The 144,179-nt window shown below is 39.4% G+C and overlaps 2 protein-coding genes across 2 annotated transcripts; one reads left to right on the forward strand and one right to left on the reverse strand.

The window, feature by feature from the left end:
• The first annotated feature begins 15,615 nt into the window (after positions 1-15,615).
• Positions 15,616-43,474, forward strand: Decr1 (2,4-dienoyl-CoA reductase 1). Its single transcript, XM_028871623.2, has 10 exons — positions 15,616-15,787; positions 27,900-28,102; positions 32,993-33,050; positions 33,173-33,259; positions 34,248-34,395; positions 39,217-39,316; positions 40,931-41,003; positions 42,488-42,634; positions 43,050-43,112; positions 43,208-43,474. Exons 1-10 carry the CDS (start codon positions 15,719-15,721, stop codon positions 43,265-43,267), a joined length of 1,008 nt encoding a protein of 335 aa, XP_028727456.1. The 5' UTR covers positions 15,616-15,718; the 3' UTR covers positions 43,268-43,474.
• A 12,207-nt stretch (positions 43,475-55,681) lies between these two features.
• On the reverse strand, positions 55,682-79,004 carry Calb1 (calbindin 1). The gene is made up of 11 exons (XM_028871622.2): positions 78,783-79,004; positions 78,232-78,308; positions 74,414-74,488; positions 64,807-64,890; positions 64,646-64,702; positions 61,381-61,458; positions 59,432-59,487; positions 59,302-59,341; positions 59,122-59,175; positions 57,286-57,357; positions 55,682-56,945 (listed from the first exon to the last, which is right to left on the reverse strand). The coding sequence occupies exons 1-11, from the start codon at positions 78,859-78,861 to the stop codon at positions 56,832-56,834; spliced, it is 786 nt and encodes a 261-aa protein (XP_028727455.1). The 5' UTR covers positions 78,862-79,004; the 3' UTR covers positions 55,682-56,831.
• Positions 79,005-144,179: the final 65,175 nt, after the last annotated feature.

The raw sequence follows: 144,179 nt of genomic DNA on the forward strand, positions 1-144,179 counted from the left end.
CTTATTTTATTTTGTTTTGTTGATGCAGTCTTACTATGTAGCTCTGGCTTGCCTGGAACTCTCTAAGTAGACCAGGCTGACCTTGAACTAATAGAGATGTGCCTGCCTCTCCCTCCCAAGCACTGGGATCAAAGGTGTGCGTCACCAGGCCCAGCTAAATTGCTGACCTTTTACTCTTAATTGTGAGTATACTGTAAAGCTGGGAGGGACTGACCACTCTTTTCAAACACTTTCCCTACCCCAGAAGCTATGAGCCTTGACTTCATCCAGATGAAATGTCATAAACTTACACAAGGCACTGAATATTGGGTTTTTATAAAACTAACAAAAACATTAGCTAGTACTTTTATAGACAACATTTGATTAGGACAACTGAAGTGCTGCCTCAACTCGCTGCTCCTTTTCTTCCCCCGAGGTAGTTGCTTTCTTGTTCAGCTTGCTAAACAATTACAACATGGGCGACCATGAGAAAAGAAATATCACAACAAGAGTGCCCGTTCCTGTCACATCATTGTGGCTTAGCAATCATTCTTTTTTTTAATTAAATTATTTATTTTACATCCTGACCACAGTCCCCCCCCCCACCTCCTCTCCTTCCATTCCCTCCTCCACACCTCCCCTCTGCCCCGCCCTCATCTACTCTTCTGTATTTGCCTAGAAAAGGGTAGGCCTTCCATGGGTGTCAACAAAGCATGGCATATCAAGTTGGAGTAAGACTAAGCACCTCCCCCTGTGTTCAGGCTGGGCAAAGCAACCAGGATGAGGAGTAGGTTTCCAAGAACCAACCAAAAGCACCAGGGATGGTCCTGTTCCCACTGTTAGAAACCCCACAAACAGACCCAGCTATACACTGTCACATATATGCAGAGGGCTTGGGTCGGTCCCAGGCAGGCTACTTGGTTGTTAGTTCAGACTCTGTGAGTTCCCATGAGACAGGCTAGCCTTTCCTGTAGGTTTTCCTGCCGTGCCCCTGACCCTCCTGGCTCCTACAATCCCTCCTCCCTCTCCTCAGCAGGACTCCCTGAGCTGGGCCCAGTGTTTGACTATGGGTCTCTGAATCTGCCTCCATCAGTCACTGGATGAAGGCTCTCTGATGACAGCTGGGTAGTCACCAGTCTGATCACAGGGGATGACCAGTTCAGGCTATGCAGCCGCTGCTGCCAGGAGTCTTAGCTGAGGTCTTTTTTGTAGACTCATGGGTGTTTTTCTTGAAGCCCCACTTTCCAGCCATCTCTCTCAGCACTTTTCTCCTCCGCCCATCCTCCAACCTGATTCCTCAAGTTCCCATGCCCACCCCCACCCCACCCCAACCCCCGCCCCAGTCCACCCAGGAGATCTCCTCTATTTCTCCTTCCCAGGGAGATCCATGCATCCCCACCTTGGGCCCTCCTTGTTACCTAGTCTCTTTGAGTCTGGATTGTAGCATGGGGTTATCCTTTACAGCTAATAGCCATTTATAAGTGAGTATATACCATGTTTGTCTTTTTTTGGGTCTGAGTTCAGGTGACTTTTTTCTAATTCCATCCATTTGTCTTCAGATTTGCTGATATCATTGTTTTTAACAGCTGAGTAATACTCCATTGTGTAAATGTACCACATTTTCTGTATCTATTCTTTAGTTGAGGAGCATCTGGGTTGTTTCCAGGTTCTGGCTATTACAAATAAAGCTGCTTTGAACATAGTGAGCAAGTGTCCTTGTGGTGTGATAAAGTATCCTTTGGGTCTTGAGGTAGATTGATTCCCCGTTTTCTGAGAAACCACCATATCAACTTCTAAAGTGGCTGCACAAGTTTGCACTCCCACCAGCAATAAAATAGTGTTCCACATCCTCTCCAGCATAAGCTGTCATTTGTGATTTATGTTGCGGTCTTTGACGCCCCTGGACTTGAGTTTTGTGCATGGTGATAGATATGGATCTATTTGCAATCTTCTACTTGTTGACATCCAGTTATGCCAGCACCATATGCTTTCTGTTCTCCATTGTATGTAAAAAATCAATTTTCAAAAATCCATTTTCCATAGGTGTATGGAACTACATCTGGGTCTTTGATTCCATTTCTTTGATCAATGTGTCTGTTTTTATGCCAATACTATGGTCTTTTCTTTTCTTTTCTTTTCTTTTCTTTTTAAACTATAACTCTGTAGTAGAGCTTGAGATCAGGGATGGCAATGTCTGGAAGTTCCTTTACTATACAGGATTGTTTTAGCTATCCTAGGTTTTTTGTTTTTCCATATGAAGTTGAATATTGTTCTTTCATGTTCAGTAAAGAATTGTGTTAGGATTTTGATGGAAATTGCATTGAATCTGTAAATTGCTTTTGGTAGGATGGCCATTTTTACTATGTTAGTCCTACTGATCCATGAGCATGGGAGATCGTCCCATCTTCTGATATCTTCTTCAATTTCTTTCTTCAAAGACTTAAAGTTCTTGTCATACAAGTCTTTCATTTGCTTGGTTAGAGTTACCCCAAGATATTTTATATTATTTGTGGCTATTGTGAAGGGTGTTGTTTCCCTGATTTTTTTCTAAGCTCTTTTATCATTTGTATATATTAGGGCTATTGATTTTTTTTGAGTTACGCTTATATCCAACCACTTTGCTCAAGGTGTTTATCAGCTGTAGGAGTTCCCTGGTAGAATTTTTGGGATTGCTTATCATATCATATAATCTGCAAATAGCAATATTTTGACTTCTTTCTTTTCAATTTGTATTCCTCTGATTTCCTTTTGTTGTCTTATTGCTCTAGCAAGAACTTCAAGTACTATATTGAATAGATATGGGGAGAGTGGACAGCCTTGTCTTGTTCCTGATTTTAGTGGAATTGCTTTGGAGTTTTTCTCCATTTAATTTGATGTTGGCTGTCAGTTTGCTGTATATTGCTTTTATTATATTTAGGTATGTTCCCTGTATTCCTGATCTCTCCAAGACCTTTATCATGAAGGGGTGTTAGATTTTGTCAAAGGCTTTTTCAGCATCTAATGAGAAGATCATGTGGTTTTCTTTCTTTCACGTTGTTTATATGGTGAATTACAGTGATAGATTTTCATGTGTTGAACCATCCCTGCGTCTCTGGGGTGAATCTCACTTGATGTGTTCTTGGATTTTGTTTGCCAGTATTTTATTGAGTATTTATTTTTTTGCATCATTGTTCATGAGGGAAATTTGTCTATAATTCTTTCTTTGTTGAGTCTTTGTGTGATTTGGGTGTCAGTGTGACTGTGACTTCATAAAAAGAATTTAGCAATGTTCATTCTATTTCTATTTTGTGGAATAATTTGAGGAGTACTAGTATTAGCTTTTCTTTGTAAGTCTGGTAGAACTCTGAGCTGAAACCATCTGGCCCTGGGCTTTTTTTGGTTGGGAGACTTTTAATAACTTCTTCTATTTCCTTAGGAGTTATATGACTGTTTAAATTGTTTATCTGATCTTGATTTAATTTTGGTATGTGGTATCTATCAAGAAATTTGTGCATTTCTTTTAGGTTTTCCAGTTTTGTGGAGTATAGGTTTTTGAAGTATGATGTAATGATTGTTTGGATTTCCTCAGTGTCTGTTCTTATGTCCCCCTTTTCATTTCTGATTTTTGTTAATTTGCATATTCTTTCTCTACCTTTTGGTTAGTTTGGATTAAGGCTTGTCTATCTTCTTGATTTTCTCAAAAAACCAACTCTTTGTTTCATTGATTGTTTGTATTGTTCTCTTTGTTTCTATTTTATTGATTTCAGCCCTCAGTTTGATTATTTCCTGACATCTACCCCTCTTGGGTGTATTTGCTTCTTTTTGTTCTAGAACTTTCAGCTATGCTGTTAATTCACTAGTGTGATATTTCCCCAAATTCTTTATGAAGGCACTTAGTGCTATGACCTTTCCTCTTAGCACCACTTTCATTGTGGCCCATAAGTTTGGGTATGTTGTGATTTCATTTTCACTGAATTCTAGGAAGTCTTTGATTTCTTTCTTTCTTTCTTCCTTGACCTAATGGTAATTCAGTTGAGAGTTGTTCTGTTTCCATGAGTTTGTAGACTTTCTGTAGTTTTTTTGTTGAACTTCAACTTTAATCCATGGTAATCTGATAAGATATAGGGGGTTATTCCTTTTTTTTTTTTTTTTGGTAGTTGTGAAGACTTGCTTTGTGACCAAGTATGTCTTGAGTTTTGGAGACAATTCCATGAGGTGCTGAGAAGAAGATATATTCTTTGGTGTTTAGGTGAAATGTTCTGTAGATATCTGTTAGATCCATTTGAGTCATAACATCTGTTAGTTCTGTTTTTTGTTTGTTTGTTTAGTTTCTGTCTGGACAACCTGTCCATTGGTGAAAGTGGTGTGTTGAAATCTCCCACAATTAATGTGTGGGTCTTGATGTGTGATTTAGTAATGTTTATTTTACAAATGTGGGTGCCCTTGTATTTGGGGCATAGATGTTCAGAATTAAGACATCACCTTGGTGGATTTTTCCTTTAATGAGAATGTAATGTCCTTCTCCATCTCTTTTGATTAATTTTGGTTGAAATCTATTTTGTTAGGTATTAGGATAGCTAAACCAGCTTGATTCTTATGTCTGTTTGACTGGAAAATATTTTCCTAGCCCTTTACTCTGAGGTAGTATCTGTCTTTGACACTGAGGTGTTTTTATTGTATGCAGCTGAAGGATGGATCCTGTTTCCATATCCATTCTGTTAGCCTGTGTCTTTTATTGACGATTTGAGTTCACTGATATTGAGAGATATTAATGACCGGTAATGGTTAATTCTTGTTATTTTTTGTTGTTGTTATTGCTGCTGGTAGTAGTGGTGATGGTGGCACGTGTGTGTGTGTGTGTGTGTGTGTGTGTGTGTGTGTGTCCCTCTGCTGTGGGATGATCTATTGCCTGTGTTTTCATGGGTGTAGCTAATGTCCTTAATTAAAGCTTTCCTTCTAGCACTGTCTGTAGAGTTGGGTTTGTGGATAGATGTTGATTAAATTTGATTTTGTCATGAAATATCTTGCTTTCTCCATTTATGGTGATTGAAAGTTTTGCTGGGTATAGTAGTCTGGGCTGGCATTCATGGTCTCTTAGAGTCTACAAGAGGTCTGTCCAGGCTCTTCTGGATATTAGAGACTTTATTGAGAAGTCAGGTGTAATTCTGATAGGTCTGCTTTTCTTTACTACTTGGCCTTTTTTATTTTGCAGCTTTTAATATTTGGCTTGGCCTCCAGTAAAGCCTGAGTCTTCTTCTGGAACAGCCTGGGCCTATGGTAGAGCTGCTGGGGCTATTCTTTAGACTGGTGTGAACTGTACATGGGTCTATGACCTCTATTCTTCCAACTGGTGTGGACTGTGTCTGGGCCTATGGAGTCTGCTGGAGTTCTGGGGAAAGGCCACTTGTTGACCAGTGAGGGGGGTTGTAGCTGGTGTGGCCTGCTTCTCATTGGCTGGGTTGGGGACAGTGCCACTGGGGTTGGGTGGCAGCAGGGCTAGGCACAAGCTTGGATGGTGTTGGTCTGATGAAGGGTTGCAGGGGACAGACTCCAGGGACGAGTACAGTTTCATTGGTAGGCAGGTCACTCACCCATTCTGGCTTGTGTGGCCTGGGCCTTCTTGGTGGAAGTCTTCTGTGGGGAGGGTCCAGCCATAGGCCTGGGGATTTGCTGGGATGGAGTGCACTTGGGGAATCGGCAACCATTCTTTACATGCAGGAAAACAGTGAGTATTTGCTGTCTATTAATAGACTACAACATGTTCTAAATTCTTTAAACTTATTGGTAGGTCAAGGAAATTGAGGGGAGTAATAGGTTTTCTACCTGCTGATAATAAGTTTCTCCACTGACATGGTGGATCAAGCCAGATCAAGCCACACTGAAAATATTTAACAGGTATATTGAGGGTGAAAGCAACTTTTGGGCGAGTTTACCAGTCTCAGATATCAAGACCAGAGAAGTCTTGCACCAGAGCAAGGGCAGGAGAGTTATATAGATTGTAGGCAAGGGGTAATGACTGTGTCTGCCACAAGCCCTGTTTGTGACCAAGCATGGCCAAAAACTGAGTGCTTAGGCAGGGACATGGGAGGCTGTTGACATCAGGGGAGGACGTTGCAGTAGCCATCAAGAAAGCAGAACTGGCTTTTGTCCCTTTTCCTTTGTCTGGAGACTCTCTGAGCAGGTGGAGTTCGGAGAGAAAGAGGAATATAGCTTCTTGGACGCGTGGGCGAGCCAACTGAACAGTGAGTCCTACTTGGAGGAAGTGGATACTTAATAGACATGTTCTCACTTCAAAAAGAACAAAAGCTACTATATCCATAAGCCAAATAGGGGTGACCATAGCTCCAGGATATGCATTCAGGCTGTCCCAAATACCCTATTCCAACATGGGAATAGTTTCCTGGATTTTATTATAGTGACAGAAGTAAAGAAAGTCACAAATCAATGTACTTTCCAAACACCTTGGTGGAAACATCAGGTAAGCAGGTCACAACGAAGGAGAGAAATGTGTAATAGATCATATGATATCTGATGACATCCTTAGCCTTTGTGCTGATGGAAGCTAGTTGTCTGTTAATACCCGTTAAAAGGATTTAACTGATCCTCGAAAGGCCATTGGGTCAGACACAGAAGCAGGTGCAGTGAGTGGCTATCACATTACAGACAGTGATTCAGTCAACCACTGTCAACAGAGGAGCAGGGCGATGTAGTCCAGACCTGCCACCAGCTGCCGGATGCGCCGCTTTATCCTCTAGATGCTTCTGTTCTGATCAAGCTGGATCCTTAACTGCCCTGCAGAAGAGAATTTCCTAAAGCAGAATTGGAGTTTGTAGAAAAGAGATTTTTTTAAACACAGATTTAAGTGACCAGGTTAACACAGGTGCTCAGGGAAAGACTAAGACATATCTAAGAGATGGGTGTGGGCTTCTGAAAAGAGACTTGCACTTCTGAAGTGTCTTGCAGTGATCGTGTGTACCATTATATATGTATATGATCTTAAGCTACATCTAAATGGCTGTTAAGATTTTTTTTCCCAGTTTGGCATAGTGGCACATACCTTTAATTCCAGCACTCAGGAGGCAGAGGCAGGTGAATCTCTGTGAGTTCGGGGTCAGCCTGGTCTATATAGTGAGTTCCAGGACAACCAGAGCTACAGTGAGACCCTATTTCAAAAAAAAAAAAAAGAAGGAGAAGGAGAAGGAGGAGGAGGAGGAGAAGGGGAAGGGGAAGGGGAAGGGAAGGGAAGGGGAAGGGGAAGGGGAAGGGGAAGGGGAAGGGGAAGGGGAAGAAGAAGAAGAAGAAGAAGAAGAAGAAGAAGAAGAAGAAGAAGAAGAAGAAGAAGAAGAAGAAGAAGAAGAAGACAAACAATTTTTCCGTGTGTGTGTGTGTGTGTGTGTGTGTGTGTGTGTGTGTGTGTGTGGTGTGTATGTGTGTGTAGTGTGTAGTGTGTGTGTGTGTGTGTGGTGTGTGTGTGTGTGGTGTGGTGTGTGTGTGTGTGTGTGGTGTGTGTGTGTGTGGTGGGGTGTGTGTGTGTGTGTGTGTGTGTGTGTGTGTGTGTGTGTGTGTGGTGTGTGTTTTGGGAGGATGCACATGTGGAATTCAAAAGTCCCTTCCTTTCACTTTTTTTGTGCACTCCAGGGATCAAATTCAGGTCATAAGGCCTGTATGGCATGGTGTGCAAACACCATGGCCAGTAGAGTGTCAATCTGTGTGAGGCAAGAAGGAAGTCCTGTTGAACATGATTCAGTAGCCAGTATTGGTTCAAACTTCTAAAGTCTGACACTGGAGAGTTTATTTCAGGGACATTTAAGCACAGTGCAATTTTGGAAAACAGTTTCTTGATGATAATTAACTCAATCCCGAGAGAACAACAAAGCTTAAAGTGTGACTACATCAAAGCTCTTTTGCAACATAACTATGACATCTTCCATAAGGATGGGTTCTATAGCTTACAGGCCTGGTCTCAGTCATACACATAGTGCAGAGATCACCCAGCAATAAAGTGCACGTGACATCTCCCTTAAGGATGGGTTCTGTTGACTAAGAAACAATGCACAAGACATAGAAAGAATGACTGAGATAAACACGCTTCCCGCAGTCTAGTGTGTTGGAAGTTCTTGGGCATGGTTTCCCCAGTATGTTTTTCATATGCCCATGTGACCAAATGGTCCCAATTTACTTCGATAAGTTTGTAGGCTGGTACCCCCTTTACTTTTAGAAATAAGTTATTTCTCAGTGTGTGTCTTCTAGATAGTGCCAGAGCAAGGTAGGGTCATCCTGCCTCCCTGTTTGCATTCAAAATGGGGCCAATTTCTTCCCATAAAATGGATCTCTCAGGGCAAGGCACATCCTGAAAAACCACTGTTTCACACAGTGTGGAAAAAAGAGTAGGGAACGGCCCAGTTTCATCACACTGACCTTCTGGGAAGTGTTCTCAAGCCAAGCCTGTCGTTTAGCTCAGGTATTTTGTCCTAGTGACACAAAGCTAATTCATATACTTCACAGATGCTTGTGAGGATTAGGAATGTGTATAAAGAGTGCTGACCCCAGCCACACACACAAACGTCAATGTTGATAAATGTTAGCTTTCAAGGGGGCTATATTCTCGGGCACTGAAATTAACCTCCAGTGTTTAGATTTGTGGTCAAACCAACTTCAGAGGAGACATAGAGGGTAGAGTAGAAGACAGGGTTTATTACAGAATAATATCAGAAGAGAGGTTGCAATGGTCTGTTAACTCAGAACCACAGCTCTCACCTCAAAGGGTCATGGTTTTTGTCAACTTAATGCAAACTTATATATACCTGGGGGAAAGGGATCTTAATTGGGGAATTGCCTTCTCTGGATTGGCCTGTGTGTATGTATGTCTGTGAAGCATTACTGCTGACTAATGTGGGCCAGCCCACTGTGTGAGGTACCAGTTTTGAACCGGTGGCAGCTGAGCAAGACACAGGAAGCAAGCCAGTGATAAATGTTCCTACATGGTCTCTGCTTCAGTTCTTGTTGGCTGCCTTAAGTTCCTGACTCGACTTCTGTGGTGGTTTGAATGAAAAAGGCCCCCATAGACTCACAGGAGGAGCACTATTAGGAGGTGTGGTCTTGTTGGAGTAGGTGTGGTCTTGTTAGAAGAAGTGTGTCACAGGAAGAAGGCTTTGAGATCTCAGATGCTCAAGCCAGGCCCAGTGTCTCACATTCTCTTCCTGCTGTCTTCCATTATAAAAGTGTTGCCATGGTCAAGATGTCTCTTTATAGCAATAGAAACCCTAACTAAGATAGCTTCTTTCCATGATGGATTGCAACCTGTAAGCCAAATAAACCCTGTCCTCCACATGTTGCCTGTGGTTATGGTGGTTACCACAGCAACAGAAAGCAAACTAGAACACCAAGGGAATATTAGTCTCCATGGCCCAGAAATATATGTTCCAACACGGCCACGTAATCTGGTTCATCAGATTGTCCTTCACTGACATGGTCTTTAGAGAGAGGGCCAGGAGATCTAAAGATAAAGAGGATAGATGATGGAGAAGATAAAAGATGTTTGGGATCAGCAGGTCTTGTACAAGCTATGAATTATGCCAAGCAAGTTTATTAAGAAGTACAGCATCTTGTACTATTTCAGGGGAGCAATGTGACGAAGTCAGCAGAATCAGGCCTACAACAGGACAGAATCAGCAGGAGGATAATCAAGCAATGTCACACAAGGAGAACGCAAAATGTCTGAAAAGCACCACAGCCTGAGTGTACAGTGGCCTTGGTACTGATAAACATGGTCCTATGGCATGGGAAGAGTTGGGCTCTCAGGATCTGAAGCCATAACTTCCCTAAGGCTCTGGCCCCAGGCTATTACTGGCTCTGTGAAGCATGTTTCTCATTTTAGAGAAGTAGCTGTTTTTTCCTCTACATATCAGGGCCTCAGGGGAAAGCTCCCAAGGCACAACCTCACACGATTACTTGCTCTGCCAAGCATGCTCCTGAATTTGAGAGAAGGAGCTCTATAGTGTGAATTCTAATCGGTCTTAATAATAAAAACCCAGAGTCAGATATTAGGGTAAATACTGAAAGATCAGAGAAGTAAAGGAGCAGTCACCCTCACCTCTTGCCTCCACTACTCCTCAGAGTGAAAAGAGGTGGAGCTCCTGTCTCTGCCCAGCCATATCACTTCCTGTCTCCTGTCTGTACAGACCTCCAGACCTCTATGGTTAACTAATGGCTAGCTCCACCCTCTGATCTTCAGGCAAACTTTAATTGTTAGAGCACAAACAAAATATCACCACAGAGCTGTCTTACTTATCCAAACATCAGGGCCTCAAAGAAAGCCTCGGTAGATCAGTCCAACTCTCAACTGTCACACTTTGATGAAACTTGTATAGACACAGAATAAAAGAAAGGTACAAATCAAAGCACTTTTCACTCAGGTCTTTTTTGTTTGTTTGTTTGTTTGTTTGTTTTTGGAGGCAGGGTTTCTCTGTGTAGCTTTGCGCCTTTCCTGGATCTCACTTGGTAGCCCAGGCTGGCCTCGAACTCACAGAGATCCGCCTGGTTCTGCCTCCTGAGTGCTGGGATTAAAGGCATGCGCCACCACCGCCTGGCACAAAGCACTTTTCGAATGCATTGGTAGAAATGTCGGACAAGGGTAACAGCACAGCAGGAAAATGCTGCTATAGGTGTTGATGCTGTATGATGATACTCTTTTGGGTTGGTGGAAGTCTGTTAATATATCCCTCAAATTTTCACATTATGAGGATGGTGGATCAGAGGCAGAGGGAGGGTCTCTTGCTTCTGTCCTGCTTCATACTCCGGGTTAGCTGGTCCCTAAGCTTCCAGGTGGCTCTCCTGACCTTGTTTCTCATCTCACCATAAACATGATTGGAATAAAGATGCATGCCGCTGTATCCAGCTGGTTTTTTTTTTTTTTTTTTTTTTAATGAATCTGAGGGATTAACTGCAGGTTGTTGGGCTTTTGCACCAACTATCTTTGCCTGCTCAGTCTTCTTGCTTTCCCCCACCACATCCATTGATTTTTTAATTTTTTTAGGAAGGGAAATATATCATATCTGACTCCTTAAAATTGAAAACACCATAGGAAAGAGAGAATTTGGAAGTAGTGTGGTTTTGTTGTAGTCCATTGGGGAGAAGCAGTTTCTTTCCGCTGAAGCATTTTTAATTATGTGTGTGCACATATGTCTCTGTGGGTATATGTGCATGAATGCTGGTGCTTCCAGAGGATAGTAGATCCCCTGGAGCCAGAGTTACAGGTGGTGATGAGCCCACATGGGTACCATGAGCCAAACTCTGTCCTTTGTAAGAATAGGACATGATCCTAACTACCGAGTCATCTCTCCATGCCAAGCACTCACATTCTTATGCCCTGGGCGAAGACCGATATTCTAAACTTCCCAGGAAATAATGACACTATCATCTAATTGAGAGTTTCTGGTCAAACATAAAGATGGACAGTTGTCCCCTCCATTAAGAATTATTCTAAATGGGGCTGTCAGTCACCTGGTCAGAGCTGCGCTTTTCCCCTGCAAGCTGACTGTTTTAGAGATTTTAGAAAGTAGTATATAGCCTATCTGAAAATGTATGTTAGGACAGTGTTTTTTTTTTTTTTAAATGATTGCTTATTTTAATCCATGAGAGTTTCTTTAGAAATGGGAAAAAAGCTAAGACAATTGGTAACAAAGGTGTGGTCAAAAACCTGACTATGTGGCTGTTAGAACTGTTTAGTGACTGGAATGTGGAAGAGTTTGCAACTTATGGTTATAAAAAGCTTTGAGGTCTATAAACAGAGTTTACTGCTCTGATGGGATCTTGGAGGATAAGAATACTGAGACAAATGTGGAGAGTGGAGGCCAGCTCATGAGATTTCAGAGGTGAGCAATGACTGGACCAGGAATTGGAAAAGGGACATTCAAGGGATTTTTTTGGGGGGGCCATGCCCTTAGCACTTGAGTGAAGTTGAGCTTAAGGATAATGGATACATTTGTTTCAAGGCAGGAGAGTATTCAGGCTGACGCTGAGAACAACTGTATCTGTTAAAGAGCTCAGCACCACGGAAGAGGAACCTCCTGTACTGAAAGGGGACACTAGGAAAGATGTCCTGACGGCACAACTCTGTCCCTAAAAGGCACCATAATACAAAGATCCAAATCTTTTAAAGGAAGCCTGGGTTGAAGGGGCTTCCCACTCCCCAAAAGCAATAACTAAGAAAGCATTTCCTTGGAGTCAGCATGCAGAAGCTGGGGCAGAAATGGGCGCCAGATTCTATCCAAGCTGATGGCGGAGCTTGGCAGCAATGTCCCTGTGGAACTGGTTTTGAAGGTATGAAAGATGCAAAATAGAGGGGTCCTGGAGAATAGCCAAGGCCAGATAATGTGTAGTGAAGTCGGAGTCCATGTAAAGAGGCCCTGAGAGGTCATGTTGTAAAGCCTAGCTGTCACTGGAGACTTCAGGGGACTAGAGATGCTTGGACAACGGGGCCTGTATCAAGGGGTGTTGTGGGCATGGATTGGAGCCAACCTAGTAGAGAATCTGTGTGTGCTGAGAGGGGCGGGGCTGGAGGGGCAGCGCTGGAGGGGCGGGGCTACCCAAGCCTTTTGGCGCTCAGTTGATGTATTAGTTACTTTTCTGGTGCTATGATAACATCCGTGACCAAAACTAACGTAGGGAAGAAAGAGTTTATTTTAGCTTATGGTTCCAGAAAGCTTGAGTGTTCATAATGGCAGGGAAGGCCTGGCATAGTGGTGGCCAGGAGTAGAAAGCTCAGGAGGGGGTTTATAAACCCTCAAAGCCCCCACCCCCGGACTTATCTCCTCCATAAGGACATGTGCCTGAGGTTCTATAACCTCGAAGAGCCACACCAACCTGGACCCAGACGTTCCAATCCATGACTCTGGGGTGTATCTCAGTGACACCTCAACAGTTGGTTGCATTGCCAGCCACAAAGATGGAGGATTTAGTGCTTGCCCTGTTGGAGTTTGGCTTTGCTCTGGCCTGACTATTCATTCTTATATTTGTCAGGTCCCAAAGAAACTCAGGACAAATGGCTAATTGTGCTGCCTATTTAACACACAGAAGCTGCCGCTGTTACAGAGTCCTGGCTGCTCTCAGAACTTTTCACCTCTGCCCGCTACACCGGACCTCTCCAGCCCCCCTCCCCTGCTTCCCTTCCTTTCCTCCAGCTTTTCTTTGTTTTATAACCCAACTATTCCGCCATGCACTCTCTTTGGTCACACGCTCTCTTTGGCCATGCCCTATCTTGGCCATGCCCTATCTTGGTTCTCTTAGTTTTTCTTCCTCTCCTGGTCTCCTCTCCTGTCCCTCCTCTATCTTCTCTTCCTCCCTCTATTTCCCTCTGTCCCTTCCTCTCATGGCCCTGGTCTATTCTGCTACCCATGTTTAGTCTGGGGTCTTCCAGATGCCCCTGGCTGTTCTCTCTCATGTCTACAATAAAAACCGTCTCCTCAACCATACCTAGGAGTGATCATGCCTTTATTTGCATTCAATATTATACCCTGGTTCTTCCTTTTTGGAACAGGAATTCTTTTTTTTTTTTTTTTTTTTTTTTTTTGGATCTATTTATTTATTATGTATAATGTTCTGCCTGCATACCAGAAGAGGGCACCAGATCTCATTATAGGTGGTTGTTGTGACCCACCATGTGGTTGCTCAGAACCGAACTCAGTACCTCTGGAAGAGCAGCCAGTGCTCTTAACCACTGAGCCATATCTCCAGCCATATCTCCTGGAAGAGGAATTCTTATTCTGTGCCATTATATGTTGAATGTATGCGACTTGTTTTCTATCTGAGTCTATCTTTGAATTTTTAAAGTGTTATAATTGTTAAAGACCATGGGGACTTTAAAAGTTAGATTGAGCTTTAAGGTTTTAAAGTTACATTATTAGATGGTTATGAGTCTATAGGGACAAGGGTCAAAAGTTATTGCTTAAAATTAATGAGCTAGGGTGTCAGGTTGACAAACAGTGGAGTTACAGTGATTGGAGAGACCCATCTTCATTTTTGACAGGACTACTCCCAAGCGGGGATCCTGGACTGTACAAAATGGAGAAAGAGGCCTGATTGCTAGCAATATACATTTATTGCTTTCTCCTGTCTTCCAACATAGTGTGACCACATTTCTAAGTTCCTGATGTTTTGACTTCTTATCATGATAGATCTTGAGCTGGAAGCTAAAATAAACACGTTCTCTTGTTTTTTATTAAGGGTTTAAAAATTTCAGTTCCTTTATTAATTTGTACAGAGCTCAGAGGACAGCTTGCTGGAATTGGTTCTCTCCTTCTATCATGTGGGTCCTGGCAATGGAACTCAGGCTTCCAGCAAATTACTTCACCAGTGAACCACCTCACTGTCCCCAGCCAGTGTCAGAGTATTCCATCACAGCTACAGGAAAATAAACCAAAACACATACCTTTTTTTGTTTTTTCGAGACCGGGTTTCTCTGTGTAGCTTTGCACCTTTCCTGGAACTTGCTTTGTAGACCAGGCTGGCCTCTGCCTCCCCAGTGCTAGGATTAAAGGCATGGGCCACCACTACCCAGCCCAAAACACATACCTTTAAAGACTTTCTTTTTCTTTTTCTTTTCTTTTCTTTTTTTTTGGCTGAGCCTGACATTGGTGGTGCATGCCTTTAATAAATCTCAGCACTCGGGAGGCAGAGGCAGGTGGATTTCTGAGTTTGAGGCCAGACTGGTCTATGTAGTGAGTGTCAGGACAGCCAGAGTTGTTACACAGAGAAATCCTGTCTTGAAAAACAAAAACAAACAAACAAACAAATTTTCGTTTCTGATAAGGCTGTACTGTCTGTTAAGTTGCTTTTTTTTTTTTTTTTAATTTTCAAGTCTGAAAAACCGTAATCATTTACAGTGACCTGAACATTTCAAACCCTGTTGTTCCAAGTCATTTATATTATAATTGTGCATTTGCTTTTTAAGTGTGCTTTAGTTCCTTGGAGAGAAAAGCAAAGACTTGCTGGTTAGAGCCAAGCTTTTTGTGATAGGCGGTTGTGTGCCCCGCCCCCCGCCCCCAGACATTACAAGGTTCGCTTGGCTTTAGAAAAGAGGCTATGCTTTAAATCCAAAATACTATTCTGACAGTATGTGATGGAACTTTCCACGGTCCACGCATTTACACACTTGAGGAATAAACACAAACGATCGAAAGGCGTTCGGTGGACTAACTCTGTAGGTCGCACGTTTCAGGAAACTTCTGTATTACTCAGGGGCTGGCCCTGAGCCCATTCCCGGTTGGTCAAGAGAGCAGGGAAGAGCACCCAGCAGAGCCCTGACACCCAGGGACCTGGTCCCCTTGAGCACCGAGCAGAGCCTTATACCCCGGGACCCGCCCCCTCGGGCACTGAGCAGAGCCCTGACACCCCCGGGACCCGTCTCCTCGGGCACCCAGCAGAGCCCTGACACCCCGGGACCCGCCCCCTCGGGCACCGAGCAGAGCCCTGACACCCCCGGGACCCGTCCCCTCGGGCACCGAGCAGAGCCCTGACACCCCGGGGACCCGCCCCCTCGGGCACCGAGCAGAGCCCTGACACCCCGGGGACCCGGCCCCTCGGGCACCGAGCAGAGCCCTGACACCCCGGGACCCGGCCCCTCGGGCACCGAGCAGAGCCCTGACACCCAGGATCCGCCCCCTCGGGGCCAGACGGCTCTGGGTCGCAGCCGGGTCCCCGCCCTGATCGGAGACTTCCGGCCGAGGCGGGCCCTGGCATTACCGGCACTTTGGCTGGAGACATGGCGCTGCAGGGCCGCGCGTTCTTTGCTCGGGTGTCCCGCCTGCCCCTCGATCCGGGTCCTCTGAGGGTAAGGCAGCGCGGGGTGGTGAGGGCCAGGCTGGCTTCTGCAGGCCAGGGGTCCCGGGCCGAGGAAGTGGGAAGACCGGGGTTCCCGGGAGCCGGGAGACGTGAAAGAACAAGGGTGCTCCCGGGCAGGGAGGGGGAAGGCCAGGGATCCCGGGACGCCGGCAGGTGAACCAGGCCCAGGGCCTTGGGGTGCAGGGAGGTGAGAGATGCCAGGCAAGGAGAGGTGTGAGGGGACAAGGTTCCAGAACTTGGAGGAGATGTGAGGAGAGAGGAAGGGGCTCCAGGGACGCAGTGAGGGGGAAGGAGAGAGGCTCAGGGGTCCCAGGACGCAGGGAAATAAGAGAGTGGGGGGAAAAAAGAGGTATAAACCTCCGATAAAGGAACTTTCGTTTGTAAATATGCAGGGAATGGGACACAAGCAAGCTGGGTGAACTCTGGTTTGTCCAGTGTTAGATTGGGAACTCAGATTATTTTGGAAGAGGTCCATTGACCTTTTACCTACTTTTAGCACTGGCAAGCTCTTAGTCAAAGCTAGCCTGCCTGCATAGCTGTCAGTTCTGTGGGTAGGAAAGAGAAAGGGTGGGTGAGCAGGCTGGTTCCGTGGCTGAGGAAGCCTCCCCTGAGCAGCGTTATCGTTCTCAAGCCCCCCACCCCACACACAGTGCCCTGGTTTTTTGGGATGTGGCAGGAATTACTTCATTTTGTATAATGAATTTTCACAAAGCAGATGTACATGAAACTCAAAGAACGGAAAAGTCTTGTGGAAGTTGGTTCTCACTTTTTACCGCTGGGTCCCAGGATCCAACTCTTGTCAGGCAGGCTTAGGCCTTTCTCCCCCAAATAAACAAGCACAGTGTAATAAAGTAATTTGAAAAAAAACAAAACAAAACAAAACAAAACCTAAACCATGGCTAGATTCACTTTCTAGAGGTGCTTCTCATGGTGGAATCCATTTTTGTTTCCCTCAGGCTTATTTTGTTTTGCTTTTCAACATTTTCCCACCAAGTCTACCATGGAAATAAAATATGCAAGTGAAGAAACTAGGGAGGAAAAGGAAGAGGAAGGGGGAAAAAAGCACTATTTCAAGGCAGTCCTTCCCCCTAACGAGGTTAAAAATCTTAAGCTAAAAAGCAGAATTTCCCTATCCAGATAGAAAAGTCAGTCCACCAATTGCTATCCACACACCCCCTTCAAGTTTGATAGACTGGCCCTGTAGTGTTCACATTAGAAAAATATGGGGTGGTGTGAAAGAACAGGGTACTGTAGGGCAGCGAGGTAGGAAAGGACAGGAGTCCCCGGGGTGCAGAGAAGCCCAGGAGGGAGAATAGGGGTCAGACACGGCTGGACAGGGCTCCAGATGTGAAGGCGGGAGAGTAGGTGTGGTGATTTCTTCAAGTCAGAGAACCTCCCGTAACTGGTCTGCTCCCTGCTAGTGTTGTATTGCTACTGTTTGTCTTTAAAAGTAACACAGCATTGTAAAGACAGACAAAACCGCTGTGTTTCTTTCCCGAGAACTGGTCCTTTTTGTACTGGCCACATCTCTGACCTAGCGATGCTGTTAGGATTGCAGCCCCGGAGTCACAGACCAGAATCCCAGTCTTCTGATACCACTGGATGATGCACTTTGAGAAGGAAAAATGAATTCAAAATGATTGCAATCTGACGCTTTGAAAATCATTTGCTTAAGAAAAATGTTAAGGTGTGGTGGTGCATACCTTTCATCCCAGCATGTGGGAGGCAGAGGCAGGTGGATCTCTGTGAGTCTGAGGACAGCCTGATCTACACAGTGCTACACAGTGAATTCCAGGACTATGTAGAGAGAACCTGTCTCAAAAAAAAAAAAAAAAAAAAGTTCTGAGGTAATAGAGGTGCCTGTCTGCTTGGGACATGGAGGCTAGAGTGGAGTTTGAATCCTGGGGGAAGGAATGATGAGCTGGCAAGAAACATCGTGTTTTTGAGCGTTACATATAAGCTATTATAGTTAAAACTTTCCATGTCAGAGAAATGTTCTAATTGTCATAAGCACCATCTGTGAATGATTGGCTCTTGACCTACGTACACCTCAGTTCAATCCAGTAAATAACTAAGACTCCTGCTTGGTCAAGTACTGTCCTTGAGATTTCAAGAAAAAAAAAAAGGACTTTGATCTTAGTTTTTGTTTCATTCTCCTGAGAAAACATTTAATTTAATCAGTTGTTTATCATGAAATGTAATTGGTGGGCTTTCTTTAGAGAGACTCCCTGGTTGAAAAGGCGAGGCTGCAATCAGTGTGGAAATAGATTCACTTATGTTTCTGGAGCGATGGTTGGTATCTCACGATTAGGCTTTGATATACATCTAGTGCAAGGAAAGTAGGTGTGACAAGGCAGTGCCGTGTGTCTTGTAAGGTTAAATTCCTTAGTGAAGGTGTAGAACTTGCTCATGTTTGTAGACGCTGGCCTGTTGGTGCTCACTGCATGACCTTTAGTTTTTATCTCAAGTAATCACTTTATTATTTTTATAAAAGTGATTCTTGGTCAGTATTAATTTAAGCAATTTATATAGTTAAATAAGGTACAGAGTAACAATTCTGTAAAAAACAAAGTTTTTCTTTATCCTACTTAAAATTCTGTTATCCCATCTGTAATTCTGTCATATCTGGTTAGCTCACTGATTGTCCCCAATCAGGACCTGACACAGAGTAAACATGGAAGAAGCGTGTAACATGAGTGACTCTGCACACCATGTTGTGGAGTTGGAAAATTTATCATCATGGTTCACACTAAAAGTGTGTGGAAAAGGTTACTACCAGCTGGACAGACTGAAAACACAGTGCATTATAATGCACAGATGAACAAAATTGTGTATGCAGAGGCGGACAAGGCTGCCTGGAGGAGGAGGGCCCAAGAAGGAATTCCAACCTAGGGCTGGAGAGACAGCTCAGGGGTTCAGAGTGCTTGCTGCTTTTTCGGAGAAGTGAAGTGTGTTTTCCCAGCACTTACATCGTGTAGTCATAACCAGGGGATCTGACACCCACTTCTGTCTTTAGTGGGCACCTGTCTCAGTCACTGTTCATTGCTGTGAAGAGACACCATGACCAAGGCAATTGTTATGAAAGAAAGCTTTAAGTGGGGGCTTGCTTACAGTTTAAGAGGTTAGTCTGTTGCTAGAGTTTTCCTGCCTTGCCCACAGTCAGGACAAATCTTTGTCACCCGCCAGTCCCACAGCTGCTCAGACCCAACCAAGTAAACAGAGACTTATATTGCATACAAACTATATGGCCGTGGCAGGCTTCTTGCTAACTGTTCTTTTATCTTAAATTAATCCATTTCCATAAATCTATACCTTGCCATGTGGCTGGTGGCTTACCGGTGTCTTCACATGCTGCTGGTCATGGCGGCAGCTGGCAGTGTCTCTCTGCCTCAGCCTTCCGCTTCCCAGAATTCTCCTCTCTCCTTGTCCTACCTACTTCCTGCCTGGCCACTGGCCAATCAGTGTTTTATTTAATGACCAATCAGAGCATTTTGACATACAGACCATCCCACAGCATTAGTCCATCATTATCATGGCAGAAAGCATGGCAGCATGCATGGCAGACATGGTGCTGAAGAGGTAGCTGAGAGTTCTACATCAGGACAGCCAGAGAGAGACAGAGAGACAGGCAGACAGACAGACACTGGGCTTGGCATGGGCTTTTCAAACCTGAGAGTCCACCTACCAGTGATATACTCCCTCCAACAAGGTCACACCTCCTAATCCTTCTCAAGTAGTTCCATTCCCTGATGACTAAGCATTTAAATATATGAGCCCATAGGGGCCATTCTTATTCAAATCACCACAACACCTGTATATATTTGTACATATAAACACATACACACATAAATTAATATAAAAAAGGTAGTTCCATTTTGGAGAATAACATGTATCAACAAGGAAAGGGTCATTGCCCATTTCTGCAGGTTGAAATAATTTGATGTAGTCCAGTTTGTGTCTTAAGACATGGAAAGAAGTACATGAGGTTCCTGATCTTGGTCTAAGGACATCATGGTAAAATCCAGTTCATGTTTGCTTGGTGTCCTTGATGTTGGAGAGCTTCAGAAGAAATGCTGTCTCTTTCTTCCATTTGGAAGAAGAAGATAACCCCAAAGTATCACTGTTTTACTTTTATTTATTAATTTCAAAAATATTTATTTATCCTTATTTCATGTGTATGAATGTTTTGGCTTCATGTATGTCTCTGCCCCAGATGCATTCTTGGTGCCTGCAGAGGCCAGAAGAGGCCATCAGTTTACCTATGACTGGAGTTACAGATGGTTTCAGTCACCACTCAGGTGCTGGGAACCAAACCTAGGCCTTTGAAGAGCAGTAGAATCGTTACTGCTGAACCATATCTCCAGCCCCACCTGTAGCAATGGCCTACCTCCATTCTATGCCATCCTGTAACATGCACCAAGGTTTAATATACTGTATATTTCTCTTAGTTTGTTTATCCTATTCCCCAAAATCTAATCTCACCAAAGATAGAATAGTGTATCTTTATTTCTTTGTTTACTGCTACATTGTCATTGCCTAGAATAGTGTTTGGGGCAGAGTAGATGCTCAATTAAAAACTTGCTAAAAATAAGTGGATGAACTTTACCATAACGTGCTTTCTGTCTAATAATTTTCCACATAAGCAAATTCTATAATCCAAACAAATCTTCTGTAAGAACAGGGATTCTGATAGTTGGTTCAATGATGAGAGTCATGTTACTCTTGGCTAATGTAATAGAGAGTCAAGAAGAGATGTCTCAAGGGCAGACAGGAATAAAGACCAGTGGAACACCTCCAACCGTTCCCTAATTCATCTGTTTCATCTCCCTTCATTATGCAGCACTGGGAAACATCTTGGTCTGCATCTAACTACAAATAGATAAGAGCTGTAATAACGGTGGAAAGTACACCCCGTAGCACAGAGTAATGACTTTTTCAAGGACTTTGGTTCATTCTATGAGATATGTCATTACTCAGAAATGAAATTTCTGCCTTGCTCCTGGCAACTGCATGATTCAGCCTATCCTTTGGAGCTTGGAGTCCAGCAATGCATTTTCTTTTCTATCCAGGCTCGTTGTTGCTGTGGCAACAAGATCTGAGCTCCCCAGGAGCTCAGCGTCCCAGCTTTCTGTGCAGTGCTCTGTTGTAAGTTGTAGGTGGGTAGGGATGCTCAGGTGGTACACAGCACTCTGTGCAGTGCTCTGTTTAAGTTGTAGGTGGGTAGGGATGCTCAGGTGGCACACAGCACTCTGTGCAGTGCTCTGTTGTAAGTTGTAGGTGGGTAGGGATGCTCAGGTGGCACACAGCACTCTGTGCAGTGCTCTGTTGTAAGTTGTAGGTGGGTAGGGATGCTCAGGTGGCACACATAGTTACAGAGTGCACTTCAGCTAGTAGGTGAAGAGCAGGGGGTGGGTCACAGAGTTTGGACAATTTAGTTCTTTAAGTTTTTAGGGTCATGGTTGGCATTCAGGGTGCTGGGGGCAGTTCTTACTCTCTAAGAACCTTGCTTTCTGCATTGGAAAGTGCAGAAGAGCTGTCCCTCCTGCTAAGAACTGTAGGTGCTATACTGAAAAGGCAGTGTCTGGACACTAAAAAGGTCATGTAGCTGGCATAAACAAGCACATTCTAGCAACCAGACAAAAATTGCAAGAAGCAATGGAAGACTTATTATATGCAGGCAATACAGGGAGAGTGCTTTGGAAGTATATAGGTACACATTTTCACATCCTTTGAAATATATGGTTGGCCAGTTTTTACCAAACTGATGTTACATGACAGTTAATGAACAGTCTGCACAAACTCCCACTTTTGTGTGAATCTGAGTCAGAATAAATTTTATCTAAAAATATTCACCTGCCACAAATCAGCAGACCCTCAGCCCCAGCCCGTCTCCCTGAAAGAACCATGGAAGGAGTTCATTGTCTACCCTGGAACTCACAGCCGAGTGTTAAAGGCAGAGTACTTCAGATAAGGTGGCGTCTTTATGAACTGTTTCTGTGTTGCTTTTCTTAGTATTGTTTCCATCTCAGACCTTCCTGTATTATGTGCTTGCACACACTTTCGTGTTGGATATTTCAAATGAAATACCGTCTAATGAATGTGGAATACTCAAGCAGTATTATCCTGTGTCTATCTCATTAGTCTTTTTCTGATAGTTTACTACAATGTGTAGATTCTTGTGGGTTGTTCCAGAAGCTTTTGCAATTGTGTCAACACATAGGAAGATAGCCTCTTCTGACAAAGCACATGGTGGAGATTATGCATCACTTTCTTTGCATCTTTCTTTTAACGCATAATGCTTCACATTGTTGGTATTCAGCAGACATTGTCGAGCATTTGGACAAACTGTCTGTGGCAGTGTTCACCTTCAGCATGTGCATTGTGTCCTTCTTTCAGTGGGTAATAGGTCCATGCTTTGTGAATGGCCTTGGCTATTTCAAGCCTGTTGCAGTTTCATATTAATTTTAGGATAGTCTCATCAACTTTTGTAAAAAGTGAAATAGAATTTTAATAAGGATGCAATTTGTTTTCAATGCTGGCAATAGAACCCAGGGCCTTGTGCATGCTAGGTAAATGCTCTACCACTGAACTACACCTCTTGCTCCTTAATGCTTGTAACTTGATCTAAGGGTATTACATGTGACATTTTGATCAGTGTTGCCAAATTGATCTCCAGAGAAGTAGGCACCAATCGGAGGGGAAATGGTGACTTTCACCTAATTTTGACTGGTGCTTCTGCCAAGTTGAAAAAGAGTAGTTTTGTCTATGGAGAAAAATAGAGCAAAGGTGAGGAGGTGAAAGTTCTTGGCAAGCTTTGGGAATGCTGCAGCAATAGTAGCTATAGATTTTACCGTCAGAACTGGTATCAAGTAGCTTTAGAAAAGCAAGCTGAGACCACACTAGGTGGGTAGCTTTGAAGACCCAAGTACAGTCCTCAGAACCCATATAAAACTGGGTCAGGTAGTACACACAATCCTGGGAAGGTGGAGGTGGGGGGACTCCTGGGACATGCTGGTCAGCCAGTCTAGCCCAAATAGCAATTTTCAGATCAATGATGGACCCTGTTCCAAAGAACACAGTGGTCAGCCACTGAGGAGTGGTATTCATGGTTGATCTCTGGCATGTGCCTTTGCACCCTGCCTCTCAAATTCACACACACAGATGGAGAGGAGAGAGAGAGAGAGAGAGAGAGAGAGAGAGAGAGAGAGAGAGAGAGAGAGAGAGAGAGAGAGAGAAATTGAAGTGTGTGGTTTTGTCTTTTTGGTTCTGGATGTATCCATGCTTTTAAAGTATGCCGCCGGGCGTTGGTGGCGCACGCCTTTAATCCCAGCACTCGGGAGGCAGAGGCAGGCGGATCTCTGTGAGTTCGAGGCCAGCCTGGGCTACCAAGTGAGTCCCAGGAAAGGCGCAAAGCTACACAGAGAAACCCTGTCTCGAAAAACCAAAAAAAAAATAAATAAATAAATAAATAAATAAAAAATAAAATAAATAAATAAATAAATAAAGTATGCCGTTTGATTGTGGAGACCTGATCAACAGTCCTTACGTTGGTGATGGAATAGCTGAGCCATTCTTTATTAAATATTGATCTGTTCAGCCTCACAACTTCCCTGTGAAAATTTATTGTTTAATGAATTTTACAGATTTGAAACTGACTTTTCTTTAAAAAAAAATTTAGCATGTTTAAGTACTATTTTTTTTTTTAAATATTTATTTTACATGGACTGCCAGGAGCTTGTTTGTGGTGCAAAAAGCAAAACAACAATGTGATCTACAAAAATCCCAAAGTTGTCCCACTTTCTTTCGTATTGATGCTTGGGTTTTGTTTAGACAAGGGGTCATCACTCAAATGTCTCAGGGCCCTGATGGCTCTGTAAATGAAGAAGGCCTCTCAGTGAAAGGGCCACACTTAGCGTGTATGACTGGAGGCTGAGAAGATGCAAAACTTACCTCAGGTGGGCATGGCTTAGGGTTGTACTAACTCATGTAGTCTTTGTATGACTTGTGAGTTTTATGTGAAGTCTCCCAGCATCTTAATCTTGACTCAAAGTTTCAAGACTTGGTGCTAGCTTCATAATATACATTTGGCCTAAGATTACCAATGCATGCATGTTTTAGTTAACCTTAACATTGTTGGTATTCAGCAGACATTGTCGAGCATTTGGACAAACTATCTGTGGTAGTGTTCACCTTCAGCATGTGTCCTTCTTTCAGTGGGTAATAGGTCCATGCTTTATGAATGGCTTTGGCTATTTCAAGCCTGTTGCAGTTCCATATCAATTTTAGGATAGTCTCATCAACTTTTGTAAAAAGTGAAATAGAATTTTAATAAGGATGTAATTTGTTTTCAATGCTGGCAATAGAACCCAGGGCCTTGTATATGCTAGGCAAATGCTCTACCACTGAACTACGCCTCTTGCTCCTTAATGCTTGTCTTTGAATAGCTTACTTTAGGCTAGCAAAAATCAGTAAGTAATTTAGAAATGAATCTCATCTATGTTTTTTAATCCCTTAAGGAAAGGACAAAGACAATACTTTCTCAGAATTGCCGTTTTGAGGATAAATGTGATCACCCTTGATGTACATGCTGGGTATGATATGAGGTGCTGCTGAGTATGGAAGTGGGAGGGGGTGAGAATTGGTCTTCCTAAGGCAGATTTAGAGCTCAGCATGTAATAAGTAGGCATTTCCAAAATATGAAGACTTTAGGAAGTTTTGAAAAGTTCAGGACATCAAAGATCTACAAGGAAACCAATGGTGATGAGAAAGGTATTATTTCTAACTAAAGAAAAAAAAAACCTCATTTCTAAATAAGCTCCATGTAGAAAAAAAAATCACAATGCAAGATTTGAAGATCATTCAAATGCCCATTTATGGTGCATTCACTTTTCATAATTCAGGAGGAAGTGGCCAGATGCAGTTTTGAGTTATTCAGGATTTTGCCTTGTAAAAAGAGGCACGATCACACCATGGTTCTGTGAGATCTAGTCACTTTGTGAGTCTTAGTAGATAACTTGTGATTAGGCAAAGAGATGGCTGATTTCATGCTCACACATGTGCTGTCATTTATTAGAGGATGGTGTCAATCAAAATAGCAAGTAAGTGGTTTCCCTTTTCAGTGTGAGGAAAGGAATTCATAAGATTATTATCAGTCAGATCACATGAACTTACTAAGACATGAAATGATACTTCATTAACACAGTAGGATTGCTATTATCAAATATAATAGTTTTATCTTTGTATACTTCCTTTGCCAGTTAGAAGGCTGATAAAATGCTTTTAAGTATATTTTAAATGCTTTTATTTAAATGATTAATTATCCTTCAGAAAGCTTCAAATTTCCTGCACAAATTAACCCCAAATAAATAAAAATTCATGGCAGAGCCTTTTGAACATTTCAGTACATTTTTTCATCATTCCCAGATAGTGACAAATTTACCAGCCCACTTGCGCAAATTTCCTGATTCATCATCCTAATGGAGTCCTTGTGGAGGTGGGTGGAAGTCTTAAGCAAATCTGCCATTTCTAAAGAAAGAGATGATTGTAGGCTGCTTGGATTGTTGCTTTGTAGCAAAAGGATATTGTGGTGATGGTGGGGAGAACAGCATTGCCAATATGATGATACAATTATGATGAAGAGGATGAGACATAACCAGATTTGTAAAATTTAACCTTTGTGATGATTTTTCCTGATTATGAAAGAAGATCATACTTGCTCAGTAGATTTTGGGAAAGAAAAGAAGTTGTCCATAAACCCATCGCTTAGTGATAATAACCAAGTACAGTGATTCTCTGAAGCCAGACACATAGGATTTAAGTTGTCTTTACTTCTTACTATTATTTTATTTATTATAGACTTACTATTTTTAGAAATTTTATTTATGTAATTGTGTGAGTGTATGCCATGTTAGGGATGCTCACGAGGCCAGGGGAAGATTGCCTGGAGCTGGGGTTATAGGTGGTTATGAGCTGAAAGATGCTGGGTGCTGGAACTGAACTCAGGTCCTTTGGAAGTGCAACAAGTGCACTTAAACACTGAGTAATCTCTCCAGATCCCTTGCTATTATTTTTAAAAGTAGATTATTTGTCCTTTTAGAGTTTCAATTTCTTAATCTGCAAAATGAACATGACAACAGAATTTACACTGTAGCTGTTGTCTACATGTGGCATGGGCAGGTGTAGTCTGTAGCTGTTGTCCACAGGTGGCATGGGCAGGTGGCACATAGTTCACTATTTACGGTTGTTTCCTTCTTGTCTTTGTCCTAAGTGTGTTTTTATGGAGATCAGGTGGCCTCAGACTTGCTATGTATTTGAAGATGACCCTGAACTTTTATCTTTAAGCATACACCTCTGTGGTACTCTGATTACAAGTATGTACTACCACACCTCATTTTCTGTATAGTTCTGGATATTGAATCCAGGATTTTACAAATGCTAGGCAGTACTCTGCCTACTGAGGTACATCCCCACACCTGAACATTGATTATTATTTGTAATTAAGAAAATAATGCATATATACATATATATATAATATATATATATATATATATATAAATTGACTTAACATCACACTGTAAATGCTGTCTTATATAAATTCAGCTGGTCAGCCTTATTTTGGTTTGCTTACAATCTAATTATTTACAGCTATGTAGTATACAGAAAAACTCTAACAGGCAACGATAGATCTAGAATTTTGATCTTGCCAGTATGACCTACCTGATGGAGAAATGTCACATCTCTCCCTGGTGTATTAATGAAACTTAAGAGAAACTTAGAGGAAAGCCAAAGGCAGTGTGCCAGGGTATTGTAAGAGCAGGCTCCAGAGTTTGCCAGCCTATATTTGAATTTGGTCCTGCAACTTTCAATGTTCATAACCTCCTTGAACTTCTGCTAGAAAATGGGGTAAAAATCATATCTATTTCAAGTCTATGGTGATTACACGGTTTGTTATCTAATTGTAGCCCATAGTAACCACTAAATGAATGTTGGTTTTATTATGTGTGTATATGTTTTTAATTTATTTTTATTTTATGTTCATTGATGTTTCGCCTGTATGTATGTCTGTGTAAGGGTGTCAGAAGCCATGGAATTGGAGTTATAGACAGTATGAGTTGCTATGTGGGTGCTGGGAATTGAACCGAGGTCCTCTGGAAGAGAGGCCAGGCCATTTTTCTAGCCCTTTACTGTGTGTTTTGCTCCACACTTAAAGTTTGTTTTTATAATTAAAATGTGTGAGAATAGCAGGGCTTTTCACAAGTAATTGATTTTTAAACTGTGAAATAAAAAACTAAGCAAAAGAAATATGTTTTAAGTTAATTTGCATTATTTACCCTTCACTTTAAATATATCAGGAATAAGAATTTTAAAATGATTGTCTTCAGTAATTCAAAGACAGAATGTGGTTTTCATCTACATTTTTCTTTTCCTTTTGTTAATGGGCTGTCTTTGAACTTGTGATCCTCCTACCTCAGCCTCCTGAATGGCCACGATTACAGGTGTGTGCTACTCACCTGGTTCCTTTTCTTCCCCCACAAGACAAGGTTTCTCTGTGCAGCCCTGGCTGTCCTGCAACTTACTCTGTAGACCAGGCTGGCTGTGAACTCAGAGATCTGCCTGCCTGCCTTTTTATTCCAAGTGCTGGGGTTAAAGGTATGTGCCACCTCTGCCTGGCTAGCTATATTACTTTTTATACTTGAATGTAAACATAACATCTGCAAATAATAATGCCACCATTTATACCAGAGTGCTACCTGCTGTGTACTACTTCCTTTCTCTAAGTACCACTGTATTTATTTTACTTACAACAACTAGTGAAGTCCTTACACTGTCCCATGATGATGCTTTTGTTGGTCTCATTTTATGAATGAAGAAACGGAGACAAAAAGAAGTTTAAGAACTTGCATATGACTATGGAGGAATTTCTTTCCTGTGTTGTCTAAGCCCTGGAGCCCTCATTATAGTATTTAGTAATTATATTCACTTAATATGTTTAATTATTCAGAAAAAGTGCTTAAATTCAATAATGATGGACAATTAAAAGATTTCATCTCTTTTGTAAATGTACAGGTGTACCAGTCTCAACTCATTTTTTTTTCTTTTAGTTTTTCAGTTGTGGAACAAAAACACTGCATCAAAGCATCGATGCTCCACAGTCTAAATTCTTCCTGCCCATTTTAAAGCCTATGCTACCACCTAATACTTTTCAAGGAAAAGTGGCTTTCATCACTGGAGGAGGTACTGGCCTTGGCAAGGCAATGACGACTTTCCTGTCCAGCTTGGGTGCCCAGTGTGTGATAGCCAGCAGGTAAGTGTCACTTGAGAGTCTGTGAAGAAACTAACTGTGCCACAGTATTAAAAACAGAGTGTTCCAGGGCCATTTGATTGCACCTTATAGAAAACATTCTGTAGATTGATTAAATAAATGACCTTGGAAAAATTCAGTTGTAATTTGAGTTGTAAAAATAGTAAGGAATTTCATGAAACTGCTGGTGTTTGCAGTTTTCATTTTCTGAATATGAAGGTGGAGTTCTAAAGGACTACACGGAGATAGTTTTGATTTCTGTTGGGCTCCTTATCCTTCTTACTAATTCCATTGATAATGAATGCCATGACAGAATAATGGATTCAACCCTTAGAGTTGCTTTAAGGTGGACAAGAATTTCAACATACATATAGTGATGGATGTAGAGCCACACAGGCAGAAGTTCTTAGGCAGATATATCATCTTGTTATAGAATATTTGGTTAACTAGCAAAGATGGATTTGTTTAAATGTTTGTTTAAGTTGCAGAATATTACTTTAACTATGTGAAGGTGTGTTACATTTGTTTATGGTGCCTTGTGAATGATGTAAAGATGTGTTACATTTGTTTATCCTGCATTTGTTAAATTATGTCAAGATGTGTTGCTGTTTCAACCTGCCTGCCTAGGGCACCTGATTGGTCTAATAAAGAGCTGAATGGGCAGTAGCTAGGCAGAGAAAGGATAGGTGGGGCTGGTGGGCAGAGAGAATAAGTAGGAGGAGAAATCTGTGCTCCAGAGAAAAAGGAGAGAATGAGGAAGAAAGAGAGGGATACACCTGGGCCCAGAAGCCAGGTAGCTGCCAGCCAGCTATCCACTGAGAAAGCGGGAAAGTAAGACATATAGAAAGAAAGAAAGAAAGAAAGAAAGAAAGAAAGAAAGAAAGAGAGAGAGAGAGAGAGGGAGGGAGGGAGGGAGGGAGGGAGGGAGGGAGGAAGGAAGGAAGGAAGAAAGAAAGGTTAAAAACCCCTGAGGCAAAATGTAGATGAAGAGAAATAGTTAAGTTATAAGAGCTAGCAAGAAACTAGCCTAAGCTAAAGCTGAGCATTCATAACTAATAATAAGTCTCCATGTCATGATTTGGGAACTTGTTGGTGCCGCCCCCCCCCCCAAAAAAAAATGGTTGGTACATTTGGCATTCCAACATGGGAACCAAATTTCCACATAGAGCCTGAGATAGCTGAAAAAAAAAAAAAAGCCGGCACATTGAGTAGAAACAGCATGCTGGGTAGGGACACCTGTTGCAGTAGGCACAAGCATCCCAGAGCTGGGGTGAATTGAATGAAGTTCGTACTTGAACACAGCTCTTGGCCAGGCTCATGGGGTGTAAACCTCGTCTCTCATGGACAGAGGAGAGGGCAGGGCTACCCCCTCCCACTTAGCAATTTAAAGTTTGGCTCAGGTGTCATAAAATGTTGCAAGTGAGCAGCTGTAGGCACTTTGTAAAGCCAGTCCAGATGGAAAAAACCCTCTAAACAGGTTCCAGTGTGTTTAAAAATGTACATAGACTAAAGAAAGAAAAGAAAAAGGGTATATACAGTCATAGAAAAAAATAGTTTAAAAATAATAGTCTTTAAAGAAAGAGTAAAGTAATATATGAAAAAAAAGGGATAAGCCACATAGAGATGGGAAATACACAGGGAATCTAGATCCTGTATGGTGATGTATTGACTTTGAATTTTTTGAATGCTGATGAATGAACAACAGCTGCTGAGAGATGTAGGATTGTAACAGGGACTGCTGAATTAAACCAGTCTGGACACTTTAAGAATGCCTTAATTTAAAATGGAAGTCAGAAAATATATTGCACTGGGGAAGTCGTTATGCTTTTGTTTCCCCAGGAAACAAAAGGCTGTGGATTCCTTCAAGGTTAATAGAGATGAGGTTTGATCAGGGGAGATCCCCTGAAAATCCTGGCTACAGACTTAAAGAATTAAAACTAGGAAAAAAAAAAACTACAAGATAAGTGATGTATATTTTACCTGCTAAAACATAAAACAAAAAGTCATCTTTGGCTGGCACTGTGTGTACAATGCACAGTCCATACTTTTATTACTATAGATATGTATATTACATTTGAAAGTTTGTGTGTTTTCAGAGTAAGGGGACCAGATACCAATGAAAATGGGTGGCCCAGGTGATCCATCCTCTCAGAGTGCCTCTGTTACAGTTTCCTCAGAGTTCTGCATTCAGAATAGCTTCAAGGATGCTGGCTGAGACTATTTTAGACAGGATTGCAGATAAGCCTTGCACTTTCCTGTTGTACAGAGATTGGACAACAAATGTTATGACTAATTTTCCCAGGACTTGACCATTATCTCAATTTTCTCAGGTTCCCTAAAGATGCTTTTGTCTATAGACAACAGCAAGTAGTCAAGAGAACACAATGCCCCAAGAAGTAGGGTGAATGGTTTTTGGTTATTTGATGTGTTATGGATGATTGTCATCATTTAGGGGGAATATAGGAATATGGGACAAAAAGACAACTATTAGCCTCAAATATTTTACATTGGTATGTTTTTTGGTATATTGATACAAATTTAAAGTTATTTTTGTTATACTGTATGTATGTTTCGACTCTTGTTTGGGTTATTGTGTTTATAGAGCTCATTTATAAATAAAATGTATAATTAAGAAATGCAGGTTAGTAGTTAGTTATATGTAATAATCAAACTGGTAGTCATATTAGGTATGTTTCCAAGGTTAATCAGATATATTTAGATAGATAGATGGTCTTCAAACACTTCAAAGACCTATAGAATATGGCATTTAAGATGTTTAATAACCTAAGTTCATGACAGTGAGACGCATCTGCTCCTGGCAGCATCAATCTATTTCATAAAAGGATGTTGGGAATTAAAGAACCTCCATATGGAGTTTGCTTGCATTCTGGCAAAGTTAGCCATCTGAGCAAGAAACTGCTCTTGCCTTTACTGCTGACAGTATGCTGTAAAAACTGGATAAGCAAGACACAAAGGAAAAAGACTTGAATTTTGCCAAGATAAGGCAGTACAGTCCTTCAAAATTCCCGCTTCATAGAAAAGTCTGCCAGACATTCTGCAGGACACACAGGAAAGTGACTGCTGAACTTTGCCAAGACTAGTCAGGATAGTCCTTCAGAATTCCTGCTTCATAAAAGAGTCTGCCAGATATCCTAGGCCTATAGGTTGAAGATGGATGCCCCAACATTGCAGAGGAACTTTGGGTGACTGTCCAGGCAGCCAGATGTCTCTGTCATTTTGGAAGTGGTTTGCACTGTACTTTCTGTCTACTCAAGTAATATTATATCTTTCTGGGGTCTTTGATGGAGTTGAAGATGAGATAGTTATAGTTACAGTTTTCCTTAGTTACGATAGAAGGTAAATTTGGATTCACCAAGATAGGATAAATAATTAAAAGTATTTTCTCTGAATTTGCCTAATACAAATGAACTGGTTATTGTAAATGTAATTATTACTTGATAACTGTTCTTACTGAATGTGATTTTACTATGTTAAAGTTAAAACTCTTCTTTTTTATTTAGACAAAAGAGGGAAATGTGGGCTATTTGTTTAACTAGGCAAAGATGTGTTATATTTGTTTAAGTTGTGGAATATTACTTTAAGTATGTGAAGGTGTGTTACATTTGTTTATGCTGCCTTTGTTAATGATGTAAAGATGTGTTACATTTGTTTATGCTACATTTGTTTAATTATGTAAAGATGTGTTGCTGTTTCATCTTTCCTTCCTAAGGCACCTGATTGGTCTACTAAAGAGCCAGTGGATAGGCAGAGAAAGGATAGGCAGGGTTGGCAGGCAGGGAGAATAAGTAGGAGGAAAAAACTAGGCTCTAGAGAGGAGAAGGAGAAGAGAATGAGGGAGAAAGAGAGGGACATGCCCGGGGTCGGAAGCCAGGCAGCCGCCAGCCAGCCTGCCATGGAGACAGCAGGAAAGTAAGACATGCAGAAAGAAGGAAAGGTAAAGAGCGCTGAGACAAAATGCAGATGAAGAGAAACAGGTTACATAAGAGCTAGCAAGAAACAAGCCTAAGCTAAGGCTGAGCATTCATAAATAATAAGTCTCCATGTCATGATTTGGGAGCTGGCTGGTGGCCCCAAAGGAAAAGCCTGGCACACCATCTTACTGTGAAATCTGGTTCTCCGGAGCCTTGTCACAAACTTTGCTCAAGCTGTCACCTCAGTGACAGTCAGTATGTCATTACAAACACAAATTGGCTGGAACATTTATTATGTTCTCAATGCAATGTTTTTAAGAGTTTTAAAATGCTATTTTTACTTTGATGCTATACAGTTCACATTCATGGTTGGTTTTTTTGGTGTTTCTTTCAAGGATGTAAGATTGAACTCAGGGTGATTCAAACTCATAAATTTAATCTGAAACCCCTGGGGATTATAACAGCAATATTTCTTTGGTTGAAGAACGAATATAATGATTCTAATTGAGGAAACAATTCAAATTTAAATTAAGTGAATCAGGTGTGGCTGAACATACTTTAATTCTAGCACATGGGAGGTAGAGGCAGGAGGATGAGGAATTCAAGGGCACTGTCTAATGCCTAGAGAGTTGAAGACCAATATTAACTACTTGAGTTTCTGTTTCCAAAACAAAACAAAGAAAAACCCTCCAAATAATTTGATATATAGATAATGGTAAAGTTACTCGTATATTAGTGATTAAATCTGTGAATTAGTTTCAGATATATGAAAATTATTTCAATTTAACTTAAAAAAATGAAATCAACTTGATTTTCCTGTAAGCATAAATTTCATACTTCAACAGAAATGCTTTTCTTTAAATTGTCAGTTTTCTGTGTTCTTTAGCTTAGGAAATTAAAAAGAAAAATATATATGAGAACATTTTAGAACTCATGAGAAGCTACCTGTGTTTATTTCTAGGAATATTGATGTTTTGAAAGCTACTGCGGAAGAGATTTCTTCTAAAACTGGAAATAAGGTATATTGAAAAGCAGCTCTTTAAATCTGCTGTGGGGATTATAATGTTTATATAGTTTATTTGTAGTTTGGGGTTAGGAAGCCTGGAAATGCCTGAGTTCTTCTTCTCTATCGTTTTTGCAGGTTCATGCAATTCGGTGTGATGTACGGGATCCTGATATGGTGCATAACACCGTGCAGGAGCTGATCAAGGTTGCAGGGCATCCTGATGTAAGTGTAACAGGGCTGAAGCCTTCCAAAGCCCCTGAGGACATCCCCTGGACACACAGGGAAGGAGCTGCTGGTATGATCCAGAGCCAGGGTGGGAAAATGCCGGCTCTGCTTAAAGCAGAGAAAAGATTAGGTGGACTGCGCTCCCATTACCCCACAGGAATACTTTAAAAACATATTCATAATTGTAGAACAAACTTGATTTCACCTCATTTGATGAGATTATACAATAACGAGCATACAGTAGCTAGTTTAAGTGATTGACTGGGTTGCTTTTCCTAATGACTATCAGCATTTCTCAATAGAGGAGAACGGCACAAACCAGGGAAATCATCAGAAATTCCACATTTCTGCTTTCTAGACCTGAGAGGTAATGAGTACTTTGCTGTTGCTTGGCTCATTTATTAGAGAAAAGCTGCTTCCTCCAATAGTCTCAAAGGGAACACTTTTCTCCGCTAAAAGCTGTTTCAGACTGGTCTGTAATCCTGAAGCTACTGCAGAGCCCAGCAGAGCCTTCCCTGGGAGTGAGGCAACAGGAACCAGTGGAGACGGCCACTTCTTAAAATTAAAGGGCAGCAGAACTTCAAAGGCTTCATTTTGTTGATTTGTGTATGTGGGTGGAGGTTGGGGTAAGGATTTCCTCTCCATGTAGCTCAAGCTGGCCTGAACTTCCTGTGTACCCCCAGGCTTTTAGTTCTTTCTGACTTTTTGTCTCAGCCTTCCTAATGCTGCCTTTGAGCCAACACAGCTGGCTCAAAGGTGTCTTATGATGGTTGAAGTAAAGTGTAGTTACAGGGTACATACCCTTACCTACATTTGTTGTCTCTAAAGTCCATGCTAATTTAAAGACAGGACTTGGAATTCTAGGATTGGGAAATTATAAGTGGTTTTTACAGATTCAAGAAACATGAAAACCAAGTGAATCTCATGGTATTGCTTTGTAGCTAGCTTACTGGGATGTTCAGATCCCTTGCCTTATTTATTTTAGGTGGTGATAAACAACGCAGCAGGGAATTTCATTTCTCCCAGTGAAAGACTGTCTCCTAATGCTTGGAAGACCATTACTGACATAGTTCTCAATGGCACAGCCTATGTGACTCTGGAAGTTGGAAAGCAGCTAATTAAAGCACAGAAAGGTATGTTTATTCATTCATTCCTCCTGTGTTTATTGGGCGCTTTCTCAGCCGAGTCTGGGCTAAGCCCTGGCACACTTGAAGATGTAAGCAAGACCGTCTGCACTTGTACATCTCACAGGTGTAAAGACCCATGCTTGCCAGAGGTTGTGGTGTAAGTCATAGTAAACCCAGCTTTCAAGGGCTTTGGAAACTCAGAGACGGGAATGACTGCTTCTTCCTGCGGCCAGTGATTAGATTCAGAAATAAGATGCAATTGAGATTTGTTTTAAGAAATGTATGAGTAAAGAAAGAGGACGAGGAATCAGGAACATCCCTGGATAGAGGCCAGCTGGAAGGGAAGGGCAGATGTGTTTAGAGAGCAATCGAGAATTCGGTGTGGATCGAGAAGGGGAGAGAGGAGGCAGGAAAGAGTTGTGGGGATGTGGCTTTATATGTAACTGGGAAAGTCCCCAAAGGCGAAATAGGCAGTTAGTTGTTCATCAAAGTTACCGTGTGAAGAATGGTGATCTAATGTAAAATCTCACTGGCCACATTGTGGGGCTGGGAAGGTTGATGTTTTTCTTTTTGGCATATGGAGAGATGGTATGGGTGGTAAGGCAAGGGAAGTCTCACAGCTGATAGTAATACAACTTATAAAAAGATGGTTTTTAGCTGGGTGAATAGTTTAGATGAAGGTGCCATCTTTGAAACTGCAGACACCGGAGAGATTGAGATTGGATGTTACTAGAACATTTTTGTCATAACTGTGAACCAACTTCTTTATTAAAATTTATGTCTATATAAATAGAAAATGTATAATGCCTGTAGGTATACTTAAACAAACATACACATGGGGGGGGGAGAGAATTGCTAGCGCTAGACAGGGCGCTTTGCTTACTAGATTCTCACCATGACTTTATGTACCAGACCTTGAATGATGTGCCTTCTGAAGCAGAGATGTACAAGATTGTGCCCCTGAATAATTTGGGGTCAGGACTTGAAGCTTGGTGCATTTTCTTGGAGTAGGTAGAACACATGAACAAGGCCCAGGACTCTCAGGGGCTGGTGTGAGGAGAGGAGGATGTTATATCTGACCTTTGTCCCCTCTCTGGTTCAATTTCTTCTCCCCAGTGTGGCTAATTCACAAACTGGCTTGAGCAGGGATGATAAAGACATGGAAGAGTGAACAGGATTATAGAAAGGCACAGCTTTTTAAAAGATGCTAGCAATTTCTGTCCTTTCCCAGCACCCAGCACAATCCTCTTTTACCCATTTCCACTGTAGCAAAGTAGATGTGATTTGGATCAGGACTTTTGTGACACTGTTATTTTATTTACTAATTTAAATTAGACAGATAGAGCGACTTGGGAAGGGAGATGGGGTTGTAGACCAACTCTGTGTGCCTGCTCTTGCTTTTGTAACCTTTATCTGTCTCAGCTCCGTGTGTTTTTCTCTCTACTTTCTGACCCTGTCTCTCTGTCTTTCTTACTCTCAGCTCCTTATGTAGTTCTTCATTTTTGTTTCTCTGTTTCTTTCTGGCTCCATGATCACTTTCTTCCTCTGCTTTATGAGCTCTTATTTCTTCCCTTGCTCATCTTCGGGATCCTTAGTTTTCTGACTGACTGACTTTTCATTATTGTCTTTTATTTTAACACAGACTTCAGTCTATTTTTATTCATCACACTGGATTAAAATTCTATGGGCTTCATTATAAATGTATTAGGTAAGACTTTGAAAAGATGGAAGCCCATTTCTATTCTTCCAAGTATCCTGTCAGTTGAGGCTGTGTCCTGATAGTTTGTGTTCTGGGCTGGAGAAGCTGGGTACTGTGGGTCTAACCTGGTACTGGATTAGCAGTTGAGGCTCTCAAGTGCTCATGATCTCTGAAACATACTAATTAGGATAAGCCTGGATGTTGGTTCAGTAAAGCAATGCATGTAATCCCTCATCAAAACTATGGAGGCAACCCAACACCTAGGAAGTCAATCTAGGCACGTCATGAGTAGTCATCTAATGAAGATGAAGGCACCGGAGTGCCTTCAAGTGCACTGTTGCTTCCTAAGGTCAGGGGAGGGCACGGCAGGTGGATGAGGGTCAAGGGCAACAGCTGAAGGTCAAGGGCAGCCTAGCTAGAGTTAGAGGCACAGCTGGTGGTGATGCAGAGTTAACAGCTATGAATAAAAAAAAAAAAAATGCACCTGGCATTGCCTGTCCCTGTCCTGTACCGGGACCACTAAATCTCCACACTCTTTTTCTGTCCCACAAGGAGATTTTGGAGGCAAATCTGTTTTCAGAGATCTAGAAGGAGGAGTTTGAGATGTAGGAGTTGTGAGAATGGCTAACCTAACCATGCTTACTCACATATCCTCAAAGGGACCCCAGCACCGTCCTCCACCCCATCTCGTCTCAAATATGTAGACAGACGTCTCTTCTCAAATATGTAGACAGAAAGAAACCTGGTGTGGAGAAGACCTTATGGAGGTGTACTTCAGAATACTTTCTTGTGGTCCCTCAAGTTTAACTTCCTCCTCCTTTCTTTCCGTTGTTTTCAGACAGTGTCTTCTTATGTAGCCCAGGCTGTCCCTCAGCTCTCGCTCAGCCTTGAAAGTGTGGGGATTACAGGTGTGTACCACTGCACCCCACTAACAAATACAGGCTAATTAAAATGTTTTGTAAAACATAGAAGTATATTTTATTTTTTTTATAATATTAAACTTATAGTTTTTTAAATCTAGTGTTATATCTCTGTAAGAAGTAGAAAATCTGTTTTCTCACAATCGAGAGTACTCTTCAAACTTTTAATTCATTCAACTTACTGAGACTCTATGTCCCAGATGCAGTTACTACTTAAGTGTATAGTGTCACTTTTCACTCTAACTTTATACAGTCAATTTAAGAAATAAAGAAACAAGAAAACATGCTTTCTTACCTACACACTTACCATTTCTGATATGTAATTCTTTAGACTATCTGGATTTCTGTCTAGTATTAATTTTATTTAGCCTCAAGGCTATCTTTAAATTCATTCTGATTCAGATTAGGGGCTGTGAATTCTCTCTTCATTGGTATGTCAGAAGACAGCATCGTCAGTTGCTTATGGAATTTAAAATTGACAAGATTTTTGATTCAGAATGTTCAAGGTGTCCCTGTCTTCTCTGTGGTCCCTGATGAGGGTTGGTGCGGTAGTGACCTGTGTGACCTTATTTGCCCTCTCCTAGTGGTTTATTGTTTCCTTTATAGTTCCTGCCTTCTGTTTATCCCTCTTGGCATTTGTTTACTGCCTAGGAACTATACTTTATAGTTTTTACCAAATTTGATTTTTTTTAGTCTATAGTTCTTCCCTTTAGAACTCCAATTACACATATATCATGCTAGAATGTCCCATAACAACTTGGCAGTCTGGTCTTTTGTTTATTTTTAACTATTTCCCCTGTGACCTTTGTATTGGATAGTTTTTATTGTCTTGTCTTCACTGACGATCTTCTATAGCTAAGCTCATTAATTTAATTTTGAAATTTCAGATATTACATTTTTTTGCCATAGATTTTTTTCTATTTTTATATTTTCAATTATTTTCAGAATTTCATGTATTTTTTTGTGTTTGAGTATGCGCATATTTGTGTGTGTGTGTGTGTGTGTGTGTGTGTGTGTGTGTGTACACGTATTCTACAGTGAGTATATGAGGTCAGAGGGCAGCTTTCAGAATGAGCTTCTCTCTCTCTCTCTTTTCACCGTGTGGGTTCCAGGGTTGAACTCTAGTCATCAGACTTGGCAACAGGCTCCTTTCCCCAGAGGCTCATATTTAGCCGTCTTTGAACTCCTTTATCATGTTTTCTTTTGAATCTTATATCAAGTTTATAATACTGTTATAAAGGTCCTTATATGCTAACTGTATCTTCTGGTCCTCTTTGTACTCCTTCTATTAATTGCTTTTCCTCACGTTTCTAACTCTGTGTAAGTTTTGAATTTTCCTTTGAAGTGTGTTGAGCCTTACTTTAGGAAGTAGTTACACTGAGTACATGATCATTTTACAACTCATCATTAAGGTTTATTTGGGTGGCTATAGTAGCTTTTCCTTTGAGGCTAACTTAGCCTTAGGTACGATTTTTCTGAACTGGCTACAGAAAGTCTCGAATGTTCATTAAGTTGCTGATCACCTCCTTGTCTCCCAGCCCTCTGTGAGGTCTACAGACACTGTTCAGCTCACAGCTGCACTGGCATCTGCCCTTTGCCAGATTCCATGGATTTTTACCCTCAGGAGCATAATGGGGCATCAGTGCACGCTCAGGGAGACCCCATGAAAAGTCATTGAGCCCTGTTCCTGTTCTCAGAGTTGCTTCTCACTCCAAAGTCCTAGGATGATGTTAGGCTTATCATCTTGGGATGACAGTCCTTCTCTACCTGCCATAAGGTATCTGACAATGACAGAATCAATATCATGTCTCTTGTATAGTTTTTATGATGGTTATGTGAGTTCACCTTGACTAGAGGCAGAAGTCCTTGATAATTTTATTTTAATTCTGATTTCTTCATATTGAAGTAGTGCTTGGCTACGGGGGGTGGGGGGGCCGCGGTGCGATGAGTTTCTTAAATTTAGGTCTTTGTATTGACATGCCAGGTACAGGGGAGTGCAGACTGGCCATCCCAAGACAGTGAGACTGGGAGCAAGGCGTCACACTTTTCTTAGATTTCAGTGATAAGGGTTTGTAACTCAAAACCAAGAAGAAGCCCTCTGGCTTTTGTGACTCCTTTCTGCACAGGGCCCCGTTTTTGGTCAACCATGTTTCTTTGATAGGAACTGATGTGGCTGCATTCTTGATAACGTCCCCGTTCATTCCCCAGGAGCTGCATTTCTTGCTATCACTACCATCTATGCTGAGAGTGGATCAGGCTTCGTAATGCCAAGTTCTTCAGCCAAATCAGGCGTGGAAGCCATGAATAAGTGAGCATTACTGTGTTAACTGTGTTGCTGAAAATAGATAAAGTTCTCTGGTCTCCCTTCAGAGAAAGGTAAAAAAAGACTGATTTGGAGCAGACTATGTTTGATCACATGTTCCCATGCCACAGGACTGGTTTCACTGACCTGGACTTTGACTGATGCTCTCAAACTATCTTCATAGGTACCCTATAGTTTTATGAAGCTCACTGAATTTTATCTGTTGTAAAGTTACAGTGTCTTAAGGTCATTATTTTGTTACAAAAAATTTCCTTTTATAAACCTCTCAGGAGAGAATATTTTCCTGAGTTTTGTACTAAAATCAGTTCCACTTCTGAGCAATTAGGATGCTGTTTCTCACGGGCACTACAAACTCCATGACTGACTTGGCTTACCATTTTCACAGAGTCATGATAATAGGATGCAAATTTGCCATTATATAAAACACTTTGAGGAGAGGGGTGTTGAAACTGGGTTTCTTTATGCAACCGCCTGTCCTGGAACTTATTCTATAGACCAGGCTGGCCTCAAACTCACAGTGATCCACCTGCCTCCTGAGTGCTGGGAGTAAAGGTGTGTGCCACCACTGCCTGGCTGGATAAAACACCTTAATACATTGCTCTTAGCTTCCCTTTGGCACCATTATGCTTCCTGGTCTGCTCTGGCCCTTCCCTCTTCCTCCTTTCTGTCTTACCTTCCTTATTTGCATTATTTGTATCTTGTAAGGTAACTTAAGTCTCCTTTTGCAACTATGTTAAGTACATATATATACAAATATACACACACAAGAAACATGTCAGTGCTATCTATAAAATATGATCATGTTGAAAAATAGACTGTCGAGTGCATTTCTAAACAGGCTGCTACAAGGTTCCATGTTCTCTCTTAGAATGGTATTTTGGTTTAAGACATTCAAGATTTTGTTTGAGTCTTATTTCCTTTGCAGTTTAGTTTAACAATACGGTAGATCCTAGTTAAATAAGGCTGTGTTAATGATTTAAAGCTGTGTAACCCATGTCTTGCTCAGCTGATAAACTTGAGATGCTACCTGCAGACATTGTTATCCAGTGCATAGGTTATAAGAAAAAGTAATGGCCTTTGTAAATGTAAGCTGGGGCTGGAGGCAGTGGTGGGGATGAACCCAAAGCTCTCATGTGAACCCAGCTGGCTTTGAACTCATAGAAATGCCTGTGTCTCCTGAGTGCTAGGATTAAAGGCACGTGTCACTATGCCTGGCATATTACATTTCTTGTTGTAAACTGTAGATGTTAGGTGTGGTGACTAAGGACACTAAAATGTAACTGTTAAGTTGTGTAGTAGGGGAGGTAAAGATGTAGCCATGGCCTAGATTCCCAGAGTTTGACGGATGGGCAGCATGACCTCAAGAAAATGGTTTAGTCTTTCTGTGCCTCAGTTACCTGCCTATTTGTAACAGACTTACCTGTTTGTGTGCGTTTCCTGGCAATCAATGAATGTGCAGTGAACCCTGGGTGGTCATGCTTGAACACACAGAACAAAATTTTACAATGTTCTTTGTTTACTTTAATTTATAGGAGTCTTGCAGCTGAATGGGGTAAATATGGAATGCAATTTAGTATTTTTATCTCCTTTGATTTTTAGATCTCTTGCAGCTGAATGGGGTAGATATGGAATGCGATTCAATATAATTCAACCGGGGCCTATAAAAACCAAAGTGAGTCTGTTTGACATATTATAACACTGTGCATGATTAAAGAATCAAACAGTAGTGGGTTCATTCTGACTGCTGTGTGGGGGACTTTCCAGGGGTGCCTGGATCTGAAGCTCTTGTAGGGAAAGAGTGAGTAAAACTGGAGTGACTATATATATTAAAACTCATGGAAAACTAACTGCAAACCTAAGAATGCAGTTCAAGTGGCATCTGCTGTGTACTGTTGCAGAAGAACTGTAGTCACAGAAGTGTCTTCTCTGCACTCCAGTGACTCCATGAAGTCATCTGCTCCATGTATTTATTTGCCTTTTAAAAAAATTTTTTAGATTTATTCAGTTTTGTTTTATGTGTGAGATTTTTGTCTCATCTGTGAACTATGTGTATGCTTGGTACCACAGAGGTCAGAAGAGGGCACTAAATTCCCTGGAACTGTAGGTAGGGATGGTTGGGAACCACCATACAGGTGCTGAGAATTGAACCTGGTCCTCTGTAGGAGCAACAAGTGCGCTTAACTGCTGAGCTATCTCTTCAGCCCCCGCATTGAATTTTTTGAATGCCCACTGTATACAATACTATTGGGAAAGATGTGAGAGCATTTGTGCCAGAGTGCTTCCCAAGAAAGGACACTTGTAGTGGGGAAGTGGGGGTATGGGTTGTACCCAAGTAATAGGTATCTCATGTTAAAGAGAAGAAGGCAGCTGAAGCGCAGTACTTTCCTAGTAAGGTATGCTGAAACGAGGGTCGCACTAGCTGGTACTTTTAGTCTTTGCTGCTTTTTATCTGCCTTGGGAGAACTGTGGGCTCCCTGGGCACCTTCAGGCTGAGCTCTCTCACCTAGACTCAAAGACCTAAAAGAGAAGGAACCATCATGTTTTATGAGTCTGTGGACTTTGAGCTCTCCTTGCCATGTTCCACACATCAGACACAAAGCAGAGGTTCGCCAATGCAACTACCATCTCCTCTTTCAGATGGAGTTGGAGTTAAGAGCCCTTGTTTTTACTTTTCTATTTTTACTTTTGAGGAAAAGAGAAGAAAGTAAGTTCTCTTGAACATTTCATTGAATTACTTTTCTGAATTTACTAAATGAAATAACAATCACACTCTCTCCACCATACAATGTAATCTCAGAGTTCTTTTGGGTGTATTGTTTGTTCATTTGATTTTTATAATGACTTGCTGAGATAGGGGAAATGGAAAAAACTAAGATAACAGCATTCTTGATAGATATTTTTTCTCTTAAAGGGTATATTTAGGTAAAATGACCTGTTTTGGCTGGCAGTGATTGTGAAAGAATTTGATGACATTCTTTTTACAACATCTAAGGCATCTAAGGTGTGAACAGCATGCTATAGTACAAGTTGTATTTTATGTAAAATCAAGAAATTAAATACATCTATACACACACGAACACACACACACACACACACACACATACACACACACACGAACACACATACTAACTTAATTTTTCTTTTTTCATTGTTAAGGGTGCCTTTAGCCGTTTGGACCCAACGGGAAGATTTGAGAAAGAAATGATTGAAAGAATTCCCTGTGGTCGGCTGGGGACTGTGGAGGAACTTGCAAATCTCGCCACTTTCCTTTGCAGCGATTATGCCTCTTGGATTAATGGGGCGGTAAGCACTGCTGTGTGCCTTCAGCTTTCTGAAGGGGTGGGGAGCCCTATTTTGGAATCAGTCCTAATAATGCTAAATATAAATATGACTTAAAACATTTAATTAGCTATAAATCATATAAAATATTTATACATTATTCATCTTAAACATCTATTCCTTGACAGATTAATTTTATTAAGTTCAAGTTGTCTTAGTAGACACTGTTTAAAGATGATCTTTAAATTGGGTAGGATTTTGTTGGAAGGAGCATTCTAACTGGAACAAATAAATTTAGATTATATTTCAGATTTATCCTTTGAAATTTGAGCTTTGACTGAAGCTACCAAGGAGACTGCATTTATTTAGGCGATGAAGGTGGGTGATGGTTGAGAGACTTTTCTTTTGAGAGTGAAAAGGTTTGTGGTGTCTTTTCCAGGTCATCAGATTTGATGGTGGAGAGGAAGTATTTCTGTCAGGTGAATTCAACTCTCTAAAGAAGGTAATGCATTTGGTTCATACACTTCTACAAGCCAGGAGACTGGGCTTTAAATTGTGTGTAGACCCAGTTAAACTGACATCGTTTCCCTCCGTCAGATCACCAAGGAGGAGTGGGACATGTTGGAAGGACTCATCAGGAAGACAAAAGGCTCCTAAGACGGTTTCGTCTTCATCGGGGACAAGAGGGACTAGAGACGACGCCGATGGACGTGCTCTTCTGCTCGTTTTTCAGGGTTAATGAATGTTTGCTTTGATGATGTCTGTATTCCCAGGGATCAAACCCAAGGTGTCTGGTATGCTAAGGTGCTACCTCTGAGCTGCACCTCAGCCCTAATAAATGATTAGATAGTCATCGAGTGCATACAACGTGCCAGTTATCTTTTCTTCAAAACATAGTAGAAACAAAAAGGAGTACAGACTTTTTTTAAAAAATTATTCTGAAAAAAAAAATTATTCTGTGTCAGTGAGATAGCTCAGTTGGTAAAGGTGCTTGTTGCTAAGTCTAATGACCTGAGTTCAATCTCAGGGACCAACATGGTAGGAGAGCACCAACTCCCAGAGTTGTCCTCTGACTGGTATACATGCACCGTCACATGTACACCCCGCAGCATTCCTGTACACACACACACACACACACACACACACACACACACACACACACTGTAAAATGATCTTTCACAACTTCATCCATATATATAAATGGTTTGATTATATTCACACTCTCCCATTATTCTCTTTGGTCTCTCTTCCTCTTTCACTGAACCTTTTCTTCTCCCCTCCCTGCCCACTCATAATTTCAGGGTTGTTTCCATTGGCATGGGTAGGAAGTTATTTCTTTGAATAACAGGGACTTACCAATGGCCATATATCACTGAGGAAAATGGCCCCTCCCAGCCCCCATTAACTGCCTGAGATGGCTGGGTTTGAGTCAATTTGACACAAGCTAGAGTCATCAGAGAGGAAGGAGCCTCAGTTGAGGAAATGTGTCATGAGATCCAGCTGTAAGGCATTTTCTCAATTAATGATCAGTGAGGGAGGGTCCAGCCTATGGTGAATGGTGCTATCTCTGGACTGGTGGTCCTGGGTTCTATAAGAAAGCAACCTGAGTAAGCCAGGAGAAACAATCCAGTAAGTTGCTCCTCCCTGCCATGGCTTCTGCATCCACTCCATATCTTCTGCCTCCAGGATCCTGCCCCATTTGGGTTCCTGTCCTGACTTTCTTCAGTGATGAACAGCTATATAGAAGTATGAGCCAAATAAACCATTTTCTCCCCAATTTGCTTTTTGGTCATGGTGTTTCATTGCAGCGATAGAAACTCTTGCTAAGACCCTGCCTGTAGCTCCTCAGGTGGGGTATGTTATAAAAACTTTGAATAGTACTGAAGTGTATGTGGAAATGCAGAGACCAGAGAAAGGAGTATGCTTCTGTGGTCTGGGAAGGCAGAGGAAACCAGTAGAGGTAGCCTGTGAGGTACACATTTCACTGTGGCAATGAGGCCTAGAAGTAAGAGGAGTTATACTAATTTCCAAGGACCCCATCTTCTCAGTATATCCTGTTTTCACTTAGACTTGTGAATTATCTCTTCATAGCTCTCTATTAACTCAACTGATAGTCCTTGGCTCTTGAAACTTTAACTAGCAGGAATGACAGACCTTTAAATTAATTGTGTCTGATACATTGACAAATATTACATGGGATTTAGATGTGAAGGAAGAATTACTTCACATTGCTTTCAAAGTTAGCAAATGTAGTAATTAGTAATATGAGATAGCATTCAAAGATTTCTATAGATAGAGAGGAATGAAGGTGGTAAGATATTTTGTAAGCAAGCAAACAAACAAAAAAGCCAAGTGTGGTGGTGCATGGCTTTAATCCCAGCACTTGGGAGGCAGAGGCCGGTGGATCTCTGTGAGTTCAAGGCCAGCCTGGTCTACAGAGTGAGTTCCAGGACAGCCAGGGGTGTTACACAGAGAAATCCTGTCTCAAAAAACCAAACCAAACAAACGAACTAATAAATAAATAAATAGGGCTGTTATACAGACAAACCTTGTCTTGGAAACAAAATAACAAAAAATTATATCTTATCAATATATTTTTCATTTGGGCTAACTTGCAATCTTTAAATCAAATAAAAAGAAAGCCATAGTCTTAAGCATACAGAGTTAGAGTTTTGAACCTGTGTTTTTCAAAAGTTCCTTCTGCTTTCATAGCAACTACTTAAGAGCAGGCTCACTAGACTGACTGCCTCCATTGTCCTTGCTAAAGAAGGAAGCAACTTTTACTTCATGAATAGATCTGTGGAAGAATCCAGAATTTCTGTTTGATATGTGTAAGACCTGTATGGGAAATCTATGCATTGACAGTTAATTATGTCTAGAAATGATGTTTATCATTCAGTAAATACACCCACAGGATCCTCGGTTGGTTTCAAGTAAGGTGCTGGACAGTGGCTGCTACATTGTCATCCACTAGGCTTGTGTAAGATGCTAGTGTTTTTCCTGCACGCGCGTTAGTGCCCACAACTAGCCCTCTCCCTTCTAACACTAGGTTCTGCTCTCTTCTAACTCATCAGCAACAGCCCTGTGCTCTCCCTGCACCGGGTGTACAGGGTGGAGAGATGGGAGAGAGAGAGAGAAGGAGAGAGAGAGAGAGAGAGAGAGAGAGAGAGAGAGAGAGAGAGAGAGAGAGAGAGAGAGAACGGTTCATGGGCTAGGGAGAAAGGCAGATCTGAAGGGGTGAGGAACAGGTTGATGTGAATGGCCTGCTAGCCACCAGAGTCCAGGGTGATGTCCAGGCCTGGGCTATAGACAAGGACCAAGTCTTGATCTGAGACCGTGAAGCAGGCCAGGGGGCCTGAGTTGATGTCTGTAGCTCCTGTCGCCACTAAGGCTTTTGCAGAGGCCTGTAGTCTGGGCCACCACCTGGGGCCACGTTGGTGTCTGAGGGCCACGCTACTGTGGGGACCATGTCCATCTGAATGGCCCATGCTGCCACTTGAGGCCATGGTCACATCTGAGCCTGGACTGCTGCCGAAGACCAAAGCTGTATCTGTGGTTTACCACACCCAGGGTCTATGTTGATGTCCAGTGGCCTATGTTGCCACCAAAGGACACAGGTATGCCCAGCGTCTAGGCCTAAACCTGTGGCCATGTGGGTGTCTGAGGGCTGTGTTGCTGCCAGGGCCATGCCAATGTGAGTGGTCTGTGCTGTCACCTGGGGCCGTGGTGTCATTGGGACAGAGCTGCTGCCAAGGGCCATATCTGGGTCCATGGCCCTACGGCAGCCAGGGTCTGAGTTGATGATGACAATGGCTCCTGTTACTACCAAGGACTGCGTGGATGCCTGGGGTGTGGTCAGTTACCTGAGACCATGTTGGTGTCTGAGGGCCATGCCATTGCCCTGGCTATACTGATCTGGGTGGCCGTGCTGCCCCTGGGTCCACGATGGTGTCCGGCGCCAAGCTGCTGCCATGGGCCATGTCATGGATCCGTGGTCCTGCTGCAGCTAGGGTCTGTGTTGATGCCCATGGCCCGTGCTACCACTAGCGGTCACAGGAACCATATAGTTTGAAATCTGAGGGCCCCGCCTATCACCGGCCCTGGGAGTGCTGGCTCCTACCCTCCTTAACGATGACCCCACCCCTCACTATGGGCTTGCACTTCACCTAGGCAGCACACTAGAGCTGGCCTGCTGTTGAGGATGCGGGTGAGGCGGCGCGAGGGTGTGAGAGCAGCAGAGCCGAACCCACAGAGCTGACCCCGTCTGCCCCTAGTCGGCCACCTGAGAGGGAAAGGTGCCTCTCCACCCCCATACCTGTGGTAGGTGAGAGAGCTGGCCCCAGGTATCACAAGAGATGGAGAACTAGCCCTTCCCCTCACCAGCTACAGCACACAGGAGAGCAGACCTTGTGTGTGTGTGTGTGTGTGTGTGTGTGTGTGTGTGTGTGTGTGTTGCGGCGCGGGGGGCGGGGGGGACAGGTGAGCCAGCCCTGAGGGCCTGAGAGCAGGAAAGCTGCCCCCCCACTTCCGTATGCCCCCTACAGCAATCAGGAGAGAGAGCTCTGCACCTTGCCTGAGCAAGACAACGGAGCTGGCCTTGCGGGTGAGAGAGTGCGGGAGCTGGACCTGAGGGCCTGAGAGCAGAATTGGTCCCTTGCTGCAGGCTGCGTTGGGAGGGCCGGCCAAGCAGTGCAGCAGAGCTCACCTAGATGATGACACGGGGAAAAACCGGCAGGCTGACCAGTCCAGCTACCACCCAGGCCCAGAACTAGGGCTATGAGTTGGCCCACCTCAACATCCACCTCTATGAACTGTTAAAGCATGTGAAGGGGCCAGATCTGCAGATCCAAAGCTGCAGAATCTCCATGACACAAGACAACAACAGAATATCCAAGAGAAGCCCCAGTGAGAGCCCCTTAATCAAGTGCAGCAGAAACCTAGAGTCAGACCGATGACTCAGGCCCATGAGCACTTGTGAGTGACAGCAGAGGTACTGGAGGGGACTGTGTCACTCACCCGGCCACACCATAGCCTCCGCGAGATGCTTCTCCTTTGTTTGTTTGTTTGGTTTTTCTTTTAAAGTTTGTTTTGTTTTGGGGGGAGGTTGCAGTGGTGGAGGTCAGATATTGGAGGGGTGAGGAGATGGGTGGGATGGGGTTACATGATATGAAATCCGCAAAGAATCAAAAAAAGTTAAAAAAAAAGTTTCATTAGTTATATAACCTTGTTCAGGTTTCATCATCTTTTCCCTTTTTTAAATAAAAGATTTATTTTGTTTATGTGTGTGTGTGTGTGTGTGTGTGTGTGTGTGTGTGTGTGTGTACATGTGTGGGTGCACTCCGAAGCCAGAAAAGGCACCAAATCTCCTGGAGTTATTAAGTTACAGGTGGTTGACAGGTACCCGCCTCCCCTGTGGGTGAACTGGGGTCCTGTATGAGAGCAGTGTCCCCGGCCACTGAGCCATTTCTTTAGCCCCTATTTTCTCCATCAGTAAAATACTAGAATATGATACTGTCTTCATGAGGTTGTTATGGAATGAAGAACAAAACTGCTTCAGAATACAGAACACATGTGTGAGAGATTGGCCTGCCCACCTTTTTTTCTTTCATTTCCCCCTTTTTTTTTTTCTGTTCAGTTTTATCTTATTTTTTGTTATTTAAAACTATTTTTAAATTTAAATATATCTTGATAATATTTTCCCCTCTAAGTACTTCCAAGATCCTCTCCCCTTCTCTGCCTCCCCAACTTTAAATTCTTTCTCAAACAAACAAACAGTACCCCAATACAACAAAGTCCCCCCAAACCACGAAACCCCCCTCCACCAAAAAAAAAAAAAAAAAAAAGCCAAAGAAACAACAAATGGAAACATACCAAATAAAAGCACACTAAAAAAAAGACTGTGGAGTTCATTATATGTTTGTCAACTAGTGAACATGAGGCTTGTCCTAGGGTGGTTGATTTACCCAGTGTCACCCTACTAGAGAAAACTGATTTTCCCCCTCCCAGCAGGTATAAGCAACAGTTCAGTTGTTAACCTTTACCCTAATGGTTATGTTTTCATTCCTTTAAAAAATATAACAAAATGAAATATAATTAAATAAGGGAAACTATCACATTGGAGTTGGACAAGACAAAACAATGGAAGATAAAGAGCCCAAGAGAAGGCACAAGAATTAGAGACCCATTCTTTTTGCTCACTTAGGAATCACATAAAAACACTAAACTTGAAGCGGTAATGTTTATGCAGAGGACCTGGTGCAGACCTGCGCAAGCCCTGTCTGTGCTGCTCCAGTCTCGGTGGGTTCAGTTGAGCTTTGCTCATGTTGATTTAGGGGCCTTCTTTCCTTGGTGTCCTCCATCCCCTCTGGCTCTCACACTCTTTCCACTTCCTCTTCCTTGGGGTTCCCTGAGATCTGAGGGAAGGGATTTGATGGAGATACCCAATTTAGGGCTGTGTGTTTCAAGGTCTCTCTCGGAGTAATGACTGACTGTGAGTCTCTATATTTGCTCCCATTTGCTGAAGGAGGAAGCCTCTCTGATGAACCAGACATTGATCTATGAATATAGCAGATTATATTATTGGAGCCATTTTATCACTACATTTTTTTTTTCTTTATACCACTCTTACTTAGTTTTACCATAAGTCCCTGGGCTATCTAGTCTCAGGTTCTTGGTCACCCAAGCAGTGTTGGATATGGGTTCTATCTTGTGAAATGAGCCTTAAATCAAATCAGTTATTGGGTTGGTTACCCCCACAGACTTTGTGCCACCATTACCCTAGCATATCTTGCAGGCAGTACACCATTATAGATAAAGGGTTTGCAGCTGGCTTGGTATTTAGGTTTCTCCTTTGAGAGTGTGATCTAAGTGAAATCATCAAATAATTGGGGAGACACAGTACCATTTGGACTTCCTGTCACCAAAAAAAGCTTCCAGTTCTGAGACTGGGTTATATCTAATTGAGTTGTTGGCCAAAGGGAGCCCCATGGGAATCCCCAAACAACCCAGCTGTTGCCAAGACTGTAGGTTGCTCTCCACAATCTGACCACAAGGCCCCATTGCTGAACACAATGCCTACACAACTCATTGAAGATGGAGATGTTGATCAGGAGCCTACATAGAGCCTTCACCTCTACTCCAGCATCTTTGGTACAGGAAGGTCCTTGTTCATTTTAAAGACATGATTATCTCAGCAAGATTAAGAACCCCAAAGAATAGAGAAACAAAACTTGTTAATCTCCTAAAGAAAACATGTTAATACCTGAGAATGTTCTTGATCCTTTCCTTTTCATTTAGTTGTTTTTTTTATAAAAGAATATGTAAGTTACCCAAAAAGTCTGCTTCAGCCCCTGATCTATAGCTAACTTCCCCTAACAATTATCTTCAATAGTTTCTGCCCCCCCAAGAATATACTTTTGCTTTTCAAAGCAACATACTTTTTTATCTTTATTTTTTTGGATTTTCCCAGTTTTTTCAAACATGTTGACTTTCTTCCATGGTTGATGATTTAGCTTGAATCTATTCCATATCCTCTTTAATCCCACCATTAACCAAATATATATAGATAGAGCTCCCTTTTCCGCTCCACTAATTCTATCAATATATTCTCATCTCTGTTTTTTGTTAAATGGATATTGTATTTATGTTTTTATGATTTACAAAATATTGCTTCTAATGTTTTCTTAATTACCCCCTTTTAATAGTTCAGATTATATTATAACCAAGAAAAAATTTAAACTCGAGCTTTACTTAGCTTCTTTTGACTTTAAAAAACACTGAAATAGGGGGCTGGTGAGTTGGTTCAGTTAGTAAAGTGTCTGTCATGTGATGTCTGTCATGTCTGTGAAGACCTGAGTTTGGCCCTCCAGTGCACTCCCCTCCCCCCATCAAAGCTAGACATAACCACACGAGCCTGTAATCACAGTACTGGGGCGGTGGTGACTGCAGGGTGCCTGGAGTTGCTGGCCAGCCAGACTAGCCAACTGGTGAACTCCAGGTTCTATGAGAGACCCTGTCTCTTGGAAAATAAGGTTCAGATCAACTGAGAAAGACACCCAACATCGACTTCTGCCTTTCATATACACAACCACACATATACATTTGTACACAAAACAATCACTAACTTTGGAAGTCACACAGCTGATCAGCCTTTTTCTAACTTAACCTTTGGGTAATATTTCCACTTACTTCTGTGTGTAGTCCTGTTAATCATTTATGAAATTTTGTCTGAGACATTAATAAGAGATTGAATTCTTCCATAGTGACCTAATTCTTTCCTTTTTCCAAGACTGAAGACACCAAAATGATATGTTCAGGATTTAGAGGAACATCATGATCTACAGATAACCAGCTAGTAGGTTTCACAGGTCTTGTCCCAGACCATCATAGCAGTGCCTAACCTAAGCCTGCCTTCTGTCCTGTATGTGGGTGGGGGCAGAGCTTGGAACTTCAGCTGGATGAAGATGGCCTTTGTTGATCATAGCCTTCTATTTTTTTTTTTTTGAATTGCTGGTTTTCCTAATCATTCTTTTCTAAAGAGAGCTCAGGCTGGCCTCAAACTTGTTATGTAGCCAAGGAGGACTTCAGACTTCTGATCCTTCTACCTCTACCCACCTAGTGCATGGACAGCCAGGAGGGTACCACCATAACTCTGTGTTCATCATACTGGGATCGAACCCAGGGCTTCCTGCCTGTTAGCTAAGCCCTCTACTGAGTTGTATTCCCAGTCCCCAAATCACTCTTCTTCCAGTCCCAACAACTTGTTCTCAAGTCTTTACTTCTTTACAATGTTTTTGTTGTTGTTTTGCTTTTTTTTTTTTTTTTTTTTTTGAGACAGGGTCTCACTATATAGCTCTGGAACTCACTGTGATGACCAGGTTGGCCTAGAGTGCTCAGATTAAAGGTGTGCGCCACCACACTAAACTATTTAACCTGTTTTGAGAGGCAAGGTGTTAAACCTAACCAGTGACAGCACAATAAATCAGATTCTTCTTTTGAAAAATATAAATATGTATTCTGAGGCTTATATGGCTTATATGTATCAATTTATTCATTCTTAGAACTAGTTACTTCTGTAATTAAAATATACCCCCCCAGGATACTTGATGGTTCTTCCTTATCTAATGAATTTTAAATCATCAATATTTTTATTGATTAAAACAATAATTGGATATGTTTAAAAGAGACAATTTGATATCTTGATGTAGATGCACAATGTGGAATTGTTTAAACCCAGCAAACAAATATCTATTGTCTGGTTGATCTATACAATTTTTATGGTAAGACTTTTGAAGTTTACTTTCTTATTTTGAAATGTGTTATCCATTATCATTTACTGTAGTCACTTTTCTGTGTAGTAAATCTTAAAATATTCTCCCTGTTCATCTGAAATCCTATGGTCAACTCTACATCTCCCTGCACCCTGTCCAAATATCTGAAAACCAACATTTTGCTCTCAACTTCATGAGTTCACCTCTGTTACATTACACCTATAACTGTGATCAGACAATATTTTTCTTTTTCGGTATTGTAAACAAAACTGAAACTTTTAAGTAGATAAATTATTTTTAGAATTTGAAGCATTCCTCATGACAGGTTATTAGAAATTGTGTATGTGTGGTCATGTGCACAGGCGAGGGTGTACCCTGTGCATGTACATGTGTTTGTGGGGTTCAGAGGGCAACTTCAAACATCATTCCTCAAGAGTGATCCACCTTGTTTTGGGGACAGAGTCTCCCACTTGGTGTTTGCCTTTTAATCTAGTCTGGCTGGCTAGCAAGCCACTGGGATCTGCCTGACTCTGCCTCCCCATGCTGGATTACAAGGGCACACCACGTACTTTGCTTCTTATGTAGGTGCTGAGGATAGAGCTCAGGTCCTTTCAATTTGGTGGCAATTTCTTTACCATCTGAGCCATCTCTCCAGTCTTTTCATATTAATCAAAGGTTAAGAAAATTTAGCATGATAAAACATTTCCACATATTTGTTCTAAGAATGCATATGGATTTATAACCCCTGAGCAGTGAAATACCTGTTATCAATGAAAACTATTTACCTATTTGTTGAAGAACAAATCGTCGTTCACTTAAGAATGTGTTTAGTGGTTTGGCTCAGTGTTAGAGTGCTTAGCTAGCATATGAGTTTGATTAAATTTCTATACTTGAGAATTTTGCGTTTTACTTGTTGATAGTGCAGCATTTAAAATTTTTGATTTGTATGAGTTTGTATACTTTTTAAAATCATTGAGTTTTCTAATTATTAGTTGTTATTATGAAAGATGGATGAAGGACTAAACATCACAAGTATGGCAGAGGTGATCCAAAGAGAGATCATAGGGATTTCTCATACTAAGACATTTCTGTGTATGAAAGAGAGAAACTATTCATGGATAATCAGACTGGCCACCCTTGGGCTGTAACTCCCTCCATTTGTTACCTTAAGAATATTTAGGGTCACTCTTCCAGGTTCTTTTGGTAAGAATCCTTTTATTGCACCAATGGAAATGTTAATACTGTCAATTTAGGAAGGATTATTGGTGGCACTGTCACTCATAATTGCCATGTGAAAATCTTAGGATCTCATGATAGAGTGACAGTCATTGTTTCCTTATTGCTCTTATGGAACCTGATGCAGTAAGAGCATAAGTGAGCATAAGTGACCGAGTAATAGAACTGTGCAGACAATGTCGTAGTAGATAGCCTCAGGCTCTCTGGCTTACAGAGGAGGTTACTGCCAAAGGCCTAGGCAAGTTATGTGGCTTGTACCAGGTCACACAGTCAAGTTCACACTTGTGATCCAGTTAGATGTCTCATGAGTTCATAACTTAAAGATAATAACAGGATCTAAGCTATACTTATAAAATTCTTAAAATGGAAAAAGCCCATTTTTATAAACTTTCTAATTTGAGAAGAATATAGACAAGTCATCAAAAAGTCAACACACACACAATGTTCTGAGATAGAATGTTGCCAAGAATGCAGAAACCCCACCTCTATCTCTCATCAGGAATTGGTGCCTCCTCTTTGGGACTAACCACTACCTTGACATTTGGTACAATAGTTACATGACTTTTGAAACATACAACTCAGTTTGTACTGCTCTGTTTCTGGCCTCATTCCTGTGTAGAAGCTGCTTAGGCACTCAACTTGGTCTATAACATCCCTTTGAATGTGTGCATGTACCACAATTTGTCAGTTCTGCTGTTACTGGATGTCTCAGTTGTTTCGAGGACTCAATGCAATGCTGTTGTGAAGATGCGTTTTGGGTGAAAATATACATGATTTTCCAGTAGGTTGATATCATGTAGGTATAATTGCTGGATTACAGAAATTTATTGAGGTATGTTCAGATTTAGTAAGTACTGCCAAATAGTTTTTTCAAAGTGTTTATACTTTAAGCTTCCATTATGCAATGGGGGGTGGGATTTCCACCATACCACAACCTCATCAACCCTCTTAGGAGCAACTGGTAGGATCCCATTCTTAAAGTTTGTGTTTCTCATGATTAACAATAAAATTGGTTATTTTTATGTTTATTGGATAATGAAATGTCCTCTTGTGAAATACCTACTCAGCTATCTCACCTGTTTATCAATTTTGTTATATTTTAAAGTTGATATTTAGGAGTAATCTGTATTTTGGCTATTTGCCTTTGTCAATTATTTGTGTTATAACTTTTTTCACTCTTAGTAGTGTGTGTGTGTGTGTGTGTGTGTGTGTGTGTGTGTGTATAGATCCTCTTAACTTAATTATAGGGTATGGTTTTCAGTTTTTCTTCTAAATGACTAAAAACTATTTCTGTGCCCAAAGTATTAAAGATACTCTCTGCATTATCTGCATACCATTTTTATTTAGGTTGGAACTAAGCTTGAAATGCATGTCCCTCAAGGTTCTGAGGCAGACATTGTGCCAGTGGTCTTACATTCACACTTCTAGATTTCTACTCATTCTATTCTTTCTGTTCTCTGTCCCCAAAAAGGATCTGTTGCATATTTGTAAGTTGGCTTACTACAGTGTTAGAATTTCAATAGTTTTCAGGAACCCAGGTCCACCATGATGGTCTTGCTACTAGATTTGTGACCATTGTTGCTGTCAGCACTCTGGGGGTCTTTTGAGAAAAGCTACTACCAGTGTTCGGTATGGTGGCACACATCTATAATCCTGTCACTAGGATGGCAAAGGCAAGAGGATCAAGAGTTCAAGGCTAGTATATACTACATGGTGAGACCCTGCCTCAAAAAATAAACAGATGAACAAAGAAATCCAACCCCCTATAAAACATATTAACAGCATCAGAAGAATTACTACAATCATATTTTCCTGTATTAGGTTTTGTTCTACCATTATCATAAGAATGCCAAACTTGGTACCATTTTAATATCTATTTTGTGGAATAGCCACTTTTCAATCAATAAAATTTAAAATATCTTTGTATGTTCCTACTTCTTTTAAGATCTTGCATGAAAAAATATGTGGCTAAATCACTTGAGGAAAAAGAAATCTCTAAATATTTGGATCTTCTGGGATTTCTTTGTTGGTTAATCTTAAAAATTCTCCATACCTCTAAGTCTTACAGTCATTTACTGGACAAAGTTTGTATTAGAGCCCTGAGGCTAAATGGTTCAGGATATCTACACTTATATCCTAATCAATAATGATTACATGCCAACTAATACTTTTGGGGGGGAGAAACAAATATGAGAGAGTAATGTAATTTTCTTTATTCTTAAATTCAGTCTAATGTCACTGCTTCCAAATATATCCTATAGCCAAGCCTGTCTATTGCTCCCTCCCATCCTGGGATATGGTGTTTTGTATCCCTTTTTTATTCATTCTCAAGTACTTTTTGTTGTTGTTATTTTTATGAATTGGGAAAAAAGTGCTTAATGGGAATATTCAAGGTGACGTAGGCCTCCATTAACCCTTTAGTGGCAACTATAAATTTCACAGACTCTGTCATTGTTTTTTGCTTCACAATAAAGAATCTAAGGTCATTAATCATTATTTGTAACCTATAACCAGTATAGGCTACACTAGCTAAAAAATACATAAAATTGAGCTACGTGTGGGGCAGTGAAGGTTTCAGAATATCATTTACTAGATAAATGATTACACTATTATTTCTCTTCTGAGTCTATCTTGAACTCATCTGAAACTCTGCAGATAGAAACAGAACTATTTTGAATACTGATCTCAATATGAAATATACAATCCACAGAATACACAAAAGTTTTGATGAAATAACATTCAATAATCAGGTTGCTATGAATCTTACATTAAAATTCAATTACATAGTAAAAATAGAGTAGTTGTAGCTAGAAAAAATATCTCCAGAGGCAGCAGAAACCCGTGGTGGAAATGAACAGTTCTACATAGAAAATCCAGGAAGTATGCAAACTAGACACAAGGATACTCAGTACATTGAATTTAATCAGCGAGTACACACAGAATATGACATAAAACAGCATTTTACTAGAATAATTGTCATCTGGAAACACATGAAAATAATTTAGAAAATGGGCTAAAGTCATATTCTCTGGCAGTAGACTTCTTGGAAATACAGACAGAATCAGACAGATTTCTGTGTCATCGGGCTCCCTTCCCATGTAACCAAGCCAACTTGAGTCAAGAGTATGGTTTCTATTCAAGCAGTATACATGTCACTGATCAGTAGACTAAATCTCTAGGGAGAATGTTTTATACTAAAGCCATAATTAACTAACTATTGATATTTGGTGCTTCAGATGCAGAAGCACATCCCTCTGCTAGATGGAAACAGCATAGAAGTACTTTGTGTGGTAGTCCCATGATTATCTAAAATAAAAATGCTTGGCTTGTCATGAGTTCTTCTTCCACCCAGTGACAGATGTGCATTTACACATCTGACATTAGAAGTTTTGAGATGAATCCTGGTAGAATTTTTAGGGACATCCAAATGTTCAGCTGCATTTATGAAAGCAAAACCATGTTAGATTCATTTTTTTAATTGATTTTACCGACTGGCCTAAGCATGGACTTTCTCCTTTTCAATTGTCTGGTTACAAAAACTGTACATTACAAACAGTATAGAAACAAGCAGAAAAGAATGTGCCACACATCCTGGATAATTCTCTATATGCAGTAGAATTTACAGATATAAAAGAAAATACAGCCTACTCCTTTATAGCGCACAGTTATGTTTTTAGATACAATGTATCACTAGCAAGTGGTTGTGGCCACCAACTCTAGTTGTCTCCAGCAGAGAGAATAAGAGCAAGATCTGTTCGGTACAGCTTCCCTCCATCCGACAAGGCCATTATGTTCTTCTTGTATGTAGTAATATTATTAACATCCAGTTCCTGTATAGGACATAGACAGGATTGTAATCCAATTAAAGATGGAAATTAGTTAACCACTGGCCAGTGATAAAATGAGAGAAACTGCTTGTTATAGCAACCCATTAAGAAAAGATCTGAATTAAATTCTTTTATAAATGGGAATAATCACCAGGTTGTTTCTAACCCAAGCCTGTTTGTCACAGTTTACTGATTTGTGCTGAACTCAATTTGAATTAAGAGTTAAAGTATGCTCTGCTCCTCTGCAAATTCTTTGAGTAGATTTCCACAACAGATGTGTGGCCATTTCTGGGTAGTTCCCTAAAGCCTGCTTAGGAAATAAGTTGCATGGCAACTGAATTACCTGTTTGTTCTTCTCACACAGATCTTTCAGTAAAGCATCCAGCTCATTTTCATCTATGTATCCGTTGCCATCCTGAGTGAGGAGAAATAAAATAGTACACATTGGAAGTAACTGTAGTCCTCAGAAAATCCCTCTTGGCGAGGGTCCTAACTGGGTGTGTCTTGCCCCTAACACAGCTCTATCACAGTTGCCAAATAGGTGAGTACTTACTTGCACTAGTGAAATAGATTGACATTTTCAAAGGATGAAAATGGAAGCATTGGGCTGGTAAGATGGCTCAGGGGTTAAGACAGGCTGTGGCATGCTTTCCCTCCACAAACAAATAAACAACAAACAAACAAACATGAAAAAGGCAGCAGTTTCTGATTCCAAAACATAGTCCTCAGTTACAGTAACTAAAACAGTATGGTAATTACTTAGAGACTGGTATATAGACTAGTGGAATAGAACGGGGAGCTCAGGAATTGGTCCATAAGCATAGAATCAACTGATGTTTCACTGGGAAGCCGAGTGTAAGGACAAGAATAATCTCTTCAACAAAAGACAAGGGGAAATTGTGTATCCACATGCAAAAGGGGAAAAATTAACTTTCATATGGACAAAAATTAACTCAATGCAAATATTTAAATCATGAAGATACAAAACTCTTAGAGCCAGGTGTAGTGATACACATCTTTAATCTTAGCTCTTGGGAGTCATAAGCAATGGATTTCTATGAGTGCAAGGCCAGTCTGGTTTATATAGTGAATTCCAGGCCATCCAGCATGGGGTCCTGTGTCAAAACCAAAACCCAAATCAGACAATATAAACAGAAACCACTCCTAAATATAAAATAGGTAAAAGCTTTACGACATTGGTCTTAGCATTGAGCTTGTGGGTTATGAGCCCAGAGCACAGCATAAAAGCTGCAAGAACCATTCAGAGTGAAAGGCAACCTGAAGACTGGGAGAAGACAGTTGTAAACTATGTATCAAGTAAGGCACTAATGCCTTATGTAAAGGGAATGTAATATTAAAATATGTAAGGATGAGCTAAAATGTAAATAGATACTTTTTCAAGGAAGATATAAATGTCTAATTAGTTTATGAAAAGGTGATCAATGTTATTGACCATCACAGAAATGCAATGAAAACAAATCATTTTACAAGAATCACTATTACTAGACAAAGGAAGGAAATGTTGGTGAGGAGATGAAAAAATTGGAAACATTCGTACACTGTTGATAGAAGATCAAAATGATACAGCAAGATAGTAATGATGATACACCAAAAGAATTAAAAATAGAACTAATATATGATATAAAATAATCACAATTCTGTTATTTTTCCCCAAAAAACCAGGATGTTGAAGAGATATTAACACTCTATGTTCATGGCAGTGGTTTTGCAAGAGCTAAGATGTAGAAACAACCTAATATCCATTGATAAATAAATAGAAAAAGGATATGTATAAGGAGATTGTAAATGTGCATACAACACAATACTATAATAAAAATGACACTCTGTAACGTATTATAATATAGTGAACCTTGAGAACATGCAAGGGGAGATAAGCCTGTCAGGAGGGTAGTTATGGGAATACACTTATAAAATGTTTCTAAAATAATGAAACTAGAGCAGGTGATGTCAGCGAGGGAGAGTGGAAGTGCACAGTCATTCGTGGGTGTAAATTCTCAGTTGTGTGAGGTAAATCAGTTCTACAGAACTTCTATGCAGCCTTGCTTCAACAGTTAATAAATACTATATTTTATACTTAAGGTCTTAAGAGGATAGATTCCCTGTTAAACTGTTTTTGTAAGATTTTTTTTAAAGAAAAAAAGAAAGAAAATAGTTTTACCTGATCATATAGCTCAAAAGCCTTATTGAACTCTTTCCCACACATTTTGATTCCCTAGGAGACAGAGAAGAGAGATTCAGTTAAGCCGTGATGTGTATTTCAGCTCGCTTTTCTTGACAAATCTCCCACCTTTTGACTTTTTAGGAAAAACATTACTTATTGTAGAGAAAAGCCAAGTACCTGGAATTTAAGAAGGAAATTTTCCTGCACAGGTAGTAACCTTTTGAGAGAAAAACATTATGTTAATAGGCTGAAATTTTAGAAGAGAGCCAGTTTATTCTAACACCATCTGTGCAACCCAGAAACTTACCTGGCCATTTCTGTCAGTTCAAGCTTTCCATCATTATTTGAATCAAACAGTTTCAGCTGAAAGACATTGCCAATGTTTGGGCCGTTGAGTTATGAATTATTGAATGAACGGGACAAACATTCAAACATCAAACATCTTGAGTGCCTGCAGTACAAGCACTCTAACACTGAATTGCACCCTCAGCCTGTTTTACATCTTTAAAGAAAAAAAAAATTCAACAAAAGCAGTAAGTGGATAACATGACTACATTATTTTGAAAATTTCAAATTGTTTAATTTTCCTTCCTTAACAATACTTCCTAACTGGATACTGTACTTACATATCATATACTGAGGTATGCTCACATATAAATACAAAAATAAATAAAATTTAGGAAACATTCACATTTTTAGAAAGCAGTAAATATTGCCATAAAGAAGATAATGCTAATACTAAATATGCCAAATGTATCATATGTATGTATGTATATATGTATATATGTATCTATTTATCTATCTGTCATCTATCTATATCTATTGTCTCTATCTATTGTATCTATCTATCTATCTATCTATCTATCTATCTATATCTGAGAAAAGGGCTATGGTAAAAAAAGTTCATAGAAGTTTAGAGAGATCTTTCAAAGGGAAAAAGAAAGGACATTCTATGGTTTGATATGGTCTAAGAATTCTTTGTGGGAATTAAATCATTTTTTCAGGGTTCTGTATTGACACAGCATTTTACAATCCATTGGCCATAAATTCTAATATTGTTGTAATGTCTACCAAGATACTGGACAACTAGATCACAGAGCTTCTTGCCCATAGGGAAATGTTTCCTCCCCTATATATTTAAATTTTAATTAGTTCTTGATTAATTTGCTTCCTGGATTGGAACTGGTTTATGACATTTAATCAGATCTACTAGGCCAGCCCAGCAGGGGGAAGCTCCCATCTGAGTCGTTTTTGAAAGGCAGCTTCAGATTCCTACCTGGAAAGGCAACCTTACTTTAAATAGAGTCCCTTAAGATTGAGACAACTAGAAAATTGAAATGTGGGTTACTGTCCACTTCCTTAAGAAAGGGCTTAGGTCTTGCCTTCGTGATGCAGCAAGAGTGTCATCCCACCTGTTCGCTGCTGCTGCTGCTGTGAACGGAACTGTACTGAGAAGTGAGAAGACTGAACGCAAACCTCAGTGGAACCGAATAGAACAGAAACTCTAGAAGATTGTTCCTCAGCGTACCTCAAAATCTAATACAGCATAGAAGTAATGTTTTATGACTTATTTACTTAACCCATGGGGTAAGAACTAATAAAAAACTTCACAGTATGTAGAGAAAATATGAACACACACACACACACACACACACACACACATTGCTTGTTATCTTATAACATTAACCCTATAATGAGTTAAGATTCGCAAACTACCTTTCTGAGACAGAGTAACTTTATGAATTTTTGTTTTGTTTAGAACCTCATTAATTTATTTGCATTAGGCACTTTTGAGTAAAGATTTTGTGGCTATATTATTCATATTTCATAACAAATTTTGTTTATACAATTATCAAAACATCAGGCTTAAGGTGTGTCTGGGTCTCATTCATAGAGCTAATTCAATATTCCAAGATAATAAAAATAAAAGGGAAAGAAACTCATTTTAAGCAATTTAATGAATAAAATAGCAGTTTTCATTAAACTCTAGAAAAGTCTTTAGTTTTCTAAACAATGGTTAAAAGCAAGTTCAGAATTTCTCTGAGCGAAGGGTGATGTCACTTATATTCTATATATAACATGTAAAAGCTGTATAACTTAGCAATACAATTACTCTGGCTTTTAAAGAAAAGTCGCTGTGAGAGATAAATGTGATGTAGCTTTATCAGAAATGCTCATCTGTAGTATGTGATGTGCAAGAACACAGACAATGTGTTTAATGAGCTCTTGGCTCAATCTTTTCCAGTTCAGTCTTACCATGAGGTCTGTGTACTCAGCTAGTTTTGTATCATCCACGGTCTTGTTTGCTTTCTCTAGTAGGTCCTTTAGAAAGTTCTGTTGAGAAAAAGAGCATTTAGAAAATTTCATGTCATTGGTAATATGTAGTCTGCAAGGATACACCTGGATGAATGCAAAGAAAACCCCTATGGTAGAACCAGGGGAAGAAAGGACTTTGGAAGTCACGTGGCCTTGTGGCATCCCAATAATGAAATTGCCTTTGCCAGGCACAATACCTGACTCTTTCTGAGACCTGATTTGTCACAGTCAGAGCTGTGCTGTGTTCTTAGGATTGCAGTCAATGGAGGATGTTGATTGTGTAATGTGAAAGGATCTGAATTTAAAACCTGAAAAAATCAGTCCAATGGATGCTTCTCTTCACCTGTATTCATTTGATCTTCCTGTTAGAAGTGTAAGGCCCCCCTTTTGTACCTCTCCAACCTGTGTGAAAAATGTTCAGCAAGCTAGATGGAAATACATCTCCAATTTAAAATGCATTTCCTGCTGCACCCCGGGCCATGTTTTCCTATTTGCAGCCTGTGCTATGCTGTTCTCCAGATGGCCTGGTGGTTAGCAAAAAGGCATCACAGGATCTATAGGATCTTTGTTCAAATGCTTCCACTTACTGCACAGACTACAACAGTTGGTAACATTGAATCCTTGAGGGACATATGAATCACATTAAAACAGGGATTAATGTGGGAAGGGTGAAAACAATGATTATTAACTCAACAGTTGGAACTTGGAAATGAGTTTAATTTTTGTTTTACAGAGATAAAAGTTTTACAAAGCCTTGCCATATAAATGTCAGTGTGAATGCTGAGCGCTGTAATATAGCCTTTCGTTTTCTCCACTGATGTTCATCTGTAACTCTTTCATTTCCTCAGAAAATGAATTAATGCAGCTATGGAAACTGAGCAGATCCCATGCCCAGAAAGTCTTGGAGGGTTGATTTTCTTTAGCGCTTTTGACAGTGCACTGTCTCATTTTTGAAGAGAACTAGCTCTGCTGGGATGACTCGCTTCCCGTTTCTCAAGGAAGGGCCCTTTCTTGGTTTGATACATTTATTTTCACTTTGAACACTCTGCTTCAGACCCAAAGTGAAGCATATATAAAATTCAAAGTTATCTGGTGGGGGTGAGTTTTATTTTTGAGCCTTCTGGAGTTTTTTGTCAGAGATTAATTGGGCTAAAAAGCCTCATCAGACACTGAAATGGTGGTCACAAAAATAGCCCGGGAGAAACCTTGGGACACTAGGATTCAAAGTCATGTCTGAGAGCAAGCGCTGTTTTACTCTATTATGGATCTTAAAATTAGCTTTCTTTCCTTAAAATTAGCTTTCTTGAAAGATCCATTAAAAAAGAATGCCAACTTATCTTCAAAATTCTCCAGGGAGGAGGACTTCTATTTAGAATTTCCTTTCTGAGAATAGAATTTAGAACAAAGAGAGAGACTGCAAGAATATTTTGAGGTCAGTATTGAAGTGAGCTAAGGTTTTCATTATGTACTGTGATGATTTTTAAAAAATCATTCTTTTAGTCTAAAAGAACAAAACCACAACGGCTTCCCTGTCACCTTGCGGAGTTTAGTTGCAGAGCAGTTTCTAAAAGATATTGTTTTCAGGAACTTTATCTCAAAGTGTCGGCATTTTAAAGAGGCTGCAGTTGAGTCTGTTACAGCAATTGCTCAGTGGTACAAATGTACCAGTCCAATCTCTAAAATTCTGTCCTTTTTAAGCCATGTTGAACTAGGATTAGGAAAACAATGCATCATTTCCCCCACAAAGCAGCTGCAGAAGCAGCTCATATTGAGTGAAGTTTGAGGTGCACAGTGGTGTCGGAAAAAAGTTATTGATAGTGGCAGACACTCTAGGGCCAAGCCTAGGTTCTCTTCCTAGGCAGGTGAAAAATACCCCAAGCATTCTGAACTTCTGTCTCCCTATACATTGGGAGTCATAGTAAACTTCCTTGCAAATTTCCTGAAGAATAAATGCTGAGATACCTTTCAAAGGCAGTACTGTGTCTGTGACATAGAAGGCACACTTTCAGGTGCTGAACAAATATTAACTTGCTTCCCTTTTAAATATATAAAAAGTTACTTTGTGAGTATGTGTATGTGACAGTGTGAGGGTGCACAGATGCTATGGCATGCACGTGCAGATCAGAGGACAATTCTCCTTCCACCACGTGGGGTCCAGGGAAGCAAATTCAAGTAGTCAGGCTTGCTTGGGGGTGCATTGACTGTGGAGCTGTCCCGCTAGCCCTTGCACCCATTTAATCCCTCTGCATTCTGAAGTTAGGAGAAATGGGCCTTTCTGACTAAGAAGTCTTCTGATTGGCTGGAGGAAATGAGGTGAACGGTTTGTTCCCACTCCTGAATTGAGTGCAACACCATTCGCTATGCTTTGCATTTCACAGAAGACTGTGCAGAGTCTTAGACTCCAGAGTACATCCGATACCACAGCATCGTTACCCTTGCTTTAAAGATGAAAAACGGTAGGATGACATGGTGATTTGTCCTGAGCTTATATTTGATTCAGATTTCTTTTCCTTGTATCACTCTCCCACATGACTTCATCATCACTTCTGTGAATTGGTGATTTATTTTCAAAATTTCAGTTTTTCACAATCTAGTTATATAATTTATGTTGTTGAGAGGCATATGCTATGTCTAAGGATATGGATGAGTCTAGGATTAAACATTACAGTCCTGTGTCTTATTTCTGTATGGCCTTCAGTAGTTTTCTTAAATTTTTGCAGGCTTTTGTCACTAGGGTAATGCTTATCTCATATAATATATGCAAAGATAAAATAAATATGCATAAGGTACAACACATGTCTCTGTCATTTGTGTTTTTTGAAAGAAAAATATATTTAGGCATTCAATTTATAAAGTAAAATCTCAAACTTCAATGGAGAGTAGCCTATCTAGTTGGCATAGTCAGCTCCATTTGTCTATCTGTCTCTGGGTGTATGGGTGTCTGTCATCCATCTATCTTATGTAACAATTTAGGTACACCACAGAAAATGCTAATTTCTTGCGCTGATGAGCAGAATCTCAAGAAGGCCTTGAAGTCTGTCTTTCGATCTGGTATTTCGTTAAGGATGTGAAGAGTGGGTGCAAATGTGCCACAGCTCAACGTAAGTTTCCTTTGTGGGAGGTTTTTAAAAAAGCTGTGAATCCCTCAGCAGTTCATGATTGTATCTGTAAGGAGAACGCTGGGCATCAGCTTTGATCCACTCACCTTGAGTTCCTCGGTTTCTATGAAGCCGCTGTGGTCAGTATCGTACTTTCTCCAAGTCTGCAAGAAATTCAGAGACAGAAATCCAGATTTAAATCAATCAGTCATAGAACCCATCAGCTCCCTTACTTGCAGCACCTTTCTTCAGGGCAGATGGTTTTTACCTTCATGAATTCCTCGCAGGACTTCAGTTGCTGGCATCGGAAGAGCAGCAGGAAATTCTCTTCTGTGGGTAAGACATGAGCCAGCTGGAAAGATGGAAAAAAAGAGCTGAGGAGCCTGGAAAGAGGCTGGGCCATCACCTGCTGCTTCAGTTTTGCCTCAACATGCTCTGTGAGCAGCGATATTGACTGAGAGAGCAGTAACAGATAAACATCAGCTGACTAATAGGGTAGGAGAGGACAGACAGAGCTCACTTTCCCTTTCTGGTACTTTGTTTCTGCAAAATACCAAGACGCGTTCCAGTACCTATGCCCTGAGGACCTGGCTGCCCAGCCAAAGAGACGGCTGTAGGGGACCACTTTTCATCTGCTGCACATACATGCACATGCATGCTGCATAAGCTATATGCCATCGATCAGGTCTCGGTTCTTTCAGTGTGCACAGGATGGCACACACCATGGCTCTAAATTTCATGTGAAATGAGAATTTGTGAGGAACATGCATAGAGGTGAAAGGAAGGAAGGAAAAACTATGCATGTCTAATTCCAGAGAGCAACACAATGGAGATGGACCAAAGGCAACTAACTGCAAAACAATCGCAAGAGGTAGAGAGACACGTCACCATAAACAGGGGGAACGAGACAGTAACAGGGACACCCTTAAATTGTGATCACTGCTCAGAGATGCGCTGCTTCACTGCCTGCCTGTGACATTTCCCCTTAGATCTCATTCCCCTCCCTCTCTCCCCACTTCTCCCCGTCCCTCCCTCTCCCCCCTGTTTTGAGGGATAAAGAGCCACCGATCCCTTTTAAGACTAGTATCATCTATTGCATGTGGAGAAGGAGGGAGCGGGATTGATGGCTCCTCTGCTGATGTGACTTCTATTTCTGGCTCTGCTGCTAATGAGCTGTGGTCCCCGGCAACTTCTCCAACTGCACTGGTCCTTAGCACCTTCATCACTAGAAGGAGGTGAAGGAGAAATGAATATCCCTGGCTCAAGATGTGTGCTGTTGGAATTACCGACTCTTCACTGCTAAAGAATGAATCTTCATCTGCAACTAATTTCCAGCAGTGGTTGAATTTTCTAAAGTACAGGCACGTATCCTTGGTACGTACACTTTAAACCTGTCTAGATCAGATCTACTTAAATTTCCCTTACATATATAGCCTCATTTTATGTGACCCCAGGCATATATAATATAGTTAGACAAACAAACATTTACTGATAATAAACCATAACAATTTAGTTTAAAATAATTCTTTTATATAATTTTACCATTTATTAAAGATGAACTCAAATTGTTTGTTTTTATATAAAGATTCAATCTTGGCTGGATGTTTAATACTGTAGGGAACAGAAAATCTCCAATATTTTAGAATTGATCTGTGACAATTCCATGAAGTACAGTATAATTGTCACTGCTGTGAACAGTGGCTCACGTAAATATGTAACAAAATGGCACCACCATGTTTTCACGCCATTACAGAAATTGTTAAAAATTCTATCTTGATCCCAAACTAGAATTAATTTAACAATTTTTTTTGTGAAATTCAATTTGACAACTCTAACAGAAAATTTAAAAATCAAGTATTGTAACATAACAAAGAATAATTTGCTGCATGCTGAGGAATGACAGGAGGAAAACATTAGAGGTCTCTGTTTTCTACAATTAAACGAGTACGCTTCTCTAAGATCAGAACACATCATATGTACAGAAAAAGTCTGCGATCGGCAGCATACACCAGTCCTAGCTGGGGGTTTCTGGCAGTGTTTGCTGGTGTTGCATAGTGTGATGCATGTGCAGTGCCAGATGAACATGCTTGCTGAGCACCAAGGGTGCAGTGAAGGTGAGTGCTGCCAGGAACACCTGGGATTCACTACACTTTTAATTTGAATTAATTTTTGTTTCATGTGTGCTCAGAAACCTTTTACTGTTACCACGTGGTTTGTGACCCCATATAGGTCACTATCCTCAGTTTAAGAAGCTGGGATTGAACATTAAGGTCAGAAGATGTCCTAAATGTTAAACTAAATCATGGGAAAGATTATCATGCCTACTTAAAAATTTCCCACCTTTCAGACCCATCAAAGTTTGAAGTTTAATGTAAACCATCATTTCACCCTATGTGCAAGCAACCTCATCTTCCATATAGCTGTGTAATATGTCCTTTAAAGTATCTTGCTTTTAGATCTTTGAAAAAAAACCCTCAAGTTACAACAATTCTGTTCATAGTCTTTATGTATGGGGTTAGTGAAAGGTGAAAGACAAGTGAAAGACAAAATAAATAAATCTTGCTAGAATATTTAATATGATCCAGTCAGATCTTTGTTGTTGTTGTTTTTTGGAGACAGGGATTCTCTGTGTAGTTTTGGTGCCTGTCATGGATCTCACTCTGTAGACCAGGCTGGCCTCGAACTCATAGAGATCCACCTGGCTCTGCCTCCCAAGTGCTGGGATTAAAGGCATGCACCACCACTGCCCGGCCTCCAGTCAGATCTTAACTGGAAGCGAACATCTTAACTAGAAGCAAATGCCACTAGTGTGGGTAGGTGATAATGCATTTAAAGGTGAAAATAGGGTTTTAGGATTTGCCAGTAATTTTGGAAATTAAATCAGGTTTTGGTCCATAAATACACTTATATCACTGTAGTGTGAGATCTCTCTTTCTCTCTCTCTCTGTATATATATATATATATATATATATATATATATATATATATATGTATTTCAGGTATCTTAGTACTACATCAAAGTCTTGTCTGTATAGTTGATTTCTTTACCCATAAAATTCTGCCCCTCAAAAATAATACAGTTCAATAATAATTCAAAGCACAAACTTGAATTGAGGATGCTGAGATTACGCTATCTGCTCTGGTGACTTGCAGACTCTGAAACTCAGTTAAATGTGATGACTGTTAATAAATTAAGTTTGCACCATGCCTCTTGACTACAGTAGTAGGATGAATTGGCTGCCCCTTCCCTCTTGGAATGCAAATGAAGCATTTGTTAGTAATTGCTACCAGCAGCTTTGCAATGCCACGCTTCTTTCTACTCATTGAAATCTAGAACTCATCTTCCCTGTGACCTTTTCTTTTCTTTGCATCTGTATGTGGGCCTCTAGTAGAAAGTTTCTGTAAATGACTTTCTTTATTAAAGAATCATAAGTGAGGCCCAGAGAGCAGGTCTCCACTGAAGCTAAGGGGGAAGAGAAGAAGTGAGAGGGAGAACTGGGCATAGAGAGGGTCTTCAAAGGGAGGAGAAACAGCCATTCTCCTAAAGCCCAGTGTAGAGTACTGGAGGCATTCTGGAGAACGCTTCTAAGAGGGAGGAAAGATTTATTCACGAGAGGGACAGGGACAAAGAAGTAACAAAATAGAAATCCTAGGTCTTAAAGGTCTCATCAGTGATGAGACAAGTTGACCAATAGAATTTGATGGTAATGGTACATGTTAGAAGGTTTTGTGTGATTCCAGAAGTCTGTTCATGTTATGTTATGATTAACACAAGCATCTGTTTAGGACTGGAATAGCCAATCTCAACTTTTTCTTTGCCTCTTGGTAAGCAACCTTTAATGCTTGGAGTGGATCTCTTTCAGTCCATTTCAGGAGCTCAGAGAGTTTCTCGTCTGCATCATATGCCCACTCAGAATCAATGGAGCCCTGTATGCCAGGTGCCTAGAACACATGCTTGTGATTTCTTTTAAAAATAGAAATATTTCATTGACTTGGTCTAGAGTCAACAACTTTACTTACATCATTTTCTATATTACTTGAATTTTATAAAATATCTGTTGCTTTAAACTAAGAAATAATGATTTCTCTTAAAAAGTATACTTCTGAAAATCCATCAACTATTTAAAAATAAAAAGGGAAAAGAATGCACTAGAAAGTAATGATTAGACGTAAGATTAGGGAAATTTATCCATCTTTTGTAAAGTTTATGTAACTCACATAAAGAACAGAGATTTCTATAATGTCAAATATAAAGAGAGTTATAATCTCCTCCTCTCCTCCTTTTGTTTTTTTTCCAAGACAGAGTTTCCCAGAGTAGCCCAGGCTGTCCTGGAATTTACTCTGTAGACCAGGCTGACCTCAACTCAGAGATTTGCTTGTCTCTGTCTCCTAGGTTTTGGAATTAAAGGTGTGCACCACCATACTCACTGTTCTTTATGGATAGTATAGATGTGTATTTCCTTGTGCATGCTGTTTTGATCTTAATCATAAAAATATTGATTGTATCTATATACAAAATGTTCTTTTAAATCTCATTAAACTATTAATATTGTACTCATTATAATACTAGCTTATTTAAAGAACAAATGAATTTTACTGACATAAAATATCACTGTAAGACAAAAACAGCCATTTAAAAAGCAATGCATGTGTATGGATGATACGTGCCTGGGGTGAATAAAAAGACTTCCTTCTCAAGGTGAATTCTACAATGTGGTGGTCCTGTGCTGTCTGTTGGTCTTCTTGTCAATGTATAGGAGTCATTATTCAAGGTCATTATTTAAATCATTATTCACATGGATGTGGAGATTCTCCATCTGTAGCAGTTAGGACAAGGTCTAGGATGTGCCAAAGGTCTTTCACAGAAGATGCTAGGTAGGACTGTGTTATTCTTAGATTTGCTAAGTCACTGATGTCCACACAAGTTCCCAGTTCTGGTTTCAAGAGTGTTGGTGATTTGTTAGTCAATGGATCATCTGCTTTCCCTTTCTTCAACTCCCCAATCTTTAATGTCAATTGCAGAAAAAAGTAGAGTGAATCAAGGGGGTGAATGGAAGGCAAGACAGACAGCTGTGGGTACAGACAGAATCCTTTAGGTCTTGTGGAATTGATTGCTTGGCACTGAAAGTGGGGAAGCAAACTTCTTTCTGCTTGCCTGTGTCCTTGAGGACAGCATTTACATTTTCTCTACTGTTTCTTTGCCTAGCAACTGCATCAATAAATATTTTACTGGTGCAGTGAATGATGGTAACTGTTTGTCTAGAGTCAGCTGTAAACACATGGAAGTAAAGTTCCCTTGGACATAATTCAGCTTATTATTGGGCTGTGAATAGGGACTAGGTGGATAATGGGAGATGCTACCCAGAGCTGTTTCTGGTTCCAGGAGTTTTGCTGTGCACTCAGCTGCCCCTTTGAGGAATTGTATGGGCTGATGATACCTGCACCTCCAAGGTATCTCATGGTTAATCCACACTGGAGTATAAAAGTCCTACCCTCTTAGTCAAAATCTGGGAAATCTCTGAAGGGCACTCCCACTTCAGAGCTCATTCCAGAGAAAGTCTCCGTTAAAGCTTTGTGGAGGCCCAGCATCCTTCAGGGCTCAGGCCTGTGTCTTTACTCTCCTTCTGCAGGATATGATGCCCAAGTGCTTCCTAACAAAATTCAGGTCTGTTTCCAGGGAACTCAATCCTAAAGGATTTTCATTTGCACTCTTTGTCATTTACTTTCCTTCCCTAGAACAATGTGGAAGCCCAGTCTTATGCTTTAGAAAGGGTTAAGATCTTACCCATGCCTTATCTGGCCATTGAATTATAGGCCACTATGTCAATTGCTGGTAATTCACAGTTACTCCTAGTAAGACTCTTAAAGGAAGACAGATAATTTCAATTTTTTTTCCCTTAACAATTTCTAAGCAAAGGATAATTACAAAAATAAAACAAAATGATACATGTTAGAGGAGTACCCATGGAGTGTGACTTGATGAGATACATTTACCTAAAACAGATACATCAACATGCACAAGAGCAGAAGAGTACCCATGGAGTGTGACTTGATGAGATACATTTACCTAAAACAGATACGTCAACATGCACAAGAGCAGAAGTCATCAAATTTAAAGGCAACTATGTGACATGCCACACTTCCTAAGCACATTAGACAAGGATTTGTTTTCACATTTGAAAACCGAAGGAGCGTTTTTTTTCCCTGCCAATGAGAAGTGAATCTAGGAAATGTGGAAGGTAAATAGCCATGAGCTTAAAAATATTTGAGTTTAATAACTTGAATTTAATAAATTATGTAAGAAGGAGAAAGAAGTTTTTGGCATTTAGAACAATAGAGTAGGGTTTTCAGTAACTCATTTCTGTATTTAGTAATAATGCCAAATATTCATACTAGGTTTTTACAGTGGTCTGTTTGATGTGGATTATCTCATTTGACACTAATGCTCATAACAGGCATAAGAAGTTGTTAGAACATGGTCATGTTTGCTCATAGTCCAGGAGACAGATGTTCTGAGACTATTTTTTTTATATAACTTGTAGTTTGAGACAGACAGTGTTGAAGTCAGATGGTCTATTATTGATTTGGAGACATTCATCCCTTGCCACCAGCACCCTTTACTCAAAACAGTGTTTCTAATATCCCATCTTAAAAAGTCTATCCAGAACAAAATTTCAATCCCTATTTTACCATTAATCAGTTTCCCCAATTCTCAAATAAATAAGTACTCTGCCAAAAAAAAATTAACTTTTCCCCAGGCTAAGTGTACACACCTAAATTCCACTGTGGAAGAGAGGAGGAGATAGCTAGAGAACTTTTTGCTTCGCCTCAATGGCTGGTACAGTTTTTAGGTTAAAATAGCTTTTAGATCTATTTTTTTCTGTGCATGCACTGACCTGGACAGATAGAACACTAAGTCTAGAGAGGTTGATAGGCTCCCACACATTGCCCAAGGGAGCAGAGGGAAAGCTTAAAGATTTGACATCTAGAAAAGTAGGCATCTGTGTACTTCATGTGAGACCTAGTGAAGGGAATTCCATGACCTGCTAAATCATCTAGTCTTCCCCTTAATTATTTTAGTGGACCTTCTTTACAACAGAACCCTACTAGTCTGAATAAATTTAGAACATTTCTGACTGCCATGGTATTTGCTAAATTGTCTCAGATTTTCAATGCTCCTCTTTTGAATTTATATAAACAACCTTGTTATTACTGAACTATCTTTATGTGAAAGTTAAAATCTATTAAAGTCATTAAATTACCAAATTCAGAATATTAGACATAGCAACATTTATTTCCTTTGAATATGTTTAGGTAAAAATACATGTTATACAAAGTGTCAGTTTACTGTATCAGGTCAGAACATTGATAATTAAGTACCGAATTTTCCTTTCTTTTAATTCAATTGGGTGGTCCCCCAGGGAAGCAGATTACTAGATGCATATTAGTTTCCTTTGATTAGACTTCAATGAGTCCTGGGGTCTAACTATTAAGTGAACATAACACACGAGCCAATTCAACCGCTTTCTTCTTTGAACACTAAGGCATAGTGTACTTGCTAAGATGAAGGAGACTATAATGCATTTGGAAAACGTGGGGTTTGTGTTCTTTTATGGTTAGCTAGGCTTTTTGTATTGGAGTGCCATATTATATGCAGGATTTCTAAGCAAGTAATATCACCCATCAAATTGGACACGGGATGAACTGCATTTAGCACAACTTTCTGGTGATACTAGAGAGCGAACTGTGAGTTCACACATTCCCCACTGTCTCCCTGTTTTCTGTAACGTTTTACTTCTCCTTCCCAGGCATGCATCAAGACTCATCTTTTCTCGGCTCTTACTTAGCTACCCTGGACATGCGTTATGAACTGCAGCCGTCTCCCTCCTGTTCTTCAATTTTTAAATTCTCTTCCCTTTAGCGAATCTCTTTCAACTGCCTCCTCCAAAATCTGTATTAGTAACTGTTATGGGGGCTCATAGCTATACAGTGCACAGTGCCGCTAAGCTATGCTGCTTGGTAGGTTTGCTGTTCTCTCTCTCTCTCTCTCTCTCTCTCTCTCTCTCTCTCTCTCTCTTTATCCATCTCCTTTTACTCCCATTTTTTCTTTATGAATACACAACCCCTTCCTTCCTAATAGTTCTCAGCTCAAACTTGCAGAGATTTGTGTTTCACCGTATCTTAAGACAATGCATCTGCTGAGGGCCAGCTTCTTGTTGACATTAAAGTTGAAATGTTGTCTAAAATGTTAAGTTAACTCTATCACACATGGTATAACCTGGATCCATCCATTCTACATATATAAAAATGTAACATTTTGTGAATAAGTTCAATGCTTTTACTACATAACCCTGTAACACCAAAACTTATAATAAGTAACTGAGTCCACTGGAGGGCTTCAAGGTGAAATTGCTAAATACAAGATGGTAATCTTCTTTCAACTAGAATTATAAAGTGTTCCAAACATAGAAATAGCCAGTTTAGAAAAATAACTGATATTAGACTTTCAAACTAGTTTTGAGTAATTATTTATCATTATTCACTTACATTTATAAACATAATCTTATTATTCTTGTCTGATTAGTCGGTCTCTATAGCACCTGTAAGTTCAATGACTATTATCTATTTATACAGTAATGAGTTGCACACAGGCAGAAGGGGAAAGTGTATGCTCCAGGGAGAAACTTCAATTACACAGATAATAATAGTACGTCCTTCCTTCACTCTATTTGTAGTAGGTGTTTAAAAATACGTGTGTTTCAAACTGGCACCACAAGTGTCCTAATAAGACCAATTATTTGAAAACCGGGTTAATTTTCTGAATCAAAATTGAATTATAACAATTTTTTGAAGGCCAAGGCACCTCCCAACTGAAAAGACTAAGAATGTTTTATGAACATAATTATGATTGTGATATTTCATATTTCAAAACATGATCTTACTTATTTTTCTAGATAAAACTTTCTACTAAGTTTTTTAATAGGTGGCAGAGTTAAACACAGCTGAGATATCACCAGTAGGAGTAAAGGAAGCAGCAACTATTTTGAAAATTGAGAATACAGATGGGTAAATAATTAATTTCCTTTCCTTGATTTATAGGCATAATAAGATGTCTTTAAGAGCAAAAGTCATTGTCAAAAGGCAAGATTTGACATTCACTATTTTAACTTCTAGAGATTCAAATGTGTACCTAGACTTTGAAGTGTTCATTCACTGTAGGAAAGTTATTGTGCCTTTTGATAGGGCCATCTGCCAATCTGAAATAGAATTTCAGAAACCAGAAAGCAGCCTTTTGCCATGGCATTTTTACAGCGCTGAAAACATTTGATTTTAAAATATTACAGAAAAGTTTACATGGTTAAATGTTAACAAATTAATTGGGCACTCAGCTGCTATGTTGAGGAGAGTGTGGGGTGGGCAATGAGAGTGTGGGATGGGCAATGCAGAGCCCAGGAGAGTGTGGGGTGGGCAATGCATAGCCCAGGAGAGTGTGGGGTGGGCAATGCAGAGTACAGGAGTGTGGGGTGGGCAATGCAGAGTACAGGAGTGTGGGGTGGGCAATGCAATGCAGAGTATGTTCACCAAGAAGATGGGATTTTCTTGTTCCAATAGTGTCAGTGACAGGAGTGTGAGAGAGACTTAGTGTTTCACTTCTCAGTTTGCTTTATAATGCTTTTAATTTAGGATTGGGACTACATTAAAGTCAACAGTCTCTTCTCAAGTTTCTGCCATTTGAATCTGATGTGTTGAGAGAGAAGATGCTATATTGACATTGAATGGCCTCTATGCATGAGTTATGCTTGACTTAAGATGACCCGATAAATTTCAAAGTTGATGTTCATTCACTAAATCAGACAAATGCATAGGTTTCTTACCTCTACAATTCCTATTTTTCCATCATCTCTCTGCCCATACTGATCCACAAAGGTTTTCATCTCAGGTGATAACTCCTAAAATTATAAAAAAAAATTAGGTAAGATGTTTATAAGGAAAGTTCTTGTAATGATGTTAATAAATTACTGCAAAGAAAAATGAATATTGAAATAGAATAGCTGTTAATATACTTTTAAAATGTTTGCTTTGTGGAAGGTTTTCTTTATTTTGCTGTACAGTCTTGTCTTATAACATCTCCTTATTTTAATATGATATCTTGTCTATTGGAGGTAGAGCAGTTATTTTGGCCTGGACAAGTAAAATATGTATATGTAGAAGAGTAGCCCAATTTGTAGGCAATGCATCTTTCTGGCTTGAAATAGGTGTATATTCATCACATAAAATTAGAAAATTCATCGTTGCGAGAAAAGTGTGAGAGGAGAAAATGGCTTGGCAAATTTGTGTTTCACTAGGAACTGACAATTCCGAAGACCATGTTTTAGGGCATGGATTAAACGTGTCTGATCGGCCGGGCGGTGGTGGCGCACGCCTTTAATCCCAGCACTCGGGAGGCAGAGCCAGGCGGATCTCTGTGAGTTCGAGGCCAGCCTGGTCTCCAAAGCGAGTTCCAGGAAAGGCGCAAAGCTACACAGAGAAACCCTGTCTCGAAAAACCAAAAAAAAAAAAAAAAAAAAAAAAAAAAAAAAAAAAAAAAAAAAAAAAAAAAAAAAAAAAAAAACGTGTCTGATCTTTGCCTCTCCCAGGACCATAGGAAACAATTTTCCAAGCTGCCCTTGTTTCCACTTTCCTCAAGGTATTCCTTTCCCACATATTTTGTATAATAAACAGTACTTTGGAATGATAAATGCTATCTTCTTATTTGACTTTCCACACTTCCAATGTGGTTATTCCTTTCTATAATCTCTTTACATATCGACATATTAGAAAGTTATAAACTGTAAGCTATCTTAGTTTTTAACACTTGGGTCTCAAGCAAAGCCCAGTTAAAATGTCTCTGTTACATGAACTGGTCTATTTAAAATAGGTCAATTCTTACTAATAACCTATTCTATCTCCTTGGGAAAGCAAATTAAGGCTTCAATTTTCACCATACTGAACAAGATGGCAGTGCCAACCACACAAGTTTACTGTAGATAGCTGGCCTAATATAACCTAAGGGCCACATTGGAGCTCTAAAGCATTAATACAGCATTTATCCTTTAGAAATAATTGTAAATATATAGTAGAACTAAAGTAGCAAGAAACAATAAATTAATTTAATTACATGTGGTCCTAAAAGAACCCTTCTACTATAGATAATTTTCAATTTGCATTTATTAATTTTTGTTACAGAAATAACTATAAGAAAATGAAAGTGTCTAGCTCAATAGTGTCAAGCATGGGAATATCAGCCCCAGACTTTTTCACATCTTTAAGTGAACAAAAACAAAGTCATCATTGTTAAATGTTAAAATTATACGATCCTACTAGTTCAAGAAGCAGACGATATTTAGCTTGGGAAGTTTCTGGGTAGCAACTGGGTTGCAATATATGTTTTAAATAATGAGGAGCATGTATAATCAGCACCATCAACTGAAGACTTATAAAGATAAAGTTAAATGTAATGATGAGACATTGTTAAGTGCAGAAGGATAGTGATTTCAGAAATGGTATACTGGGCTATCATATTCACTTGGTGGAAATGTGAAATTTCACATTATTATGATGAGCCAAATAAATGTTTCTCTCTGTCCTTCGTGTCAGGAAATGAGAAGAAGTCTGGTTTATCAGGTCAGTATGTGTTTTTTAAAGAAAAGAAATAGGTAAAAGTAGGTTTACAGCAGTAGATAACTAGAATAAATGAAATGTGGCCAATATGTATGAATTCTTAATCCAGATCTTAATTCAGATTTTTAGTTATCCAACCAAAGCCTATTACATAATCTATAAAAATATTCACATATCAAGGTGTTAGCCAACTTGATATGTCTGTATGCTTGTGTGAAAGATGAGTCTTATAAAATTATAATTTAATTATAGCCTCTTATAGACCAAAGTTAGGTTCCAGTCAGCAGAAGAAAAATAAGCTTTAAACTCTATAACTCCCACCTGAACTCTGTTTTGTTTTTTGATTTTTATCTTTTTAATTATATATATATATATATATATATATATATTTACAAAAAGCAAAAATGTTAAAATGAGGAGGAAAAATTCCATAAAAACACAGAGCTCATGAATATTTGTATTTAGAGGGTGGAAGTAAATCTCAATATTAAAGTTACTTCTGGAAAATTAAAATATTTTCATTTAGCTGTTAGAAGCACCATTCAAGGTTGTAATTATAGTTTGTATGAAAAAAGACTTTTCATATATATTTAATATATTTTAAGTGAGAAAGAAAATTACTTTAGTATTATCAGCTGAAGACCGATTGAACCATAGTGATAGTATTACATGATAATACTATGTAATGTATGATAATGCACAAGGCAGAAATAGGGCAAAGTGCATAGAAGACATTTTTATTTGATCTCTTTCTATTAGATTACACTGTATTAAATCTAAACATAAGAATCCCCAGAGTATGATCTGGTTTAAAGTCAGTCTGGCATGATTTTAGCAACTTCATAATCTGCTTATAATACATGAGAGTACATTTACAGCCCTGTGGGATTCCTTCTAATATGTTGTATAGGGATACTTACTAGACAGAACAACAACAAAAGCAACAACAAAAAATAGTCCTATTAGTACATCACTCCCCCCCAACACTAGAAATGGTGGCATGCTATGCAGTATCTAGGGATGATACGGATAACATCTTTAATGTAAAAATTTTTTGTAGTCGTAGTCTAAAAGACTAAAGACCATTAACATTTAATTACTCCAAATCCAACATTGCTTTCTGAAAGCAGTCTTACATAAATGCCAACAGACTTGTAAAATTCTCAACCTGTTCTCCTTTATACAAACATCTCATATGCTGACTGGATACATTTTATTTTTATGTTGACATCATCCTTTTCCAACAAATAAATGTGGCCCAAAGGAATTAATTTATAACCAATAATTATCATTTGTTTAACCAATGGCTTAAGTCAAAACCATAGCTTACTTTTAAATCACTATTAATAGTTTCTCATCAGAATTTTTTCTTTCTATAATACCTTAAATTCTTTAAAATGCTTTGTTTTATTGCTTTCCTAATTTTGGGAGTTCTCTCCAACAAAAAATGAAAAACGCTTCTTGCTAATTTTTTACTCCCACTTACGTTACAAGTTGGTTATCTTTTTTCAGGGATAAGGGTGAAAGCAAGCTGTTTTCTCCCCCCCCCCCCCCCCCCCAGCTACACCGACATCGCAGCAGTAATTGGCGTTAGAATCTGCAGATCTGCTCTTGGCCACCAAGGGGCAGAAATGTATTTCTACCCCTAACTTATCGTCTAGAAAAGAGAAGTTAGAAATCACCCAAGCAACTCAGGGGTACAGAAGGGGATCTGATAAAGGGTTTTGCACATCGATGTTTCCTTCTAAGACCTATTAAGGAAAGGATCAGTATAGAATATATATGTCCGATTTAAGACAATAGACTTCTCTCCCCCGCCAACCCCCACCCCTCGGGCGCGCGGACACACACACACACACACACACACACACACACACACACACACACACTTTTTCTCCTGACGCAATTTGGAAAGATGTTCTCTATCGCCTTTTTTAGTAAGTCTTTACTTTCGCCCATGAAACCTCTTTCATGAAACACAAGAATAGGTATGTTTTTTGGGTTGAAAGGTCCTTCACAAACCCAAGCCTACCAATCCAGCCTTCTTTCGCGCCTGCAGGAGCTCCTGGATCAAGTTCTGCAGCTCCTTTCCTTCCAGGTAACCACTTCCTGCAAAGACAAGGAGGCACCCAGGCGTCAGATGTCTCTTTCTAAGTTTCTTCTAGGTTCTTCCCGGGACAGCTGCCCTGGGAGGCGATGTAGCCTGAGCCCTGATTAATCAGCAATGGGTACAGCCGTGCAGTGCTCCCCTTCCGAGGTGTCAAACTTCAACCGCACTGAGGGCCAAGGAGGAGAGTGGGGGTACTGGGGACGGTCTTTGAAACTTTTGGGGGACAGAGTTTCCCCATTTTTGTGCTCTGTCCTACCGTTGCTGTTCCTAGAAAGGTGAACGCTTACAGCGTGGGGGTGCCATACATGCAATGTAAACTTCCAGGGTGATGGGTCGTCAGCCAGGCAGGGAGGCAAGATTAGGCAGGGTGATGGAAGGAGAAAAGGATGGTTGAGAGGAAGAGGACCAGAGGAGGGAAAGATCAGGGAAGGAATGCGAATGGGTCTTGAAAGGGTTAAAAAGAAAATAATCACCGTCAGCGTCGAAATGAAGCCAGATCTCGAAAAACTGCGAGGCTGTGATCAGGGATGACTGCAGGTGGGATTCTGCCATGGTGTAGCTGCGAGTCTCAGGGCGCTGAGCGCGAACCTCGGGGCGAGAGGGCAGCACAGGCTGATCTGGGCGCGGCGCGGCGGGCGCTGTCCGCGGTGCTGCTCCGTTCGGGCGTCCTCCGGAGTTCTCTGCACCCCGCACCCAGTTCTCAGTATTTATCCCGCCGGCCCCAGGCCGGGCCACGCCTCCTCCTGCCTCCCTTTCCTAGCTCCCGCCTCTTGCTCTCACCAACCTTCTTCCCCTCCCCTCCAGATTTCTCTCTTCCGTGGAAATAGGTGGAGCTGGAGTTTTGGAGTCTAGGAAGCAGCAGGTGGTGGGGATCCCTGGCTTAGACTCGTTTCTCCTCACAGTTCCCTGGTCCAGGGAGACTCTTACCCTCACTTACCTGGAAATGATTTGATTCTCAGATGGAAGGGAAAGCTGATGGAGGGTAAACCATGTTGGTGGTGATTATGTCTGCTTATTATTTATCCAGGCACTCCAGTGTTTGTTTGAACAACAGCAGATTGCCAGGTATTAGTTTAATTTGATTAATGTATACAGTGAGTTGGAAAACCTCAACAATGCTTCATCTCGTGCTAACGAAGACCGTCATGTGGCTGTTTGAGATGTGAGCTGTCCTTACAGACAGGAAGATGCAGAATTACGCTGCATTTGCTGTTGTTGCTTTTTTAAGTTTGAAGTAGGATTATTAAAATGCAATAGAAATAACTCATAAAAATTTAAGATGTTATGAAGGAAGCGAGTTTAGCAACACCATTAACTACTCCCTTGACTCTTACAAAGTGCAAATTGAGGGAAATGTGACACGTGGTCGCCAGGTAAACTGGAAACAGCCTCATTCACTGACTTTACCACCCGCACCTCTTCTATCTCTGGGTGAGGAATTTTCAGAACTGGATATCACTAGAGGTGGAGAAAACCACCCAGTTACATGCTACATTTGGTATTTTAATATAACAAATGCTGTATTTGGATTATCATTTATATTAGTATTTCTGGGTTGTCTAGTTGTCAATCTTTTGAAACCTTATTGTCTGCTGAAAATGTGTCCCAAGTGTCTGGTTACAGTAACACAAAAGCAAAGAAGTGTCGTATAAACTTTCAAAACAAGCTTCACATTTTTCACCTGTTGTAATTGAGAGTGAAAATGTCCACATGTGTGTTTCTGAGACTGTGAATCTCTCCAGGAGTGGAATTGTGAGATTTTATGAAATCATTCAAAACCATCATTTCCAGTAGGAGTATTTCATTTGCTCTTCTTCTCCATACAGGCCTTGTGGTCACAATACTCTATAGTTCTATGAACATAAATTACTTTCACTCTCATCACTTGACCAGACTCCCACATACATCTCAGGCTTATATTATGAAAGAGGCAAGTTAAACTCTAAAAGGCTAACAACTTTACATTCTTTTATATAAAAGGGTTATATACATGTCCAATCGCTTATGCTTTCATTTATTCAGTGAACACATATTAACACCTTTGTGTCAAGTACCCTGCTATATGCTTGAAGTAATAAAGTAAAAAGCATTGAGGCTTAGTCTTACTATGATGTAGTCATATAAATAAATGTGACAGGGCATTTTGATACAATGCACGTAAGTTACTTTTGAGCATAAACCTAATTTCCAGGGAAAACTGAAGCTCAACTTACCCAGCCACATCCTCACACAGGAAAGGCTCTTCCGAGATAGACACTGGGGTCTAAGGAGAAACAGTTATGAGAATGAAACACCAACAGCTTGAACAGGTTTATTTCAGTTCCTAGAAAATTAAATATTAAAATGGTCCCATTTGGTTTTATAATTGTGGACAAGAGCGTTGTATGAAAAATAGGCTATGCAAACTGGGCTAACATGGAAGATAAACTTTGAAGATCACAGAAAAATCACAGCATTTGTGGAACAACTTGAAGATTCATTATGACCCTTCCTTATTCTGATAGAGATGATAATGTCTAGACTTTGGATACATTTTAAAACAAAGACAAATGTTACAAATTAACCAATTAAACAAATATGGCCTGGGCAATGTTTGTATTATTTTCATAACTATAATAATTTATCTGAAAAAAATAGAACAAAATCCTCACATGTTGTTGTATATGTTCATTTAAATATTTTTAAATATTTAAACTTTTTTAAAAAAGAATTTTATCTCAAATTTTAAGTATCAAAAGACAATTTTAGGAAGTTAAAATGTTATATAAGAATCACTCTTGTGAACTCATTATATGAAAGCATTTTTTTTTTTTTTACTTGTCAGTCACTAGGAGACTTCAGAATTTCCATGCTGGAATGCTTACCTGCTGTGGCTTGCTGGGAAGTGGGTGGGAAAGAAATACAAAATTTGCTGGAAGTGCATTCTGTTTCTTTCATGCTGGGTTATTTTTGAGGACACATATACACTGTGGAGATCTGAAGTCCCTTTAAGTTAGTGCTTAGTGCTATCCTGAGGTAATCAACTGTAAACGCCCCATGCTTACACAGACATATAAATACACACATAGGAGGTTTTGGTTATTTGTTTTTTACAGAAAGGTGTCTATATTCTCTATATCATTTTCTATTTACATACTCGTGAAAGGGCACCCCTCCAGTGTTACCACCAATGTCCAACTTACACTTTTAAAGAGTTGGCTAATCGTTTATTGATTCATCCTAATTGTAGACTTTCCATCTCTTCTAGTGTTCCACTGTGACAAACAGCTGCAACAAGCATCTGGAGACATTTATTTCAGATATACATGTTTTCTGGTTATAGAGGTACTATTGTTGGTTCAAAAGCATGCATAATTTAAAATTTAATTTTAATGAACATTTCCAGATTAATTCTTCCAATCTGTACCAACTCAAATTAACAAGCAGTAAGCATGGGGTCCTCATCATCTTTAAATGCTATTGTCTTCAATTCCTTAAATTTACATTGTAGTTTTCTAAGGTAATATTTTTTCCTTGGATTTTTTTTTTGTTAGCAGAAGAAATATAACTTCAAAAAGCATAGTTTTCTTTTAAAGTACAATCGGTCCCAGATTCTCATCTCAAATCAGTATCTCTTTTCAGACATTTTTTTTGGGGGGGGATTTCAAAATTTAATTAATCTTAAGGGCACTAAAAACTGTGCATTTCAGTTCTACATATCTGAAGTGACTGAAGAACTATTTCTGCCTCCTGCCCCCTGAATTTTTCAGTTCATTAACCAAGGTAGGGAGGGTGTTACTTCTCAAATGTTCAGGAACCTTTCACTTTCTAGGATTCTGGGAGAAGTACATACACTTTGAATAATGAGATTGTTCCATAAGATTAAACTTTCCAAAAGCTTTTCAAAGCACTTTTATGACTTGCTTTATAGGCCTCATTACACAGCATTAAGGTGAACAGGTTCACGATCCCACATGTCATAAAAGTAGAAAAAAAATTCAGCACAATCAAAATCTTGCACATTTCATATTACTGAATTACTGCTTCTCCATTCAGACTCAGGCCTCTCTTGGCAGTTCAAATCACTATGCATATGGGAGATCCAGATCCTTCCTGGTTGAATGAATGATTTCTTAACCTTCATTCAGGAAACTCTCAAAGATATTTTACTATGGGTTCTAGTACATGGAGGATTCCATCACACTCTCTTATGAACCTGTCCACACATAGGAGTTTTTAAATTAAATATATTTATTTTACATCCCTATCTCACTTTCCCCTCCCTCCTATCCTCCCATTCCTTCCTCTCACTGCCCCCCCATCCACTCCTTCTTGTTTTTGTTCAGAAAGGGATAGACCTCCAATGGATATCAACAAAACATGGCATATCTAGTTGTAGTAAGACTAAGTACTTCCCCTTATATTAAAGCTGGGCAAGACAACCCAGTATGAAGAATAGGGTCCCAAGAGTCAGTCAAAGCATTAGGGACAGCCCCTGCTCCCACTGTTGGGAGTCCCACAAGAAGGCCAAGCTGCACAACCATGACAGATGTGCAGAGGGCCTGGGTCAGTCCTATGCAGGCTCCCTGGTTCAGACTCTGTGAGCTCCTATGAGCCTGGGTTAGTTGATTCTGTGGGTTTTCTTGTGATGTTCTTCACCCCTCTGGCCAGTACAATCCTTACTCCCCCTCTTCAGCAGGATTACCTGAGCTTCGCCTAATGTTTGGCCATGGGTCTCTGCATCTGTTTCCATCAGTTGCTGGATGAAGGCTCTCTGATGACAGTTGGGCTAGACACCAGTCTATGAGTAAAGCAGAATATTGTTAGGCATCACTACATTGATATATTTTTTTTCTCTAATCATGTTTTGTTCTGTCTTAGGTCTCTGAGCCATCCAGCCTCTGGGTCCTGGCACTCCAGGCAGTATAAGGGGTAGGCTCACTCTTGTGGCTTGGGCCTTAGGCTGGACCAGTCATTGGTTGGCCACTCCCACAATCTCTGTGCCATCTTTTCCCCAGCACATCTCATAGGCAGAACAAACTGTAGGTTGAAGGTTATATGGCTGGGTTCTTGTTGTAAAAAGTAAGATGTGTTACATTTGTTTATTCTGTGAAACATTTGTTTAGTGATGCAAAGGTGTGTTGCATTCTTTTATGTTGCATTTGTTTATCTCTGTGAAGCTGTGTTACTGTGCCTGTCTAAACCACCTGATGGTCCATTAAAGAGCTGAATGAGCAATATCAAGGCAGGAGAATAAATCGAAAGAGATCTGGGAAGAAAGAAGAAAGAGCAAGAGAACAAGGAGAGGAGGATGCTAGGGGCCAGCCACCCAGCCACACAGCCAGCCCCAGAGTAAAAGTGAAAGTAAGTTATACAGAAGGAAGAAAAGGAAAAAGCCCAGAGGCAAAAGGTAGATGGGATAATTTAAGTTAAGAAAAGCTGGCTAGCAACAAGTCATGCTAAGGCTGGGAATTTATAATTAGGAATAAGTCTCCATGTGTGATTTATTTGGGAGCTGGGTGGAAGGCCCCCTCAAAGAGCAAAAACAATCAACAACATTTTGGCATTCCAATGTGGGCTCGTAGAAAGCTGAACAACAGGTTGATTTCCCAATCTGTCCACTGGAAGTCTTGCCTGGTCAGAGGAGATGGCTAGTTCAGGCTACGTATCCTCTATTGGTAGGAATCTTAGCTGGGGTCATCTTTGTAGATTCCTGGGAGTTTCCCTTGCACCAGGTTTCTACCTGACCCTGAAATGCACCCCCTTTCTAGTCCTCCTTAGTACTCTCACCCTCCACAATCCCCACCTGATCACTCATGTCCCCACCCCACCTGCCCTCAAACCACTCACAAAATATCTTTTATTTCCCCTTCCCAGAGAGATCTATATGTGTGGTGATATTTTATTTGTGCTGAAATGTGGTGATATTTTATTTATATGTTAATAAATAAAGTTTGCCTGGAGATCAGAGGAAATAGCAAGCCATTTAAGTAAACAGAAAAGTCAGGCAGTGGTAGCACATGCCCTTAATCTGATCACTTGGAAGGCAGGGTCCCTGTGTGTTCTAGGCCACACTAGGGAACAGAGCCAAGTATGGTGATACATGCCTTTAATCCCAGTACCAACCATAGAGACCTGGAGGTCTGTACAAACAGGCAGTGACAGGAAGTGAGGTGGCTGGGCTAAGAGCCAATGAGAGGGAAGAACAGCAAGACAATAAAGGTGTGGTAGACAGGAAGTAACAAGCATTTGGAAGCTACAGAGCTGGTGAGTTAAGGATGGCTGGTGGCTCTCACTATTTCCCTGATCTCTAAGGCTTTCACCCCTATATTTAGCTCCTTTTTTTTATTTAATAAGACTGCTTAGGAATTCATCTACACATATGTCCTCCTTGTTACTTGAGTCCTCCTTGTTACTTACTTAGCCTCTCTGGATCTATGGATTGTAGCATGGTTATACTTTACTTACCAGCTAACATCCACTTATGAGTGAGTACATACCATGTTTGTCTTTCTGGGTCTGGGTTACCTCACTCAGGATGGTTTTTTTTTCATTCCTTCAATTTGCCTGCATATTTCATGATATCATTGTTTTTGACAGCTGAGTAATACTCCATTGTGTTAATGTACTACATTTTCTTTATCCATTCTTCAGTTGAGGGGCATTTAGGTTGTTTTCAGGTTCTGGCTATTACAAATAAAGCTGCTATGAACATAGTTGAACAAGTGTCTTGTGGTATGATTGAGCATCCTTTGGGTATATGCCCAAGAGTGGTATACCTGGGCTCTCAGGTAGATTGATTCCCAATTTTCTGGGAAACCACCATATTGATTTCCAAAGTGTTGTATGAGTTTGCACTCTCACCAGCAATGGAGGAGTGTTCCCCTTGCTCCACATCCTCTCCAATATAAGTAGTCATTTGTGTTTTTGATCTTAGCCATTCTAACAGGTGTAAGATGGTGTCACAGAATCGTTTTGATTTGCATTTCTCTAATGGCTAAAGGTGTGTAACATTTCTATGTTTCTTAGTCATTTGAGATTCTTCTGTTGATAATTCTCTCTTTAGATATGTTCCCCAGTTTTAAATTGGGTTATTTGATGTCTAGTTTCTTGAGTTCTTTATATATTTTGGAGTATCATCCCTCTGTCAGATGTGGGGTTGTTGAAGATCTTTTCCCATTCTGTAGCCTGATATTTTGTCTTATTAACAGTGTCCTTTCCCTTACAGAAGCTTTTTAGTTTCATGAGGTCTCATTTATTAATTGTTAAACTTAGTGTCTGTGCTACTGGTGTTATATTCAGGAAGTTGTCTCCTGTGCCAATGCGTTCAAGGCTATTTCCCACTTTCTCTTTAGTGTAACTGGATTTATGTTGAGGTCTTTGATCCACCTGGACTTGAGTTTCGTGCAGGGTGATACATATGGATCAATTTGCATTCTTCTACATGCCGCCATCCAGTTATGCCAGCACCATTTGTTGAAGATGCTTTCTGTTTTCCATTGCATAATTTTGGCTCCGTTGTAGAAAATCAAGTGTCTATAGGTGTGTGGATTTATGTCTGGGTCTTCAATTTGATTCCATTGATCTACCTGTCTGTTTTTATGCTCATCCCATGCTGTTTTTATTACTATAGTTCTATAGTAGAGCTTGAAGTCAGGGATGGTGATACCTCTGGCAGTTCTTTTATTGTACAGAATTGTTTTAGCTATCCTGGGTTTTTGTTTGTTTGTTTGTTTATTTTCTCATATAAAGTTGAGTGCTGTTCTTTCAAGGTTTGTAAAGAATTGTGTTGGGATTTCAATGGTGATTGCATTAATTAAATTTGTAGATTTAAATCTGCAGATTGCTTTTGGTAAGATGGCCATTTTTACTATGTTAATCCTAATGCTCCATGAGCATTGGAGATTGTTACATCTTCTAATTCCTTCTTCAATTTCTTTCTTCAAAGACTTGAAGTTCTTGTCATGCAAGTCTTTTACTTGCTGGGTTAGAGTTATCCCAAGATATTTTATATTATTTGTGGCTATTATGAAGGATGTTGTTTCACTGATTTCTTTCTCAGTCTGTTTACCATTTTTATATAAGAGAGCTACAGATTTTTTGAGTTAATCTTGTATTTAGCCACTTTGCTGAAAGTGTTTATCAGCTGTAGGAGTTCCCTGGTATAATTTTTTGGTTGCTTGTTTATACCATCCTATCATCTTCAAAGGGTGATACTTTGACTTCTTCCTTTCTAATTTGTATTCCCTTGATTTCCTTTAGTTGTCTTTTTTTCATATTTTTTATTTATTTTACAATACTATTCAGTTCTACATAATAGCCACAGATTCCCTTGTTCTCTCCCTTCCTGCCCCCCTCCCCTTCCCCCCAGCCCACCCCCCATTCCCACCTCCTTCAGTTCAAGGTCTCCCCCGAGGACTGGGATCGACCTGATAGACTCAGTCCAGGCAGGTCCAGTCCCCTCCTCCCAGATTGACCCAAGTGTCCCTGCATAAGTCCCAGGTTTCAAACAGCTAACTCATGCAACGAGCCCTGGACCTGGTACCACTGCCTAGATGCCTCCCAAACAGATCAAGCCAATCGACTGTCTCACCTATTCAGAGGGCCTCATTCAGTTGGGGGCCCCTCAGCCTTTGGTTCATAGTTCATGTGTTTCCATCCATTTGGTTATTTGTCCCTGTGCTTTATCCAACCTGGGTTTCAACAATTCTCACTCATATAAACCCTCCTCTTTCTCACTAATTAGACTCCCAGCGCTCCACCAGGGGCCTAGCCGTGGATGTCTGCATCTAGATTCCTCAGTCCTTGGATGGGATTTCTGGCACAACTATTAGGGTGTTTGGCCATCCCATCACCAGAGTAGGTCAGTCCTGGCTGTCTCTCGACCATTGCCAGCAGTATTTTGTGGATTTCTGTAGGCCTCTTTAGCTCTTTGTTTCTTCCTTTTCTCATGTGGTCTTCATTTACCATGGTCTCCTATTCCTTGTTCTCCCTCTCTTTTCTTGATCCAGCTAGGATCTCCCGCTCTCTTTCCCTTGACCCTCGCCCTTCATTGCTCCCACTCATGTCCAGGCTGTTCATGTAGATCTCATCCATTTCTCCATGTCTTTCTTGGGATCCTGTTTTCCAGGTAGCCTCACTGGTGATGTGAGTAGTAGTACTCCTTTAGTTGTCTTATTACTCTAGGTAGAACATCAAGTATTATATTGAATAGATATGAAGAGAATGGGCAGCTTTGTCTTATTCCTAATTTTATTGGAACTGCTTTGAGTTTCTCTCCATTTAATTTGATGTTGGCTGTTGGCTTGCTGTATATTGTTTTTATTATATTTAGGTATGTATCCCTGGTCTTTCCAAGACTTTTATCATGAAAGGGTATTGGATTTTTTCAAAGGGTTTTTCAGCATCTAATGATCACACACACATAGAATTTTTAATAGATTGATCAAGCCTTCAAGGGGAGAGATTTGGATGTTCCCAGCCAGTGTTTGCTGCATTGTCTTACAACCCCTTCCCCAACAGTTGAAAGATTTGTATAGATGTTTTAGAAAGATGATTCTATTCTTGGGCTAGCTAGGTGCCAGGGGAAGTATGTTTCACCCAGGGTACGACCATTTCTAAAGGGCAATCAAATGTTTGTTATAGAGAACAAAGTAAAAATGCTTGGGAACAATAATGTATGGGAAGTTGTGGAATTAGATAGCGAGGTTTGGCTTGGAGGATCTGCCTTCATGTATATATAGGGCTTACACAATGAGAGGGAGCTGACTTTATTGGAAGGCAGCTTTTACTCCCTGGAGGCATCTTTTACTGCTGTTTAAACAGATTTCTCAAGTTTGTAGCTCTTCATAAAGACGGACACTTGTATATGAGTGGTATATTCCCTCACAGGCCTTCAGGGACACTCACTCATCTAAGCACATTTATTGATCACAATATATCATCCAGGGTGTACAATGGTGAATGAGAGAGAGTGTTTCCTTATTGGCTTGAAGCTTAGCAGAAAGAATGCAGCAATGGAGGCTACATTGCTTGTTGGCAAGAGAGATGTGAAAAGAATATTGACTTGGAGGTGTTTTGACAGTACAATTCTATGACCCTTTCCATCTTTTTAATTTTATAATTTTGTGATTGCTTGTTCTGCTCCATTTTGGGATAAATATCATGAATTTGAACAACAAATTTCTAGTAAGAAGTATAGGTTATAAACTTGAGAGGTAAATTTCTTTTTATTTTATTTTTAAAGATTTTATTTTTATTTTTGATTGTGTGTGTGTGTGTGTGTGTGTGTGTGTGTATTTGTATTTGTGCATGTGAGCACATTGCCCACAGTGGCAAGAAAAAGGTGTCGATCTATTGGAGCTGGAATTACAGGTGGTTATGATCTACTGGACATGGGTGCTGGGAACCAAACTCCAGTTGTTTATGAAGCATGTGACTTTAACATCAGAGCCATCTTTCTGTCACATAGAAATGAATTTCTTGATGACAAATTAGTATACTTACAGTAACTATGAAACCTTTGGGCTCATTAATTTCATTATTTTTTGAATTACAAAGACTAATAAATATTACAAATTACAAACTCTTGTATTTTGTTTACTTGTTCATTTGTAGGTTTTTTGTTTGGTTGGTTTTTGTTTTGTTAGTTTGTTTTTGGAAGAGTCTCTCTACATAGCTCTGGCTGTCTTGGAACTCACTATGTAGACCAAGCTGGCCTTGAACTCAAAGATACCCACTTGTCTCTCTGCCTCTTGAGTGATGGGATTGAATGTGTACACCACCAGGTGTGTCCCAATACCTTAATAGTATGTTCGCTGTTTAAAAAGACACATAATTTTTTTTTAATTTAAAAGAAAAAAATTTCAAAATGAGAGACTTACTATGAAATATTTTTTTTAATAATTGTATCTAGAGGCTTTTTGCAATTAATACAAATTCTCATCAATGTGGTTTTTCACATTTTAATGTTTCTGAAATGATGAATCTAACAGTTATTGTTTTATAGTTATCAGATCAATATTTGATAATTAACTGTATTTTAACCATGAGGAAATCTGTTAATTCCTTTTAAAAATTGTTGGTGTGGGGCTCACAGGTAAAGCTCTTGTTATGTAAGCCTGATGGCCTGAATTTGATTTCCAGTACTCACTTGAAGATGGAGGGAGAGAACCACAGAAGTTGTCTTCTGATGTGCCTTGGCATGTGCACAAACACACATGATACAAAACTCAATAAAACAATAAATAAAATCCAAAGAATCTTCATGGTCACTCATTTGCTTGAGCGATAGAATTTACATCCTTATTCCTAAATCCAAACAGTTGTATATTTTAGTATCATTTTTAACATGGTCCCTGCAAATTTTCAACAACAAAATCATCTATATATTTTGAGCATGTTTTCGATCTTCTTTGGGATATCTGGTGGCTCCTCCTTTAGCATCTCCATGTTGGCTCAGTACTCACACAGCTGTCCATCTTGTCAGGTTCTCTCTAGCTTCTTACTAAGAAATACTATTTCTGTGTTGGTGTAACTTTACTTTCCTGTTCTTTCTCTTTTTTTGCCTGACCCCTCAGGTGGAACATCCAGTTATTTACTAAGTGATTTAAAGAGCTAAACGAAAAACAATTAAGTTCATGAATTAAAGTCAGCCAGTAATGGTGGGAAGTTTATTACATTTTGTTTTTAATCTGATGACATATTAATACCTGAATAAAAGACATTTACTGCATGTTAATATCTTTGAGTTCATAGTTGCAGTGGTTTTTTTTTTTTTTTTGTAAGCACAGAGGAGACCCGTCTGGTGGAAAGCCCTCATTAAAACATGAAATGAATGGGAATATTAGCCACTTGTTTTTGTATCTGTGGTACTAGGTTGGAACCAGGACCTTGTGCATAGCAAACAAGTATTCTCCCGCTGCACTACAAGCCCAAACCCCTAAATTAGCCCTTTAAACATATAGTAGGAATTGAAAATACGCAGGGAGTATAAACATGTATTTTCCAAAGTCTGGTGTCTGTCTGCCTTCTAGACTTACATCTTCTCAGATGTTTTCTGTGCTGTTCCTCTGCTGAAGCTTTTTGGTTCTCAAAGATGCAACTTTGTGTATGGGGCCTTTGCACACACACATTCACTCTTCCTGGCATGTCTTTATGAACTTCGAATCATTATTTGGGAGGAGGGCCAGATATCATTTCTTCAAGAAGTCCTTATTAAATATTTTCTGCTATGTTACATAGTATTTCTACATGCCCAGACAAGATGCTATATCATAAAACATATAAAATGAGGTTATGACTAGCATAAGAAAAACTATTTACAAAAGTACAATAACTATATACCATATATACAAGTAATAAATATCTAAACAATGTCTAGTCCATTTGCATTTGACAAATTAAGAGAAAATAATTCCATTATCTATCCTATTTTGGTAAGTCCAAAATGTACCTAATTCACTTTCTATTCTAACTAATCTTCAACTATAACTAACTAATCTTCAACTCCCTCAGAGACTCAAGAAGGAAATAATATTACCTAATAAAAAATAAAAACAGGAAGTGCATGCAAGCAGCTTCCAAAAAAAATGTGAGTTGACAGAAACAGCCAGCTGCTTGGACAGTCACCTGAGGTTTCTCCGCAGTGTTGGGGCATCATCTTCAACCTATAGGCTTGGCGTATCTGACAGACTCATTTGTGAACTAGGATGTACACAAGGTCAACAGTTCAACCTCACATTGGGTGAGAGCAGTCCATGTACCAGAAATACCTGGATCCCACTAGTGTCATGTCATGATTCAGGATTTTAAATTCTGGAAATTGTTGATTTTTTTTTAATTTAGCTGTCCATTCTTCTTGGCTGTGTGTGTGTGTGGCTTCATCTTGGTATAAAATTACCATATCATAAAATGCCCATTGTTCTAATTTTCATTTTTTAAAAATTTTATTTTATAATTTAATTTAATTTTACATATCAGCCATGGATTCCCTCGTTCTTCCCCCTCCTGATCTCCCCCCCCTTCCCCCCAGCCCACCCCCCATTCCCATCTCCTCCATAGCAAAGACTCCCCTGAGGATTGAGTTCAACTTGGTAGATTCAGTCCAGGCAGGTCCAGTCCCCTCCTCCCAGGCTGAGCCAAGTGTCCCTGTATAAGCCCCAGTTTCCAAACAGCCAGCCCATGTACTGAGAACATGTCCTAGTCCCACTGCCTCGATGCCTCCCAAACAGATCAAGCTAATCAACCATCTCACTTATCCAGAGGGCCTGATCTAGTTGGAGGCTCCTCAGCTATTGGTTCACTGTTCATGTGTTTCCATTCGTTTGGCTATTTGTCCCTGTGCTTTTTCCAACCTTGGTCTCAACAATTCTCGCTCATATAAACCCTCTTCTTTCTCACCATTTGGACTCTTGGAGCTCCACCTGGGGTCTGGCCGTGGATCTCTGTATCTGGTTCCCTCAGTCATTGGATGAGGTTTCTAGCACGACAGTTAGGGTGTTTGGCCATCCTATCACCAGAGAAGGTCAGTTCAGGCTTTCTCTCGACATTGCCAGTAGTCTATTGTGGATGTATCTTTGTGGATTTCTGTGGACCTCTCTAGCACTTTGCTTCTTCCTATTCTCATATGGTCTTCATTTATCATGGTCTCTTATTCCTTGTTCTCCCTCTCTGTTCTTGATCCAGCTGGGATCTCCCGCACCCCTAAGCTCTCTTTCCCTTGACCCTTGCCCTTCTTTACCCCCACTCTCATCCAGGTTGTTCATGTAGATCTCATCCATTTCTCTGTCATTGGGTGATCCCTGTGTCTTTCTTGGGGTCCTGTTTTCTAGGTAGCCTCCCTGGAGTTGTGAGTAGCAGTCTAGTCATCTTTGTTTTACATCTAGTATCCTCCTATGAGTGAGTACATACCATGCTTGTCTTTCTGAGTCTGGGCTACCTCACTCAGGATGATTTTTTCTAGATCCATCCATTTGCCTGCAAATCTCATGATGTCATTGTTTTTCTCTGCTGAGGAATATTCCATTTTGTATATGTACCACATTTTATTTATCCATTCTTCATTTGAAGGCATCTAGGTTGTTTCCAGGTTCTGGCTATTACAAACAATGCTGATATGAACATAGCTGAGCAAGTACCCTTGTGGTATGATTGAGCATTCCTTGGGTATATGCCCAAAAGTGGTATAGCTGGATCTTGGGAGGAGATTGATTCCCAATTTTCTAAGAAAGTGCCATATTGATTTCCAAAGTGGCTGTACAAGCTTGCATTCCCACCAGCAGTGGAGGAAAGTTCCCCTAGCTCCATATCCTCTCCAGCATTAAGCTGTCTTCAGTGTTTTTGATCTTAGCCATTCGGACAGGCGTAAGGTGGTATCTCAGAATCCTTTTGATTTGCATTTCCCTGATGATTAGGGATGTTGAGCAATTCCTTAAATGTTTTTCAGCCATTTGAGTTTCCTCTGCTGAGAATTCTCTGTTTACTTTTATAGCCCATTTCTTAATTGGACTGTTGGGCATTTTAATGTCTAATTTCTTGAGTTCTTTATATATTCTGGATATCAGCCCTCTGTCAGATGTGGGGTTGGTGAAGACCTTTTCCCATTCTGTAGGCTGTTGCCTGAATTCCACTAGTGTCATGTCATGATTCAGGATTTTAAATTCTGGAAATTGTTGATTTTTTTTTTAAATTCAGCTGTCCATTCTTCTTGGCTGTGTGTGTGTGTGTGTGTGTGTGTGTGTGTGTGTGTGTGTGTGTGACTTCATCTTGGCATAAAATTACCATATCATAAAATGCCCATTGTTCCAATTTTCATTTTTTTTTTATCTACCAAAATGTAGGTTCTATGAAATGAGCAAGTCTGTCTTGTCGCTATTGTTGCATAAGTGCCTGACTTAAACTAAATGTTAATTTTTTTTAACCTTTTGAGACAGGGTCTTACTCATGGTTTTGCTATCTCTCCCTCCTGACTGCTAGAATTGTAGGTGCTCTTCACCATGTGTCATTCCAATATTTGAAAAGTGGTCCAGGGTGTGTGAAAAATCAGATTTAAGCAATCTTAATTAAAGGTCTGAACTTTCAATGCATTATATACTTCCTGTACTCTGCTTTTCTGTGATCTAAATTTAATAGTCATGGAGAATAGAGAAGGGTAGAGAGAAAGGACCAAGTGAAAATGCATAACAATTCATTCAAAGCAATTGTAAAAGACAATTAAAAAAGGTGAGGAGAGATGGCTGAGAGTAACTGAGGGTCTTAAATCTAGAGAAGATACATCCAAAACTGAACTCATTGTATGCCATCCCTTCCCTTGCCCACACACCTCACCTCTACACTTCACATTTTGCTTGATTGGTGATTTAGTTTTTAAATATGTTTTTAACTGAAATAGAATTACATTACTTTCCCACCTCGTTTCTTCTCTACAGCCTCTCTCAGGCACTGTCACTTCAATCCTTCCCACATCTTGTCCCTAATCTCAAGTTGATAGCTTTTTTTCTTTGTTTATTATTTTTATATGCATGTATATATGTGTGTACAAATATATATACACATATATATATACATATACATATATGAATATACATATATATATATATATATATATATATATATATATATATGAAATCTACAGAGTCTGTTTTTTGTTGTTTGTGTATGCATGGCTTCAGGTCTGACCACTCTGTATTGGATAATAAATTAGGGGCCTCACTCTTGGAGAGGCTAATCTCCCATCAGCCAACAGATGTGTGCAGTTTTTTGTCTAGAGGTGGCCAGTTCTGGCATCCTCTCCTCTACTGCTAGTAGTCTAATCTGGGGTTGCCCTTGTGGATTCCTGGTAATTTCCCTAGCACCAGATATCTCTCTTATGCCATATTGTCTCCCTCTATCAAGACATCTCTTTTACTGCTTTCCCACTCTGTCCCTCCCCAAGCTTGACAATCGCATTCCCTCATGTTCTCATCCCCTATCCCCTCACCTCTATCGCCCGCCCCATCCCCAGTTTACTCATGGTGATCTCCTCTGTTGTAGATTTTTTTCTAAAGTCCATGACTTCGCTAGTTCTGGGACCTAGTTAGGTTTCCAGGTATGATTTCCCTCCTGTTGAGTGGTCCTTAATAGTCTAATTAGATGGCTCTTCATTACCACCAACCATTTATTGCATCTTTGTGGATATCTTGCCATGCTGGTTATTGTCATGGTTCATAGTTGTTGCAGCTGGGTAGGACTGTTAGAATGAGCCCCAACCCTTGGCAGCTTGTATATTTACCTAAAATTATACATAATACATTTAAGTGTAGGGGAGTACATATATATAAAATGTATAACTTGAAGGAAGTTAAGCCAGTTGGGCTGACAATGTTCCATATATTAACGAAACTCCCTGTAGCAGGCATGAGAAACCTCCTTTTGAATGGTTGGAAAACACTATAAATAATCCCCAAACAATCTAGACTATTGATATATCCCTTGGCTCTGTACCTCTGTCTCTCAGGGTTTGAGGATGGGCCCTTATTGCTGAAAACACTACACATATGCCACAGAACTTTGAATGATTGAAGCTGGATGTGACTTGGTGACTAGTTAGTTTCCAAGCCACAAGTCTGGGAGTCTGGATGAAAGAAAAAGCCAAGTAGATTTTATCCCCAGCTGAGTATAAACCATCTCCCTCACCCCATAGCTGCTCTTCAGTCATCTTCAGTCTTGCTAGTTACTGGATAATTGTCACAGCTCTCAGCTGCTCCCTGCCTTGCTCTGGATGCTTTCTCTGACTCATTCTTTTCCTGAAAGTTTTATGGAGGCATAGTTATCATACAGCAAATATTGCATACTTAAAGTGTACATATTGACATGTTTTGATGAATCAATCGCTATTGTAAAACCTTAGCTCAGTCACGACAGTGGACAAATCTAGCACCCATGATGTTTTCATCCCCACCTGCCTTTCCTTACCTCTCCCTGTACTTGGTTACTCACCTCTTCCCAGCTCCTGGTGAGTACTGAGCCTTAGCTTACTGTTGCTATCAACCAGTTTGTATTTTCTAGGGATTTATGTAAATAGGATCATACAGTACAACTCTTTTGTTTGTTTGGTTTTCTCCTTTCTGCATAACTATTTTGAGATTCACTCATGTTGTCTCATGTGTCACGTGTTGACTTTTTAATAAAAGATTCATGTCTATGTCACGTATGTGCATGTTTTTCCCTGGGTGAGTTTAGTGACATCACATGTGTGCAGAATCCTCGGAGGCCAGAAGAGGGCAGTGACCACTGGAACTGGAGTTACAGGTGGGTGGATGTGAGAGGGCATCTGGGAACAGAACCTGGGTCCTCCACAAGAGTGTATGTATTCTTAAAAATAGATGATTCATCTCTCCAATCCCATCAGTTGTTATTTTTTAAAATTACTGAGCAGCATTATGATTATTTTTTAACTGAAAATGAATACAATATAGTCTCCTTATGGTTCCCCTCCCCCAAATGCTACCCTAGCCTCCGCACCTCCTCACCCACCCAAATCCACACCCTTTTTTGCTTGCTTTCATTAGAAAACAAACAGGATTGTCATTAAGATTTTTCTCTCACACTCTCCTTTTAAACAGTAGAGGAGTTCCCCTGATTCTTCGTTTAAATGTCACCTGTGCTCTTTTGAAAGGAAACTTGTGCTGTGTCCCTGCCATTCCGTGGCTCCAGTCATGATGTATGAAGGGCTCTGCAAGTTTACATTTGCCATTAGTTTTCCCAACCTCCCTCCCCCTTGGAGCTGAGGACTGAACCCAGGGTGTTCTGCCTGCCAGGCAAGTGCTCTACCACTGAACTAAACCTCCAGTCTCTCAATGTTCTTGTGTATTGTTTTATTTTTTATTTTAATGTTTTATTTTATGTGTAGTGGTGTTTTGCTTGCATGTATGTCTATGTACCACATGTGTGCCTGGTGCCCACAAAGGCCAGAAGACATGCTTGGATCTTGGCAACTGGAGTTAAAAGTGATTATGATCTGCCATTTGGGAGCTGAGGATTGAACCTGGGTCTTCTAGAAGAGCAGCCAGTGATCTTAATCTCTGAGTCATCTCTTCAGCCCCACAATGCTGTTTTTTTTAAGTTTGATTTTAATTTGTTTGCCCAATTTTCCAGCTGTACTGAATTATTTGCTTTACCCAGGCTTTTTCCATTCTGAGTATTTTTGTATGCCATTTCCTCCTGGCTAATCTTTCAGGATTAAGAACCACCATGTCTTAAGCTTTCCTTGACCTTTCTTTGTTGCTCGGATGGATCTGTCCATTTTTTTGTATTCACACTAACTTTGTGTTTGCTTCCATTATATACTTTATCACACAGTTAACATTTCTCAGATTGTACTTCTTCCTGTTCCTCAGTCCGTGAGAACAGAAATCAGTTCTCTAATTTCTTTTGTCTCCTTATTGTGAAACATGATTTGGGGAAGACAGTGAATGTTCAATTAATTGCGGAGTAGATGAGCAGAGCTGTGGTGTGAGATTAGCGCTCCATGTCAGCAGGGCTTTACAGAAGGGTGAGTGCTTGCTGCAGGGCCCCAACACCACAGCTGCGCATTGGAATTAATCACAAAGCTCCTAGAATCCTTTGGTGCTTAGACACTAAGAAAATTAAATCAGAATCTCAAAGAATGCACCCCAGACATGAATATATTTAAAAACTTACCATGATGATTTAAATATGTAAACCAAGTTGAACAATAATTTTAATTTATGAGTTTTGTTTTATTTATTTTGAGTTTTATTTATTTAGTTTTTGTGTCTTTGTAACACAGTCTAACTAGGAAGCCCTGGATGGCCTGGAAGTTTCTGTGTAGAACAGATGGGACTCTTCCCATTTTAGAATCTACTGACTTCTTGTGGTCTCTGCCAATTTCAGTTTTCTGGAAACTTTGTATAAATGGAATCATGTAATATGTAATCTATTGCTAAGGTACGTCCATGTTGTAGCATGTATCAGCATTCTTTCCTTATGGAAAACTAGCTGGTAACATATGTTTGAGTCTTTTTCTGTGAGCTCTCTGTTTTGCTGTGGTCTGTGTGTCTACTTTATGCCAGGGCTATCCTGTTTTAATTACTATAGCTTTGAAGAATTTGAAACCTGGAAACATAATGCTTTCAACTGTTTTTCTTATCAAGATTGCTTTGGCTAATCAGGATCTTCTGTGGCTCTATGTGTAGTTAGGTGTTGGGCTTTTATATACACATGTGGAAAATACTATTGGATTTGAAAAGATTGTGTTTTCTTTAGATGGTTTTGACATTTAAACAATGTTGTTCCCTATTCAGTAGTCTGGAGTATCTCCCCATTCACTTGTGCCATTCATTAATGTTTTATAATTTTCAGTGTGTAAATTTTTCATCTCTCTGATTTAATTTATTCTTATGGATTTTATTAGTTTTGATGATATTATAAGTAGTATTGTTTTCCTTTTTTGCTTTGGTTATTTTTGTTAGAAAGAAATTCTGGTGATTTTTTGAATATTGGTGTTGTAAAATATTACTTTAAGATGTGTTACATTCTTTTATGCTGTGAGATATTTGTTTAATGATGCAAAGATGTGTTGCATTCTTGTATGTAGCATTTGTTTAACTCTGTGAAGCTGTGTTGCTTTGCCTGCCTAAAACACCTGATTGGTCTAATAAAGAGCTGGATGGCAAGTAGCTAGGCAGGGGAGGGATAGGCAGGGCTGGTAAGCAGAGAGAGTAAATAGAAGGAGAAATCTAGGCAAGAGGTGAGGAACAAGAAAAGGAGGAGAGGCAGTTGTCAGGGGCCAGCCACCCAGCCATACAACCAGCCACAGAGTAAGAAGGGAAGAAAGCTATATAGAATAAAGAAAGATGAAAAGCCCAGAGGCAAAACATAATTAAAGAGAAACAGGGCAATTTAAGTTAGAAAAGTTGGCTTGAAATAAGCCAAGCTAAGGCCAGGCATTCATAAGTAAGAATAAGTCTCCATTTTTTTATTTGGGTAGCAGGCCCCCAAAGAGTAAAAAACCAACTACAATTGGTTTTGTATCCTGCAATTTTACTAAATTTGTTAGCTCTAACATTTTTAAATGATTTTAAGACTTTCTATATGTAGAATCTTGCTATGTACAAACAATGATGATTTTTATTTCTTTCTTAGTTAGACTTTATTTTTGCATCCAGATGACTTGAATTATTTTATTTTTCTAGAGTGAATGTTCTTATTACTAATTTATATTCCCACCGAGAGCATGAAGGGCTCTCTTTCTCCACATCCTTGCTTCTACATACTGTCTTTTGTCTGTTTGGTACTTCTAGATTTTAACTGATACTTAGCAGCATGAAGCCTCCAGGAACCTGTCCATTACAATTCAGTTATTTCCATTCTGGGTCTGCTTCCCACAGAGGTCTCTGCATGTACTTCTGTCTAGGTAACTTTGGGATGTCTCTATTTATTTGTGTGTCTCTCCCATCTTCAGGCAGAGATTTGTCCTATGACTTTATCTATTCTATAGATGCAAAAGAACCACTGACTTTTCAGCCAAATTAGCCTTTTACTTACTGTTATTTTAGAGTGACAACTTTAAAACTCCTTTAGAAGCCAATGTAGGATTTCAGAAAAGGGGGCACTTAGGCTGTTTTGGGGTGGATTCTTCTGGGGCTCCCAACCACCTGCTCTGCATTATTCTCAGACACTGTATTTGTTATTTGGAAAAGATTTTAAGACAAATTCACCAGTGTCCACTTCAACTAAAAATTTAATGCAGCCAGTGTGTCCAAGCATGCTTCACAAGCATGCTTTTATCCACTTTAATGACTACTTACATCTAGCTTCTCTTTATATTTCCCAAACATTTCTATAAGAAACAAGTGTTTATGTGTGTGTCAATAGAAGAAGAGGAAAAAAATGTTGACTTCATGTTATTACATTAGAGGAACAGAAATCCATCTGCCTTCTTATTTTTAAATTTTCTACTAAAGCCGAGTCTGCAAGTGTGCGCACAGAACAAGGTGCTCTGCCGTGAACATTTCCTGTACAGAGAGTAACGAGATCAAAATCTGAGGATGTTCTGCTTCCTTAGTTTCCCTTTCACCTAGTGCTTTATGGACAGAGAAGAAACAACAGACTATGAATGTACTGATTGTGTTCTATATAGTGGTAAAGAATGCATGTTCTGACCTTAAACACATGGAAAAAGAGCTAGGACAACATTAATGAGTGATATTCACAAAGTTTTCAAAGCACCTGTTCTTTTGAGTGGTGAATTATTGTTTTTATTTAAATGTTTTCAATTAATAAATTTTGAAAGGCTGGGTAGTGGTGGCGCACACCTTTAGTCCCAGCACTTGGGAGGCAGAGGCAGGCAGATCACTGAGAGTTCGAGGCCAACCTGGGCAACAGAGTGGGTTCCAGGAAAGGTGCAAATCTTCAGAGAAACCCTGTCTCAACGCCCCCCCCCCCGCAAAACCCAAAAACCCCAAACAAAACAAAAACCAATAAATTTTGATCATATTCTTTCTTTCCACCTTACTACCCAACCAACTTCATGTTCTTACTTTCTCTCTTTGGGTAGTGAGTTATAAAAGATTTGGCCTCTTTTAATGTTATTCTATCATATATTCATTGATAACAGATATCTTGATTATGGATCCTGTCTCAGTAGGAAAAACATGAAGTTGGCAGTTATGGTGACTTATTTAAAAATCCTCATTTTGCTACTTTCTAATTTGACCAAAAACAGTTTTGTCATCTGCAAAATGGTGACATCTACCTCATGGTACAGTAAAGATTAATGAGGATTAACAAGGGATCTAACCATATGTATCATGCTTGGCTGTGATAGCCAGGTCAAGTAGTGATTGATGCTGTTATAACAAGCACCTATTAAGGTCCACATATTATAGCTCGATTTAGATGCAGAATCTTAAGATGTGTATAAGCCTGAACTGAAAGTGACTGATAAAATGATTCCCATGCATTGTATAATAGCAAAATTCCATGGTGATTTTATTGGTGTTGAATATTAGGTAATGTTAATTTTCATTCATGTTTTGTTATGATTCATTAACTAGAGGTACTTATCTGAATGAGCTTTTGGCATTTACGTCACAAACATAAAAATGTCAGCGTAAAGTAAAGTGTAATCTGTTGATCATGATAATAATCTTTTACTCTTTTGAGTCAAACATCTCTTCATAGGGTCTGACAGAAGCACCCTTAGGCAATTCCATTATTTTGAATATCGTAGAATACGTTTGTCTGAGCTAAGATGGCTACTTCATTGGACAGTTTAATCTGTTGCATATACAGTGTATTGACTGAATCATTTTCATGGGGCATATGACTATCATCTTACAGAAACATTAAGCATGTTTTCTCTTGGGCTGCAGGGATAGATCTGTGGTTAAGAGCATGTACTTTTTGTAGAGAATCTGAGTTCAGTTTCCAGCATCCACTTGGGATGTCTCACAACCACCTTCAACTCCAGTTCCGGGAGATCTTTGGTACCTTTTTCTGGCCTCCACAGGCACCTGTTCTCTCTCTCTCTCTCTCTCTCTCTCTCTCTCTCTCTCTCTCTCTCTCTCTCTCTCTCACCAAATATAATCAATCTTTTAAAAAAGTAGCTTTCTTTTTTTAAAAAAATAATGTTTTCTGTTAATCAGGGAAGATTTGAAAGTTGGATTCTTTTCTATTTAGATTTTGAAATAATGAAGATTTTGTACACTGAATTGAATCAGGGTGAAAGATTTTACAATATACCTTTAATCCTAAGGAAATTCCAATTTTAAATCTTTTCTCTTTAAGCAAATGTACTCAGGGAGACAAATGATGAACACAAAACCAACTACCTCATAGGATAATGAGAATCAATTAGAATTAGACACCACAATCCACACAGAGGAATACTGTGCCATGGGAATTTAAATGAATGAAAACATGATGATTATAATGTTAGTAATGATGAACACTTTTTAACAGTTATTTGAACTTAAGTAGAATGAGGTTTCCTACTGATAAGTACATGTGTATATATGCAAACATACACACAGTCAGAGCCATTTTATAACTTTATGAAACACATTTATACTAATGAAGTTGCAGACAAGCTGACTGTTCCATAAGTGAGTCATATTTTCTGGCATATCCCACTTACATAATTTGAAATGTTTCTATTCAACAGTGTCAAAGGTCCTTGTGTGTTACTCAGTGAATGTAAACCAAGGACACAGTACTAAACCATGTACTGTTTTCCAGGGGAGGCACAATTTTCAAACTATGATTTGTGATCTCATTTTCAGACAACATAACTGAATGTGGGGGTTATGAAAAAATTTGCAACAGTAAAAAGTTTCTGAATATGCAATGATGGAAAATTAATTCCAATTATGTAATGAATCAAAAGTGTTTCTGACATTCTATACCTGAGTGGCAGCTCATGGCTTCATTTCAGGCTTGGTTCTGAGCACACAGCATCCACTTTTCACTATTCATGTTACCACACAACACCAATAGGTACTCCCTGAAGCAACCCAGCTCAGACTTGAGACTACACATATTATAAATTGTAGTGGAAACAAAGTGGTTTAATTATAGAAAACAAATATATCAAATCAATATGTCTTTGTATTGTACTGCACTAGAATGTTTGACTTTAAAACTTGTTGCAACACTTGAGTTGAGTTTCATAAAAAAGAAAACATTAAGTGAATTTGGGCTTTGGGTTATGATAGAATTTCCAGCAACTACTGAGATAGTCCTAAACATACGTCTGCCATTCTGTACTATGCATATATATGTATAGGCACATACATAGACATGCGCATGTGCAAAGTTACATCCTCAGTATTAATGGTTCTAAAATTGAAGTATCAATCCATTCAGGAAAACTATAAAGATGTTCTACATCTTTGTACTAAATATTCAGCCAAGAACTAATCCTTTATTTAAAAATCAACAAGCACAACTATCCCATTAGTATGCAAATTTCCTGTCATTTTTTAATGAAAGACAAAATTATACACATACCAAAGAAATGCTTGGAAATAAATGTCTTTATGATTTCTGATCAGTAAGTGTTTGATTTGTGCATCCATTTTATAAGCTGCGAAAAGGGGTTACTAATGGGAAAAGGTTAAAGAACCCTTTGCTAGGGATTTTTCCTTGGCTGCAGACTCCGGCGTGGACAAGGAATTTCAGAGCGATGTGACATGTGCCATTGAAAGATGAAATGAGCACTGAAGAGTATACACAAAGACGTGAGAGCAGGGATAAAGATGCTGGGAGCACACAGATGATGATGGTGTCCATGGCATTTGAGGAAACAACACTCACCAAAGCACAGAGGCAAGAGGGGCACGGTGTACGCATAGACCTGCACATTTTAATTGTCACTGAAAGATACAATGTCACACAGTTAAGAGATGTTGATGGTGAGATATGTGGTGGGAGTCAAACCATGAGTAAATCTATAACTCAGGGAGCTGGTGTTTGGTGAGGTGCTGTAAACAACTCTCTGAGTGAAATGCTGTAGTTTGTAGTGTTTTCCCATTTCTGTGTGGTAAATATCCCCACAGGTCTGGCTTCATGCTGCTAACAATGAAATGAGAGGCTTGCAAAAATCCTTGGATATCTGTGAATTGGCTCTTGGGTTTAGTGAGACTATGGATCTTATTTAAATCCGATAATGTAGTAGAGCTCCTCTGACATGGTGCCAGAGACCAAAGAAGCATGCAGCCTCATTATTGTTCTGATGGGGGAGGGGGAAGCACAGGTCTTCACTCAGCTTCCATGGAAACTGTAGAGTAGTAGAAAGTCTTGTTATTACTGCATGTGCATTGGAATTCAGACTTCCAATTATCCTGCTCTGACAGCACCCAGGTTGGGACGGGGGAAGCATTCTGTTCCTGTATGTGATCCTCTGACACCACTATGGATGGTGGTTACTGTCAAATATGGATGGGAAGCCTGCCTTCCTGCTCCATGTCCTCTGACACTCCAGCAGAAGGCAGACCTGTGACGACCAGGAGGAAGCATATTCTAGTTGCTTCTTCACCTTTGCTGGGAGGTTTGGGGCATTACCATAGCTTTCTCTGTTATGCATGGTTGGCGGTACTTTTCCTGTTTTGTTAGGCTACCACTCTGGGGGGACTTCAGCTAGAGACACACTTCCTTGTTGCTCACAACACTCAATTATTTCAAGTCGTTGGATTCTTTGGTGCTTTAAATGTCAGATTCTACATATATTCTTACCTTTCATGAAAAGGTTACCTAGAAAGCCAACAGGTAGGAATGCAGAGTTTTTAATTTCAAAATTTGAGAAAAAATACCAAAAGTAAGAACAGCTCACAGGTGTATTCTTGGTAGTTGGGTTGTTGTCAGAGTCCAGCTCCCACCTGTTGAAGAGTTCTTGGAGGGAGGAGAAAAGAATGAGGAAGTATTAGATAGAAACATAGTCCTAGACGAAGAGAAAGACAGAGACACAGGATAGCTTTGGGAGGGCCATGGGTCAATACCCAGTTGCCGTGAGTTAAATTATGATGGGCTTTTTATACATCAGCAAGGGGAGGAGCAAAAGACCTCCCCCTTTCAAGGTAGGGGTATAAAGTATCAACAAGTGTAGACCCTTCAAAACACCTGGTAACAACACCCTTGGCCAAATCATCCCATTATGCATCCCTGCTGGGTAAAGCAAGCTCAGACTTTCTGACCTTGAGTAAGGCCTAACTAGGGAGCCTCTGTGGGCCCCCACAAGTTGTCCTGTCAATGGGGTGCTGACAAAATTCAAGATGCACGAAGGGGTTAGGACCAGCATTTAAGGCCTCCTCCCACACTGAAGGTTTTGAGGCAAGCATCACACTATTCACTGCAAGTTTGCCTCTAACTTACAGTTTTCCTTCTTCGGCGTACCGAGTGCTGGGATTACAAACATGCATTGCCATGCTTCACCAGACACTGAAGTTCTTACAACATTCTGAAAACAGCAGCTTCAGATACCTTCTCCAGGGAAGAGCATTGTGGATGTGAAGTGCAGCAGGTTTGAACATGAATCTCAGGATTCTTCCACTGCAAAGTGTCTGCTCATCTGCTAAGCACCCTTAAGAAAAGATGTGGGTGTGTGTGCAGGTGGAAGAAGATGTGAGGAGGTCATTTACTGCACACATAGAATGCATATATTGAAGTAGCTTGGGTTCTAGCACATTTACATTGTGCTCAGCACCCTGTGAATTCCATCATCAGCTATACATAAAATTGCTTGAATATTTAGCCCAAACAATTTTTATATATTTTTGAAAGTTCTCAGGAAAAAGAAGGCGTTGTCTTTATTTAGGCAAGTTTGTGGACTTGCTAATTTATAACATAAGGCACTTAAAATAGATTTTTTTTAAATTAAATTTTCAGGTTAGCATACAAAGCAATGGGTTTCATTTCATTTTGATATGTGCCATTATTTGCTATTCTTCCTGGTTCCTTTTTCTCACTGTCCTCCCATCCTCCTCTGGCTACTTCCTTTCCTGTCTTCCTCCACATTGTTCCTTCTTTTATTTTCATGACATACGTATTACATTTTTTCTCCTTTTAGAATTTTAAGAACAATTTGAAACTCAAGTAATGAAATACAAAATTTGCCCACATGTATTTTAATCTAACTCCACTGTGCACTTGTCTATATACAAGAAGTCATAATTATTCCTTGAGAAAAACATTCATTTTAGAAACATGTTGGTGCTGGGGAGAGCCTTAATAAGCAGTAGCAGCCCTGAAATGAATCCTGGAAATTACAAAATGTATAATTCTACGTGGTTTTATTATAGAGATAGGCCGATTGCATATGACTCAAAAGCAAATACATTTTAGGAGGGGCATCTCAATAAAGTTTTATATGGAAAAAGACTATACTAAAATACACATCCTGAAAAGGTTAACTAGTTCATCACTTGGCCCCTGTGAACCTGGACTGGAACAGGTCTCTATTGCTGTAGGGAGGGGGTGATGAGGGAACTAGGCAGCATAACTGGAAGCTTCTGGTACAAACTTGTTTCTCAGTGGGGAATCACGCAGATGAAATTGACTCATTATGTCTTCATCTACCCATGCTCTTGGCTAGTTCCACTGGGGGCTCCAGCAACAACAAAAACCAATGTAATGTTTGTTCCCAAGCACTGTTTTCATTAACATTGGCGGGTGTGAACTGTAAACAGTGAAGGGAAAATCATTTTCCTTCGTAGTTTCCAGAAAGTGCAAACTGAGGGAATTATGAAATAGAAATATTTCTTTGCTTTGAAGGATGTGTTGCTTATTATTTCTGGGAAGATTTTCACTTGTGGGTTAATGGCTAAAGACTCCATCTTTCAATATTCATTTATATTCAAACTGAGTCATATACTTTTTGCTGGTAGCAGTTCGTGCAGGTGAAAATGAAATGACCAGAGACACACTGTTAGGAAGTCTGTTGGCTAATAAGACAAGATTAAACATATAAGAAAGATTGATGCTTGGTGAGGGTTCGAATGAACATCTACCCACCTGTTTAATTTGTACAATGTCTCAGACGAAAGAAATTAATTCTTTTGATTAAACTTGATGTGCGAATTTGATACTTGTGTTTCTTTAAACCTTGCACCCAAGTCCCTTCTTCCTTGTGCTGGATCCCAAATCTGTGCAAGACCTGCTGCTAGCTAGGGGAGGTTCAGAACACCGAGAGGAGAGGGAAGTGGTGGCTCTGACAGCACCAAAGGAGTGACATTCAAGGGAGGAGGGAGAGGGTAGACCTGCAGCACTGACATTCAAGGGAGGAGGGAGAGGGTAGACCTGCAGCACTGATACTTTCTAGAACTGCAGCACCTTGAGATTCCAGCTCCATCCACACTCCTGCCCCACTCAGACTCCTCCAACCGAAAGCACCAGGTTGTTTTCTCTGTTCATTTTTTTTAAACCATTTTAGTGAAAACTGTGTTTCTAAGGTGGAAGCATTTAGACCTGGTGCTTGAGTTTTGATTTCCATGACAGCCAAATTCATGGTGGGGTCTCAAACAGTTATCTTACCCTGCCATCTTTTTTTCCCCTTGCCTACAGGGAGAAATGGCCTGTGTTTTAACTGGTTAATGTAGACTAAGAACTTTCAGATTTATAGGAGTTGATGTCCTTGAATGTTAACTGAATCTTTCCAGGAGACAGAAATTCTGTTTTCTACACAGAGCCCAACTTTGTTCTTTTTTGACCTTTTGCCGTATTCCAGCATTTAATGACCTTCATTTGCAATGAGATTTTCCTTGTAAATAGAATCTAAGCTGCTTTCAGCCTGTTCCTGCTCCACTAGAGAGAAGAAACGCACAGATAGGATTCTTTACTGCATAACTGAACCCTCACCCCACTCTGTAGAAAAGATCAGATGTTTGCAAGTCTTACAATACTCAGTGTTATTTCAATGTTGTGGTACAATTTAAGGCAAACGATGTTTATTAAAAAATAATTCAAGTTTATCAGCTGTTGGGAGGAAGATTATTTGTTAGACTACCATCTTTAAATTTTTAATCATGTTTGTTTATGTTTCATGCAAGCTACAAACTGGCAATTTTCAGCCATCCTTCTCATCATCAGATGCAAGTCAGCAGGTGGATGTCTCAGCCTGAGACTTCATAGATATGGGGAAACTGAGATTTGATTGTTTAGACACCAGGGAGAATATTGGAGACAAAAGGAAGCTGTGACATTATGGAATATTATTCTTTCTTTCAAGTTCAAAATGAACCAATATGCTGATTGCACCCAGAGTGAAGGAAACCTTCCTTGTGAGTAGCTTCAGAAATGCTTATGCTACCAGAGCACTGATGGCCTGGGTAGGCAGAACTGATTGGAATCCAGAAGAGATCCATATGGTTAAACCAGTCTCTCAAACTTCCCTCCTTTTCACATTAAGTGGTTGTGACTTTTGAGCAACAATTATTAGAAAAACAAAACAAAACAAAAAAACACAAGCAAAAAAATCAACTCACTATAGAGACATTTTGTTTAGGATATTACAGATGCTCCCAAAGGTCAAAATTAGTTCAGTCTTCCTCTTAGTTCCTTAGCAAGATAGAGATGGGAGTCAAATGTGCCTTGCATAGCACTCTTTCCTGCTGAGGAACTGAGTCTGCTGTCGCCAGGCAGTCCTGTTCGGCTCATCCTGCCTATTCTGAATTTGAAACAACTACCTGACATCGAAGATGGGTTCCATTCTCACGTTTCTTTTGTCACCATAGAGAATTAAAAAGATAATTTGTATTTATATTTTAGATGCTGGTCTGCTTTCTAGTTAACAAGGAATCTGAGTTCTACTGTCTGTACTGGTTTTTAAAACAGAGCTATTCATATGTAACATTCAAAATGGGCTCAAAGAGAAAGTGACTCCATATTGCCTAAAGTGTCTATACTTAAGAGACAAAGCTGAATATTGTGGAGATAGGATGGAAAAGTAGGGGGAAGCCTGGCTTGGAGCTAGAAGCTTACTTAGTGCTCGAGTCAATGTTTATTACCTTTATGACTTTGGAAAAGTGACGCTCATTGTTCTATGCTTGTGACCTCATTTGTAATATGGGGGAAGTATTATTTAACTTAGCTGTTGCATGATTTAAATTGGAAAGAGCATGTGCTCTGATTGGCATTCTTGTCTGTTTATCACGTCACCTTTGTCATTAATGACTAACTTAACATTTATTGGGCGCTCTAGTCCTAAGCAACACCACTCAACACACCCAGCACAATGACTGTGCCCCGGGAGGTGATTAGACACTTAACCAAAGCTAAAGAAATTTGACAGCAAAAGTGCATGCAAGTCCTTGATTGCTTTTGTTTTTAAAATAAAATAACTATTTAACCTTTATCTTCATCCAATTGGCTGCTGCTACACTGTTAAATCAGAATGATAAATAGGCCCTTTGGTTATACAGTAGAGGTAAGTGTTTGGAATAATGCTTATAAAACTTATATTAAAACTTTAGGTTACTTCCCAAATTAGTTTACTAAACAAAGGGAAGGCATATATTAATAATTTGCTTATACAACTTGTTTATCACATAAAATGAGTTTGTAGTCCTACAGCTTCTACATAAAATATTTTGTATATTAGCTTTTAGAGAATCTGTTTTAAATAAACATTCCCTATTTTTTCCACACAAATCTTGTTTGTGAGCCTACTGTGATGAAACTTGTGATTCATTTCAACCGTAATTACACAACTATAAACTTTTAAGACTGTACACACTACATACTTACAGTGCTGTTTTCATAACTGACTGTACTTAGAGGAGTAACTACATGTTTGGAACATAAAAAGCATTTTCACTGCTAGGCAGAGAACACCCATTTGAAAGATTCACTTGGCTGGTTAATTGGATTTCATAGGCTCATGCTGTGTCTTGGGTAATACACACTGAGTCAAAGGTAGTCCTTTGTGTCAGAAAAATATTCTACATGTTTTATTATAATCTCACCATATACAACATTAGAGTGTAGCGAAAATATTTTAGTGTTTTCATAATGATAGTTTTGAGCAGACTTACAAAGACAACATATACAGTTGGTAAAAACCGTGCTCTTTTTACACATGCTAATATCTTTTAAAGAAAGATCTTTATCATCTTTTGGTCAACGTGATGAAAACTCAGATCCCCTTGAGCTTATAAATGACCTCCTTAGCTAGATAGAAAGTAAAAATAAGCAAACAAATTGCTAGATCCAAATTATGGAATTTTTTAAGAAATTTTTAAGAAATGTTTAAGACTACGACCAATCACTGTGTACAAGAACTGTCACCAATCTCATTTTAATTTCTTCTGAGTTTTGTTCTTCATTAACCTTCAAAAAGGAAGGAAAATAACCTTGAATTTTAAAAATTCTGTGTATTTAGTATCTTTGCTAAGCATTGTCAAGGATCTTGGAGTTGTTGGTATTGTTCTGTGAGTGGCACTGTTTCTCAAAAACCATTTAAACTTAGCTACATGTGGATTTAATATAAAAAATGTGCTTTACTTGTTCAAGTAACAACTGTTTTCATGAACTCTAAAAAATCACCCTCTCTCTCCTGGTGGAGGAGTCTGGAGACAACGTTGAGAAATGACATCTCAGATGGAGGAGAGGAAGAAGGATGGACAAGTCACCAGCAGCCTTGGACCTCAAGTGGCTGAAGGAGTCGCTATTTGGTGTCTGCCACATCTTTGCATCCTTTAATGGCACCTTTGTCTCCTTAACAGATCTTTTCAGCAAGGAAACCATCTACTGAGTGACTGGAGGAATGAAGGTAAAGAAAGGCTGACCGAGGTGAGTCCTCTCCATATGCAGCCATGTTGGCTGCCCAGAATGTGGGCCAGAGGTGTAAGGAGCTGCCCTACATATCAAACTCTGAGCCACAGGAGGAAACAAGACCAAGAACCCCTGGACCTGGAGCCCAGTCAACCCTCAGAGCTCCTGTTCACTCAGGGATAAGATTGGGAGGATTGGGGATGTCACCTCCAACCCCTCTGACAGCATTCAAAGGAAGGGGGAGTCGCTGTGGTCACCGTCTATGAACAGGACTTTTCAAATTATTTTCTGTTAATAAATTGCTTTGAGTAAGAAATAAAACTCACAAAACCCCCCTCTACTACTGTATGACTGCTTGTGGAGATAATATGAGCATTTATTAAGACCAATGATTTTATCAAAAAGACATGAAATAAAAATAGGAGTCAAAAGAACCCTTGCCCAAGTGCTAAAACTTGCATTTTTTTTGTTGTTTCAAATGAAGTTTTTTTCTGGATAATTCAAATCAATAAAAATTCAAACCCCAAATTTAAAGTTTCCTATAATTTCACCTCATAGGCTATTTACTCTTATTATTTTGGAATATTTATCCTGATCTTTAAATTCTGAATATGAAAGTACATTTAATCATAGTTTGAATGTAAGATATGTATTTTATTTAGTTTGCGGATCACTCACCATGGTAATGTAAAAGAGTACTAGCTATATTACTCTTGGGCTTATATCAAGGTAATGAAGTCTGTATGCAAAAGAAACATGCACATCTTCAATGTTATACTCGATATTCACAAGAGCTAAGTCAAGGAATCAGCCTAGGTGACAAGCAACAGGCGGATGAGTAAAGAAAATATGGTAGATAAACCTAATGGGCTGTCATTTATTCATACAAGGAATGAGATTAGATTGTTTGTATGAAAGTCAGTGAAACCAGAGATTATGGTTAGTAAAATAAGCCACACTCAAAACAACAATTATTGCATGTTTTCTCATTAAATCAATGAAATAGCCAAGTAGTGGTGGCGCACACCTTTAATCCCAGCACTCAGGAGGCAGAGACAGGCAGACCTCTGTGAGTTTGAGGCCAGCCTGGTCTACAGATCCAGTTCCAGGACAGGCTCTAAAGCTAAAGAGAAACCCTGTCTTAAAAAACAAAAAAAAAAAAAACAAAAACAAAAAAAAGGGAAAAAATGAGAGAGAGAGAGAGAGAGAGAGAGAGAGAGAGAGAGAGAGAGAGAGAGAGAGAGAGAGAGAGGGAGGTGTTCGCTACTAGGGAAGCGAAAAGGAATTAGGTAGGGAGGAAAACGGAAGGTAAGAGAGGAGAGAAGACAGAGTGAACACAGCTAAACCATGTGCGGAAATGTCGCAGGCCAATGCCTTGAGTACAGTTAAGATGCTAGTAATTAGCACTGAAGAGCATTTAGGACATATGATACCAGTGCTTGATCTTTCTGAGACCAAATTTAATGTTTTCCACAAGGACATTCCATTTGATGTTCTTTGCTGTGACGCTTCAGTAAACATCTTTGCACACACACCTTTGTCCCATTATTTTGTTAAGTGTGTTTTCAGAAAAAAAAAAGTCACTGGCCCTGACACTCTGTAAGTCTGAAAGATATTCCTGAGAATTTCCAAACTTTATTTTTATAAAAATACACCAGGTTTTCTTTCTTTCTTTCTTTCTTTCTTTCTTTCTTTCTTTCTTTCTTTCTTTCTTTTTTTTTTTTTTTACATCTTTATTAGCAAGATACATCTTAAAATTTCTAAACTGGGCTGTGGATATAGGTTGGTTAGTAGACTGTTATTCACAACTTCCTGGATTCACAACTTCCTGGATTCCGCCCAGCAGCATATAAACCTGGCATGGTGGTGCACTCCTATGATCCCTGAACTCAGTGGAGGAAGGAAGATCAGAAATTCAAGGTCATCCTTAGCTACTGTCAAATTGGAGGTCAGCCTGGGCTACAGGAGACCCTGTCTCAAAAATAAAACAACTCACCCCAAACAAGTTTTAAAAACTTTGGCAATTGATTAGGTTGCTAGATAATAGAATATTTAACTGTCTTACTTTACCTTCATAATAATTAATGAAGATTTATTCATACTTTTATTTCTTAAATTATTTATTCTTAAGCTTTGTCTATTTTCTGATTATAGTTTATAGATTTATTATTACCTGAGAAATAGTCATGTGGCTTTTGTCAGTATAGAAGTGGTAATGTTCCTTATGAAAATAATTTTTATGTTAAAACTTTAAATATTAATATATATGGATTTTGGGAAAGCTGCACAAAACTTATTTTTCCTAAATGACCTGCCAGCTATGTTTAAACCATTATATTTAACCTATTCCTTTCTCCATTGCCTTGAGATGCCATGTTAGTAACATGAACATTTTTTATATTTATGAGTTTTATCTTATTTTTTTATTTATCCCAGTCACACACACACACACACACACACACACACACACACACACACACACACACACACATTTTTCCCCATTGGTTTTTTGAGACAGGGTTTCTCCATGTAGTTTTGGTTCCTGTCCTGGATCTCGCTCTGTAGACCAGGCTGACCTCGAACCCACAGAGATCCACCTTGCTCTGCCTCCTGAGTGCTGGGATTAAAGGTGTGCACCACTGCCGCCCAGTGTGACATTACTGTAACCTGTGATCAATCTTACTGTCCAGTAGAACGAAGTTCCCCTTGCTGTATCTTTTCTTGGTCATCCTCACATTTTTTATTTTTAAATTTCAATAGTTTTAATGTTTATTTTAAAGGATTGTGCATGTATGTATTCATGTGGGCGAACATGCACAATGTATGTGTGTGTAAGTGTGTGTGTGTGTGTGTGTGTGTGTGTGTGTGTGTGTGTGTGCCCATGGAGCTTAAAAGAGAACTTGCTTGCTGTCAGTTCTTTCCACCTGTGGGTTCGAGGATTGAGGTCAGGTTGTCAGGCTTGGCAACAATGCCTTTCCTTGGCAAGCCATCTCTCTGGACCCTTGAACTTATTCTTTCTTATGAATTACCAGCTAGTTTGTCAAATCTCATCTCTCTCATTATTTACATAAGGAATTCAATTGTCAGTGAATTACATCTGAAAATTATTTTGTGCAAATCTGACATCTTACAACTATGTTGAGTTTTCCTTTCAAGAACGTGGCATAATGAATTTGAAAGAGAGCCGGTTGCAGGGATGGGAGGGCTTAGAGGGAGGAAAGGGAAGGGAGAAATGAACTAAAGTACAACCTTAAAAATAAACAAAAAAGAGAAAGGAATCTGGCCTATCATACACTTTAGTTAGGAAGTCTTTTCAGAAACTTCAGCAAACTTTCTCAGTTCTTTACAGAGATTTTATGTGGTCCTTCGGCTTGTCTTTAGGAATAATACAGGTCTTATTTTAAGAGCACGGTGAAATAGTGCTGTTCCCCTTCAGCATGTGCTTTCTTCTTTGAATTGTCTTGAAGTCTTTAGTGTGGTTGGATGATGGGAAGACCTCTGTGATGCTTGTCTCGCTGGCTACGTACTGCTCAAGTGCTGGATTCCATTATTTTTCTTTCCCCTTTCTATCAAATTTAGATGGAAATATGTGAAAATTCCTATGTTCATGGTTTTCTTTCTTTTTTATTATTTTATTCAATATTGAGATTTTGTTTTCTAAAGTGTATCATTTTTACAAAACAGAACAACAACAACAAAAGCAAGTGTTAAACCCAGGAAAGTTTGCACAACCTCTGCCTTTCACACTTGAGCCTGTGGTTATGACACCAATATCTTATGCAAATACTGATGGCTGGCTGACTTCGCTGCTGAGCACAGGCACTTGGGTTCTATTTGAGAAGCAACTTTATAACAATACCTTTTTATTATACCAGCTGTTTTCTGAGAAGTGATTGGATCTGTTCGACAAAGTAAATATGCTTTATTTTACTGTCTGACACTTTTGTTTTTTAAAAAACACGGACCTGAAACACATCACGAGTAGCTCCTTTATTTGTGGGTGGTCCAGACAGCAATGCTCCGCTTCATTTTGTGTCCCACGTATGAAATGGCCCGGGGTACTGGTGCTGTCAACCCACCTGTTATCTGACCCTAGTGCTTTTCCAAGATAAATTGTAACCAGGCAGCATTTCAGACTCTTCACAATCATCCAAGTTTTAATCAGTTAGTCACGCTCACAGAAGCCCCCAGTCTAAAGATGCAGCCACTTTCTGGGAACTTTTGCTTCTACTTCTCACATTGCCTGTAAAGATATGGTTTTATGCATCTCTAAATTCTAGCACACACAAGTGAGGGAAAATGTGATATTTGTTTTTCTGAGATTGACTTAATTTGTTAATGTGATTGTCTCTATTTGTATCAGTTTTCTTGTAATCAACATAACTTTATTCTTCTTTACGGCTGAAGAAAGTTTTATTGTAAGCATAATCCCCATTTTCTTATGCATGCCTCTCTGTTAATGAACACCAAGGTTGGCTCCATAACTTAACAATTGTGAATAGTGCTACAGCACTCAAGAAATAGCTCTACCATTGACAAGGAGGACTTCATGAAATTAAAAGCTTCTGCACCGCAAATAAAACAACCAAGGGAAGAGACAGCAAAAGAATGGAAGAAAATCTTTGCTAGCTCTACACTTGACATAGGTCTAACATCTAGAACGTACAAATAAATAAAAAAGCTAACATCAACTCAGTCAACAAAAGGACTAATGAAATGATGAGACAATTACCAAAGGATGAAGGCCAAATAGCCAATCAACTCATGAAAAGATGTTTAGCATCACTACCCATTACAGAAATGATAGTCATGAAGAAAACACATAAGCAAATGCTGTTGAAAATGTGGAGATAAAAAAAGGCAAAACCCTTATACATTGCTGGTGGAAGTGTGACTAGTCCACAGGCACAGTGCAAATCAGTAAAGTGGGTCCTAAATAGTAAAGCTAGTCCCACCATATGGCCAGCTATATGACTCCTCAATATTTACCCCAAAGTCTCCAAGTTAGTGTGTCATAGAAAGGTCCTCTCTTGGCTTCATGATTCCCCCGCTTTGCTGACCATCTATATGCAGTATACAATACTGCCCTCCAAGCTGTCCCCTCTGCTTCCCTGTAACTTAGCCCTGTGTTTGTGAGATAAAGTTCACTTCTGAGGTTTGATCACATTTTTATTTCCTTTTAAAATATATTTTACATTTACCACATAAAGGGGGACCTTTTATTGGTTTTAGTGCAGCCGAAAGAACTCTGGGGTCTTCTTATTTTAATGATTGTTGATGAGACATCTTTTACATACCAAAGCCTCTTACAGATGACCTACGTTTGGCTTTTGCAGTTTCCAGGAAGGAACAGTATGGATATTTTAGGCACTTAGAGGAAGATTTATTTGGTAGAGAAGAAGGAAAGAAACTCACTGAGGTTGTACCAGGTACCAGGCATGGCTGGATTATCTGACCATCACTGAAACTTGAACGACAGCCATCGTGAGCTCGTAACTCTTGATTATCGTTAGCATTCGAGGAGAAAAGAGCTTAGAATGTTTACTTTGTTCTTTCTGTGCAGTTAACTAGTCACAGGACTTAGAAAACATAGATCTGTCTGTTTTCCTACAACATTACAGCAACTTTTGTAATGATTTTATTGAGTAACTGTAATTCCTTATTGCACACTTATGAGAACCTGGCAAAACAAATGACTAAGAGCTTGCTGGAACATAATTACTTTTAATAATGTCTTGTTATTTTAGATTTTCAGTCAGAAATACTAATCAAATTCATTTGTTCCTTCCCTCCTCTCTCCCTCCCTTCCCTACTCTCCTCCTCTCCCCTCCCTCTCACCTCTGGTGGAGGGTAACCTCATATTCATTATGTAGCCAAAGATGACTGTTCAATTCTGATTCTCCTGCCTTAACCTGCTCGGGGCTGAGACTAAAGATGTATACCATCACACTTGTTTTATATGGTGCTGGGGATGGAACCTGGGGCTTCATGAAGACAAGACAGGCACTTGATCAGTTGAGTTACCTCTCCAGCTCCAAGTTCATTTCTTGATTCCACCTCCTAGCACTGAAATACTTTTAAACTAATAGGGTATTGTGGAAATAGGATAGTATTATATTAGAAGATATTTGATCGGTCATTTTCCCACAACACTATGCTTTTCTTGAGACTTGAGCTTAACGATATACTATGCATTATGAACTTAAGAGATGATATTGTTAGCCAAGAGGAAATATGACTTCCTAAGACCTACGAGTGTGTTTGTGTGTGTGTGTGTCTACCATCTAATCTCACCTGTCTTTCTGAAATAGTTATTATACTTTACCCACTGTACTTTGCTTTACTTACCTTTTTTTCTCTAAGCTTCATTATGCAGTCTTTCTTTTGACTTTTATTCTCTGAGTCATACTAACTCTCTATACTTCTATGTTAAATTACAAATGAGATTGATGACCTTACACACAGCTCATTATGACTCAATAATATAGTTGTTAATTTGAGTCACTAGAAAATAATTTCAAGGGGCTAAGTCATTATAAACTAATTTTTATGGAACAGAAATGTCTGATATTCTTTATCCATGGATCTGGGTTTATAAAATCTATTGGATATGACTTATAATAAAGCATTCTTCAAGTTGTTGTTGACAATATGTGATGAAAAATAATTGATTTCAGTGGAAGAAGAGCATGTTGATCATTATTGTATTCAGCTGTGAGGCAGATTATATAGAACACAACTGAAATACTATTCCTTATTAAAATTCCTTTAGCACATTAAAACATTTCATTAGCTACTGATGGTGATTAATGTACTGTTGATGTTACTGTATGTATCCATTGGTTCACTATTTGAATGATAAGCAATGTACTTGCTGGATAATGGCCATGCAAATTTGATTTATTCCAGGATTTCTCAGATTAGGCTCTATAGCTAAATCTGAGGTTAGTTAGATTTAGGGCAGTTAGACAAGGACTGAATTAATTACTCTGATATAAAAGCCCACATCATCACAATCCAGTCATGATATAAATGCAGTTCTGACTTGCTTCGTTTGGACTGAATAGCATTTGAATATAGTTTGAATACTCAAACATGTTAAAATTTAACAGTTCTGCAGAAATTCCAGGAGTTTGCTTTCTATTTGGAAAATTAGAATTCTAGTGTAACTAGGCCTTCCATTTGGAAAATTAGAATTCTAGTATCACTAGGCCTCAGCAGTCTGAACTTCAGCTGCCCAAATCATTTATACCCATTGTTTTCTTTCACAGAGACAAAGATGAATGATTTCTGGTACACCTTATCAAACGAGGGAAAATAAATGATAAGCTGAGAGGATGGTACATGTGGAAGAGAGCACATTTATTTCTAAAACTGAAGGTTATTCTTGTGTATATGTAAAATGTATTTCTGTCCCTAAGCAGCAAGTTAAAATATCATTATGTAAATAAACACATTAAGAAATATCATTAATAAGTAGAAAACTTGTCCAACGAGTAACTTAAGGACCTGAGAAAAAGATCCATTCTTTAGAAAACAGTCTAGCCAGGCAGTGGTGGCACACGCCTCTAATCCCAGGACTAGGAGGCAGAGGCAAGTGGGTCTCTCTGAGTTCAAAGCCAGCCTGGTCTACAGAGTGAGTTCCAGGATAGACAGGGCTACACAGAAACCCTTTTTGAAAAACCAAAAAACAAAAAACAAAAGCAAGAAAACTGAGTCCCTTTTTTGAATTAAAAACTCTGAGTAATATCATAGTTAAGCAGTAGCTGCAAATATTTTATTAGTATTAGAAATATGCTTTTGATCAACTTTTTGAGACATGGTCTTCCACTGCACCCAACAATGGCCTAGGTCATCTCACTGGGTATCCAAGAAGGAATTGTGCATTCTTATTCCTTTGACTTCTGGAGTTCTAGAATTATATGCATGAACAATTTGTTCTAGAAACATTTTTAAATTGATGAGGAGTTTATAAAAGAATGTTTATATTAAAAATAGAAAGAATTGTATGTCCTAACAGGAAATAATAAATTGGCAAATTTAATTTCAACCAGGAATACTAGCTTAGAATATTGAAGAAACATCTGAGAACCTCATGAATAATTTGATAAAGGACTTAACAGTCAGGTTCTGTTGTAGCTGATGAAAAGCCATACACAAAAAATACCATCAGGCTAGCTACATCTATGTACTTCAATGACATTGAAGAAGTTTTGGGCATAGAGGTTGTAGGAGGTACATCAGAAAAGAAACTATCTGTGTTGAGGACCCTTGAGCTACTTAAGGAAAGCCTTCAGGAAATATTAGGGTATGGCTAGAGATAGTGCCTGCATGGCAGTACATATTAACATCAGATTGCTTGTGACATCTCAGGTGGTGAAATCTATGGGGACACATTGCCATTTGTCAGCTACTAATTTGTACCAAGTGGTTAACAAAGATGGCTTCTGTCTTGGAGTAAGTTAAACTCCAAGCTGAAAGTGATCCTGTGACTTGCACATCAGAGCTTTACCTGAGGCCCTGTGCCTGCATGACCCAGAAGCTGGAGGACTTGCTCATGACACTTTGAGGTTTTGAAGATGTGTGTGTGTGTGTGTGTGTGTGTGTGTGTGCCTATTGAAAGATACTGCTCCTGCCACCTTGAGAAAAATTCTTTCTTCAGCTCTCTATAGATTAATGGATCACAAACTTGACTCTTCTAATTGATACTAAAATTGACCTACGAACTGTGAAAGGACTTGCACAAATGGTAACAAGTAATTGAATATATCATTACAAGAAAAAATATATCTTTGAGAAATGTACCTGACAAAGAGGTTTTAGTTTACATTCCCCTGATGGAAATGACTTCTAGAAGTGACAGCTCTAGAGTTTATTGTTCACCCTGAATACTGAAGTTGTGACAATACAAGAGAATTCTCTGTGATTTTTAAGTTTCATAGAAATGACTTGACATTGTTTTAACAAAACTAAGCTCTCCAATTAAAATCATGTGAGCAGGGGGAGTCTGGAGGGATATATTGCTAAAAATGAAATAACTCTGCTGGAATGCTAGAGTCCTATCCAGTTTTGTTCCTAATGGTATAAACACCATGCAAAGATTATAGGCATATAAAATATATTTATGCTTGTGAATGAACAAAACTAAATAAAAATTTTCAGTGGAGACTATAAGACTTCATTCTGTACTGCATGGTCAAGATAAAATATGTAGTTAGACAAGGTCACCTGGGTGTGAAAGAAAAGGGAAAAATGAATGACTTTTGATTTTTAATATATTTATCTTATCTAATGTATAATTTAAGTCATGCTAATCACTGTAGCCTGGGTTTACATTGTGGTCTATGTCATATCTAACAGAAATTAAAATTTGTTGTCAGATCCTTTAATACAAGTTTTCAGATATGAAAAGGAGCTTATTCTGAAGGAGCACTGTAGGCAGGCTGCTAAGGCATGCACTGGGCTCTCCTGCAAGCTTACAAAGTAATAAAATATTTTTAACTAATTAGTCAATGAATTGGTTAATTTTTATTATTATGTATGTACATCGAGCAGTTGATTTCTTTCATTGCCCAGTTTTCTTACTTTCTTATTTACTGAGTGATGAATTGAATTAGAAACTCTCGCCACAGCGTTTTGCTTGAGAAAATGACAAGAAGGAACTTGGCTTTGCCCTCTAAATGCCTTTAAAATAAGGATCAGAAGCTGATGCTCCCTGACTTCTCTGGATGGGTATGGCCTGATGACTGTATTTGCCATGACAGTGGCCGGTGGCTGGGTTGCAACTGTTTACTTCTTCATTCACTTTACTGTAGAATTGTTAAAATTATGGGTGTCTTTTCTACAAAGCTGCACATTGTAAGTAATTGGAAGTGAGAAGACTTAAATGCAAATAAATCATTTGTTCCTAGCTAAGGTAAACATATTCCAATCTTGTCATTCAGAAAAGAATGTATACAAGCAGCAATGTTCTTAAGATTGTCATGGTGGTGTCTGTTATACTTGTCAAAGCTTATTGTACTTCATGGTTGTTATTATTGACAATAATTATGATTTTCCTAATTTTGTTATACACTCCATCAGGGCACCAGTTCTAAATGATTCATTTGATATACTAAGTAGAGTGTAGCTACTCAATAAGTGTCTTTTGAGATAATATTTTAAGAATAGCTGAAATGAAACCCAACAATTGAGTAGTATGTAGTAATCAGGCTAGGCTGGGTTGTGCTGTTGACAATCTTAGTGAACTTGCATACAGCTGCTTATTTCTCACTGCCTCCTCTGTCATGTGATTATCCCTGACAGGGCTTTGTACCTAGGTTAATGGAGGCTTCATACTTTATAGTGGTACCATCTAGGATGGGAATGTCCCTTCACACTTAGTGTCAGAGAAACCAGGTGATCATGCATAGAATCTTCTGAATTCATTTTCCTGGCCAAAATTAGTCTTTTTATGGGTGTAAAGGGGTGGAGGTGTTGAGAAACAAATACAATATTTGATGAATGTTAGTATTTTTGTCACAACATGGTAGTTAAACTAGCAACTGTTAACTACAATTGTTGGATAAAGCTTCCAGAATAGTTCTTAGATACTTCATACAGATTTCCAAAAATGAAAATAAACTCATTTTCTAGGAATACCACATGAAGGCTGTTAGGATCCCTGGAAATTCACAAAGTGATAAAATGTCCTCTAATTTTTATTGCGTGTGCACGCACGTGCAGGTCTTGGTATATGTGTGTGCTGTGCATATACATAAAGTAGCCAGAAGTCAGCCTTGGGTATTAGTCCACAGGAGCTGACTACCTTGTTTACTGAGGCAAGGCCCCTAATTGGCCGAGAGCTTGCTGGATAGGCTGAAATGGCTGGCCAAGGAGCCCCCGAAGACCTGGCTATTGCTGCCTCCCGAGCATCGGGATGACAGAGGCACATTGTGTGGATCAGTCTCAGGTCTGCATGCCTATATGGGAACCACTTAACCAACTTAGCTTTGTCTTTAGCTTAAAGTGTGGTTTAACACTTTAAGTGGCTGACAACATCTTTTGAGCAAACAGAACTTTGAGACAATGTTGTAGATCCTATCTCAGAGTAGGCACACCTCAGCCCGGAGCTAAATTCTGATAACTGATAGTATTTTTATTTAAGGGAGGGCCCTTTTCTACTCTGAAATTAGTGCCTCCAGAACATATTTCCAGTTATGATTACTTTGCTTATTCTGTCAAAAAGGATTGCATTATCCTCTATGTTGATAATGGTCCTAGGACCCTGGTCCCTCCTTTTCAAGGGTAGAGTCACATATTTCTAGACCTAGACATTCTTGCATTGATTCATCAAGGAATATCCCTTCTTAAAGAGAAACTTCTACCATTCAATGAGATACTACCATGGTTCCCACTTCCCATGTTTACATGAGGGCATGGGTGCTTCTGAGATTCCTTCTTCTAATCAGAATCTCTTGAGTGTGCACATGTAAATTATTATATATATTATAATATATTTTTACAACTATTTCCATACTCTCCAACATCATAACCCTTTGCATGTAAATGAGGAAAAGAATACTTTGCCTAACAAATATTTATTGAGAAGTAAGTCTGTGCTGTGTGAGAATAACTGATATATGTATCATCTAATACTTTTATATGTCCCTAGTGAGTGTTCAGTAACATAAGGTTTCTACAGAAGCAATACTTACTCAGGTATCAAAGCTTGAACATTTTTTTTTCCTGGGCATGGAAGTCTTCACTCATTTGTTTACTTGGAAAAAAAAAAACATATCTATTCTACAGCAAATAGTCAAAAATATCTATTCTTCTTTGGTGCACTATGTAGAATTGGTCATTCTGCCTTTTCCACACTGCACTACCACTACTCCATTGCATATTTTGATGACATTATATCATCTGTTACTGAGAGGGCTGGGGAGCCACGACCAGAGCTATGGCAGGTTTCTAGTAGCCCCTGCCAGGTACCAGGCCTTAGTTTCGGTTTATGGGGGCTGGTGGGATCTGAGCAAGCAGTTCTCAGGGAGACCACAACTCAGGGGCAACCAATCAGCATGTACCCCACAGCCTTCTGTGAACTAAAGATAGCTCTCCCTACCCAGCTGCGGGAAAGTCCCTAACCATTAGAGCCACCTATCAATCCTATGAACTTTTTTTGTTTAAACCCTCCAATCAGCCCCCAGACGAATCTCTTTTCCCTGGAATTCCCCTAACCCTGCTTTAAAGGAGCATGTGAACTTCTCTTGGGGTCGCTATTTGCCACTTTGTCAGATGGTTAGACTTCAACATGTTGGAAATTTTAATAAATGATCTTGCTGACTGCATATGTGCACTGGTGGTCTTTTATGGGACTTTTCTCAGGTCCTAACAGTTACACTATTGTATTATACTTTTGTTTTCCTGTTAGATGTCCTTGAACGTAAAGGATTCCCTTTTTCTTACCTCTGTATATGGACACATTTTGATGCTTTTATGTAATAGGTGCTCTGAATGTTATCTTTGTCCTGGAAGACATGGGGGATTATGCAATACTTTACAGGAAAATATTTTTAAAATGTTAACTTAGGCATCAGTGTGAGGAAACAAAGACACGTTCCTTCATTTCTTTCTGTGGCTTTTCTTTTTTAAGATAGAGCTTTGCTAGGTATCCTAGGGTGGTCTGAACTTTGCTACGCAGTTCAGGTTGGCCTTCAACATACTGTCCTCTTCCTTCAGCCTTTGGGATGTTGGGATTATGGGCAGGAGACAGGAAATATATATTCACTCAGCCTTTAAAAACCTTGGTCGTGTCCCACTTTTGCCTATCTTAGCTTAGGCTAGGTTGGCCAGAACTTACAATATAGCCCATGCTGGCCTCAAACTCTCAATCTTCCTACCTTAGACTTCCAAGTGCTCAAGTGTTGCAATTATAGGTACTCAAGACCAAATTAATAGTCACTTGTTTCACCAGCCACCTGACTATTTAACTACTCGGTGATAAAGATGAGACATGAGGACTGTTGGCACTAAGGCAGTCCAGAGGGAAGGCTCTGCTTAGAAGACCCAACAGAAGCTGAATGGACATACCGTGCTAGAAATGTTCTAAATATGGAGGAAGAGAAATTAAAATAACTTTATGATGCCTAGCTTGGACACATAGTTAAGTTGTAATTCCATAGAATGCAATAGAAAATATTGGAAGAACAGGCTTAGGGAAGATGAGCAAATGTCAAAAGGGAGATAATCATGAATAAGAATAAAGCATAAAGACACAGAGAGATCACAATGAAGCCCATTAGTTTGTATATTAACTTAAAAATCAATTTCTTAACAAGGAGGAAATAACCACCAGGATTCAGCCAGCTCCCTCTGCTGAAGGAGACTTAGTAATGGTGAGGTGTATCAGAATACTGGGCATCATAGTATTGGCACTGGCAGAGCTCTGTGATGCATTCTTCCATTGGAAAGTCAAAGGAAAGGGAAATGAACCAAGATACATAAATTATGTGATGAGTAATCTCTAAGCTTCTCCCAGGATGGACTTGACACACAATGAAACAAGGTCTAACGTAGAGCTTACAACTGCAAATTCTTAAAAAAAAAACACACACACAAAAAAACAACCTTATAAATGTGTATTATTGTTTTATTTCAGTAAAGCTTTAGTAAAGTTAATTGTCATACAAAACAATAATAATCTCTGGCTTAATTGAATGTGAAGTCAGTAGTTGTGGCCATGCAATCCCATTCTATCATAGCAATGGTTTTTCTGAGGTCTTCTTGCATTACATAACTACAAAAATATATTTTGCTTCTTCAGTAATTTATTATCTAATGATTGTTTACCAGTCAGCATACTAAACAGGTGACCTTTTGTTTTAATCAAAAGTGTTCCTCACAGGAATTCAGGTCTGATTCTTGCATCATCAGAGTCACAAAGAAAGAACTGCAAGTAACATATTGCCCATGACAACACACTCCCAATCACATTATTTGCTTTGAGCAAGATAGCCTTCCTGTTTTGATTTTTCTTAGAGATAAATTTGGGACAAATGAGAAATATACTTGCTCAAAGCAGGAAGATGAGAAATGAAACCACACATTATTTTATTAGAGAATTCCTTATAGGGATAAAATCAAATCATATGTGTGGGATAATTTAGAAATAACATAAAACCAAACACTTCAAAGGCTGGAGTTTTATGACCATGAGTTCAACAATGAAACACCTGATGCAAAGAAAAAGTTAAATAAGACAACTATTATGGTTGGCTCTGAGTCAATTTTGTATTGCATGAGAGTTCATGTGTAAGTTTGGTCTCTAGGGTGGCGCGGTACTGGGATGTGCTATTTACTCTAAGAAGTGGTACACCCCTCCAGGGATGGCTCCACATCCTTGCACATATGGGCAGCAGTAGTTGCACTTAGTGGGTTGTCAACACTGGGGTAGGACATGGAGGGAGACAGAGAGGGGAATGGAGGGAGATATCATCATGTTTCATTCTGTACATGTATGCGGTTCTCAGGGATAAGTAAAGTATATCTAAAAATTAGAAGACTGGAGAGAAAGAGAGAGAGAGGGAGAGAGAGAGAGAGGGAGAGAGAGAGGAAGAGAGAGAGAGAGAGAGAGAGAGAGAGAGAGAGAGAGAGAGAGAGAGAGAGAGAGAGAGATGGGTCTATGTTCAGTCCTGGTGTAACTTTTTGAATTCCCTTGAGGAGATTGCTAATATAGGAGGAAGCCTGGCACATCTTATCCTTCCTGCTCCTAGGTGGAGACATGATCACATGATTATTCTTGTACACCCTCTACATGCTGTCTGTACCATGTGGTGATGCAAGCCAAAGGGCAGCCCTTGCCAACCCTGAGCTATGGCATTTGGCCTCCAGTGTACAAAATTACAAGCTAAGTAATTTTTTCACTTCCTAAGTTGCCTGTGTTAGGAATTTCTTTACACCAATGAAAAGTTGACTAACACAGTGTGTGTGTGTGTGTGTGTGTGTGTGTGTGTGTGTGTGTGAGAAAGAGAGAGAGAGAGAGAGAGAGAGAGAGAGAGAGAGAGAGAGAAAGCAAAAATTGAAGCTCAAGACCAAATCTGAAGTCTTGATTTCACTAAAACTTTCAATTCTATTAAATAAAAGAAGAGATCAGAGATAGACTCTCACATATCATTAAACCAATCAGTAAATACTAACATGCTGGTAATTCTTTACACCAATGTCACTTGTTGTCTCCTGCATTGTCTTGTTTGAAGTAAAACTAGTCAATTGACATGGTGGAGTTGAAATGATTTAGTCACTACTACAGATAGACCATCCCAAGTTCTAATTCTCATACAAGGTTAATGTTATACTGAATTCCAGAGGCCTACTGGGTTTGCTTTTAAAGGATACAGATGTAACCATTCAAAACAAAGCACTTACACAGCACCTCATGCAACCCTTAGGTGGATAAAAAGGCTGTGCCCTACCTAGGAAAAGAGAATGCTTCTGCTCCATTCCTCCCACAGAGACTGTACTGGAGATATTGTATACTGCAGCTTTGTACTGTATCAGCAAGATGGAACAGATCCTGTAACTAGAGCCTCAGCTGATGCTTGTGATAACTTAGAAACATTCACCTTCCACTCTCTGTAATTTGGACATTGCTATCTTGGAAGCAGCTTGATAGGTTAGACGATAGTGAAATTAAGTCCCATAAGCAATGTGTGTGCATTGTCAGTTTCTTGGGAAGCTGAGTTGATGATTCCTGAATATGCAATTACCAGCGAGTTAAAATCAAGACAGAAGTCAATCCCTTACAGGGGTTGCTTTTATTAGGAAGCAGGTCCCTGGCTGTGATGGACCGACACTTCATTCCCAGGGAATGATAAGCATCCGAAGGCTCTTAGTATAGTTGTTGCTTGGAAATATCTTAAACTTGATTTTAGTCACAATATAACTTCATGTTTTTCCCTTTTAAAAATTAATTTAATTTGCTATGCTTAAAAGTTTATTTTTTAAGACTAGGCATGAGTTGGCCACTATTATAGTTTGATGACCTCTTTTTTTCCTCTTCTTTTGTGATTAAATTTCTTTGTTTATAAAGTACTGAAAAAGTATATTTTTTAACTAGGTCTGTCAATAATGAATTGTTTTATGCTCTTGAAAATTTAAAATTCAAATGTGAAAATACAGCTTTTGTGCAATATGCAGTTTCTATGTGGGTACATTCTTCTTGTATTTCTACCTTCCCCTCTGCTTGTGAATGTTTATCATTGATTTAGCACCTTAGTTGTTTCAGCCTTTATACATTTAAGGAAAAGACAAATGCCTGGTGCTAACCTGGATATTTCTGATCTCAATGAGGGTAATATAGTTCTAATATGAAGATGTCTATTTATTTTGATGATAGATAAACATGCTGTAGTCAGACTTTGATAAGCAATGAAGTGAAAGCTTTTAAAATTTAAGTAATTAATTTATTTTTGATTAGAGTTCATTACAGCAGTCTAGAAATTAGCCTGAGCTGTTTGCTTACGTCTGTATGTCACTGACCTTCCCGGGCCCCAACACTGTTAGAGAGCGCTGTTCTCTAAGTGTGGGTCTGAGGGGTGCTACTTCTCACGTGGTAGAGAGAAACCAACAGGACTTTGGTGGTGAGAGTAAAAGGGAGCAGTGAAGGTAGAGCTTCAAGAAGATGTGCAGGTGGGAAGTGTGTGTAAGGCTGGGGAAGCGTGGAGGTGAGGAGGCGGCAGTGGCAGCACTGAGGATGGGACACCACCAGCAATAGTTTGCAGGTGAACGGATGCTTTTGTAAAAGCAGAAAATAGTAACTGTGTAACTAAGAGTGTGACAAATGTGTTTTACAGGCCAGGTTTCATGCGATAGGTCATATTTTATTTCCTATTGCCATGGAAGAATACTTGAGAATGGATAATTTACCAAGAGTGAGCATCATCAATGCTGGGTAGGCATGGTAGCCATCTGTAATTCCAGTCTCACAAGGTGGAGACAAGGTATACCCAGAGCATGCCAGCATGCAAGACACATGTATGCACATACTCACTACATGTGCAGCTGCACACAGGAAACGCACACACACACACACACACACACACACACACACACACACACTTGAAAATGGAACAAAAAAGTAGTGAGATTTATCTTGGTTCATGGTTCATGGATCATGGTGCCTACATATTGGCTCCCAATGAGAGTCTTATGTTGCTTCAACTTATGGCAGGAAGTTCAAAGGGAGTGGGCATGTAAAATCACACAACCCAAGGTGGAAATGAAGAAAAATTCATTCTCAAGAGAAGGACATTAATCCTTTTAACCACCCAATCACTTCTTAAAATGCCATTTTCCAACACCATTACAAAAGCAGTCACATTTCCACATAAGTTTTAAAAAAGATGATCCCTATTCAAACCCTGGCAATCTCAGGTTGGAGGTTTTGCATTTGAAAATGAATAATACACAATAGGTAGGTATATTGCATTCAAGCCAGATGGGTGAAAGAATATATATTTCCTATTGGTAAAAATCTTACCAATTTCTATGTCTACATGTTCATACTTTGGTAGCAATTAAGCATTTTCTCACACTCAGATTTTATGCTTTGCCCTCCTGAAGGATTTTCTCTTTTTTTGTTTGCTGAAGGTAGAACCTCAGGGATGCAGGCTGAACTCTATCACTGAGCAAATCTCTAGCCCTCATCTAGGTCCTTTCTATAGCCTGTCCCCTTGGATGAGTAAATTGAGGTGCAATTTTATGGTAGAGAGACATATGTTTTTAGAAAATGCTTCTGTAGAACAGGTGCAAAGATTCACAGTCAGACATTGCACAGAAAGGGAGAGACCTTCGAGCACACAGCTCTAAATGGGATGTCTTTATCAGATCCCTCCCCTCAGGGTTCATGGAAGCCTGCTGAAGAGGAAGCGAAAGAGTGTAAGAGCTAGAGGGGATGGAGGACACCAAGGAAATAAGGCTCTCTGAATCAACTGAGTAAAGGTCATGTGAACTCAACGAGACGGAAGCAGCATGCACAGGGCCGACATGAGTCTGCTCCAGGTACTCTGAGCATATATTATGACTTTCAGTTTAGTGTTTTTATGGGATTTCTGAGTGTGTAAAGGAGTGGGTCTCTGATTCTTGTGCCTTCTCTTGGGACTCTTTTCCTTGTTGGTTTGCCTTGTCCAGCCTCAATGTGATGCTTTTTGTTTTATCTCATTTTATTTTGTCATATTTTTATCTCTTAGAAGCCCGTTCTTTTCTAGTGAGAGACTTTGAAAGGGAGTGGACTGGGGTGGGTGTGGGTGGGTGGGGCTGGGTGGTGGGTGGGTGGGGTTCGGAGGGCAGGAAGATGGGAGGAAGTATGAGGAATAGAAAGAGGGGAAACTGTTATCAGGATATATTGTGTGAGAAAAGAATCTATTTTCATTTAAAGGAAAACAAAGAATGCAAAACTAACAACTATAACAAGACAACACTTCCATTAAAGTTTAGAGGTCTCCAAACCAACTCTGTATTATAATATTTTCTTTAATTATTACTCAAGTTCATTTGTCAGTTCTTCTAAAATTAATTTTGCTGTTATATTCACTAGTTTCCCATTTTAAATTTTGCATGCTAGTATTTTCCACATAGAACTGAACTTTAGCTTTACATCTAATAGAGCATTTATGACTCTAGAGTAATAAGATGAAATTTATCATCCTTTCTGGAACAACAGGAAGTGAGCAAATTATTGCTTCTTCTATTGCATTGATCTGTGTGTCTGTTTTTGTTTCAATATCATGCTGTTTTTATGAGTGTGTCTCTGTAGTATAACTGGAGGTAAGTATGGTAAAGCCTCCACTGTTACTCTTTTTGCTAAGGATTGCTTTGGTTATCTGGAGTTTAGGGCTTCTATAAGAATTTTAAGAATCTCTATTTCTGTGAAGAATGGTGTAGTGATTTTGATTGAGAGTACATGGTAATTTGTAGACTGGACACTGCCCTGGACGATTGGTCACTTCAACAATATTAATTCATTCAGCCTGTCAGCATTTTCTTTGACTTCTGTATTGCACATTTCTTCCAGCTGGGATACTTACACTCATTACAGTTTAGTGAGCTTTTCTTCTGTCCCCAGTTCAATCCCATGTCCTTCTAGCACATCTCAAATTTAATGGATTGCCATTTTTGGTTTGAGTTTAAAGAACCTTTGGTTCTTTAAGAAATAGTTTTCATTCTTTGTTTATGGTCTGCATTTAAACACTAGTTATGGCCCTTTTTGATTGGAATCTTCAACCAAAATGTTTTCTTGGGATAATTTAGAGTTTTTATCTGGAAATGTGGTACCCAGATCTTCTCAAGCTTGATTTATGCACTTTTCCTTTTTCTCAGGTCCACTGTCAGCATTTCAATCCTCTGTACTGAATATTTCAGCACTGTTTGTCTTTCTGACTTATCTGTCTTTATAGAGTGTTGCTTTTTATTCTGGTACATGTTGGTATAAGTTTACTAGTGGATAAGTCCTTTACTTTTGAGAAATTTTAAGAAGAAGAAAAAATAAAAATAAATAAAAAAATTTAGGTGATAATGTCTTGGTCTGCTGTTCTGGTGGGTTTGAAGCTCCAAGAACCGTCCTGCCTCAGCCACACATGCAGCTTGGAGTACAGGAATGTGCCACCATGCTGGATGCCTTAGTGCTGTTTCTAAGCTAGCTTAGGTAAGGCGTGTCTGCATGTAGTAGAGAAGTCATATTTTTATCCTATGTGCTCTAACTCTGGGAGACTGCCAAGGTCTCCACGGAGTTCATAGCTCCTCAGCATGTCTTAGATCATCACTTAACAATGTAATGATCAAAGGCTGCATTACCCCAGTCACGACTTTGTGTAGTTTTAATTAATCCTCGAGTAGTTGGCTCTGTAAACGTCAGTCAACCATTTCAATATCCCAATACTCCTATTGTCTTCAGATATTTTCAATCCTGATTATACTTTGTGTCTCTAAGGTAAAGTCTAGAAAATATCCTGAGAGAGAAAGCACTGACCGGATCTTCTGGTTTCTTTTATGTGTTGCCTTCTCTCAAGGATCATGGGTCTATACTTGTTTTTGCTTAAAAACTGAAAACTATCAATTCATACGTCCTTGTTGTTTCACTTTTAGTCTGGTTTATAGTGTCTGTGCTGTCCTGGTATAAGCTAGTTCACTGTGACTGGAGGTGGAAGTGCCAGTTAACGTAACCTGCACATTTAGAATGTATTCTCAATATTCTTGTTATGTTGTGAGATAGAAAAATTTCATTTTTCTCTATAGATATCCAAGTAACCCAACATAATTACTTTGAACATCTTTCCCTGAGGGATTAAACCAAAACCTTTTCCTACTTTCCTGAAAACAAAAAAACAAAACACAGTAGCTCTTCTGAATTTTCATGCTGTTTAGATTCAGTGTAACGGATTTTCTTCTTCTGGGAAGAGCTGTTGATATTTCTTTGCATCTAAAGGTAGTACACTAGATAATGATACCAATCCAGGGTTATGGATTAAGAACCTTGTCACTTGAGATGATGATAGAAATCAGTAGCAAAGTCAGCTTATTCAAACTTCAGAATCCATGTTTCCAGTTTCCTTTTCAGCTTCTTGGTACCAGAATGCAAACCCTTTAAATAGTTTTGATTTTTTTTCTACACTATTTGACGCTTTTTGAAGGGATAGAGTAATGACTAATAGTTGCACTATTATAGCTGATAGCCAAAACACTAAAAGTTTTCATCAATATGATTGTCTCCTGTTAGTCACTGTGGTGCTAGTCTCCACAGATGGCTTCTCAATGAACTCACACCCTTTGGAGCCCTCTCCTCTGTACCCTACGCACTTACCATGTGTGACCAAGGTACTGTGACACTACACAACTTCTGAGGGAGATCTTAAGGGTATGTCTGTTTTTCACATTTTGGGGAAAGCCATGTACTACATAAGAAATTCACCAGTCAGAGATTGTGATTTGTGATGGTTCTCAACTATCATTGCAAAGGCCTTGCTTAGAGGAAGAAAAGAAGAAAAGGGGAATGAGGGAGGAAAACAGCAGTAGAGTGAGATGGGTGGAGCAGGATGGGGAGGGCAGGGAAAAGAAGGAGTGTGGCTGGAAGTTTCCTCTGGTTCCGCCCAGCCCTGCTCAGCCCAACCCAGGCCCGTGATCCCTTAGCCGCTTTTAGAATAATCACTCAGAGGCTTAATGTTATTTACAAACTGTATGGCCTATGGCGGGCTTCTTGTTAGCTAGCTCTTATAATTTAACCCATTTCTCTTAATCTATAAGTTGCCATGTAACCATGGCATTGCCATTCTGCTGGCATCTTGCTGCTCCTTTGGCAGTGGCTGGCATCTCTCTCCTCTCCTTTCTTCTCCCTGTGTGTCTGCTTGGATTTCCCACCTGCCTCTAAGCTGTCTTGCCATAGGCCAAAGCAGCTTATTTATTAACCAGTGGGAACAACATATATTCACAACCTACAGAAAGACAACCCCCAGCAGAGGAGAGAGGCTCTGTTAGTTACAGACATGTTTACCTCTCATCCAGTCATCTGCATGAAGATGTTCTAGTGGAATTCTTATCCCACTGAGCCCCTATCTCCAGCCACCATCTCACTGCAGCCACACAAGAAATCTATAAAGTAAATTGCTTACTAAATGATGAAATATAATATTTTAAGCCACTAAGTTAATGGGTAATGTAATTTGCTGAGAAGTCATAGATAACCAAACAGCTAGAGTAATGACCACAGAGAAATGAAATCAGTGAAATAAGCAATTCATGTCTAAATAATCGTTGCCTGAAATGAGCTTTTGTCTTCTCCAAAATGATAGACTCTACACAACATTTTACCATTAAAGAGTTATCATTATTTAAAACCATTTAATTGTTCTCGCTGCATTTAATTAGGGGTTGAGATGACCCACTGCTTCAGCTGCCATTACTGAATTAATTTACCATGACTTTATTATGTAGCATGGAGACTCGCTTCTATTTGTAGTGGTTTGACTTTAACGATCAAATAATTATTCTTTTCCCTCTTAAAAGTGATTTTTTATTTTATTATTACTGTGTGTGCATGCAATGAGCATGTGTGAATATGGATGTGAACATGCCATGGAACATGAGTAGTCAGATGGCATTCTCAGGTGCTGATTTTCCCCTTTCCTCATGAGTCCCAGGGTTGAACTCAGCGGGTTAGATTGTCCAGCAAGTGCTTTGACCCACAAGCCATCTCACTGGCTCAACTGCTTTTCCAATCTAGTGATATTATTTCTATTATCTATACACAGATTTAAAAAAATCATCGTTCTTATGCATGCTTGATTGCCAGAAAAAAAACAAAAAAATGAAAATATTAACTGTCTCCTAGTTGTCCTCATGAACACTAGTGATTTGTGGCAACAGTTGCTATTTTGGGAAATTACTTTAACGGAAAGGTTGGTTGCTTATTCCCAGCTTATTCCTGCGACTCGTTCTTTGTTCAAAGGGAACACAATCTTTTCTTGCAGAAGGATGCCTACTGACTGAGGGTGTTTTTTCTGCGTCTCTTAGCAGTCCTGTGTCCTGCTTGGAGGTTTTGATGGGAACTGCTCTCGCCGGTGCTTCCTGCTCTTGTGCTGCCCCATGACGTCATCAGAAGAGAACTGCCTAGCCATTCTTTGTTGCCCGTGTGTCCAATATGCTCTAACAGTGGAGCAGAATTCTTCATTAGGTTCACAATGTAGCTTTGTTGTACAATGTCATTATTGGTGACTATGGCATTTAGAAAATATTTGTGTCAGTTATTATTTAGAATCTAGAGAAAATGGAAAACACAGTGAAGTACTAATTTCCTTGAAATTATAGGTGTTCCTAAAATATAAAGCAGTGCAGAACAACGTGTAAAACAAAAATATTGATTTACATGGCTCATAATTCACTCTTTCCCTTCTACATTATGGCAGACACTAGTTTAGGAAGCAAACCGGGGTGTATAAGCAGCTAATAAATGCATAAGCATTTATTGTCACTCAGGTAAGTTATTTACTAAGTAAAGACTCTTAAATTGGACTGTGCTATTGTATAAACAGAAAGCTAAACCATGTTGTTGCTTAGAAATGGTATTTTATAATTGAGTAAGAGATCAATGGTCTAATAAGCAGCTCTCTTAAAGTTTCTAAAGGGGAAAATGTTCACCCTCTGCCATCTATGTTCTAGTGGGGAGAGAATGCCTTTGAAGCAAAATGGAAAATCATGAAGAATGTGGGTGAGAAGAGGCAGAAAAGAACTAAATATATGTTTAAAACAATGGTATTATGATAAATCAAACACTGAATTGAGTGTCAAATGACCTGTGGTTCATTATTGGTTTCTCCACTCATGTTTGCACTCATAAAGAATCATTTATCCAGAAAGTCTTATGAATTATTGAACCCAAATCTTCTTCATTGCAGCCATGAGAGTGACACAAGATTTTTTATTCTTTTCATTGTACGAGTGAGAAAGATTTAATCATGGGCATGGATTACTTTCATAATCATATAATAGCTTCCTAGCCAAAAAGTTTGATAATTTTCCTGACACAAATATTGAGTATGAATAAATTCAGACTTCAACATTGCTGTAATAGTTAACCAATATGCAGAAACCAACCAGTGCAAGCCCCCAGCGACTACAGTGATATACTTGCTTACTATATTCCCTCTCTGTTTTTGGTTGCTAAACAGAACACTCTATCTTTTATTGTTTGCTGACTAATTCCAAGAAGAGGACCATAAGTGCTGTTTCTCCTTCTCTTTTCCTTATGTATACCATGGAATTTATGATTTGTCACTTCTGGGATGAGGAAGCCAGAGGAGAGCATTCATAATTTCTTGGTTCCTTCCCTTAAGATCCTCTGAAGTCTTTTCCAAATATTATACTTCTTTAGTAGTAAATGATAACATTTTCAGGAGTTCATCTTTTGTGTTTACTCAGATTTCCAATAAAGTAAAGCACACTTGGGTGCAATGCTCTTACACTGCTTCCAAGAGGTAAAACGAGCCAGGAGGCAGGTCCTTGTCCCCAGCGGCACACAGACCTACAAGTTGTCAGATACCAATCAATGAGGTTTCAGTTTCAATGTGACACAGTCGTTTCAGATTCACCTTGAGTTTAATGTTCCTGGAGCTTTCTCCAGAAGACTAAATTACTTCTCTAGTGAACTCGGGTAGCTGGTGTCTGGACTGTCTACAGGTAGACAGTTTTATATCTTAAAGATGGAACACTAGATTGTCTCAGAAAACTCAATTGAAATAATGCCTAGTTTTCTAAATTTTCTTGAGGTTGCCCTAACAACGCACATGATTTTTAACAGAAATGTATCTTTTGGGGTTATAAAAGGCAAAATACAATAGCCTTTTATTAAATCATCCATCTTTTTATTGTCGTTGGAATTGCTAAGACTATGACTATGTTGAATAAGAAACATTTCAGATACTCAGTCACTGCCACAACCTCTCTATGCAAAGGTGTGTTTCTGGTGAAGGGTAATGCTAACTAATGCAGCACTTGCATTCTGAAGTTTTGAGGGGGTAAACAAGCAATATGAGAAATACAAAATAGACAATAAAACTCTTGACTGTAATACTTTTCTAGTAGTGACTTAAAATGGATTGAAATTTTTAAAGGAATGAAAATTTCTTTTAGTGATTTTGTGAAATATTTACATTTGCTGTGGTACTTAAAATATCTCAACCTAAAATTTCTAGTTTCTGTGTATTTTGGTGCAGGCTTCTAATCTTTGTGGAAAGGGACACATTGGAAAGCTTTCTTTATGGCTTATGTCTGGTTTCTAAACTTTGGGTAATTATTGGATCCTGAATAGCCCATAGACCAAATTGTGAATACTTGAGTTACTTCAGATGACTGGCAAGATTGGGCATTGCTGTCTTTAGCCTGAAGTTCTGGTGTCCTTGAAAAGAATTTGGAAGGAAAAAGAGGATGAAAAAAAGAGGAAAGATGGGAGCCAGTGCCCTGAAACTTGCTCTTGGCTTTCTGTTGAAGGCTACTTTTTTCAGCTTGTTTGTTTTCTAAATGTGGACGGGAGAACATTGTCATGGTGTGTAATTTCTAAGCAGATTCAGATGTGTTTCAGGAAGGACAGGACATGCAGGTTCTGAAGCCAACTCATTGTGGCCCAGGGTCAGCAGTGGCTGACTGCTTGTTTATTGCTGCATCATGGTGGTCAACACAGTATGCTGTAGAGTGACAAACTAAGGCTGTCCTTCATGGGCATTTCCTTGTCTCCTCATTCTTTTGCTTTTATGTCTATAGTCTCACCTCAGTGTCTGTTGGATGAAATAAATTCTGCAATTGAGCCTTAATCTACTATGATATAATTAAATAAAATATATCACTTTGAATTCCCTTCCCGGTCATACGTTTTTTTTTTTGGCTGGGTAACAGAGACTAATTGTTTAACATTCAAATCTCATTTTGCTCCTCACTAAAGTAGAAATGGCATTATTAAGCTAACAAGATTATGGTGAAGATTATGTATGATACGTGTCTAGAACATACAGAAAGTCTTAAATGAAGGCACCTTATTGTTACTATCATTGCTATTACTAACAATGTATTAACAGGGATGTTGAATAAGCAAAATTTATGGGAAAACAACTTTACCATGGCTTTCCACTGCTCCTTTAACATTTGTTTAGTGGTAGAGTTCAGCCAACTTCTCCTTGAAAAGCAGGCATCCTGTGAATCTGCTCACCATTAGTGACTACAAGACAATGGGTTCACTTTAATTTAAAAAATACACCACCAATTTAAAAGTTTCTCAGGTCATGAAATAGTCAAATTCTGAACTTGACTTAACTTTAAGATTTTTTTTTTCTCCTCCAAGCCAGGGTATGCTGCAGGCTGGATGTGTTTGGCTTGAGAAGGAGGCAAGTGGAAGGACACTCCACTTAGAAATTTCACCTTGTAAATAGACACATGAACTATTTACTACTAGAAACTAAGCTAAGCTAGAATCTAATGTAGCAAACCAAGAGCCCTTTCTTTCCTCCTCATCCACTGTTTTAATCAAAGTTTATTGCTCTTTCTCATCCAGGTTGGAAGGAGAGAGCAGAAAAGGCCGTCTATGCTGGAGTTACTGTAAAATGACCTTCTATGCCTTGCCCACATGGTGTGCAACTTGACTCCTTCCAAGTGCTGTTGTACAAGGCTCCCGCTGAGAGCATTTACAGTTTTCTTCTAGTGATGGGAACAGTACATTTTATCCTTCCCCCCAGCTGCTTCCCGTACACTGCTCTTTTGTACGAAGAAATGAGAGGGGCTTTAGTCTAGCTAATTCTTTTATGTGAGAGATTAATACTCATGTATCTTTTGCCCTGAAAAGTGCTAGAATTAAAGGATTATATCAACGACTTTGTTAATTTTCCCTTTCTTTGTTGGCCAAAGAGGCAGAGCACCCATCTTTGACTCAGTCCGTCTAAGATGGAAGCAAGCACGAGGACAGAGTCCCTGCTTCTAGAGGGACTGAAATCCTGCATGCCAGCAGCTGTGGAGGCTCTTCCCACATCACCCTCTGTGGCTCCTTCTCAGAGAGCTTTTGTGTTGACCTTTCCTTTGCTCTTTGTAATGGTACATCTTCTTTGTGTCTGAAAGACTTTCAGAATCAGTCAAAATGTTCTCGTTAATTTCTTCCAAAATTTGCATTTTGGCAGGAGACTTTTCAGATTTCTTTCCAGTCGGGTTGTGTTTCTTCAGCAAAAACACCCAATGCCATGCCGCTTTTTAGACCTATGTTTTACAGCCTTTAAAAATCTGCTTTGTTTAGTGTGCCCTCTCTCATAGCTGGGCTTTGTGACCCTCCTTCTACTTTGTTTAAGCTGATCCCTCTGTCCTAGCTTGCTGAACATTTGTCTCTGCCTTGTTCCTGGTCACTAGATTCTTTCTTTTCTGTTTGTCCAACACATACTCTTTTAGGGTAACTTGTTTTAGAAAATTAATTTTATGTCAAGTGTCACACCTTGCAGATAACATTTTCATTTTAACTCAAATGAGTGAGCAATGAGGGACTTACAGGTGCCTTGGAAGAAACAGGAGAAAACACTTCAAACTCTTCAAGCTACAATAGTGAGCTGCCTCCTCAGCTTATGTCAATGGCTGGCTTTGCCAATTCCTGCCTACATGGGGCTACATCAAGAATAACTCTCCCTTTTCTGTAGCCATAGCTAAAATACTCCAAGAAGACCACAAGTTTGAGGAATGTTAGTTGGCTTTCTGTCACAGTTTTATTTGTGGAAATAATTGCCACAGGTGGAAATAAAAATGTAACAGCATAGTTTTAGAGAGTTAGGTTCAAGATTGATGCTGTGGGATGTCTTTCTGTATGCTGTGAATATGTGTGGTTCCCATTGGATAATAAATAAAGCTGCTTTGGCCTATAGGAAGGCAGCTTAGAGATAGGCAGGAAATCCAAGCAGAGATACAAGGAGAAGAAGGGTGGAGTCAGGAAGATGCCAACCTGCCGTCCAAGGAAAAACATGTAATGGGACACAGGTAAAGCCACAGAACATGTGGTGATATGTAGATTAATAGTAATGGGTTGAATTAAGTTATACAAGCTAGCTAGCAAAAATCAAGAAGCCATAGGCCATATAATTTGCAATTAATATTAAGCCTCTGATTGATTATTTTATAAGTAGCTATGGGACTGCAGGGCTAGGCGGGACTGGAAAAACATGGGATTGCAGGGTCAGATGGAACTGGAGAAACATATGCTACAGTTTGGCACACAACAGCTTCCTACTTATATCTTTCATGGGGGACACGGTACAGAGATGCTACAGTATTCAGACTTGAGTACAACATGGCAGATTCCTACCTCAATACTCAGAGATGTCTCCAAGCTGTGCAGCACTCTGCATGGAAGATTTAGTTTTTACTCATACAGACAAAAAAGGTTTATGGGCTAGCTGCATGCTACCTGATGATAGCATGGACCCCAAAGTTGGCAGGGTAAGCATGACTCTCCTGGGTAACTGCCATGTTGGGAAGTTAAGATGGGTGGAGTCAGCTTTGGTTCTAGCCATTCTGCAGTTTAAAACAATGGTCAGGAGCCGGGCGGTTGTGGTGCACGCCTTTAATCCCAGCACTCGGGAGGCAGAGCCAGGCGGATCTCTGTGAGTTCAAGGCCAGCCTGGGCTACCAAGTGAGTCCCAGGAAAGGCGCAAAGCTACACAGAGAAACCCTGTCTCGAAAAAAAACCAAAAAAAAAAAAAAAAACCCAAAAAAACCAAAACCAAAAACAAACAAAAAAATGGTCAGAAGCTATAAACACTCATAAAAATATAATTTAAAAATAATAAATAAAATCAAACCCTGTCTCGAAAAAACCAAAAAAAAAAAAAACCCAAAAAAAACCCAAAAACCAAAACAAACAAAAAAATGGTCAGAAGCTATAAACACTCATAAAAATATAATTTAAAAATAATAAATAAAATCCTTAAAAAGGAAAATAAAGTAATATAAAAAATTAGCCACGTAAAGATAGAAATTACACAAAGAGTCTGGATTATATTTTCTCTGGAATTTTTAACTAGAAAAGATATTTGATTATAAAGGCTACTCAGTTAAACCAGTATGTATATTTTAAAGGTATCCTGACTTCAAAATTTATGTCTAGGGATATGCTGATTTGGAAGAAAAGTTATGCTTTTGTTTCTACAGAAGATGAAAGCCTATGGATTGCTTCCAGGCTAACATGGTTTGATCAACCAAGACCCCTTGAAAGGTTGATACAGCCTCACAGACTACTACAGTGAAGATTTAACTATAATTCTTAGTTTTCTCAGGATCCCCATAAGATTGCCAACACACCCAATCAGCAAAAAGTGTATGAAAAGCTATGCCCAAATTCCCAAAATATTGTTTATAAATGTGTATCATGAATCTTAAAGGGTCTTATTAATAAAATCAAACCCAGGGCCTGGTATTGGGGTGAATGCTGAAAGATCAGAGAAGCAGAATAAACCACAGCTACCTCACCTTGCCAATTCCTCAGCTGATCCTGTTTCCTCAGATTGGATGTCTTTCCACTGAACTGTGCTGCTCAAAACCCTAAAAGCTTAACCAGCTCTAGTTCCTCGTCTTTACGCCTTAAATACCTTTCTGCTTTCTGCCATCACTTCCTGGGATTAAAGGCATGAGTAACCATGCCTGGCTGTTTCCAGTGTGGCCTTGACATCACAGAGATCTAGACAGATTTCTGCCTCTGGAATGCTAGGATTAAAGGTGTGTGTGCCACCATTTTCTGGCCTCTATATCTAGTGGCTGTTCTGTTCTCTGACCCCAGATAAGTTTATTAGGGTGTACAATATTTTGGGGAACACAATATAACCATATAAATGTTTATTTTTATTTAAAGAGAGTTGATTATAAATGCAATCTCTTTCTAAAGAAGAAAAGATGATAGGATGAAAGGATAAATTATTGAATCTACTTTTAAAAAACAACAACTTGTTTGAACTATTTTACATTGTTATGGATTTTAGATTATTGATACAAATTTAAAGTTAATTTTGTTATACTGTATATACATTTTTACTCTTGTTTAAGGTATTTTATGCAACTCATTTAAAATTGTAATATGTAATTAAATACAGATTAATAATTAGTCATCTATGATAATCAGACTTATGATCACATTTTTTAAATTTTCTAGGTATACACAGATATAGTTCAATTAGGTAGGTAATCTTCAGACACTTCAAAGACCTATAGAATAAACATTTATAATATTTTAAGAACTTAGACTTTTCTGGACATTGAGACCTGTCTGTTCCTGGCAGCTTCAATCTACTTCAGAGAAGATAATGGGCATTGAAGAAACTCCATATGGAGTTTGCTTTCTTTATGGCAAAAGTTAGCCATTTGGTCAAGAAACTGCTCTTTCCTGGACTGTTTGACAGTATGTTATATAAATTGGACATGCAGAACCCATAGGAAGATGACCAATCTTTACAAGATGAGATGGTCCTTCAGGTTCCTGCTTTGCAGAAGAAACTGCCAGACATTCTGCAAGACACAGAGGAAAGTGACTGACGAACTTTGCCAGAATGGGCAGAACAGTCCTTAAAATTTCCTGCTCCACTAAAAGCTATGCCAGAGGCTCTAGGCCCATAGGCTAAAGATGGATGCTCCAACGTTATGGAGGAACTTTGGATGACTGTCCAGGCAGCCAGATGTCTTATTCATTCCTAGAATTATGGAAGTTGCTTATAATACACTTCCTGTTTACTTAGGTAATATTATATCCTTCTGGGGTCTTTGATGGAGTTAAAGACTAGATAGATATAATTATAGTTTACCTTAGTCATAATAAAAGTCATAAAAAAGATAAATAAAAGATAACATTTAAACTCACTAAATAGGATAGATGACAAGAATATTTTCTTTAATTTTGCCAAGTACAAATAAACTAGATATTATAACCGTAATTCTTGCTTGATAACTGTTTTATTATATACATTCTTACTATGTTAAAGTTAAAACTTTCCTTTTTGATTAGCCAGAAAAGGTGAAATGCTGTGGGATGTCTTTCTGCATGATGTGAATGTGTATGGCTCCCACTGGATAATAAATAAAGCTTCTTTGGCCTTTGGCAAGGCAGCTTAGAGACAGATGGGAAATCCAAGCAAAGATACAGAGAGAAGAAGGGTGGAGTCAGGGAGATGCCAACCTGCCGTCCACAGAACAACATGAAATGGGACATAGGTAAAGCCATGGAACATGTGGTGATATGTAGATTAATAGTAATGGGTTGAGTTAAGTTGTTCAAGTTAGCAAGCAAAAAGCAAGAAGCCATAGGCTATATAGTTTTCAATTAATATTAAGCCTCCAAGTGATTATATTTTATAAGTGGCTGCAGGACCATGGGACAGGATGGAACTGGAGAAACTTACACTACAGGTTAATTCATATGTAATCTTACAATTATTTTTGCTGGGCTATTGTCACCAAATCAGTGTCTTGCATTTTTCTGCTCCTATACCACAATCAATATGGGGGATTTCTGATGACAGAGCTGTGGGATATTTTGCTCATATACCAAGCAAGCAAGCAAGTAAACCAATAACCAAGCAAACATGATTCAGCAGTGAGTGCCAGCCAAATATTCTTTGACCCAATTCAATTGTGATGCTATGAGCTCAAGGTAGCATTAGATCCTACAGGTTGAGGGTTGAATTCTTTAGACTTTAGCTGTCAGTTGTAGATGTGGGGGTGTTACAGCTATGCTTCTGACCAACCAGCTGTAAATAAATGTTCTCACTATTTCTTCCTTAGGTTAATTTCCCTGAGTAGCTCACAGAATCAGGGAAACTACCTTTACCAGTCATGTTAAAGGAAGTTACAAAGGATACAAATGAGGAGATATACAGGGCAAAATGTGGTGAAGGGACATCGAACTCCTGTCCCTTCCTTGACATATAACCTTGCCTACCTTAAGGAGCCAGTGATGAAATAGGAATTGTGAATCAGTCTTGAGGAATGTCAAAGGAGACTTGATCAATCAGTCAGAAGCAAAAAATAAAAAAATAATAAAATAAAAAAATAAAAAAAAAGAATTGAAATTTGTCTCTTGTGCTCAGAATTGAAGGGAGAAACTGAACACTGTATCTTTTAGAGGTAACATGAATGGAAGAAAACCATGTATCTGAATTAGTTTTAGTTGCTGTTCTGTTGCTGTGAAGAAACACCATCACCAAGGCAACTTGCAAAAAAAAAAGTTGCTAGGGGCCTTATGGGTCCACAGGGTTAGAGTCCATGACTGTTATACCATGGCAGCAGGCATGCAGACATGGTACAGGCAGGTAGCTGAGAGCTCACATCTCATTCACAAGCCTGAGGAAGAGTGAGAGAGAGAGACATTGGAAACAGCTTGGGCTTTTGAAACCTCAAAGCCCACCCTGGGTGACACACCTCCTCCTATCTGGTCACACCTCCTAATCGGTCCCAAATAGTTTGACCAACTTGGAACCAAGTGTTCAAACATACGAGCCTATGGGGGCCATTCTCACTTAAACCACCATAGAGCTATAATGAGAAATGAGGACTGTAAGAAACTTGAACTCAAATGCATTTCTTTTTAACAGAAGTAACTTTTTCTTTGTTTATAGAAGCATAATAACTAGGAGATTAAGTTTCACAGGTTATGAGAAAAATCTTGAGATTTTAATAATATGTTTTAGAAAACTGAGCATTTGAGTATAGCCTAAATTTCAATACGGTTGAAACATGAGATGCTATCAAGTGAATCTATCAACATTCATATTCAGCTCAGTAACAAACAAATATTTTTTATTAGAATGTGGAGGACAGATAGTTAAACTTGATCAGTTCTCTAGAGAGGCACCTGCCAGTTTCCTCTCTTCTTTTGCTTTAAATTCAGCTTTTCTCTCCTGAGGTAAATCTTCCTTCACCAGATCTCTCTTACTGAATCCCAGAAGATCAAGTTAATCTGTTTCATAATTAATAGTTTCTGTTGTTTTTGCTTGGGATTCTATAACTAAGCACTGTGTATTATCAGTACCAAAAATTACATACAAAATAAGTAAGTTTGTGTCAGCAGAGTTATTGTTCAGGATATTAATTTTACATCTGAAAATGTGTCTCATTCACTGATATAAAATTAAAAGACTTCGAGCATAGGTGTTAAAACTGTGCACTTTAACAAGGTAGCTCAGATAACCGTAACTTGGAAAAGACCAAAAAAAAATGTGAACATATTAGTTTTAGAAAAGAAAAAGTAAAGAAAAATCAGAAATGACAGAAATCTTGGTGCTGTATCAACTGGTACACGAGTAACTAAATAAAGCCATGAAATTATCAGCAAGTCATTCAACTGTGGGCTCTGAGAGAGAGAAGAGCTCTCAAGAGTCACACAATCCAGTGTTTTTGTCCTCAGGAAATAGGATATCTCACCTTCTTTCAATTCTGTCCCTCTGGCTACTCGGAAAGATTCAAAATGGATTATATGGTTTTGAGGTCAACAACAAGTTCCTGAGTTCTACTGTGTGGTACAGATTGAGGCAGTGATGGGATCTCAAGAATAGATCTCTGCCCTCCTCTGAAGATATCTACACCTAAGTGGGAGACTGACACATGAACAGATAATCACACCCCATAATATCAATAGGTAGAGCAGATAAGAGCTATGTTCTGAGATAAAAAAATCCCCTTTCTGTGTCATTTAAGCTTGAGACTTCAAATTAAGTGCTGTAAGTGGTAACAAAATGAGGAAGTTCTGCCAAATGACAAGAAGGGAGAGATGTAGAAGACGGGTCTGTTTAGAAAATGTTCATTTGGATATTTGAATGTTTGTAAGAACAAAGACAAGTAGGTGAGGAAGAAGAGCTGACTAGGAAGGAATGAAAGTACACCTCTGGTCAGGCGTGTTCTTTTTGTTCATTTTATTATTTCTTTATTAAAACATAAAATACAGCATGCAATAACAATTGATGTAAAAAGAGGTCTTGAATTTGAGATGGGGAGGGCTACATGGGAGAGTTCAGAGGGAGGAGAAAGAAAGGAGAAATGTAATTAAAATACAATTTCAAAAATGAACAACAGAAAACCCATAAAATACAAAGTGTCTTCATACGATCTACGAACTTTTGCATACAGCTGTAGTAAGGAGGAATACTTCGAATATTCTTAGAGCTTTCTTTGCTCTTTCTAGTTATTATAAATCTTTAAATATAACTTGCTCACTGTAAATATTAGTTTTGCTTGCTTTCGAGCTCCCTTCTTTCATTTATTTCTTTCCCTTTTTGGTTTTTGCGATATTGTTTCACTCTGAGGCTAAGATGAGCCTTGAACTTGTGACCCTCTAGCCTTAGCTTTCTGAGTGCTACAATCACCCTCTGGCTTTCTTGCTTTTGTGCACTCTATAAATATAATTAGAATCATATTTTTGACTCATTTCTTTCATTACATATGTCTGTAATTTATGCATATTTTTGTATGTAACAACAGACAATTGAACAAATACATCACAATTTACTTTTTTATGTTAAATAAATTTGAATGGTTTATCTTTAGAGTATTAAATTTTTTTTCTAGGGGATGAAAACATGGCTGACTGGTTAACAGCACTTGGTTCTCTTGCAGAGGACCTGAGTTTGGTTCTCAAAGCCAAAACCCACATCAGGTGGCCCACAACTACCTGTAACCTAAATTTCAGGGGATCTGACATCCTCTTCTGGCCTCCATAGGCACTAGAAGGATGTGTGGTGCACATACACACATGTAGGCACTGAATCATACACATAAAAAATAATAAAATAGTATTTTAAGAGTTATAGTTTACAAAATTTTTGTAAATTACTTGATGTATATATTAGTGTATATTTTCACTTAATATCTAGGAGTAAAACAATGGGTCATAGGCAATGCCTTATGGAATTTTCAGTACATTGTCTTGAGTATTTGACCAGTGTACACTTAAAACCTGCAATGTTTGAGAATTCCAGTAGTAATGGAATACTGGTAGTACCCGTGGGAGCTGAGGAAATCATATGTGAATGTGCATTGTTGACATGGGCGTGGCAAAACCTCTCCCTCAAAAAGCTCAGAGGGAAGGCAAAGTCTTCCTCAGCTGA

This window comes from Peromyscus leucopus, chromosome 2, assembly GCF_004664715.2.
Source record: "Peromyscus leucopus breed LL Stock chromosome 2, UCI_PerLeu_2.1, whole genome shotgun sequence".
Lineage (NCBI taxonomy): Eukaryota > Metazoa > Chordata > Mammalia > Rodentia > Cricetidae > Peromyscus > Peromyscus leucopus.

Excerpts from the sequence above, each read along its gene's own strand:
- Decr1 (XM_028871623.2), top strand. The coding sequence starts at position 15,719 with ATGGCGCTGCAGGGCCGCGCGTTCTTTGCTCGGGTGTCCCGCCTGCCC. Across the intron at positions 28,103-32,992 it reads CAGTGTGTGATAGCCAGCAG|GAATATTGATGTTTTGAAAG; the intron begins GTAAGTGTCACT and ends GTTTATTTCTAG. Across the intron at positions 34,396-39,216 it reads GCTAATTAAAGCACAGAAAG|GAGCTGCATTTCTTGCTATC; the intron begins GTATGTTTATTC and ends TTCATTCCCCAG.
- Calb1 (XM_028871622.2), bottom strand. The coding sequence starts at position 78,861 with ATGGCAGAATCCCACCTGCAGTCATCCCTGATCACAGCCTCGCAGTTT. Across the intron at positions 64,703-64,806 it reads CCTGCGAGGAATTCATGAAG|ACTTGGAGAAAGTACGATAC; the intron begins GTAAAAACCATC and ends AATTTCTTGCAG. Across the intron at positions 59,176-59,301 it reads ATTTCCTTCTTAAATTCCAG|GGAATCAAAATGTGTGGGAA; the intron begins GTACTTGGCTTT and ends TCTGTCTCCTAG.